This window comes from Haemaphysalis longicornis, unplaced genomic scaffold, assembly GCF_048455015.1.
Source record: "Haemaphysalis longicornis isolate Haplotype H1 unplaced genomic scaffold, Haemaphysalis longicornis Haplotype H1 scaffold_14, whole genome shotgun sequence".
Lineage (NCBI taxonomy): Eukaryota > Metazoa > Arthropoda > Arachnida > Ixodida > Ixodidae > Haemaphysalis > Haemaphysalis longicornis.
This window is the reverse complement of record NW_027526245.1, coordinates 44,272,904-44,417,082: the sequence shown is the minus strand read 5'-3', so window position 1 is coordinate 44,417,082 and position 144,179 is coordinate 44,272,904.

The window sequence follows — 144,179 nt, the reverse complement described above, 5'->3', positions numbered from 1 at the left end:
TTGCGTGGCGACTGGAGGGGAGGCAGCGGCGGTGGTGCTATTGGCGACCGATGGCGCGCGGCGGCTCGTGACCCCACTAGGCCAGGGTGCGGAACCCAGTGGGAGAGGGGCGAGGAGGGCCGACGAGGAGCCTTGAACGCTTCTTCTGGCCGCGCCACCCGAAGAAGGGGCGTGGGATAGTCCCTTAGCGGACGGCTCAAAGCGGATGCACTGTGCAGCCACGCAGCGGCCGGCAGCCTTGGCTGGGTGAGGCACGCTCTTCATGAGCAGGCTCCGCTGGCTCGTTCCCGCCACTCTATCAATAGACAGGAGAGGAGGAAACACTTCATGTGGGGCAAGAGTCTTGTGCGTGGACACCACAGTTAACCCGGGCGCCATGGCCTGGCTTGCGTGTAGCTTGCGCGTGTGCTTGGGACGTTGTTTATGGCGCGGAGGGGAGGGAGAAGGTGCTGGCCAGTTGGAAATGTCCATGTTGCTGACGTCATCACCCGCAGCGCATGTGTCATCCTCAGCCTTGCCGCAGCTATCCCTCGTGTGATTACGTAGCTGGGTCAAATCCATTTCTTCTTCAGAAACCTCTTCCTGAGTATGATGAGGGCTCGAAATTCACGCGTTCGTAGTTGAGGCGCTCAGGAACGCAGTCGTTTCTTCGAGGGCATGCTGAGTGGACAGGTGTAGCTGCGTGAGCGCCGATGTCCATGTCGGGCTGGTGGCTCCATGCCGGGTAGTATCCAGTGACAGAAGCCCCAGAAGGGCTGCCGCGCTCGCAGCAGGGTTGTGGCCGGGTGCGCTACTCAGGCAGGTTGAGTGAGGCTGCGCCCAGTGGTCATAGGCGCGCGCCCAGACTGCAGCGCAGCCGTCACCGCGGTGCCAGGACTGATCAGGCCTAGCGAAGGGTGCGAAATGGAACGAACTTCGGGTGGCGATTACTGACCGCTGGGTAGGCCAATCCTTTCGATGTTGGCGTCGGGTTTGTCCGCTTGACGTAGCGGATCGTTCGGTGCCGGTGCAATGCAGTCTGGGGTGGATGTAACCGCTAAACTTCGCTTCCGAGTAGGGAGCCGGTGTGCAGTGCTTGTGCATGCCATGGCCCCCTGGCGGCATCTCCTTGAACAGCATACGTTTTCCGTCGATGCGGCTCACCCTCTACCAGGCCAACGACTACGTGAGATCGACGAATATCTATCTGAAACCAGCCGAGGCCCAGCACGTCTCAACTGTTCGCCGCCACCCTACCCATAAAAGTCGCCGAACCACCGTAACAATGGTGACTTCACAGGTGTGAGGACCCCAGCCCACGCTGGGGGAAACTAGAAACTTTTGAAGGTGAAGTTGCACGACCACGGAAAAACAAAAATTCCTCGTACGACGCAAGGACGCACCGAAGACCGTGATTCACGACATGCCATGCGCCCAACGACCAAGTCTAACCCTGATGTTTTTTCCGAACACGACGAAAGCCATAGGGTGCGACGCGTAACCTACATGACCGAGCATGCTGGTGAACAGACGACAAACACTACGCATAGTTCCCGTGGATCAACATGGACAAACCAATATACGACTCCCCGATGCACCCGGAAATCGAGGTCGGCGGCATCCCACGTTTAGTTGCCAATCGGTGGCTTTGATGTCATCATCACCCCCACCGTATCGACGCCTGCTGCAGAGAAAAGGCCTCTCCTATTAATCTCCAATTATCATGCTCCTGTTTAATTTCCAAGCACTTTATCCCGGCAAAAGTCTTGATCTTACCTGGCCATATAACTTTCTTCCGCCCCCTGCAACAATTGGTTCTCTAGGGATCCACTCTCTTACCCTCAATGAGCAACAGTTATTTTGCCTTCGCATTACATGCCCTCCCCACGTCCATTTATTCTTCCCAATTTCTACTAGTATGTCCTTAAAACGCGTTTGGTCCCTAAACCACTCCGCTCTCTTTTTGTCCCTCAATTTTACACGTATCATCTTCCGTTCCATTGCTCGCTGAGTCGTCCGTAATTTAACATGAACTCTCAGTGAGACTCGAACTTTCTGCCCCAAAGGTGAGTACCGGTAAGATGCATCTGTCACACACTTTCTTCTTCAGGGACAATGGTAGGCTACCATTCATCATCTGAGAACGCCTACCGTATGCACTCCACTCCATTGTTATCTTTCTAATTATCTCTACCTCATGTTTGCGATCCGGAGTCACAACTTAGCCTAAGTAGATAAATTCGCTTACGGGTTTCACTGCTACGCCACCTGTCTGAAACCGCTGTCCTGTCCCTAAGGTATTGATCCTAACTTTCATTAGGAACCTTTGATGTAGTCGCCCTTATAAACTCCGATGCCGAACACTCAGTAATGAGTGGACCATCCTCATCAACCTGAAGAAAGTTACGATCAGATAGGACGGTCCACACATACGCGCGGCAGGTGGCCATCTAGTAACGCCAAGTGGAACGTGCACATGGCGCGTCACCATAGACGGCACGACGTATCCTGCGGTGTTCATTGTTTTCAGGAACTGCTCCCGTGACGAAATTCTTGCAATGCCGTTTTTGATGGACAACGGAACAATAATTGACCAAATCGATAACTTTTTCCTCCGATCACTCTATGACCGCGAACACCGCGCTCATCGAACCTAGTCCTCCTGTGTGAGCGCCTGTTATCCTGATTGATTGTAGGGTGTAACGCACCGACGCAACGCACGCGATGAGGCGTTCCGTTGTGGAGGGGTCCCAAATACCTTTCCCTACTGGGGCATCTTTAACGTTTTCCAAAATCTCGTATACGCGGGCGTTGTGGCTTTGGGCCTCCATCAAAAAAGCGGACGCCATTGCCGGTTATTGAACCCGCGTCCTCGTTCTCAGCCGCACAACACCTTAGCCACTGAGCAACCGAGGCGGGTCGCCTGGTATCCTAGCCACTCGACCATGCCGGACTTCTGAAGCGGATCACCATCGCAACGAGTCCCTTCTAACATACTGAAATGGGCCTTCTTGGCCCCTTGCTTACCTCACTATCCGGGAACAAGTGGATTGTCGTGGTGACTAGCTACATGACTCACTACGTAGACACCACAGCTCTTCCGAGAGAGACTGCACAAGTAGTCGCCAAGTTCATTATAAACCAGGTAGTGCTGCGACATGGAACCCCTGGAGTCATAATCACGGAGTGTGAAAAGGCCTTCACTACGGAGCTTATACAAGAAATCGTACGCTACAGCAACACGGATCACCCAAGGACGATGGCGTGCCACCCCTAAACAAACGGAGCAACGCAACTTCTGCACAAGACGATAGTGGATATGCTGTCTATGTACAATCACGATCAAACGTTTATGGGCTACGAAACCAGCAATTTTGGGTAATTTCTCTTCCGCGTGGCAGCCCAGGTTATATGTGCCGTATTTTTCATTACTCCAGTACCTATACGACATCTCACATGAACAGGGCAGTTGGTCGCGCTCCTACCGGAAGATAAATAATTTAAAATTGCCATTGTTCTGGTCCGTAAAATTTGGTCATGGCTTCCACACGTCGATGTTGAACATAAGACTTGGGACGAAGCTCTTCCCTATGCCACGTTTACCTACAACACGGCCATGCAGGAAACTATGCAGATGACACCGTTGAAGTTTGCATACAGAAGACGGCTGACTACGATGCTGACTACGACTACGAAGACGACGACTTTAACGGCGACGTCCAGCGGTACCATCAGCATGCGAAGAAGGCTCGGCAGCTTGCTCGTGCTCGCAACAGACCAGCGGCTCGCAAATGCCGCACGGTACAACCTCCGACAGCGAGCCGCCGAGTACCGCCCAGGGGATTGTGTCTGGGTCTGCACCCGAATGTTTAACGTGTTGGCCAACTGACGTACGGGGTGATCTCCGATGGTGAGTCCCGAACTTCACGGCGACGTACCTGGCGTTAAGTCGTACACGTGTTTCCCCTAAAGCCTGTAGCAGGTCAGCCTTTCTGCTACTGGCAAGGAGTGCACGGTGAAGCAGTGGTTCAATAACACAGCGGTTTATTCGCTGTTCACAGCAACTGGTACTTGACGGGTGCAGTCGGGCGCCAGGGGCGATCTTCCAAAACCGGGTGGTCCTTCCCGAAGTATCGGTGGCGCCGCGTTCACGGCCGACGCTGGCTGCCCTGAACTGCAGTCACCGGTGCTCTCGACAGAAACCGTGCTTGAAGGCGTCCGCCTTCCACAGGGGCTCTCACGGCTCAGCCCGGATGGCAGCAGATCAGTGCCACAGGTGGCCTCCTAAGACCCGGGGTTCTTTCAAAAGGCCCAATCGTGGCAGGGTTTCGCGGGTCTCGCTCCGCGGGGCTGGTGTCCGGCGCACTCATCAGCAGCTGTCCCTGCAAGCAAGCAAAAAAGAGCCCCCCTTGCTGGCACATTTCGGTATTCAAGAATTATCTGACCTACCGGGCATACCTCTGCGCAGGGTAATCGCGAGGCTCTTTCGCGGCACGCGATCATCAAGATATGCCGGTCGCGCTGCTTCAATGCTCGCACGTAAACACACGCACGTGTCCAAGCGTCGATAGCCAGCGTGGGTTCCCGCACTCCCCCCTCTCAAAACGAAACCGCAGGGAGGTAAGTCCCGCGGTTGAGAATGCAGTTGTGGCCCTCGGGGGTGGTTGAGGAGACTGTAACGCCGGGAGGGTGGAATTAACCCTCCGGCGGAGCGCTGTTCTTCAGAACCAGGAGCGGGAGATGAGGCGCAGTCTTGACCTTCGTCTTGTTCCTCGGCCTGGTGAAACTGCTTAAGTTCGAAAACATGAATGGGGCCGATAACTGTTATCACCAACACAGTATGGTTTCATCACAGGGCGGGGCACTCAGTTGGTGTCGAAAGATCTTGCCGAGTTCTTGAACAGTAGCATTGATCGGAACAATTTTGCCGGCAGTTTATTTTTAGATGTTTTAAAGGCATTCTATTCGATCGACCAGTCATGAAGTGCTCCTTTGTAAACTGTGTGACTGGCTTTCAGGGCCCTTTCTTATCCTTTTTTAGAAACTGTGTTTGACCGTACGCAGGTCGCTGCAATAGGCAGGATTAAAAGCAAAAACGCAAAACTTATGAGTGGTGTCCCGCAAGGTTCTATTTTCGTCCAACTTTCGGTTAACCTTTACGTTAATGACCTCTCTGATGCAATCGAACACAGCAGTGTCTTTCAGTATGCAGACGATACATTATCAGTCTCATGTCACTGTGGCTATGGTCACTTGGTTGCTGTGTTGACGACTGATGCTGATAATGTAATGCATTGGTTTTGGACGAATGGACGAAACCCAAAGTGTCTTTGCCAGTTCGTGAATGCACTCCTTCGATTCATTGTTTACGGAGACTGTTGTTCTAAAATATCTGTACACGCGAGAATTCTGTAACATATACTGTCCACCTCAAGCCCTGTGCCCACGTGTTCGTCTTGTTGAACTGCGTGTTCGCACTCATTTTGGAGAACATGGTCGTTCCTTCATGTATCGCGTACTTCGACCGAGTTGCCTGATGTTTTTGTTCTTACATTACCGGCAAGCAAATTAAGTCTCACCGTCTCCAAATGCTCACCTAAACTCTATTTCTCTTCCTTCCTCTCATTCATTTTTTCTCTTTTCGTGTGTATGCTATGCCGTTTTGTTTCTTGGATGTTCCCCAGCTGCTGGGCTCTACCCCACTAGCCCACTTCTTGGCTTAGGCAGGCCTGTGTTGTACACTGAATTATGAACAATAAATTATTGTAAGCCGTCTCGACGGCGCCCGTGAGAAGCTTTGTTGAGGTTTTTGAATTAAAAGACACCCAATTCAGCATTAGGCTATGTTTCGCGTGCTTTCTTCAAACGTGCAGTTGCATTTTACTTTCTAGACTCGTACTGAATGAAATGCAGCTGTGAACCCGAATCACCGGCTGTATTTGTCATTATTGCAGGCGTACAAAAAATACAAAGCACTTGTATTCACATTGAACAAATGCCAGAAAAAACACTAAAGACACCGAGCGTGAAACAGAACATGGGTTTTTTAAGCATAAATGTACCATTACTTATACAGTTAGAAAAAAGGGACAAATGGCATGACGTAAACCACTAAAAGCAGTGCCGATATTTCTCATTCATCGTAGAAGACGGCAATGAGAGCACACACCCACAGTCAATGGGAAGTGTCGTTGGTTTTTGCACGTACACTTTGTTGCTTGTGACGGTTGTTTGACACACTAAAACTTTAATGCAGGCTGTAGATGTGAGTAAGGGCATATGCAATCATTCCAGATACTACACAAGCAGAATATAACACATGTCGAAATAGTGAACAAACAGACGTGCGCAGTCAAGCCATGGTGAACGAAGTTCCACAGTGTTCGCTCTGCATGCTTTTATTTGAAGAATGCTCTCCTTCCAGAGCTACCCAGTTTAAATTATAAACATGGTTGAGCAAACAATAACCGTCCAGGTAATGAAAAATTATAACCCATCGCTACTCCAGCATACCTCTGGTGGAGCAAACAACAGAAGGAACAAACAGGTGATCCTCTGAAAACACTGGACATAAGAAGTGGACGTGGCCACGTGTGGAAATCACAGTTCCTTACAGCATTCTGCGCCACATGCACAGGGTACATGATGACCAAAACAACTTGAGCCCATTGAGCCGCACATAGTCGCCGGAGTATAACCGGTTATCTTGGTGGAAAACAAAAGCGCTCAAAAAACAAGGACGAAGGACCGTTAACCTAGGTGCAGGTGGTATTTTTGACAATGTGATTGTTGGACAAAAAAACAATGACACTAGTTTGTTCACAAAGTTATTGACTCAAGATCTGCTTCTTGGTGAAAGCATAAAGGTTTTTATGGCATATGTGGCTACTCACAAACATTATAAGGCCAATGGAGTCTCACAGTAGTATTTAAAATCTTGATAGTACTGCCGCGCTGGCTGAGTGGGTAAGGCGTTGTGCTGCTGAGCCCAAGGATACAGGTTCAGTCCTTGGGCGTTTTACTACTGGAAGCAAAACGTGAAAACTCCCGTGTTTCGAGATTTCGGCGCACGTTATTGATCCCCTTCACGTAGTCGAAAGTAGTCCCGGAGAGCACCCTACTACAGCATGCCTCATTGTCTGTAGCGTCGGTGCGTCAGACCTCATAATCAATCAATCAATATTCTCATAGTGGGCATGATGCCCGTATTCTGATGTAAACTAAAGAAAAAGTACTTGCATGGGGCTTTGTGCAAGCTGCTAAAATTAATGATGTGGGCTCTCTCTTAAAAACAGCACCGGATTTTTTGATGGAGGCAAATAACAAAAACGTTATTTTGCCGAGATTTCAACGCATGGTAAAAATCCCCAGGTGGTCAAAATTAATCTTTCTCTCGACTTTGCTGCACCTTATATCTCAAGGTGTAGCTTCAGCCCCTAAAATACACTGTTTAATAAACATAGGACCAATAAAATGCAAAACCACCAGTAAATAAAATCCTTATGCTGTGGCACACCGATTTAACTTGATGCAGACACACATTGTACCACGCTTAAGTTGCTTTACGGATTGCCATTTTCAAGCCGTCTGATTTCAATTCGCAGGTGTGAAATCTCTTTTTGAACAAGCGGAAAGGAATGTGACCTACACCTGTAGCTTGGAGCTCGCCCAGACGCTTCACTCGTTGGGTGAGCCGTTCAGGCACGACTGCACTCATAAAAATACAGTACACCCGGAAGCATTCCGCTCCAAAACTCTTCATCGAAGGCTATCCTTTCAATAGAGATGTCGCAGCCTGGTGTCGAATTGTTAGTAAACATCGAAAAATCACACTCTGTCCGAGAAGCCCCACACTTGAAAATAGAAGGTATGTTTTTTTTTCAACTTTACTTCGTTTCCAACCAGTTCGCAACAGAACTCTGTCACTGCAGGCTTCTTCTGGGGTACGCACGTTTTGCTTTGAGGAGCACGTAACTTCGAGTAGCGCTTCCCCTATGGCCTCTTGAACAATTTCATCCGGAGACCCTGCCAGAAAGGGGTAGTCCTTGTGGACATGCACCCAGTTCGCAATAGAGTGACGGGACTGTCGGCAAAGGCCCGAAGTTGCCTGTACTTCGCAATAGCCGCCTGTTCCATTTTTATGCCATAGAACCATGGATCTATTTCTCATAGTGAAAGGTATCTTTCCTATAGCGAAAGATATCTTTCGAGATGCTGCGTGTTTTGCGGCAGTTAATTACTTGTTTAAACGCGGAGGCCGTTATGCGGCCAGACCTCTCAGGGAACCACTCGCGGTTTCCAGATTGCCCAACAGTGTTAAGGCGTATTTGCTCGCGTTCATCCGCGTCCATGGCCTCTAAGTGCGCCACGTGTGGCTTACAAATCTCTCTACTTTCTGTAGAGCACATGTCTGCCCAGGCGGGAACTGCTGGAAGAATTTCATCAGTGCTATTCTGCTCCTCCCCAGCAGCCAAATTGTCAACAATACGACCAGCATTTTGCAAACTAGGCTGATACCTCAACTAAATCAGGCAAGGAGCGGCGCTGTGAAGCTGTTCGGCTAAGGCAGGTACGTCGACGGCACGCGGGTCCAGCGTGGGGTGCAGCTTCTAGGGTGTTTTTGTTACCCGGGGCGTCCCTGTCACGACCTCTCAAATTGGTATCACCTGGAGGGGCACAGCAGGAGGGCGGGTATGTCCTGCATAGGATGGATGTAATAAACGGATTGTTATTTCATATAAGTATTGAAAACACACCAGTACATCATTCACAAAGCAGGAAAACGATGTTTTGACAGGCATTTGTTAACATGCACTGAAATCTCAATACGCAGATATTTTTGCCTTCTGCCTCCCTTTAAAAGCAGCCACCACGGCCCGTATAGAACCCACATCCTGGAGCCTAGCAGCACGACGCCTTAGCCACTGCGACACCATAGTGGGTGGCTGCAGACAGGATAACAGCCAGATCATTGGCAGGTTCACATATTTCAGAATTTGGTTTTAACAAACCAACCAAATCTGACCAGAAGGTTAACTGCAAGTTGAATTGCTTTAAAAGTGAGATCAGACAGCCACTCTGATGACGTCGCGAATCTCCGTCAGCCAGGTTCGTCGAACTTTTGGCCGATCGAAGGAAAACTGCACGGCTTAGCTTTTCCCCCTCTTATACTTTTCCAGATCAGGATTTCAAGCGCCAGATTACATAAGAAAGGACACAACCAGGGCTTACGTCATAAACATAGTTTTCGTATTGCACCTATATATGCACGTACCAACATTTACAGGTATTTGTTTCTCCCGAGAAGAGTTTCTGATGGGAATGCCCTGCCCCATGATTTCCCTATGCTCGACAGGCTGACATGAAACTGTATACCTTTTAATTGTCGCTTAGTCTGCCTCTTTACCTGTATTTCCCCCCTGTTTTTTCCGAGTTTCTAGTGTAACACAAATTTTGTACTGCAGTGAGTGTATACTACAAGTATGCATAAACATTTAAACTGTATCGCCCTCTTCTGCGTGGGCCATACTTGGACTGCAGTATGTGATAAATAAAATAACAAGGTTGTAACTCCCCCATCTCCTTTTTTTGTTTTAATATAATAAAGCTACTGTTTGTTTAGCCTTGCTTTACTCCTTCTGCTAATTTTTGAAGAAAAGAGGTGCACACACAAATAGTTGATACGTTTAAGCAGTGAGAACTACAAGTGCAATATTTTGAACTATACTTTGAAGGTTGACATGCACACAGCAGTACAGCATGCGTCTCGCTCACTTTGAAATAAAAACGTTAAATCTGCAGCTGCAGCGGCTGCTGACGGATACGCCATTGCCCTTGCCATACTATGGATAAGAGCCCCAGGAACCATCATCATGGACAGTCAGGACGCCTATCACGGCCTGGGTAGCACGCACGCGCTAGCAGTTTTATAGATTATCCCCTGCATGCACCCACTTCAACAAATGGACCTCATATGGGCATCGGCACACGCCGGGCTGAAGGGCAATGAGGCGTGTATGATTGGGCTTGTGAATGCACGGACCAGGACCCATACCATCGACCTGTCCCTCCCAGCTTGCACTGGCACTTGTTGCTCACATACAGGGACATTCTTCACTACTACCACGAAACTCATCAACAATATCCCAACCCCTCCCGCCAATTTACCTGACAACAGACTACCACTCTCAGACTCGTAAAACTAATACTTACCCGCACCCCAAACTGTTTAGCCGCATATACGCAGAGACTAATATTACTTACCAAAGTGCAAGATGCACGAGTGATAAAGCCCCACTTCCACACACAATCTGGGCTTTCCCGATGGCACCACCGACTTTCATTAAGAAGAGTAATCCCTACTGGGAGGCAGCTCTGCACAGCAGCAACCCGGAGAACCAACTGCGGCTGGTCCACCTGGGTCTGAACGCAACGGCACTGGTGGCCTGCCCACACAAGAGCGCCGGGGTTGGAGGACTGGGGGGACTTCGCATTTCTCACATGGGTCGCTGAGGTGAGGGAGCTCGGCAACATATGCACCGGCTGATGCCAACCTTCGCTGATAAACGCCTTGGCTGCTGGGCCTCCCGCAAGGGGGTGAGCGGATTAAAAGTTTCTCTCTATTGTATTAGTAAGGAGCCTATTACAGTGTTGCAAGCATGAAACAAACACATGATATGTAGGTATTTATTGCCCTTAGCCGACGCTACGAATACCTTTTTTAAGAAAATGTTAAGGTCATCAATGTGACTAATTCGTAAGCAGCAAAAAAAATGACGCAAAACACGAGGAGGGACGAAACAACACAACACGAGGAGACAGCACAACACCAGCGTTGTGTTGTCCCGTCTATCCTCATGTTTGGCTCCTTTTTTCGCTGCTTTCCCATCAGTCGTCATGTGCCAACTGGCCGAGCAAGGCGCACTTCTTTTGTGATAATGGCTGTGTTTCAAGTCTTAAGTTATGCAATGACTGGCATTGCATGGAAAAGCTAAACTGTGCGAGCACTTCATTTTTAGTAAGCAATACAGCAGCAAGCTGCGCATCGCTTCATTTCAAGTGAGCATTAGCATAAATAGCATAATGCATGCGCATTACAGCTGTTAGGTGCAAATAAATATTGGAACACTTTATAACCTTCTCTCGTAAACGTTGTCCGCCGTAACTTTTTTTGTTTAGGGAAAGCCCATTCTGCTTTTTTCCCAAGCACAATGACTACTCAGTCGTTGTATCTGTGGAAAATTAGCGATACCTGCAAAACCACGCCGCATGCACTGCGGTCGCACGATCACCCGCCTCGCGAGCTGCGCGAACCTTTACCTTTGTAGAGAACAACCCACGCGCTTTCACATCTGTACAGAATGGCTTCAGTAGCTCCGCAACGGGAAACAGCAGGGTGCTAGCAGGTCACACTGAGACTGTAAGAAAGTGTTTCTAGTGACATGTGGCTTACTGCACTACCGATACAGTCTCTAACAAGACAGGCGTCTCAAGGAAGGGCGCTTGTTTGAAAAGTTATTTACTCAGCACGTGAACTACGCGAGGAAATAAAATTTCACTCACGGGACGGCTGCATAAACGCGCGGCAGCAAACGCGCCACTGCACCTCTCGGGTGCTGCGTATATTGGACTGCTTTCTAGCGCTTGCTGTTCGCTCGCTATATTTTGTACAGAAAAACGTTACCAGATCTGGAACACAACGCTTAAATCATACCCTGCCTTGCAGCTGCAGAATGCGTGGACCACGTGCAGTGGTTCCCAAGAGAACATAACCAGTTGTCTGTAGTAGTTGGCCTTCATTGAAGGCATGCAGGCGCTTCGCGCATAAACTCCGTTATTGACGCGCAGCCACCCCACGTTGCGAATGAATTTTTCTTCATCCACGCCACAACTACCTTTCACATGACGAACCTGCTTGCGTGGGTTCGTAGTGTCGCTCTAACTCTCCAACGGCGATGACTGGTAGATCCTTAAAATTTGCCCGCAATCCAGGGTCGGCCAAAAGGCTTAAAAACGGCCGACATTACGGCGCTACGGCAGCCATAAAAAAATTTCGGCTGGCAGTGTCACGAAAACAATGTGCGCCGGCTGGGACGGCTTCCTCAACTGTGCGGGGCAGGCGGAAGAAAAGGGGTCGTGTTCTTTTATAATCCCCCAAATGTAGTACGGGCGGCCACCTCTAGATGGTACGCTACTGGATAAAGGTCCATTGCCAAGCAGCCCATGCGCACCCGCTCTAGACTTGCTGGTTCATGATGGAGGCAAAAAGAGAAAACCCCTTTATGTTAGAGATTTTGGTGAACGTTAAAGATCCCCTGGCGGTCAAAATTAACCCAGAGCCCTTCACTACGGCGCGCCTCATCGCCTATAAAGCGTCGGTGCTTTAAACACCACAATCGATTATTGAACACGCTTTAAAAATAAAACTCATTTGGTTTGAGACTAGTTCTGCAATTTGCGCTACATGCCGCATGGTTGCAGATAAGCGAGAATACGTCAATTTTAAATGGAGTGCTAAAACTTGCCCTACACCTGTCTTTGATAAGAGAAAACTTGGGCTTCCAGTAACACGATAGACTAGTGGCGTAGCCGGAACTAGTTTTCGGGGTTGCAATACCCCGTCGCGAAGAAAGTTTAAAAAAGATAGTCTGCACCCAGACAACATTTTATTTTTGTGTCCTGACCTTATTCTTGTTTTAACGTTTAACTTTATGGAGGAAGTGCGGAAAAACCATGCGCAGAAAAAGACCGATACGAGGAGGTGAAATGAGCACATAACATTTAAGGGTGCGTTCTGGCACCCTGCAGCCAGCAACGTGTGTCGGATTTATTTTCACCAGGGTGATAACCAAGATAGATCCCAAAAAACTCAAACGTTCCTATACCTTTGCGGAAATAGTGCAGTGGTAAGGGCGCCTAATTGAGGAATGTTTATTGTAGTGTTTAACGCACCCTGGTGTGCACATCGCACATGTGCAAGCAAGCAAGTTCAAGGGTGACTTGCTTAACGTGAAGGATCATCTCCCTCGGCAACGTTTCTGTGGTGTGGTCTACAAAATCCCATGCCCCGGCTGTGAATCGGTATATATGGGTTAAAGCGAAAACTTCTGCCGGCGTGTGAAAGACCACAAAAATGACGTCACCAAGGGCCACGCTGTGACGAACGCAGTTGCAGCGCATGCCTAGAAAATAGACCACAAGATAGGCTAGGACCACGTGCACATTATAGCCACGGAAAAGAATTTCGCAACGATGCTCAATCTCGAACCAATAATATTTCAGACAACAAGCAACACAATGAACAGGTCATCTGGCATTCTAAACCACGTGTACGTCCGAAGATTACGTCTTGCGCTCAACGCAACTTAGGTGCATGCTGCTAAGCCATCAATCCATTGTAATCAAGGGATCCGTACGGATCCCGAAACGTCAATTTTGTTGCAGCACTGGTCAGTGTCCTGCTTTTTATGCAAAGGCCTTTACCTGACCAGACGGCATTCCGTAAAACTCTCGACAAACAAAACGATTGGCTAGGTCTATGTATGACGAAGCTGCACTCTCACACCTACCCACAGTCCTACTTGGGAATGCTAAAGCAAGCGGAGCATTAAAGCGTCTCTCGCAGCAGAGCGCACATGCAGCAAGCTACTCTGTGAAGCACAGCTCAATGGGTAAGCCACGCATCATACATAAAAAAGCACCTGTATGTCACAGCTTTGCTGGTTAATCACGTACACCTACAGACTGTGTAGGTGAATTTTTTTGCTAATGCACTTAGTGAGAGACGTTTCTGTGCTTTGTTTGTTTGGGTGCTGCTGCAATTGCTGAAGTTTTGAATGTGAATGTACTGATTGATAGGGGTATACATATCGCTGAAGTTGTATTTTTATAATTTGCATGATGCCACTTTTCTAAGGCTAAGACGCAGGCTCCTGCTTGTGATTCTTGCTTTTGATGTTTTGTACTTGCATATCTTTGTGGTGCAAACAAATAAACTTTGTTGCAAATCAAGCACTCGTCTTGTCCTTCTTTCAAACCTGTGGGCAGCTTAAATGCCACTAACTGTATGATACGCAGAATATGACCCACTCATTTCCAGCACGAAGAACTACACTGAACTTTTTTATGTCTCAACATTCTTTGCACTTCAAAGATTGCTATGCTCAAAAAAGGGGAAGAAACTTTATTGGGATACAGAAGCGAGATACCACAGGAGCATAGTTCAGTACATCTGCCCTGGAGGGACCTAATGGTTTTATGGTACAATATAGACGCCTCAAGAGACACTAAAGTGCAAAAGCAATTTGGCCAGCATCGGTCATTGGAGTGTTGCGAATACAAGTAATATGCGACTTGCAGCAGCAGTACTTTATAACTGCATGAAAATTTCCAAAGCAGTGTGAAAACGGGCATGGCCGCCCGGTACATTTTTCTGCACAACTTGTGACATCGCCAATTGCGAATGGCAACACAATACTGGTGGAACTAGTCGAAGTGTATTTCTGAAGCAAACACCGATGCAGGGATATGCAACTATAAAATAAATGTGTGCGGGAACGTTTCTTGATCATGTGCATTTTTAAAGACACAAACCTTAGCCAGTCAACAAAAATTATGATGTCACACCCGAGGCTTTCTTTCAGTGTCGATTTCGTGGATGTGTTTTGCCTCGCCTAGGAACACAGCCACAAAAATACATGCATGTGGGTGCACTAGAGACTCTACTATACCTGGAAGCCATTAGCGCATAGATATCAAACAGCCAGGGGCAGCAGGGGATTGTTAGCAGAATAGTTTGCACTCAGGAATCTTTGCACTCAGTGGGAAACAAGACGGCTGTCAAAAGCTTTGACCAATGGCGCCGGCATGTTCAACAGCTTTTCCTAAGTGGCGCCAATGCGGGCATTCCTGTGGAACCCTTGTCGATGTCATAATGCCCCGCCGGCAAAAAGATGGGGCTAGGTGGTCTATTTTGCTGTACGGCGCCCCAAGAGAGCTTTAGGTAGAGCGCTTCTGAGAGACTGTAACAAAACTCAAGGGCAATCAGAAACGTTTTTAGAAGATAATAACAACTGATTACAATCAGGCTTGGCTGGCTCTGGGCGCTTCGTGACCTGCCCTGATAATTCGCCAAAAAGCGAAGCAAAAGGCTTTGAGAAATTGTGGTTTTTCTGGCATGCAAACTGTTACAGTCGGTTCAGCACTGTAAGCTGGTCACCAGCAACACCCACACGTAAGCTTCTCTCTTAAAAGAGTGTCTCGTGCGCAAATTCAGCATACAGCGGACCAATTGCAAAGCATTGGTGTTAGCAAGTTTGTCACAGAGCATTTGATGTGATGACTATTGCAATAAAATGACCAGTTTCCCAAATATGGCCCAGAAGTGAGCATTTTTAATCAATTCTACTCTAACCATGTGAACTCCACCACGGGTGAAAACAATGGCTACCGTGGCTGTAGCTACAGTCGCTGTAGCCGAAAAAACGGGGGGCCAAATTTGATTGCAGCACCGGACAATACATTTAGCAACGGAAGCGCACACCAAAGGCCACTATGAAGACATCGGGAAAGGTAGAGCACTGAAGTTTACAAGACTACCACAGAATAAAGGGTAAAACACAACGGTTGGTGTGCGTCGTTTGTTCCTTTATTCTGTGGTCCTCTTGTAAACTTAAGCCCTCTACGTTTCTTCACGTATTCATACCAACTAATCCAACACCAAGCTTTACTGAATAGCACAATTAAATGTGATCCCGCGTGATGGAGGCAACGCATCTGAGCAATAGAAAATCACTGAAGGACTCTGGCCACTTACCATTCCACCTGACGATGATTTAGGGAGTTTCAACGGCCGTCTCGTCAGCACGGAACGCTAGAAAAAATCTATCTGAAGCAACGCGGTTGTCTGCACTATCGCAGAAACAATCAGGGCACAAAATGCAATTTCCGGGCGAAAGGTTAAGCGGATTCTGTATAGGCCAAACGGTGTAGATCCATGTTTGACAAGCAGGCGTTCTAACCACGTGGCGATTTACAAACGGTTGAGGCACTTCAAATCCACAGCGGTGGGCAACACCACACAATAAAAAATTCACTTTATAACTCACTTCACTTTATAGCATCTTCACTTTAGCGTTAAGATTCACTTTATAGCGTCTGGGCAATTCATTTCACGCTGCCCGTGTGTGCCATCTGTCGTTTACAAACCATGCGTGCAACGGAGACAAAACCGTGGAAATATTGAAAAATATGTTGAAACCTATGTGACACCACGGTATATACACGCCTATATTTTAGCTATTTTAGACTTATAATCTATGCCTTCATTGATTTCTGAGATAACGGCGTTAGTTCTCTTTCCCCTTGTTTAGTTAGGTCACCCACTGTTGGTGCCGGGATAAGTCCCAACGGAAAACACAGCGTGGTTGCTCAGTGGGTATAGCGTTGCTTTGCTGAGCCGAAGGAAGCTTCGGGGGTCATTTTTCGGATTCGGGGGTCATTTTTCTGATGAAAGTAGAACACAAAATTTCCAATGTGTCGAGATTTCAACGCATGTAAAGATCCTAAAGTGGCCAAAATTCTTCAAGAGAATTCCACTACGGCATGCCTTGAAGCCGACGAGTAGCGTCGTGGCATGAATTACCGGGAATTTAAATTTTTGATCTTAGAGGGGGAAACACGCTGTGGTGTGATGGCGTAATTTGCGGGCACGGCTGGAGACGGTGTCTGCCGAGCATGCTGCCACCGAATGGGCATAGAAATTTATATATCAACGACATCACAAAAATACATACAACTGTAAAATTTATTATGTACGCAGGCGACAGCACTATTCTTATTTCCGGTCGTGATATTAACAATTTAGTTGCAAAATGTAAGATCGTGCTACAGAAGCTGTCCGTTTAGTCCCAGTCGAACCAAATTAGCATTCATTCGGGTCAAAAAAATATATTTAGGTCCAAAAATAAATCACTTAACATGCAAAGTAACATAATTTACGAGGATAAAGTTATCGACACAGTCGACGAACACAAAATTCTAGGCGTTGCATTTTCTGCATTTAGGTCAGGATACACATAGTTAACCTTTGTAATAAACAATCTTCAGTCACCGGTGTATTATCACGATGCCAAGATTTCCTTCCTGCACAGGTCAAACTGGAAATTTACAACGCAATATATGCACTTCAAGTTTCTCGTGTAGCCTTGTGTAGCCTATGACAAATATTAAAAATGAAATAAAAATTCACCGGTTGCAAAAGAAAATGGTACAAAACATCGCCAATATTTTGTATTTGGCATTAACATAGAATGCATTGGGAAAATATAACAGTATAAAAGTATCGTATTTTACCGTATCATCTGTAACATTCTTTTATTTTCTTTACTGCAGGTATCTTGGACTATGGCCAATTCTAGCAAAGCGCATGCGCTCTGCTGTAGTGGCCAGCTATATTTCTCTATGCTGTATCTTGTTTGCCGCCATCGCCTGCTGTGATCTTTATTTGCTCTAATTCAGTTGATATCGGGTGTTATGTCATGTACTGTCACTTGTTCCTTTTTTCTATGTCCAAGTATTTGCACCACATTACTCTGCCGCTGCTGAACCGAACAGTATGGGTGGGTGCGGGCTTTGTCAAGCTGCCAGTGCGCAGCTTATTTCCGCAGTCGTCCCTGTCTTCCCCTCGAAGAACAATTGAAATAATTGATTGATTGATTGATTGATTGATTGATTGATTGATTGATTGATTGATTGCTTGATTGACTGATTGATTGAGCTACTTGTACAGGTTTTGTATTATAAATGTATTTCTTTCTGCATCAAACGCCCTAAAAAGCGTTTTAGTATCACTCTCATCCCTAAAAGCAAGGGATGGTGATTCACCCACGCGTAGCACAGAGGAATGGGTAGCGCAAAACTGCTCAACCTCGGCCAGTGTAGCTGGCGCTGCAGCTCCTCATGTGGGCTCCCGCTTTTCATCGATTTTTGCAGTGCTAATAATCCGGTACATCGGATTACTTGCTATCAATGTGACCGGTACCACTTGCGGACCCAACCGATGCCATTTTCGGACAAGTGGTACGTGACTTTCTCGATTTATGGGCGATTCTCTGTGCGCCAGCATGGACTCCGGGCTAAGCTTCATTTAGCCCTAGCTCCTGTACGGCCCCCGGCCCCGCCGGCCCACGGCCGCTAGGCCTTACGCCGGACGACTCCGTCGCCACCGGGCCAGAGGACATCACAACTGCTATGGACACGGGCTCCGAGCCCGACCAAGAAGAGAGGGAGGATACAACGCTACAAATGCAGCTCGACCGTTTCGCCGGCCGAACTGCCGTCGCTGAACACGGCGAGGAACTCTCGGCGGGGGACACCGCCGGCTGAGTAGTTCCGAAGAGGCGGGCACCGCAGCAGCGAGAGGCTCCGCAGCAATCAACCACCAGTGAGTCCGTCGTCAAGGCGTCCAAACCCACTACCAACCGAGCGCAATTCGCCAGACGATTTAACGCAACCCTAACGAAGGCGGCCCGCATGCCAGCAAACATCCAGAGGAGCGAGCACAGGGTCATCGTGAGGCCACGTAGCGGCCTGCACACTGACCGCGTCGAGGCACCAGTACTGATGGCCGCGGTAATGGCGGAAACGGGAACCACGAGAGAAGAGGCCATGCAAGATACCATTTCCGCAAACGTCATGCAGAACATAATAGTAGTGAGCACCTAGGACGAGCAGAGGGAGGTGAGATACGCTCAGCTTTGCGCACTCAACATCGGGGGCCAAACCCACGAGGTCAGCGCGTATCACGCGGCCCCGGAAGGCACCGCGAAGGGTTAATTCGAAAAATCTCCACCGAAGATACCCCCGATGAAATCAAGGTCAACGTAGTGAACAACCGTAACCCCACGGCAGTCGATGCGCACAGAATCGGCAATTCGGCCGAGGTGATCGCCCTGTTCTAGGGCACAAACGTCCCCACAACAGTCAAATACGGTGCCGTCCTAGTGAGGTGCAGACTCTACAGACAGCACCACGAGGTCTGCAGGCAGTGCGGCAATATCGGCCACCGCACAGACGTGTACCCACAGCCGAACGCGCGCGTGTGCTTCACGTGCGGGAAGGCCAACCCGGGCGCGAATCACGACAACGAATGTACGCCACGTTGCAAGCTGTGCGGAGGGCCCCACCCGACGGGCTCGCCGGGGTGTACGAACAAGTACAAGACGCCATATTTGGTAAAGAAGTGGCAGTGGGACCGCAGGAAAGTGACGTCACCACAAAGAGAGAGAATTTCCAGAAAAGGCGCTGCCAGATTCCCGCAACTGAGTTATCAGCAACAGCGCGGTGCAGCCGCAGCTGCTCGCGGCGGCAGCGCTCCGCAAGGAGTCGCTCCGCCAGCAGCGGCAGAAGTGGAAGAAGCGACAGCAGGGGACGACCGGTCGCATCACGCTCGGGAGAACGGGTAACGTGGACCGATATCGTCAGAGAACCCGCAACTCGGGCAAGATACAAGACCCCGCGAAGGGAACGGGAGAAATCGACACAGCTACCAGAGACGATGCAGGCTCTTCGTGAGAAAATCACGACACTCAAGGCCGAAAACGCTCGACTGATCCAAAAGCTCAAGGAATTCATCCGACTCCTGAACAACCCACAGCAAGCGCAAGCCCCGCCAGCACGGCAGCAATCGCGAGTGCGGACCCCGCCACCGCCCCCAGCACAACAACGCCAACAGCGGCCACCGGCGACACCGAAGCCGGAAACACCGGCCCAGCAGCCCCGGGACAGGCCCGTCAATCCACAACCTCTCGAAACCGACATATCGGAGGACCAGGAAGAGGAAGGAAACGCAGCGGACCCCGATCGAGGGACGACACGCCCGAACCCCAGTCCAGGAGCAGAACAGGTGACGCCGTTCGCCTTCCCCGCTACACAGAGAAACAAGACAAGCTCGAGAAGCCAGTAAACGCCCTCGAACACTGTCTGAACACGCACTTCGTAGCGATAGAGGACAGGCTCGAAGTAGTGGAAGTAACACTACAGAAGATACCAGAATTCCTATACAAGAAGCTCGGACGGGATAATGACGAGGAGGACAACGCACCCCGCTCGCCCAACCACAGACATCAATTTGGCCCGGACCCCAACAACAGCAAGTTCAGGCCTAAGGATCTGGCACTGGAACGCCACGGGTTCCAGTGCAGAAAGACGGTGCTGCAACAATATCTCCAAGGCGCCGACCGGGGACCGGAAGTAATAATGATACAGGAGACACACAGGAGACAGGAAACCGTACCCGACATTCGTCCGGACGGCGGGTACAGGAAAGCGAGGGGTGAAGTGGCGGAACACGGGGCAGAACCTGGGCAACGATTATTACATCATGGAAGTCAACCTGCCTGCGTCCATACCGATCGTCGCGGAACCCCGACGCAAACATCAGATCACGGACTAGGACAGTTTCCGGCTGAATCTGGAGGGGTCACACCGGACGGCAACGAAGATCACAGACATCGGGGAATGGGCGGAAGCCATCGTGCGCGCGACCTCAGACGCGACCACCGAAGTGGAAACGAACGAGGACGTGCCGCAGGTTGACAGCCGCCTGGCTCACATGCCAGAGGCGAGGCAATCGCTGCAGCGGCGGTGGAAACGGCAGCGCACCAACCGCCGGCTACGCAACAGGGTGGCCCTGCTCGGACGGGCCATCGAGAAAAACAGCCGGGAGCTATGCGCCAGAGGTGGCATGCCCTGTGCAGCGAGGCGGACGGCCAGCTGCACAAGGGGAGGACGTGGATCCTGCTCCTGCACCTTCTGGACAAAACGAGGACCCGAGGCTATCAGCAGCACTGGCTAGCCAAAGTAATGCACATGACCGTCAAGATGTTGTTGAGGGCAGAAACAAGTAAGCGCATAAACGCGCGCTACCTGCCAAGCACTGCGAGCGAGAGGCAAGGCGAATACCAGGGAGCGGCAATCCGGCCCTGGATCGCAGCATCGAAGAATGGGAAGTGCGGGCAGCGCTGCACACCCTCAACTGCAGGTCTGCGGCGGGCCCAGACTGGTTAACCAACAAAGCCCTGAGGAACCTAGGCGATGGAGCCGTTACGGCCCTCACGGACTACTTCAACCGCTGCTGGCACGCGGGCAAGCTGCCCCGACAGTGGATAACGGCCAAATCGGTCTTTATCTCGAAGTCCGGTGAGCCGCCCGGCAACGAGAACTTGCGCCCGATCTCCCTCACCTCGTGCGTACGAACGTTCTTGGAGCAAGTGCTAATGAGTAGATGGCAACGCTACTTGGAAACAGAAGGGCACCCCAACACCATGGTGGGGCTTCGGGAGAGGCTCAGCACCCAGGGCGCGATGATACAGCGGCAATACGAGATACTCGAAGTGTCCGTCTCCACCCGCGACAACAGGGCGGTGCTAGGCCTCGACCTACAGAGCGCCTTCGACAAGGTGCGCCTCTCCGCCATCTTTGCGCAGGTCTCGCGGCTGGGCATGGGCAGAAGAACGTACAACTACATCCGGGACTTAACTTCGGAGAGGACCGTAAAGATCCAGGCCGGAGACCTGGAACTACCGCTTAAAAAGACGGGCAATGCCGGAACCCCCCCCCAGGCTCGGTGATCTCGCCGTCGCTGTTCAACATCGCCATGATCGGGGTGGCCAACCGGCTGTCGGAGATCCCGCAGGTCCGCTAAACCATCTACGCGGACGACATCACCCTGTGTGTCCCCGGGGGCAGCGACGGCCACATCGAGTCGACTCTGCAGACGGTGGTGGAAGCTATCAAAGATCACCTGGGGGACACTGGCCTCGCGTGCTCCCCGCAGAAGTCCGAACTACTGATCATCCCACCGCCACGCGCCTACCGCAAGAGGGCGGAAGAAGACTCCTCAGCAATCACGGTGCGGACGAAAGACGGCGCGATCACCCCCTAAGTGAAGGCGCTCCGGGTGCTCGGCATGATCATCGAGGGGAACCGGTGCAACGGTGCCACGGTCGACCGAACGATCACAAAGCTCTGAACCACCACCCGCCTCATCAAGCGAGTGGCGACAAGGCACAACGGGATGAATGTGGCGAGCCTCCTGAGCCTAGTCCAATCATTCGTCATCAGCCAGGTGGCATACGTGGGGGCGTTCCATTTCTGGAAGATTGAAGAACGAGACACGATAAATGCAGCCATACGGAAGAACTACAAAGCAGCGCTGCCTTCAATAACAGCGCCAGTACCGAGCGGTTACTGCAGCTCGGCATCCACAACAACCTGGAGGAGATCGGCGAGACCCAGCGCGCGGCCGAGCTCGAGCGCCTCTCGACCACGAAGACCAGCCGCCACATCCTCGAATGGCTCGGACTCGGGGAACGGACGGCTGGGGCGGCCGACTCGAGGAGCCTGCCGGCCGGAACCCTGCGAAGACTGAAGATACCCCCGCTACCTCGGAACGTGAATCCGGAGCGAAAACAGCAACGCCTGCCCGCCCGGGCCAGGGTCCTCACAGTGACATACGCCGACGACACCGGCGCCCTCTTCATAGACGCGGCCAGATACCCGGACAGACCCAACACCTACGCTATGGTGGTGGTGAAAGCCACTAACGGCGAAGTGCACAGTTCGTGCAGTATCCGCACGCTCTCCGTGCGGCACGCGGAAGAAGTCGCAATCGCGCTCGCGCTAACGGACCCGCAATGCACAACGATACTGAGCGACTCCCGCTCGGCCATCATGAACTTGACCCGCAACAGAGTGTGTACCACTGCAATGCGCGCGGTGCAGTGTAGTGCAGTGAAAGACTCGGTGCCGGCCACCCACTTGAGGTGGTTCCCTGAGCACACGGACACGCGGGAAGCAGGCAGCAGCAACAACGGCAGCGGCCACCCCAACCGCAACCAGATGGCGGACGCCGCCGCGCGCGCGCTCACCAACCGCGCGGCGGCTCGCTCGGTGCCCCCCCCTCGGCTCAGCGGCCCCGAGGGACGGAGAACCGCAAGGCGATGACTGCTGCCAGGACATCGAACAGAAGGAGCCCCTCATCGAGTCTGCCGAGGTCCTGTGCTGGTATCGACTGAAACGTCGGACTATGCCGTAACCCCACCCGGGACTGACGAGGGCGCAGGCAGTGGTCTTCCGGCAGTTGCCGACGACATCGGTAATCACGCCGGCGCTCGCGCGCCACGTGTACTCGGACATTTATGAAAGTCACATGTGCAGTGTGTGCGCGAGTGCCAGAGAAACTCTGACCCACATCCTATAGGACTGTTCTCGCTACCCAACGGAAGCGGCCGCGCCACAGGGTTGGCTGTTGGATCCCATCGCACGAGCGGTTGCATCGTCTGACCTGATGGAGCAGCTGCAAGGCGTACAGCAGCTCGAGTCGGCTCTCTCCTGGCAGAAGCACGGGGAGGCGCTGACGAAGGGCTCGAGGGAACATCCCCAAAGGCATCTCGCGCGCCGAACCGGCGGACGCCTGCACGGCAATGCTTCGAGGACGCCCTAGGCAGCGTCGAGAGACGGGCTAGCTCCGCGGAGCCTTTGCTCGTCCCTCCTGCACGCGAGCATTCAATAAAGTCTGTTCTCTCTCTCTCTCTGGGTAGTGCCGTGATTCTGCACTGATTATACATATCATGCTCTACACTTCAACATTTCCAACACTCTGAATGAACAGCCACAGAGGTCACTTTTTCCGCAAACAGTTGCGGCAAGACTTCGTAAACTTGTAGTTTCCATCACTGTTACAGTCATTGCTGATGTTTTGTATTGATGTGCTTACACTGTTGTTTCATATCATCCAGTGTGTAGAACTGTCTTTCTGTGTATATTTGTAGCAATTGGCAATGTCAAAACCATATTCTTGTATAATTTTTTAGATGCAACGCATCTCTAACTCGCCTTGTCCCGAGTTGTCGCGGCCTAGTCCACATCCCTTCCCCATTCTCCTCGCCGCGGCAGCTGCGCGCTCCGCTGCTCCATGGAGGAAAGAAATTCTTTCCTCCATGCGCTGCTCTCACCGCAGCGCCATCAGTGCGTCAGCACGGTCAGCGGGCAGCTTGTGCTCGGCTCCGCTCGCTCCCGTCGCCCTGCCAGCTGTGCGTTAGCGCGCAGCTTGCGCTCGGTTAAAAATTTACACCATGTTCCCGCGAGGGGAACCATGGGATAGATGCAACGCATCGGGGGTGAACAAGCTGCGTAAATAGGATGCCCAACAACAGCAATCCACACGCTGACATCGCTAACTTCGTCGCATCTACTCCATGGTTCTCTTCGCGGGAAGATGGTGTAAACTTTCTTCGAATTCGGCGTATTGTGTTGTATTACTACGGACCACAGATGTACTCTTTCATTTGCTTTCGTTATGCGGGATTTTGTTTTCTTGATCCCTGCCAAGTGAGGGCTTTCGGGCTACTGCCAAGCTGTCTTCAGCAGCTTTTAGCGCGGACAACCTTCCAGTTTCTTCTGAAGAAAATAAAGATTATCTTGTCTTATCTAACAAACTTCACCCTGCTGGCGCAGCCCCTGCTGAAAACGGGTGTCTTTTGTTTCCTAACCGACGTTCTATCATTGTCCTCGTTTCCAAAGTTCTATTGCCGTCGCGCCACATTCAAAGTTCAGCGTAGCCCTCGAAATTTGCTGCCTCAGTCATAGCTTGCGGGTGCCTATTGTGACGAATTTCCGTAGACGCCTGATGAGCCCGGCTGATATGCGGAGGGCTAAGGCGTGGGGGAATCGAAAAATGACCCTAATACCGCTACCGTGTTACAAAAGTTTCTTGTGCTCGGATTGAAACCTGGGTGCTCCACGTTATGCTGCAGGCGTCTATTCGACTGAGCTATATTCGCAATCCAGGCGCACATCATTTCGTTTGGGTTCTTAGCGCGGTCCTTGGGTTTGGACTTGGCTGCGGGTTCCAGCGCGTCTTAACGCAGTCCACTTCCAGAGAGATGTAAATAACTTCGGACGAAACAATTCGTGCCTATCAGTCATTCAAAACCTTTACCGGTAGTGCGGGAATATATGTGAGATGCACCAGCCGGGTCTGCAAGCATGGCAGATTGGCTGCCAGCGCTGCTGTTACTCCACCCTTCTACCACTAGTGCACGCTTGGCAATTTGTATAGGTTGGTGGAGCCGACGTACCCTACGATGGGTGCAGAGAGATACTATGGGATCTTGTTTTCTCTCTATAGCGGTGTCAACAGGCGGGTATGCTCGGAGGGTGTCGAAAAGAAAAAAAAATTGCAGTTGCTTAGCTCGGCTATGCCACGATATACGTAGTCTGAGCTAAGGTTCAGCTGGTTATTCTTTGCTTTCCTGGTTGTGTAGGATTACCTGGATTATCATGTGTACTGCTCCTTCAATGACACACACACGGTATACACATTATGTGACACGTGTATATTTATCAAGCGGTTCCGGTTCAGCGTCACCAATCGCACCAGAGCTAAGCTCGTTCCAGAGAACAACGCCGGTGTTGCTGCGACGCAAGAGCCATCAGTTCCACACCCGGCCACCCCTAGCATGGTCATCAAGTGGACCTCACTGCCACGCGGGGAATGGAGGCTGGCGAAGACGCTGGGCGCGTGGGGTGTGTGAGAGACGCCGGGCAGCTAGCTATGTTCGGTACGGCGTGTGACGTCGCTCCTCCTCGCGCTAGCGCAGCACGGCTCTCCAGGAGCCAAGCGAAACTGCTCAGTCTCGGCCAGTGTAGCTCACACTTAATAAAGTGAGTGTTTTCTGTCCCGGATAGACACAAATAAAACCAAAAGATCAAACCAAATAAAACCAGTGGCTGACAGACAAGCTTTACCACTCATGTATGGCAAGACTGCCGTGTTTCTGTCTTTCAGTACCGCGATGCTTTGTTCATGCCAACGGAACGAAATCGATCACCGCACCATTTGTCAGTACCTTTTTTTTGCGGGATGTATACGAATATGAATGTATACGCATACGGGGTTGTATGCGCGATGTATACGGGGGGGATGTATACCCCCGTGTCTTCCCTGAAGCTTGCGACGCGTCTCTTTTTCGTTTAGCGGGGTACTCATCGCGTCCAACGTGCCGAACTTGAATAAGGCAGGCTTACTGAGAAACAATTTTATTTATTTATTTATTTATTTATTTATTTATTTATTTATTTATTTATTTATTTATTTATTTATTTATTTATTTATTTATTTATTTATTTATTTATTGTACCTTAAGGCCGGAGACAAGGCAGTTGGGAACTTTGGTCTGGGCTGTAGAAATAGGAGGGGGGACCTACTAGTTGAGTTTGCAGAACGGAATAACCTCCGCATAATGAATACCTTCTTCTGTAAACGGGAGAGTTGGAAGTGGACCTGGAGGAGCCCGAATGGGGAGCACAAAAATGAAATAGACTTCATATTATGCCATAACCCTGGCGTCGTGCAGGATGTGGAAGTGCTCGGAAGGGTAAGGTGTAGTGACCACCGTATGGTAAGATCTCGAATTAGGCTAGATTTGAGGAGGGACCGCAACAAGCTAGTACGAAAGAAGCCGATAAATGAGCTAAGAGTAAGACGTAAAGTAGAAGAATTCAGGATCGCGTTGCAGAACCGATATTCCGCTCTTAACGAGGAAGCCGAGCTTACGACACAGGAAGCCAGCGACAACCTTACACGCATTATCACGGAGTGTGCAGTAGAAGTCGGGGGCACGATGGCTAGACAGGATACTGGTAAACTTTCACAGGAGACGAAAGATATAATCAGGAAACGTCAAACCATGAGAATCTCTACCGCAGCTGACAGAATAGAACTAGCGGAGCTTTCGAAGTTAATCAATAAGCGTAAGACAGCTGACATACGGAAGTATAATATGGAGAGGATCGAATACGCTGTAAAGAACGGAGGTAGCCTGAAAGCAGTGAAGAGACGTCTTGGCGTGGGGAAAAATCAGCTGTATGCACTTAAGGATAAGCAAGGCAATGTCATCACAAATAGGGATAAAATAGTCACAGGGGCCGAGAAGTTCTATAGGGATCTGTACAGTAGCCGGGACATACAGGATAATGCCGAACGAGACCGCAGTTCAGATGAGATAGACATTCCACCAGTAACGACCGAAGAAGTAAGGAAGGCTTTGAAAGAAATGAAAGGGGGCAAAGCACCTGGTGAGGATCAGATAACAGCAGACCTCCTGAACGATGGCGGAGAAATTGTACTTGAAAAACTGGCAAACTTGTATACGCGATGCCTAATGACCGCAATGGTACCGGAATCTTGGAAGAACGCGAACACCATCCTAATCCATAAGAAAGGCGACATGACGGACTTGAAAAATTACAGGCCGATCAGCTTACTGTCAGTCGTCTACAAGGTATTTACCAAGGTAATCGCTACCCAAATTTCTGCAACCTTACATTTCAGTCAACCTAAAGAACAAGAGGGGTTTCGTAAAGGTTATTCAATAATGGACCATATTCATACGATCAATCAGGTGATAGAGAAGTGCGCTGAGTATACTGAACCCCTATATATAGCCTTCATAGATTATGAGATAGCATTTGACTCGGCCCTAGCAGTCATTCAGGCATTAGGGAACCAGGGGGTAGATGAGCATTAGGTAAGAATACTAGAGGATATCTACAATGGGTCTACAACTACCATCATCCTCCTTAGGTATAGCAGTAAAATACGTATAAGGAAGGGTGTCAGACAAAGAGACACAATCTCTCCATCTCTCCAATGTTATTCACAGCATGCTTACCAGAAGTATTCAGAACGTTGGATTGGGAACAGGTGGGAGTAAGGGTTAATGGAGAATACCTGAGTAACCTCAGGTTTGCTGATGAAGTTGCCTTGCTAAGTAACTCGGGGGCCGAATTGCAAAGCATGCTTTTCGCACGGGGCGAACAAAGTAGAACCGTGGGCCTGAAAATTATTATGCAGAAAACTAAAGTAAGGATCAATAACCTCGGGACAACACAGCAGTTTGAGATAGGTGGCGAGGCAGTGGTAGTGGTAAGGGAATATGTCTACTTAGGCCAAGTTGTGACCCCTGATCCCAACCATGAGGCAGGGATAATGAGAAGGATCAGCATGGGGTGGGGTGCATACGGCAGACATTCTCAGATAATGAATAGCAGCCTACCATTGTCGCTGAAGAAGAAAGTGTATGACAGCTGCATCTTACCGGTACTCACCTACGGGCCAGAAACTTGGAGGCTCACGAAGAGGGTTCAACTTGAATTGAGAACGACTCAGCGGGAAATGGAGCGGAAAATGATAGGTGTAACATTAAGGGACAAGAAGAGAGCGGAGTGCGTAAGGGAGCAAATAGGTGTTAAAGACATATTAGTAGAAATTAGGAAGAAGAAATGGACGTGGGCAGGGCATGTAATGCGAAGGCAAGATAACCGCTGGTCGTTAAGGGTAACAGAGTGGATCCCTAGAGAAGACAAGCGTTGCAGGGGGCGGCAGAAAGTTAGCTGGGCAGATGAGATCAAGACGTTTGCGGGTATAAATTGGTCACAGTGTGCACAGGACCGAGATAATTGGAGAATAATGGGAAAGGCCTTTGCCCTGCAGTGGGCGTAGATAGGCTGGTGATGGTGATGGTGATGGTGGTTGCAGAACTACGAGTGCACCCTGACAATTTCGGAGTTGCTCAAGTCCGAGTTTCTCAAAATGTTCATGAATCTTGTACGCAAATAACGGCCATAGGAGTTGCTGCAGAACCGCACGCAGCGTAGCATCGAAAGCGTGCTGGTGTTCATTGAAAAAATGAAGGTAGTTTTTTGCCGTGTGAACCCAAAAATGACGACGAAAAAACTCAGGTATCTGATGCCAGACGTACAGCAATAGATCTTCGCTTGCCTTGTTCGTAACCCAGATAATATAGTGTCCTAATTCGCGTGCAAGGCCACACCGAAATAGCAGACGTTGGATATTCGTACGAGGCAGTATGACCAGGGGAGTGAAACTTCCTATACCTTGCATGGGACGCGATATTCGCTCGCAGCGCCGGACAGACTCCTGGTGTTTGGGGGCGGTAGTAAAAACATGGCGGCGCGTTGCAGACCTGCATTAGGAGACGCCATCTTGATGAGGACTGAAAATCCGAGGGCGGGGGAGGGGGGGAAGCGGGGGCGATTTAGCGCTAATTCAAAAGGCATTCAGATGGTCAGCGCACCACCTTGTTCCTATTGCGCAACCCACCACATTATCACAAGGGCAGTTGTTTCGATCTGATTGATAGTTTTGCGGGTCGACTTCTTTTTTCACCTCTTATTTTAAGTACGACGTTGTTTTGGTTTATTAGTGAACACAATCCAGACAAGAGTAACGAGCGCAGTTTTTTTATGTTTAAAGCCAAAATGTGCCATTCCTACAGTCAAAACACAACTTGGGTTTTTTGCGCTTTTAGTCGCATACAAAAGTGTATGGCCCATGGCCGCATGCTAATAACTAGGCATCCAGCCAGTGCATATCTGTCCAAGGTTCGCGTAGTCTCTGCTGGTGAAATGGGCAGGACACAGTCGGTAGCTGCTGTAGGTCTGACGAGGTGGTAAATGAGCCAGGTCCCGCCTTCTCGCACACTGGAGCCAGATGCGAGATCTGGAAAATCAACAAGAACGTGTGTATATTTGGGTTAGAATGAATACTAGATTTATTGCTGCTTTCAAGGGCACATACGATAGTTTTGAGTGAAATCTTTGTGGCACCTGTGTTCAAAATAAACGTTATCTGATATATTAGGAATCTTTCTTTCTTAAATTGATTTTGGCTACAAAGACGACTTGTGACAACGCCAATTGTAAAGGCAAATTTCGAATTAAAATCAGCCTCTATTATTAGGAGACACAGATACGTTTTTTTATCTGTGCAATTATAGTGTTCGGTGGAAACGACCCACCCTTGCTCCTTATCCAAAATATATTTCTCGTGACGAAAGCAGCCGTCTCACACCAGGATTTCTAAACTATTATTAAGGCATATATACTTTTGCGCGCTATGTATTCCTCAGGTATTTCTCGGGCCCTGAAGTAAACCGGTTATTAACACCTTATTTAAAACCCTGTAATAAATTACTAGGATGGGTTTAACCTGCATTGTCTAATTATTTATCGGCGTATAGCTGTAGCTCCGTTCTTGTGAATATATCGTTCCTGTACTGAAAGTTGAAACTCGTAGCACGGAACTGAAGCGTAAATTATGAATTATAAGTGGTGGAATTATAGTTATGATTGTAATATAAACATATACAGTCATTGCTTAGTTTGTGCATTGATTCCTACAAATTTATTCTGCTATATGCCGTGGATTCACGTGAATACAAAATGCAGAACACACAATCGAAACGCAATAAAATAATGTAGTCACTACTTAGTTAACCTTGTGCTAACAATCCGATATGAATCTATGGGCCCACCCTTTGAGCCAAATGTGTATGCGAGATGCCTTCCTCCAGCTGTGGACATAAATATGCTGATATAATAACGAAAATAATAATACCGATAATAATTATAACAAGCACAATATTATTAATAAAAATAAGTACAACGCATGCTACGAAAAGATACTAAACGCAGGCAATCAAAATAAAAAGAGTGCAGATAAGCTCACACTGTTGCATTAGTTATTGTATAGTTGCCTCATATACATTTTGCTGCATACCGTGCATTCACTTGCACTAAAATGCATAACACGTGATCGAAACGCAATAAATCAATAAAGCCCGTACAAACAAACGTGTGTAGCTAATGTAGTGATTGGACTAATTGCCAGATGCTCTGCCACGAATTTCATGCGTAATTTAAAAGAAAAAGAAGAAAGACAATCAGAATGATATAAATAATTAGTGCACGTGTATGCTCACCTAAATTATGAATCTACTGCTGCAACCGCGTCCTGATATGTCGTGAAAGCGTAGAAAAGCAAAACGAGCAGCATGCAGATCGTACCTTTCGTCCGCCGAGATCCAAAAGAATTTTATGCAGCCTGGTGTGAAGAATTTAGACAACTCAGTACAGCACGATCTGTGACGACGGTGCGAATCTATTCATGCGTCTGTTTCGAGGAAACAAACTTCACGGTGGTAAAAACGGCCCTCGGAACACCGTGGATTGTAGCATACCTGCGGGCGCGACAAGAAACGCCCCTTTTCTGCGGTGCGAAGCAGAAAGGCGTGGGTCCGGTTTTATACTCCGGGTGGCGTTCGTATTTTCGCCGTCTAGAACCGCAACGTTTAAGTTAACTTGTATACTAAAAACTCCGTTATTAATAAGTAATGTGGTAATTATTATAAAATGGAGCAACAATGTTCATTTATGCTCGTATGTAGTACAGCCCCCTGGTATGACCGCGCGAACAATGTGCTGGTTTCCGAGACTATGAGTTCCGGGGCTCGTAGCTCCGATGCACTACGCGCGAGAATCCGAGCAGTTATCAGGAAGTAGCTGCGGAAACTTTTCCCTTCGACGCCGCAACCCCAAGTCGCATCGCTGAGTGACGTGAGACGGAAAGTATACCAACACAATGCATAGTTCGCGGCAATATGAATGATTATAACGGGTTTTTGCTTCACACGATGTTTTACCATTTCCGCTGCATTTTTACATTCCCGCGCCTATTTTACATCTCAAGCTCCCGTCAACGACTGAAGCGTTCCACTTTAAACCAACCGCGTTCCTTGAAGGCTTTGACGCTATACTTACGACTTCAGGGGTCTGATATTACAAAAAGCAAGATAGATACCCAATTGTGGCGGTAAATAGCGCTGTATGTTTGTGTGTGTGTGTGTGCGTGACTGATTTGCTGCGACGCATTCTAGAACTTGCCAGATGTTGTCATCTGTCTGAAAGATTGTTCTACCCTCTTTGTTCATTGCTAGAAAACGCCGAGCAGAAAAGTGGGACGCAAACAATAGACCAAAAGGCAGGTCTGAGGATGGTTGTTTCGACATACTGGTGAACAATGAATACGGGCCCAAAAACACTTGCAGGAAGAACCCAGCCAAATCAAATGAAAGCGGCCCAAGCCGCTGATGCGTTAGGAGGTAACGGGACTTTGCCCAGTTGTCCAAACTTCGGCTGGCCTCGCGTCTCCGGACAACTCACTGGCCGCGAAGCGGACGCTCGGGGATGCTTTACCAGGCTTCAATCTTATCGTTAAGGTCACTTGTAAAGGAAGTGTGTGGATTGCGCAGTTTAGAAAATCCCACTTGAGTGCAAGTGTGTCTAGGAAGGCAAGGCGGGCAGGTGCGTCAACGAGTGCTTTACAGAGCGTGCTTGCTCGATGCGAACGGAAACTGGAAGCAATTTTTCCACACACTGTGATAAGTGCAAATTCTTTAGAAAGCATAACGAAACCCGCATCTTGAAACCTTACGAAGACTCCCGATCCCGCGAAACATTCGAGGCATCGTCCATTGGCATTAGCGGGGATGATTGCGTAAGTGCGCGGTCGATGGCACTCTTTCAACGAGAAATAACCTATATTGGCTAGTAATCAGAAAGAATGGCGGTTTTTACATTTGAACTGTGCTCATTTCAAGTAGTTAATTCCAGCATTCCGAACAGATAATGAAAAACCTTGTCGTCTTCTTCAACCAACTACCTTCGCTCAACGCCCTCTTTATTCCGAGGTGATCCCTCATAAACACATCGTTGCACACATGGGTTCACGTTTGCCCCGTGCCACTACTCTCCGGTGAAACAAATTCGCCAATTCGCTGTCGCGGCGACATAGCTAATTGGTGTAAGATTGTTTGAACGGTTTGATATGTACAACTTGGAAAATGTCCTTAGGAGCAATCCACTGGATGAGGTCGAAGGAACGGAGGAGATATCGTGCAAAGGTCAAGCGCTATATGAGCCACAGTAGCAGGGCAGCAATTTTTCAGAAAGCCCGACTCGGGAGTTACGTGTCCGGAGAACAACAACAGATCTCGCAGTGAAGTGCACTACGCGGTGTTTGCCGCAGTAAATCGTGCACTGCGCAGCTTGCAAGTAACAAACTTGGTGGCATGATATCTGCCGAGCAGATCAGTGCGCGACAAATGGCATCCCGAGCGTACTGTGACCGTACTGACGAGGGAAGGAGTGTCGCCATTTGTTGAGTCATATTTTTGGCATAATGATTTATTTATTTGAACATACTGTCAACCCTCATTTGAGGGTTATTACCCTCAAAACCCTCAAAACTTTTCCCTTCGACGCCGCAACCCCAAGTCGCATCGCTGAGTGACGTGAGACGGAAAGTATACCAACACAATGCATAGTTCGCGGCATTGGAGTATTCAATTTTCCATTCGCCATTTCATAAAAAAACCGCCTAAGCGCGTCTATCACTAACACGCATTTATTACCTAATGTTTAATTAAAAATCGCGAACAGTAGCACCAAACAGGAAACCAGGGTTGGAGCTGTTTGTACAGTCCGTAATGAGGTTACGATGCTGTACGCCGCACAGTGTACAGCATCTTCTGACATTGTATGCCCACATTGCGTGTAGCAAAGTATGTTTTTGCGGCGGCTCTTGGCTGTTTATTCCTCCTTTATTCCTGCTTTCTGACAATATATTTTTTCTGCAGCTTTTTTATTTTGCATAACTTGCTTTTCAAGCATGCTCGATTTTGTTGCTTCTATACAGTACTTGCATTCATGTATACGTACTCGCTGTACTTTTATTGACCATGTGTATTCATGCATGCCCACCTGCTGTGGTCTGAAAAGAGGCTGGTAGTGTTTGAAAAAAATAAATATATAAGGTTAAATTGGCGATAGGCGGCTGCATCATGCCCTGATAAATTATAAAGGAAATTCACTTAAAGCAACATGACAGCCCAGTATCGATGATGCGCAGAAATGCAGCTAGACAGCATGTTGGTCCGGGTAAGAATAAAACATTCAGTAATGCTGTTTGTGTTAGGGTCACATCCGCTAGATGCCTTGTGTTTAGCAGAATTTGAGCCAATATCTTGAATCACTTGGGAGAAGAAGTAATGTCCCCCGTCTCTAAGCAACTGCCGAGGCTCGCAATACTGCAGTATCCCGTCTTGAAGCAGAAAATAGGACATCGAGACCAAAGCTCATCTGCAAAGCACACATGATTGCGTAGCGAGCGGAGTAATCGTTCGCGACGGTATTCCACATGTTTCCTTCCTAATGTCGACAAGACAAAACGGCGAAGTTGGTCCAGACGTAATCAGTAAAACATTTTGCCGGAATTTCAAGAGGCAGGACCTGCCCCACTGGAAGTGAAATGGGTGTCTTTCTGCACTGGCACTGGTCGCAAGAAGTAATTCAGTGGCTTAAAAAATGGCATAGACCAGGCCAAAAGAATTGGTGGCGTACACGATCTTAAGGGCGAGAGATGCCCGGCTGCCCAGTAGCTGTCATGTCGTGAAGCTACTGGAGCCAGGTGGACCGCAGGTGCGGGGAACTGCGAGCAGCAACTCAGTCTGGTAATGGCGGACATTGCGATGGTACAATACTATGCAAAAGCTCTGGCAGCCTTGCATTCAAATCAAATCAAATAAAATCAAATCAAAGTTTATTAGTTACATGATAGTGGACAAATACATTGGAGTGGTACAGAAAGAGGTCCCGAAGTGAAGCACTGCCAAGGGGACATCTTATTACTGAATGTATGACAAGTGATTAATATTAGTGGTTTAGTCATTATTGCAGGCGTGCAAATTACAAACAAATGTTCCAAATCGGCAGACATACATCCAAACAATTATAGCTTATACACTATTACGAACCAGCGTTTAATTTATTGTTCAGGTTATCAGCAGACAAAAAAAAAGAAAAAAAAGGAAGAAAATATAGAAAGGTAGAAATACAAAACAAACGTAAAGGAAAAAAATAAGACAAAGAAAGAAAATCTAGAAAGGAAGCAAAAACGTAAAGGAAGAAAAAAAGGAAAAAGGAAAAAGAACGTTTGGTGCAATAATGAATAATTTATAGCACACAAATACCAATGTGAAAAACACATGACTATACAAATTACCAATGCTCAATTACTTCATCAACAAAATGACCTCAATAAAAAAACGAGCGCAAAAAACATTTTAGGCAGAATTTATATAACGACATTTACTTAACGCAACATTGGTTAGAAATAAAAGAAGGTAACTACAGTAAACAGGAATTAATTGAAAAAAAATGCCATGTAGTTTTCAGCAGTTATTTCCACAATACGAACGACGTAGACGCCTAAAAGTAGGAAATAATGTGGCTGGGTTGATTTGATTGATACAGGTAATTCATTCCAAAATTTGATTGCACTGAATTCGACAGTATTTCGGGGAGCAAAAAGTTGTTTTGAAGCGCAAAGCGTGTTTTGTTGGGGTTCGAGAGGGACGTCCTGCCTAGAATATTTATGAAACTGGGGTTGTTTATAACATGATAGGCCGTAATTCCTAGATGGTATTTTAAAAGACTGAGTAATGGTAGAAAATTAAGTTGTTTATAAAGTGAGGTAACGTGAGCGTTACCCCACTCAATCAAAATTTCAATCTCGTAAAAAATGTTTGCTTTTATCTCACATTTTGTTGGGGTGGATTTAAATCATATGAAAAAAACTCCGCAAATATGTCTTGCCAAGCGTGTTATGAAACTCAATAAATAGATTGAAGGTGTCAAAGGTGTTCATATACAAGTTTCGCTGTCAATTTCTACAATTGGCGATTCTGCAAACGGCCATGTAGGTGGCACTTTGGCACGGACCTGGCGCGGTTTCTGCAACGCCGCCCAGACGTCGCACAAAAGAAAACATTCCGTGCGTTGTCTGCCATGTTTCTTACTTGATTCTGAACAGCGGTTTCAACAGAGATTTTAATTATCGCTGTCATATTGGTATAGAGGCATCGCATTTCGTTGGATGGGGGACAGTTTGGATCATCAAACACACGTCGTTTGCTTAGCACACACAAGTACCGCCATCTCGCGGAGCTCGACGTAGCCGGTGATAGCGCACACACATGGTTGGCCGCATGTACGGCACGCCAGTGAATACTACCTAAATGTTCAGCGAGTTTACAACTTTCGCTACTCGCTCGAATGAAAACGTTAGGCTTGAGGTCATCATAGTCTTCAATCTCCTCCCGTAGCAACTGCACAAGTTTTAACTAATGAATGGTGGAGCATAGGTATTCTACGTCCAGACGGAGGCCGATGGCCGTTAAACCGCTGATGTTAAAACCAGCAATGGCGTAGCAATTACCGTCTTTGTTGAATCTGCGAACTACCTTTTTCTTACACAACCACTCAAAATTGCCACTCCGGCTTGCCCGTTTGCCCGTGCCAACAACTTCCAAAACACGCACCGTCGTCTGGTTCGATGCTTATTTCACACAATTCCATTAGAGCTCCAAGCGGTTTGCTGAAAGGCCCTTTAAAAAACAACAAAGTCGTGTTCTTCATCAGCCTGAACGCCAAAAAATGGCAGTGACATTGAGCTGCAACAAAATTACTGTGCAAAGCTTGGATACGCGATGTACCACGGGAAAACCTATGTGTCACAGATAATTTTTGCGTAAGGCTATTGTCCTCTTGATGTGGAATTTTTGGTGGTAAAGTAGCGATGAATTCGCTCATGTAGTTCAAACGTATTTCTAGTATGTGGACTTCACGGATGAAGACAATAACCGAGTAGCCTTGCATATCGATCGCACTACTGGTGTCACCATGACAGTACCAAAATTTCATGTGCGCCTTCTTCCGGACGCTGTACCATCAAAGTTCCCGAAATGTCCGAGGTACGTTTCTGTGTGCTGCGGAAAACGAACGCCCTGACTGTAAGCGGGCACTCTAAAGCAATGTCGCCTTTCCCTAAAATAATTTTAATGCCTCCCGACGCTTTTTTGTCGTGATGGTAAAAACATGATCCTAATGCAATGAATTGCGCTCCTTCAGTAGAAGTACGTTTCGTTTTCCATATGTGTCCTCGGTTACAAACACTTGTGGAAAATCTGATTTTTGTTACAAGTGCTCGTATTGTTATTGTTACGGCGAGTGTACCAATGTAAAGCCGTAGTGTCCTTTTGGCCGCCCAAAAAACGTAAATAAATAAATCAATCGCCGAATCTAACGATGCGTGAGGTTGATGAAGTCAATTTTATTTAATGAACCAGCCAACCATTTCAAGATCCAGGAGGCGAAGCACTGGCTTGTAATGAAAGATTTTAAATGCTTCTTCTTATTCATATCATCGACAATGAAGCACCTTGCACGAAATTCTCTACGCGAAAGAAGACGAGCGTGATGCTACACGTAACAAAAACGGGCGTAAAAAACTACACACAAATGCGTGCATTCTCGTAACTGGTAGCAGCAAAAGGGGTATCGACAAGTGGGACGTTGATCTGATGTCCAACTCCGTCACAAAAATGTGCGACTCTAATTGTTTACTAATGGATCGTTTCGCAACGTTCCAAGCTGGTTACGACGGCGACTACATTGAATTTCGGCAAGAGCAAGTCACCCGATGCCTACAAAAAAAACATCGCAGATGCTACTGTGGTTATTCCATAATGATATACTAAATTTTTTTCACTATATTTGTTCCAAGTGTATGCTTACATCGCAAAACAAATCATCTGCTCGCGCATCATACGACGATCAGATCTTTACGCTGGTCTTAGCGTGAGTCCTGAGCAAGTGAACTAGAGCAAAATATTCCTCAGCTACATAGAGAGAAGATTCATGGTTAAACGAAGCGCGAAAAAGCAAGGAAGAGCTTTGTTTCACCATGAACCCTTGCCAACGCGCCCAGCTTTCTTTGTTACTTGAATGGCGAAAAGAATTTAAGTTCTGAAAGATGACCAGCGTTTTGTCACAGTTATGAAAATATATATATAAAGCTGCACTTTCTTTCTGCTAATATTAATGGCGCTGCGCTTGACACAAATGAAGCTTGAACTACTGAAGAAAGCAAAACTTCGAACTTTTCGACGCTTCCGATAAATAAAAACACGAGCTGCAACTTTCCTGATCAAATGGGTGTATTCTTTCTTTGTATAGCGCAAACGCAAAACAAAATTGGGAGGGGTAAATGAATGTTTTGCAGCAATATTCTTCGGTTCAAATATTTTTTCTATGTGCATGCATGCTTGTCATTACAAAATAAAAGATTCCGCATGGTGCATTTACGCGGCAACCTCTCTTGTAGAGCGCCGCGCAGTTTTAAAAAGCCGCCCTATCGTGTGACGTCACCAAAGGTGAGCTAAGGCCTTCTTCATTACCAGTTATTGCTGGCCCGGCACTCAGACTTGCGCTTGGCCCGTGTCGCCGCTTGGCGAATTGCCCGGCACGGAGCCGGGGCCCGATGGCGTTGAGAGACAGGCGCAGGGGACAGAGATGTCCTCAAGAAACCTAGACACCTGGAGGAGGAAGACAAGGCCAGTGCCACCGCTATAAGCGCGCGTCACGAAGGAAGGCCGGGAGGCCACGTGCTGCGCAGAGCCGCGTGCGATCGAAGAAGACGAACATCAAGCTGTGGTGAAGTTAGCGTTGGGAATTCCGATACTCACCCATGGAGAGGCTACGGGGGATGGCCTTTCCCCTGTAGCCTCTACGATCTCCGATCTGCGAACTGGTCGAAGCACACCTCCAATCTCCAAGCTGGTCGAAGGACACCTATGAATCCTTGGATGCGAACTGAGCCAAACAAATGCGGAATGAGCCGTGCTAGCTAAATTATGACTGCAAGCAGCTTATAGTCAAAACAAAAGCTCTATACCAACGGCATGGGCCGAGACAGTGGATAGCAAACCACGACAGCATAACAAGAGGCTTGACAGAAACGAAGGACCACAGTAAACCAGAGCGAAGGCCATAACCTCAGTAAAGAAGGTAAACTAAAGAAAAAGGAATAAATGCAAAGCAAAGAAAAACGTAAAGAAAAAGTAAAGTAAAGAAAGGAATGAAGTACACAGAAGCCCCACTTTCCAAGCACTCTATGAGAGCAATCTATGAGAAAATAGTCACGCATTCCCAAAAAGCGTATAGGGACTTCAAGAAGGAAGGGTGTCTGATAAGGCAGTGAGAATCTTCCAAACGAGCCACCGGGCCACAAGATAGAGTGATAAGGGTCCCAGCGCAACCTTCTCTGGAGGGCAATGAATTTGCCCACAAACAAGCCCGAGAAGTAATCAGCCGGGTAGAGGGGCAGAAACAGCCGCACAAAACGAGCTACGAAGACATAGTCAATCACTATAAAAAACGTAGGAAGCTTTTTTTAAAGACGATAATCTTTCCTGGGCTACTTAAATCCAGAAATTTTGGTCTGACTATGTATGTCTGTCGGTCTGTCTGTGACTCGGTTCAGCCAGCTGGCCAAAGTAAAATTGATGTTGCGCAACAGTGTTATATACTCACAGCCAAATGTAGACACCTGAGCCGGTTTATATGTTCATTCTTGTCGACTTTGTGAACCAAGAACAAGAGAATACGCAAATATGACTGTAAATTAGTACACAAGCGATATTTACAGTGTTTTTTATTAAACATTTTTGTATGCTTGGTTTTTCGATTGCAAATGATATTCTACATCTACTGCAGCAAACGACCACTTCCTTGCGGCACATGAAAAATCACGCGGCAACAGCAACGAAAGGTTCCACTTGCTAGGTTTCACTGTAGGAGGGTTTGTAACTGGGCTAGTTGGTTCATTGCATGAAGTTGAAGAGCGCAGGGACGGGACTAAGAGCAGAGGCGACAAACACGGGCGCTGAATAACAACTGTTATTTTTTGGAAAGAAAGAACATTTATACGGGTACAAAAATTAGCATGGTTATCACAGAACCGACTGCAGAACGTTGGAAGGCAAGGTAAAGAGGCTGGGAAGATCTTATCCAGCATGCGCGCGAAGATACGGGCGAAACGTGGGCTCCTCTTATCCGACAAGATATGCGAGTACCTTATCTAGCAAAGCCACCGTCGGTGTGACGATCCTCTGCTGTGAATGAGGAATGCCTCACATATTTCTCTTGTGCACTGGCCTCTATACCTTTTCAGGACACGGCAGGCTTCAAAATCAGGCACGCACAACTAGCAAGTTTTCACAAGCTGGAGAAGCATGCTGCCTATCCCGGTTTTCAGCGAGTTGGCATGTTCACGCAGCCAGCCAATATTACATCGTCCCGTCTGGCCTATGTACGACTTTTCACAAGACAGCGGTATTTCATAGGCGACCCCTTCTTCGCATTGGAAGAAGGGCGTGGCGTGACTCTTAGTACAGTGCTTGCGTGCTTCCTCCTGGTTAACTCTCTTGCAAAGCCCGCCTAGCTTGTTGGGAGCTGAAAAAAGGAGATGCACACGAGAGCGGCTTACGATATTCTTCAGATTATGACTCACGCCGTGCACGTAGGGAATGACCGCTCTCTTTTTTTGCTCGTCTTGCGGGATCTTTGATTGATTGATTATAGGGTTTAACGCGCCGACGCAACGCAGGCGATGAGGCCACACTGCGAAGTGGTTTCGTCTCCCTTCGGGATTTTCGCTTGGCTTTATTTGCCCTTTTATTTTGATTGTCTGTTACCCACACAGGCCTCAGCTGGATATTCAGGTACTCAGCATGCATTAGTTGGCCCAGCTTAAAAAAGCAGGCGGGAAAATTGCTATAATCGAAAAGCAAGCGTACCTCCAAGGGAATTATGGGTATCCGAAGAGCAAGCTGAGGCATCTGTGCGTAACACGGCTGCAGAAAATCAAAGGAAAGAGGCAAAGAGGGCCACGCGAACACCCCAAAGGGAGCAGGGAGCGCTTAGCAGTGTTGCCATACGTGCATGGGTTTTCCCACCAATTGAAAAAAGGAGGGGATAAACAGAAAATCAAGCTTGTATTATCATCGCCGAACAAGGCGTACACCCTAAGAAATCGGGGGAGTAGTTTAAGGCTCCAAGAGTCATTGCACTCTAGTAAGCGTTGGCGGAGTCTCCTCGAAAGCTGCGGGGAGTTGCATTCAATGTTCGCACCCCATGAGGAGGAGAGCAATACTGACCGCGTACTCTTCTCGTGCGCGGCGGAGTGGAGCTCCAGTTCTGCTCCCGCATCAGTGAAGAGTAAACCTGCGCATCGTCTCCCATCTCCAGTACGAAGAGCAAAATTGCAATTTCATTCGTGTCCAGTGCGGGAGCAACCATGGAGATGCACGCCTGCCATCTACGCACACCAACTCATCAGTGATGTTTTATTTGCATTCGAATATATTATACAAAGCAGTTGTGTAAAAAGCGCCCGATTGCTTCTGCCGCGGATTCTATACAGTGCAAGAATATGAATTCGTGTAATGATTGCTCGCAGCGTTCAGTGGCGGCAGGCGGCAAACCGAAGGAACCAATGTATACGGGCCGCTGCAGACGGCGGCTTTGGAACAGTTTGATAGACGTACGCTCGTCCCGCGCCTAGTCGAGTTGAAAAAACGGATTGTAAATCTGAGATCGATTGAGGAAAATGGTGTTCAAGAAGTGAAGTCCGCGCTCTTCTGATAGCTGAAGCCGCAAGCACAACACGAACCCGACCCAAGAACCGTGGCTAGTGTAGCCAAGATAGGCATGGACTTACGATAGCTTATATTAGGTTACATAAAGGAAATCCGTCTACATAACCGGTATTAACATCAATATGGGGCCCGTCTGCACGATCGGAATGTAAGGAACAGGCGATATCACTGCGAGGGCGTCTCAAATACACCGCCTACGGTGAAAACTGTCTCGTCGGGTGACGAGCGACGAGAAAAGCGTACACATTGATCGGTTGCTGGAACTCAACAGGCCTTTATTAAGCAAAATGAAATGATGAACCCTCACCCCCCCCCCTCAACGGTCCCCGTTGGCGCGGCGACGCAGGCGTGGAACACGATACGTAACGCGTCATACATCCGGCGGGTAAGGTAACGCGAACCGCCCGAGCAAGCATGAGAAAGGCACCTTCAACGATCCGCGAAGTGGGCGTGTTCTGAAAAAACCCACACAGGCGGTGAACCAGCCAAGACCGGACGGGCGACTTACTGTTACAGACCATGCCACACCTTGATGCCCATGTCCTACAAAAGAAGTGGGCTTTCAAGCAGACGCTTCGTGCCACATGGGAAGTTGGACCTGCCCTTATCGTCATACTTGCTTCGACACAGTACGACGCGTGTTGGCTAACTGGTGCACGCCTGTGCGACAGCGCGACATCATGAACACGCGAACAAGTCGTACATTTGTTATTTCGTGCGTGCGTGCGCGCGTGGAACTAGTTTTTTGTTCAGACGAACATCAGAGCGGCGGCAGCGCTGAGGCCGATTTCGGAACTATGGGCCGATTCAGGAATAATGGTTTTCAATGACGCTACCACCGACGTAGTGTCTATCCAGCAAGGCGAATTACCTAGAGTGAAGGAATATAAATATTTGTGAGTGTGGATAAACGAAGGGGATAACTACTTAAGTACTCACGAGGAGCAACTTAAGGTTAAGGGAAAGCGAAACGCAGCTATAATGAAGCATAGAGCTCTGTGGGGGTATAACAAATATGAAGTAGTAAGAGGAATGTGGAAAGGAGTAATGGTTCCGGGTCTCACGTTTGCGAATGCTGTAGTCTGCTTAAAATCAGACGTTCTATCAGGCCTTGAAGTAAACCAGAGAATGGTAGGACGTTTGGCCTTAGGCGCGCATGGAAAAACAACTAACGAAGCAGTTCAGGGAGATATGGGCTGGGCGTCGTTTGAAGGTAGAGAAGCTCAGAGTAAAACATGCTTTGAGATAAGGTTGAGGGCAATGGATCAACAAATGTGGGCAGCTAAGGTTTTTAGGTACCTATACTTGAAAAGCGTGGACACGCAGTGGTTAAGAAAGACTAGAAGGCTAACGATGAAATACGGAAAGAGCAGTGGGGAATCCAAAACAGCCAAGGTAACCAAAAAAGAGGCAAGGCAGATTGAAACGAATAAATGGAGGGAAAAGATGGAAGCTAAAACGTCGTTAGAGATGTACAGGGCTGAGAAGATGGAACATCAAAAAGGAAAATTTCTACGATAATTCCCAGGGCAGTGCTTTGCTTTTTGAGGCTAGAGCAGGTTGCCTGCGAACTGAGAGTTTTGTGGGGAAGTATTCACAAAATGATGGGGTATGCGTGGTCTGCAGAAAAGAAACAGAAACTATGCGGCACATCGTGTTAGAATGTGAGGGTATCATTCCAAATCTACATGAAGGGAATATTGGGCTTTCAGAAGCCCTAAGATTTAAGGGTATCACAGAGGAAGTTATCTTCAAGGCTGCCGAGGGGACGAAAAGAAGATTAGAATGCTGGTGGACGAAAAGCAGAGAGGGGAATATTGCCTAGGACAGTTACCACCTGTAACAGAAAAAAAAAGTATTTTGTGCCTAATAAGCTTTTTGTGCCTGCCCTAAGCAGCGCTAGTATTGAACCAAAAGTGTAAAACATATGTATATTAGTCCTTTTTGGTAAGATGACATGTCATAACCCCGATACAAAGGGGAAACCAATAAAAATCATCATCATCATCATGTGCACTGTGTAGCGATGCGCGCGCTATGGCCGGACTGCATTCGCGGCTGCCGCAGCGTTTGCGCCTTGAGCTTGGGATCTTTCGCAGCTATGATGACCTTGGATTTATCTACCGGACGAAGAAACACTTGCGGGAAGTAGAGTTAACCCATTATGTAACCTCGTATTCTTGTGTTGTGTATTTAACAAAGCAGAGTTGGTCTCTAACTTCGGTCCGCGGAAGCGGTTAGTCCTAACGTTTTCGTGACTGATTTTGACCGTTGCTTAGATTTGAAGGGCAGCTTTTGTACCCGTGTAAAAACAGCGTCGATTCTTACACCGTTTCAATCCCCGGAATTCGTGAAGTGTTGGTATCTTTGCCGAATGTGTTCGCAGGTAAGAAGCACGGTCGCGCGAGTAGTCGCAGCGCTACCCTGTACTCTTAACTCGGCGGCTAGGGTTAGAGTGGCTGCCGTGCAGTAGCTGTGGCTACCTGTGCGCCTCCAAAGAATTGCGTACACTAGACTGAGTGATAGGAGCGCGTCTAGCGCGCGGCAGGCACTAAAAAACAGTAATTTTAATCACCGCCGCGCGTACAGCAGCAGACTGAAATGCTGTTCAGACAGGTGTTTTGCGTTTTGATGGAGGGCAGGATAGACGGAATTGGACTTTTCGGGGCATACGCCCTGCAGTGTTAAGGGGTAACTACATGCCTCTAAGGCAATGACCGACGCGAGAAATCTCACTCTGTGTGTACGGCAAACGGGTACTGTGGGCGACACAGACAAGAGAAATTTTTTTACACAGGCCGCTGACGGCGGCGACTGCGGCAGGCGACGGGCCGTTGCCATCGCGGGCCTATTCCCGTACATAAGCAGCCCACAAACGAGTGGCAGCAACGACGACGAAGGGCATTGGCTGCAATGCGTTACTTTTTTTTCGTTTGTCGCTGTCGCCCTCACTGTTTGTTGTATCCATTACATAACTTTTTCGGCGTCGGTTGTCGCCGTCGCTGCATGTGGTTTAATGTTCGATCGTTCTCATCGTTCAGTAACAAGCCTATTGATTCTCATCAAATGTTGCGATCTGCAGCGTGCATGCAACGAAGCGTACTGGAGAATGAAGAAAACACTAGCTATATGACCCATTAGCAACTTTTCCATGCTGGACTCGTGAACGTATAATGGGCCGCACGTTGCCGCCGGCTGAGGACAAAATCAAATGCAAATTAATCAGGGATTATAACCTTACAAAAAGAGTTATCTTTCCTTAAATTTTGTGCAATGTTTTTACACCGGAAACAATAGCGGGATAAACAATGGAAGCTACGGACACGTAAGCTCGAATGGGTTTCTGGCGCAGTGCGTAGGCAGACAGCTGTAGGGCGCGCTGTCTGACACGACATTGGCCAAGTGGAACAATGAGCGTGGCTGCATCCACGGTCACCGCACATTCGCATCTAGACTGGTGATTGCGCCAAGCAGTATTGCATTCCAATAACGGTTCAGTGCGCGGTCTCTGCGGAAAAACTAATCTTTCATCCAATAAACTTCATTTAACGTTGTCAAGGTCATGAATTTTTTTTTCATTGTAGAACTTACCTTTGCTGTCCCCCTCTTTCTGCCTATATAAGAACCACGGGAAGACGCCACTTGCCCGAAGGTTTTTTTTTGAGAGAGAGAGAGAGAGAGAGAGAGAGAGAGAGAGAGAGATCCTGGAGGCGTCAGCAGTAGTGGCCGTCAGCATAGCCTGCCATCCCCGCTGGAAATGCAAGCCCAGCTGGGATGCAGTCCGGGAGTGGAGCCAGGACGAGGTTGAAAAGGAATGGGCTGAGCACACTCCCCTGGGGAACCCCCCGAGCTGACATCTCTTGGGCTGCTCGTTGCTCGGCCCACCCTGATTCGTAGGGTCCGGTTAGTCAGGAACGCCCTCACGTATCTTCGGAGGTGCCCCGAAACGCCCATGCTGTCCAGGGCGTCCAGTCGCTCCTTCTTCGCCTGCGGCTCAATTGCTGCAACGTGGGAGCGCGCTTGCACCAAGAAGGCCGCCGAGCCTCCCCCACCTGCGCCGACTGCCCAGAGCCCGAGACGCTAGAGCACTTGCTGTGCTCTTGCCCGCAGCACGACACCCCAAGGGCACAACTCCGGGCCGAACTCCAGCGACTCGGTGCCCCAAGCCACAAGCTAGAAGACTTCCTGTTCCCCACTGGACCGGACGCCATCTGACAGGAGGTCTTCCAGCACCTATTCAACTTCCTGGTTGCAACAGGACTAGCGCGGTGTTTGTAGCCATCGAGTCATGGACTAAACGAACGCGATATAGACTATCTCCCACTCTCTTCCCCCTTCTCTCTTCCTATCCTTTGAAGCCCCAATCCCCTTCCCTGGACTGGGTCATATGAGGGTGAACTCCCCGTTGAGTTCAACAATATCCCCAGGCCTTTTCTCTTCCCTCCTTTATTAATAAATCCCCACCACCACCACCACCACCAATAGTGGCCGTCGCATTCAAGACACTTTTCCTCACAGCATTGGACATCGTGGATAGGTTCCCATTGCTGCTGTCTGTGTTTTGGCTGTTCAGTGTGTAATACGCTTCAAAGGCTAAGCGCACCTTCTTGCTTCTGTAGACGTTACTTCGGCTCAAACACAGTGCCCTGGTCGGTACTGTTCTGAAGGCCACCCCTACATTATGAAGCAGTTAGCTCGAACGTGTTTGTTTTTATAACAAGTTATGCTGTTTTTAAATCTTACTAGCACATCCTCATTTGAGAAACACCCGCCTAAAAACCCAGTGGGAATGTTTCCAGCGGTTTCCTGTTGTCCCACCAACATATTTCTGTTGCAAAGTTCCCATGTCAATGGCTTTGTATCTTTCTGTTGATTGCACCTTGTAATGCGTTAAAAGTAATCCACGCTGAATTGTTTTATTCCGAGATTTTTGTTTCGCAAAATTTGTTTATAAATACCTTTAATGTGTCCTAAATAAGAGCTCGCTTTCCAGTCCATGTGAAGCACTCACTGATGTACTAAGGCCATTTTGTTTTATGGTAATACTGTCAACTCTTCTCCCACTGCTGTATTTCTACTGACGCTTTTCGTGGTAATGACAGTACCTTTTTATTTGTGAATGTAATGTACTTTTTATTGTCTTCCTTTAATGTTGCATTTCAGGGTTTTAAATTTCTTTGCTGCATTTTTATTTGTGAATTTTTGTGGATGTATCCTAACTAGGCGCTACGTCTCCTGTTTGCATGTGGAGTAGGAACCGTTTTTATCCTGATATTTTATTTCCGAATAAACTGTTTTTCTGTGAAATTGCAGAATCAACGGATTGTTGTGGTATTTTTTTATGAAGTCTGAGCTTGTTTTTTCTTCTTTTTCATGTTTGGAAATAGCTTGTCTAGTTTGCTTGTAACTGCCTATAGTACCATCGTGGTGAAGGGGGGGGGGGGCTAGTATCAGGCGGAGCGAAAACACGCTGCCTCGCGAGGAATAGCAGAACGCTCTTAAGGTGTAACGAGATGCTTTCCAAGAGAGAGTAGTAGCACCCGTCTGCAGTATCCTGGAACGCCGCAGCCCATAGAGCTTATTCATGCCTAAAGGGAGTGACGGAACGCTGCCTTGGAGGTGGCATTGCAATTCCCACACAGGCTTCAAGTACTCCGCTTCGAAAGCAGCAAGTAAAACCCACGAGGAGTGTTTCGCCTCTCGTTTGGCTGCCACGCACTACTCCTCGGAAGAGTAGCCCAATGCTTCCAAGGGGAGTGAAATATGGCCTAAAAGTTTTTACTTCTAGACGGAGTGTCCAGCACACCTCGACTTCATAGAGTGTACGCCATGTGCCGACGAGTTACCAATCGTGTTTAACTTCCCGTTCACGACAAAAAACACCGCCTAGGGTACACTAATTGTTGCAAAAATGTCGTTTATCAAATTTCTTTGAAGAGTCACGGCATTTCTATATCGACCAAACCAGCGGATGCATAGACGACAGAGCTCCTGAGCGCGCGGCGTGTCTTCAAGCCACCCCTCCCCTCGCCACCTGCCTACACGCTATCGTGATTGTCGCGATTACACATGCGGAGCTACCATGCATAAAATTGTCGTGGTCGACAAAACGAACAACAAACTTGGCTGTGAGGCTGCTGAAGCCTTCGCTATCGACATTGCTTGGTAGTCATGCATCACCGTTCCGTCTGTGGCTTTCGAAGAATGTAAAAATCAGTGTCTGCACAGTGCGTGCCATTATTTCTATCTGCAACCTTCCGCTAATCGGAAATTTTTAATCGGTATATCTGTGTACTCTTTTCTGAAAAGTTAAGTTCTTAGTGAGCAACGTGTCCGGTGCTTTCTTGTGGTTTGTTTTGTTTCAAGTTCTAGCTGATGTATTCAAAGAATGTACCAACTAGCACAGATCAGAGCCAGGCTATTATACACACCAAGAAATTCTGGCACACAACATCTACAGCTTGCATGGCTTTCCAGTTTGGTATAGGCTGGCGCTTCGGTGCGCAGATAACGGGTGGCGTAGGCTTCTCAACAGCTATCTAAAACCCGATCGGAGACTTAACACTTCGTTGGCATTTCTAGTAAACACATGATCACACCGCCTGTGTTTTGAAAACTAGCCGAAGTAAAAATAACAAGAAACACCACAACGTGCTTTCCGTGGGACATACACGGTCCTTTTTGATTTTCACATAATGTCGTTTTATTACACGGCTGATACATATATGCTAAACTGGGATTACCCCTGTTAAGTTTACGTAACGCACCAGAAAAGCAGAGATCAGTAGAATATCGCGTGCAGCGTTAGCGGTACAACCGGCTCCGGCACGGGACACAGTGGAATTTCAAAACAATACATGATGAGCGAAACCATTTACTGAGTCCTTACGAACTGCAAAATATGTCATCCCATTAGTGGCTACGCTGTTTTAATGGAAGCGCACGCTTGTGGTGGACTTTGAGAGCCACGTTGGGTCGATCAAGCCTAAATGGAGTGCCAACAATCTAGGAGCCCAGCTATATCCCCAAGTCACCGGATGAGTTTTTTGCTTGACTGGTCATTATTCAATGTGAGGCTTCGGATTGTTGCATTCGATTCACCTTGGTTCACCGAGACCTTTACCTTATTATTCCAAATTCTAGCCCAATCTAGGGCTAGCCATGCGAGCATTTTTGTATTTGTCCCATGTGATTTGCCGTATCTAAACCTTCAATTTAGTCCAGAATTTGACAGAATTCCATTCTGTCACGTAAAAGCATTGTTGCGACGATGAAACCTAGGTAACTGAACAAGTAAAAAAACGGTTTGGCGTTCAGGTACCCCTACGGGTACCTTGTTCACAATGAGCATGTGCGTGGAAAACGAAGCTATATATTGGGTAGGAGGCGTCGCAATGAGGTCGCATAGATATAGTGCAGACGGCCGTCCGTTGTGTTGATAGTGTCGGACGTCGTCCGGTTGTCCCGCTACCTGCACAAAGTCCTTGCACCGCTGGTGGCGAATACAGGTACGCACATACGAAGCTGAGAATATTTTATAGGCAAGTTGTAGGGCATAGTTCTGGAAGATGGCGACGTCCTAATTTTTTTCGATATGTGTTCACTGTTCACAAGCATTCCTGTCGAACTGGCAGTCGAAACCAGCAGAAAACCTTCGGAATTGGATGAAGGGTTTCCCTACCGCACTCCGTATATGGCGCCGAGCTTTGCAAGCTCCTCCATTTTTGCCTAAGCAATACGTATTTTACGTATAACGGTGACATCTACAAGCAGACGTTTGGGACGGCCATGGGGGCATCGATCTTTGTCACAACCGGAAATTTGACGATGGAAGCGATTGAGGAAAGAGCCTTGGAATCATTACCACCAAAGCCGAAGCTCTTCGCACGGTACTTCGACGATTGCGTCTGCTTAATGGACAAGCTGCATGTTCGGCGCTTTCTACGTCTGAATGATACAGAGGCTTTGATCAACTATATCGCGGAAGAGAAATCCAATAGCTGTATTTCTTTTCTGGACAGGCTCGTAAAACGCTCCCCGAGTAGACTGTCGTTCAGCGTATAGAGGAAACCTAGGCACTCCGGAAGATACCTGAGCTTTCAGTGGGTGCGTCCATGACCCATAAACGTTCAGTATTGACGTCACTTGTCAACAGAGCAATACCGTCGTGCTCTGACCCAGAAAGCGCGAGAGAAGAAATGAAGACGTTCGAAAGAACCTGCAACGGAATGGCTACACAAAGCATTTTATCCGAAAAAGAGTCAAGGAGGGCGATGAACACGAATCCACATCGAGATGAGCAGCCAGAAGCGTCCACAAGGAAGGGGTCAAAACATGCTACAGTTCCGTACATCCCACGCATCAGTGATGCACTCGCCCGCATTTGCAAGAATGAATGAGTGTACATCGCGCGCGTGCCGACTAGCAAACTGCGTTCTGACCTCGTCAACGTAAAAGACCCCCTCTCACGCTCCAGGTTTCAAGGTGTTGTTTGCAAGATTCCGTGCGCTGAATGCAAATCAGTGTACATTGTGGAAACGGGCAATCTTTCAAGAAGATTAACGCAGAACCCTGACGACGTAAACAAGCGCCATACAAAAACAAGCGCACTGGCGGAACACTTAGAAAATGGGACATGTGACCGACTTGGTCGAGGCGAAAGTTCTGACAACCGAGCGAATCTGTCTTCTAGATTGCTGCTCGAATCCCTCATCATTCAGACGACGCCCGTCACTATCAACAGAACGGACGGCAATCTGCACCATATTTATGCTACCTCATTGCGGCGCCTCATGCCCAAAAATAGCTTCGTTTTTTACGCACATGCTAATTGTGAACAGGTACCCGTAAGGGTACCGAAACGTCAATCCGCTTTTTCGACTTGGTCAGTGACCTACGTTTCATCGTCGCAACAAACCTTCATTTCGATACCCCACACGCCCTAGCTTCATACTTTGAAGTTTATAACGATCTGTGGCTCACCATGACTGTGTCACGATCATAACGAGTAAAAATTTTATTCGTTCACTAGAATTCCCCTCATCGATAACTTGAAATTGTTACTCCACACACCCTGGCGGCATGATTTTGAATATTACCCTAATCGATCACTCACCATAACCATGTCATGAGCAAGACCAGGAAGCATTTTTTATTTGTCTCACATGAATCCTTTCATCGAGACCTTTAATGTGTTACCTCACACACTATGGCCTCATTTTGAATATTGCCGCGAACCATACATTGGGTTTGTTTATTTGTGTTTTGCTTTTACCGCCCGGCTGCGCCGGTCTGTGTTATCTCTGCGCCAAGGGAAGCGCGTGTTCCATTCTTTCTTTCTTTCTTTCTGTTCCTCATGTGTTATCTGTTGTGATAGGGAGAGCATTCCGATCTAACGTGAACAGCCCAGAATAATCTTCTTGGATCTACTATGTTCTCGATGTGAATCGACGTTTCGAGAACCACGCGCGCCGAAAGATAAAAAGCCTGCAGTGCGGACGCCGGGGCATTCGATTCTGCGACGCTCGCCGACGCACGTACGTCACTTTGTTGACCACTGCTTCGCCGCCTCTGTATTCTTTTCAGTTGTTAGGGGAGCACAAGTTCGCTCCAATAAACTTGTTTCTTTTCCAAACAACTGCTTCGTCCTTGGCTACGTGACATCTGGTGGAGGTGCCTGGCTATTATATGGGCGATTTCAAAATTTCGCCCATACGTGTATGGAAGGCCATTCAAGGTTGTAACAGACCACCATGCGCTGTGTTGGCTCGCCAATTTGAAGGACCCCTCTGGCCGTCTTGGGCGGTGGAGCTTGCGCCTGCAGGAGTTCGACGTCACAGTCGTTTATAAATCCGGCAGGAAACACTCCGACGCCGACTGCCTGTCCCGCGCCCCCGTCGACCCACCACCACAAGACTCTGATGAAGACAGCGCGTTCTTCGGGATCGTGACGGAGAGCGACCTAGCCGCCCAGCAGCGTGCCGACCCCGACTTACGCGTCATAATCAAGTACCTCGAGGGATGCAACGTTGCCGTTCCTAGGACCTTCAAACGCAGCTTACCAGCATTCAGCCTGAGAAACTCCGTCCTTGTGAAGAAGAATTTCAGCCCCGGAACAAGAGCGAATTACCTTCTCGTCATCCCCGCGGACCTTCGTGACGAAATTTTGGAAGCGTGCCACGACGACCCGTCTTCCGGACATCTGGGCACAGCCCGCACTATTGGAAAAATCAAGGCGAGGTACTACTGGCCCGGCCTTACCTCTGACGTCACCCACTACGTCCGGAGCTGCCGTGACTGCCAGCGACGAAAAACTCCGCCGACAAGACCCTCCGGACTTCTGCAACCGATCGCCGTCCCATCGAGACCATTTCAACAGATTGGAATGGACCTTTTAGGCCCGTTTCCTACGTCACGATCACAGAACAAGTGGATTGTCGTAGCGACAGACTACATGACGCGCTACGCAGAGACCGCCGCTCTTCCGAGGGGGACTGCACAAGAAGTGGCGAAGTTCTTTATAAGTCAAGTTGTGCTGCGACATGGAGCCCCGGAAGTCCTAATCACAGACCGCGGAACGGCATTTACTGCGGAGCTGATGCAAGGAGTATTACGCTACAGCAACACGGATCACCGAAGAACGACGGCGTACCACCCCCAAACGAACGGACTAACAGAACGTCTGAACAAGACAATCGCAGATATGCTGTCAATGTACGTTGACGTTGAACATAACACTTGGGACGAAGTGCTCCCGTATGTCACGTTTGCGTACAACACGGCTATCCAGGAGACGACGCAGCTGACGCCGTTCGAGCTTGTCTACGGTAGAAGGCCGACTACGATGCTCGACGCCATGCTTCCGCACGTAGATGACGACGACCTCAACGCCGACGTCCATGGATATCTTCAACGTGCGGAGGAGGCCCGCCAGCTCGCTCGAGTTCGTATAACGGACCAGCAGCTGGTGGATGCGGGCCGCTACAACCTCCGACGCCGAGACGCCGCGTACCAACCAGGGGATCGTGTGTGGGTTTGGACTCCCATTCGACGACGCGGACTCAGTGAAAAGCTCCTGCGACGGTACTTCGGACCCTACCAGATTCTAAGACGTGTTGGGCAATTAACCTACGAAGTGATCCCCAGTGGTGATTCCGGCACATCACGACGACGCACGCGACCCGAAGTCGTCCACGTGGTTCGCTTAAAACCTTTCTACGGACGATGACGAACTTTTATTTTCATTTGTTCGGACTGTCGCTTATGTTAGCATCGGGTCGATGCACTCTTAGAGGGGGGGTAATGCCGCGAACCATACATTGGGTTTGTTTATTTGTGTTTTGCTTTTACCGTCCGGCTGCGCCGGTCTGTGTTATCTCTGCGCCAAGGGAAGCGCGTGTTCCATTCTTTCTTTCTTTCTTTCTGTTCCTCATGTGTTATCTGTTGTGATAGGGAGAGCATTCCGATCTAACGTGAACAGCCCAGAATAATCTTCTTGGATCTACTATGTTCTCGATGTGAATCGACGTTTCGAGAACCACGCGCGCCGAAAGATAAAAAGCCTGCAGTGCGGACGCCGGGGCATTCGATTCGGCGACGCTCGCCGACGCACGTACGTCACTTTGTTGACCACTGCTTCGCCGCCTCTGTATTCTTTTCAGTTGTTAGGGGAGCACAAGTTCGCTCCAATAAACTTGTTTCTTTTCCAAACAACTGCTTCGTCCTTGGCTACGTGACAATATTAACCCTATCTATTACTCTCCATGACCATGCCATGGTTATAATCACGAAGCATTTTTAGTTCTCCCTCTGATTCCTTTAATCAAGACCTTCATTTGGTATCACATAATGCTTACGGCGTCATTTCAAATTTTAAAACAATATATGACAATGATTACGCCAGGGTTATAACCAGGCAGCATTTTATTTGCCCCACGCGATTCCCCTTATTACGACCAATAATGTGATGCCCACACGCCCTTGCAAGATTGTGTTAATTTTTTATCGAGTCTATTATTACTCACAATGACTCTCTCACTATGCCGCCATTATTCGGGCTAAACTGACGCCCCGAGACCATTTTTTGACATGTGATTTGCGTATCTATGCCGATTATTATATCGGCTGTGAGTTCGCGAAGTTTAACTACTCCTTGCTATTACTGATCAGCGGTGTGAAATATTAGTCTCCCGTGATTCCGCTTGCCGAGACGTATATTGTGATACCCAAACAAACCGACCGGCATCACCTGAAGGTTTGACTCAAACTATCAATAACCGTAGCCATTTGTTGAGAGGGTCAATACTGAGCTAAACGCGTGCATTAGGGGACCAAGGCATGATGCCTATCTTCTGGGTGTGCGAACAGAAGCCACAATGACAACGCCACAAGTACTGCAAAGCTCGAGAAAGACACCTTTGGCAGACATCCAAAGCAGAACGTCAAACAAATAAACCACACCGCGCGGCCATATCACTGTTCAGCAGACGCGCACACGAGGATTTGAATTCGAAACTAGAGAACATAGTTTCGCTTGCTCAAGAGTCACTCTCTTTGACAACGCAACCGCTGCCGGACGAGTAAAAGGCGTATAAAAAATGCGACCAACTCGAAGAGCGGCCTAAACATGATTGCGGGTAAGAGAACAGGATACAGGCGCTGGACCCCGTAACTGGAGCACGGAAAAAAAAAATAAACTCTACAGCTGGCTCCCTCTGCATCCATCGACTCCCGCGATTGGCTGTCCGTATAGCCCGGCCCCTCCCCATCTTCTGTTTTGTTCTGTTCCTACCAAGGTAGAGCGCTGTCTATAAGAGCGAACGTGACTATCCCGAGCGAGTTCTCCCTAAATAGGCATGCACTGTTTAAAAAGCTCTTTATGAACTACAGGTGGTGCGATATAAAAAAACGATTTTTTTTCTTTCACAAGAGTTAAACGGGTTTACCGTAGCCAGGCAAAGCGTCAAGATTGAGATGTGCGCAAGTATACCATTGGTCGCGGGTTCAACTGAACCAGAAGAACAGGGATAGGCGAATACCTACTCGACTTTATCTTCTACATTGGGTTGTGGTGTTTGGGCACGTGTTCCGTGTGCCTCCGTGTTCTCGGTGGTCATGTAGCCCGCCGCAACTGGACTACCTGGTCGCACAGTTGGGAGCTGCTGCGCGTGCATTTCCACTGCACGGGAGAATGTCAGGGGAGTGATGACCTGGTGTTTGGTCGCAGCATATAGTACGACCGGTATGAGCCTTTTGCGTAGGAAGGGCAGTTGGGGGTTCATCAAAGGCGTAGCTGCGGTATAGACAAGAAGTTTGTGGGTTGGCCATTTTCTAACAATTGAGGCTCCACCTGGTAGTCATTTCTTTGGGAATTTGTTCCGCAACCTGCCCATAATTAGGAAAATAAACATCAATTGGGGTTGAAAAGCCGAACGTCCGGCTTGCACGGCGGAACGTAGACTCACAGGCTACCCCCGTCAGGACAAAGCGCGTGTGGGGTGGCCCGATGCCTTAGCGGGGTAGGAACGCAATTTATGGGAAAATCTAGCAGTTCTCAGGCGCTTTAACCGTTCTCGTTAAAGCGCTATTGAATTTGGTGCTGCTGACGTATTGAATAAATGGCACTGATTTTCGCTGCCGCTTGGGCGTCTGATATCCACGCACGGCACGGAGCAAAAATGTGGGATTGCGGCGTCGTCTGCTAGCCCCGTCGTCCCAAAGAAATACCCCCAGGTGGCGCCTTGACCGTTAGAAAATGGCGGCGGCCGGTGAACGAGGAAAATTCTTGTCTACTGGGGAGGAGATTTTAGAGTGGCGCCCCTAGCTGCGCCAACGAGAAACTGAATAGAGGGGAAAGAAAGCAGACGACACAGGCTTTTCAACATGGCCGAAGACGTACCGTATATTTCTGGAGAACGATATTTAGGCATTTATCAAATTCTAGGGAGCACTTTTAAGTATATGTTGATCTGAATGAATTACTCCAACTGTACACATTTCCCGAGAAGATTTTGCTCGCTGTTTTACAGCGTTTTGTCCGAACTTATACCCCACTTACCTAACATTCAGCCGTCCCTCTACGAGACCTGCCGCACTCAGTCATTCTTACCATGGCAATGAGAATCCCTACAAATATTGCACGAGAAAAGTTACTAAAAGAAGAAACACACGAGCGACGTCTCTAACGTTGTTAACTCTCGGGGTTCGAATGAAATTCCAGTTTGGTAAGAAACGGCATTCGCGTCGGTGTACTGGTCCCCCGACAGGTGCAAACATTTGTCTCCCCCACTGAACATAGTCCCACACAGTACACGCTGAAGGGGCTAGAGTTATACCTTCACAGGCTTTCGCACACTATACGCGTGCAAATACGCGCAACACTGACCTGGTTATCTATGCATGAAAAGCTCCGCACGTTCGCAAATCGCACGCGGATGTAAGAGCCACCAAACTGCCCTAACGGCTGCCGGCGCTTTCTTCGCATGCTGTCGTTCAGGAGAGGAGAACAAAAAGAGCAGTGACCTCCCGCATTTTTGTGTCTTTGTATTGATTCCGACCACCCAATAAGCGCAGAGCTGGGGAAATTAATAGTAGGGGGTGATGGAGGCGGCGGCCAGATTCCCCCTCCGTCCCTCCGTATCGTTCCCTGCCTCAACGCCAACTTGTCTTTCTTTGTAGGCATTTATTTGCAGACAGCCGCCGGTCGCGTGAATATTTATACCAATGCGTGTCGCGGCGAGAGCTTCTGGGCTTCTGTTTCAAACTTAATGGTTTTCTCGACGTGCTAAGGCTGCGCAGGAAATGTGGGCTTATCGCTCGTTGAGTTAGCTCGCTGTGTCGGTGTGTCCCATTGATTTGTAAAACTGTGTACAGTCGAACACGGATATATCGAACACGGCTATATCGAATTATTGTCTATATCGAACTCATAAATTATCCCCTTGAAAATTTTGTGTAAAAGTATAGGAATTCGTACGTTTATATCGAACCGTATTTTTCCCAACATTGCGTATATCGAACGCCGCGCGAGCTGGAAAGTGCTCTTCGGCGGTCGCTGCACCCCCGATTGAGGTTAAAGAGGATGTGGAGGAATGCGCGGGCATGGCGAAGAACGGCTTGCGGAACTAATCCCCCCTACCGGAACGAATTTGCGCTTGCCCAGTCGGGCCCCGCTACCGGCCGCCGTAGGAGCCCGGTATGCTAAATCTCTCCAGGCACACAAATGCCAGGAAGGGATGCCCTAGCGTCACTAAATAAGTTACGCTTATTAGTGACGCTAGGATGCACCGACTGCGCACGTCCCTTTTTTTGTTTTGTTTTGTTTTGCGGCTGCATACGTTCCCCGGCTTGCCGAAAAAGGTTTTTTTTTTTTTTCTCTCTCTCTCTGGGTCTGTCTTCCCCCGATGTCGTCTCGGGAAAAGGAAGAGGGAACGAAGGCGCTGGCGGCCTCCTCCTTCTTTTGCATTTTGCTGCTGTTGCTGCTGTTTGGCGAGTTGTCCCGCACCTTTCGGAGATCACTGTTTCTCTCGGAGATGACCATCGCGAGCGCTTTGTTGGAGTCCGTTCAGAGAGCCTTGGAATTGTTACCTTCAAAGTTCTTGTGGTACGTGCGCACTGTTCTTTTGCGTGCGTGTTGTGCATGGTGTGCGAAGGCGCAGCGTACTGCTTTAATTTTCTAGTTGTGCAGCCTCGAGAAGATCGAGACCAGCGTCTTTAATTTCATTTCCAGGACGAAGAAGCAGGCCAAGATCAGCGATTTTTTTTTTCACGGAAATAAAGCGTCCTGTTGCGTCGCGAGTGTGGAATTAGTTGTCATTCTTGAATGGGACGATCGGTAAGTGATCGTCCGCCATAGGTGATGTCTCAGAGCCCATATTTTTTATATCGAATTTTTCATATATCGAACTATTTCGCGATCCCCTTGGAGTTCGATATATCCGTGTTCGACTGTACATCTCGTGGTTTGCCTTCAGTTACCTGTGCTTGTTCAATCACTATCTGCGTGTCAGTACGCCCGTCTGATATGCGCTGCCGGCTCTCTGTGCGACAACGTCTAATGACTAGAGACCGGGTTTTAGGCAAATGCCTATTTTTTTCCTTGCGTTCCTATCACACCATTTCGATATATGAGCACGAATTGGAGGTCAAGGATGGCTTTTATGGTGGTTTTATAGTGCCTATAAATGCCTATTTTGGGTGTTAGTGCCTAAACTCCGATAAATGCCTATAAATGCCTTTTTTCTCAAATTGGCGCCTAAATCAGCACTATGTAGCCTCAAGTTTCGCTTTCGACTGCAATTTGATACTTTTATTAATTCTACCTGGAAATATTGGAAATATTTACTGTTCTGAATTGTATGGGTTTGAACCTGGTACTCTTTTTAACACTCCCCCCCCCCCCCCCCACCCTGCGCCGGTGCAACCGCAGCGGCGGCTTCTGCATGCTTTACGGGTGGCTTTCCCGCAGGACCTGCCGGTGGACGCACAACTCTACTCCCCAGGGGAACTATGATACCGTCAGGGGCAAAGAAAGTGATGGAGAAAAATTACGCCCACCACCCCTCGCGGGAACCCTGGTGTGATGCAACGCATCTGGGTGGTTCCATTGGTGTTTCCGTTGGGTTGATTCTTTAAAGCAACCGTCGCATCAAGCAATTGATGATGATTGATTGATTGTGGGGTTTAACGCGCCGACGCAACGCAGGCGATGAGGCGCGCCGTAGTGGAGGGCTCCGGATTAATTTTGACCACCTGGGGATCTTTATCGTGCGCCGAAATCTCGTACACACGGGCGTTTTTGCTTTTCGCCTCCATCAGAAAAGCGGCCGCCGTGGCCGGGAATCGAACCCGCGACCTTGTGCTCAGCAGCGCAACGCCTTAGCCACTGAGCCACCGCGGCGGGTCGCATCAAGCAATCATCAAGTACTGCGAGAGAGTGCAAACGGAGCACGGACGACCGTCGACTGAGACCGCGTTCGCTATTGGAGAGAGAAGGGGAGGAGAGTGGAGGAGAGACGCACCTGTGCCGCCACCGCCGCGGACGATTGGACCCGATCGGATCGCCGCCGCTGCCGCCGGCTCTAGGCGATTCGACCCGACCAATAGGACGCAGCAGGGGAGTTAGAGCGCTTCTCTGCGGAAGTTGGAATGTTTATCGATGCTTATCGTATTTATTTATCTTCTGTTAGCATGTCAAGACGCTTAGTAAGCTAGCATGTTTATCTGCGCTCTGATGTTGAATATACGCTTCGTATTTAATAAATCCTAACGCATTTGCGCAGATTCCTTGCGAGAAGAAGTACCACCTGGCTCAGCAAGACAAGACGGCAGGTCACCTGGCAAACCTTAAGCGGGAGAAGCCCTCAACATCCAAACAGTCTTTTTTGACAACAGCCTTCAAGGACGAGACGACGAACGCTTTCAGCGTTTATTTGTGCGAGGCCCTGGTGGCCGCAAACATCCCTTGGACCAAAATTGAAAATCCCGTGCTGAAACAATTTCTACAGAAATACTGCAATCCCATCGTGCCGTCTGAGTCTACTTTGAGGAAGAACTACCTCCGGCCTTTGTATGAACAGACATTAGCAAGAATCGGAGAAGAGCTTGAGGACTCCTGCATTTGGATTTCCATACACGAAACAACAGACGTCAAAGGGCGCTTTGTCGCTCACTTTCTTGCTGGGAAGCTTGCGGCGCACGAGAAGACAAGGGCTTTCCTCGTGTGTTCGAAACCTTTGGAGAGAACAAATGGGGAGTCTGTAGCATTCGTTGTAAACGAATCCCTGAAGGTTCTTTACCCTACAGGAGTCAAGGCCACCAAAGTTATGTTGCTCTACACCGATGCTGCAGCCTACATGCAGAAGGCCCTTCATCTCCTCAAGGCCGTCTACCCGCAGATGCTCCATGTCACCTGCCTAGCGCATGCGCTTCATCGTGTTTGCGAGGAACTGATGAAGCACTTTAGTGACGTAAACGAGCTTATTGGTTCAGACAAGGCCGTGTTCCTGAAGGCACCCTTTCGCGTGCGCGTCTTCAAGGAGATGCTGCCTGATGTGCCCCTTCCGCCAGAACCCGTCGTCACACGATGGGGAACGTGGCTAGAAGCTGTTGACTACTACAACTGCTACTTTTCGGACATTAAGGCCGTGATCAACGGCCTTCCAATTGACGAGAGTGTCGCAGTCACAAAGGCTCAAGCTGTCCTCTCCGTGATTAGCCTTCCAGAAGACCTCGCGTACCTTTGCGCCAACTTCACGTTCTTAGCTGATTCTATCAAAAAACTTGAAAGTGCGGGAGAAACTTTTGTTACGAACGTTGCGCTAATTCTCCACGCACAGGAAAGAATCACCACCGTTCCTTAAGGACTTGTCGCCGAAAAGGCACGTGCGAAGCTGCAATCGGTCTTGGAAAAAAACAAGGGGTTTTCTGTCCTGAAAGAAGCTTCAGAAGTCCTTGCTGGTGAGCACTGTAGGATACCAGTGTCAATTAACCCATCAAATCTTCCCAAGTATAAGCACGCACCAATCACATCTGTCAACGTCGAGCGTTCGTTCTCCGCGTACTAACTCATTCTCAGCGACAAGAGGCACAATTTTGAACCCGGAAATCTGCAGATGCTGGTAGTTACCTATTGTTTCTGTAATTTTCATAGTGATTCTTAAACTAGGTTCCGCGTTATGTCCAAACACAATTCTTAGTATTTATATTTCGAATGAGCGTATGGGTATTTGGCAGTGTTGAAAGGTCTTGCCTGTATAATTAAGGAACCTGTAGAAAATTGCTAAAGTTTGTACGTAAGTTCTCACGTAACAACATGTTAATTTCTTAACAAACCCTGTCTATCTTGCATTTATTATTTTCTTGCTTTATTGTAATTTAATTGCGTCAGGCAGACATAACTTTTTCGGCGACAGGTCCTTAGGGAGCGGTGGCGATTCTTTCCTGTGCGTGGAGAACTAGCGCAACGTTCGTAACAAGAGTTTCTCCCGCACTTTCATGTTTTTTTGATAGAATCCGCTAAGAACGTGAAGTTGGCGTAAAGGTACGCTAGGTCTCCTGGAAGGCTATTCACATAGAGGACAGCTTGAGCCTTGTGACTGCAACACTGTCGTCAATTGGAAGGCCGTTGATCACTGCCTTGATGTCCGAAAAGTAGCAGTTGTAGCACTCAACAGCTTCTAGCCACGTTCCCCATTGTGTGACGACGGGTTCTGGCGGAAGGGGCACATCAGGCAGCATCTCCTTGAAGACGCGCACGTGAGAGGGTGCCTTCAGGAACACGGCCTTGGCTGAACCAATAAGCTCGTTGACGACAGTGAAGTGCTTCCTCGGTTCCTCGCAAACACGATGAAGCGCATGCGCTAGGCAGGTGACATGGAGCATCTGCGGGTAGACGGCCTTGAGGAGATGAAGGGCCTTCTGCATGTAGGCTGCAGCGTCTGTGTAGAGCAACAGAACCTTGGTGACCTCGACTCCTGTAGGGTAAAGAACCTTTATGGATTCGTTAACAAAGAATGCTACAGACTCCCCATTTGTTCTCTCCAAAGGTTTCGAACACACGAAAAAGCCCTTGTCTTCTCGTGCGCCGCAAGCTTCCCAGCAAGAAAGTGAACGACAAAGCGCCCTTTGACCTCTGTTGTTTCGTCTACGGAAATCCAAATGAAGGAGTCGCCAAGCTCTTCTCTGTTTCTTGTCATTGTCTGTTCATACAAAGGTCGGAGGTAGTTCTTCCTCAAAGTAGACTCAGACGGCACGTTGTGATTCCAGTATTTCTGTAGAAATTGTTTCAACACGGGATTTTCAATTTTTGTCCAAGGTATGTTTGCGGCCCCCAGGGCCTCGTTCAGTTCAACGTTGAAAGTGTTCGTCCTGTCGTCCTTGAAGGCTGTTGTCAAAAAAGGCTGTTTGGATGTTGAGAGCTTGTCCCGCTTAATGTTTGCCAGGTGACCTGCCGTCTTCTCATGCTGAGCCAGCTGGTACTTCTTCTCGCAAGGAATCTGCGCACATGCGTTAGGATTTCTTAAATACGAAGCGTATATTCAACATCACAGCGCAGATAAACATGCTAGCATACTAAGCGTCTTGACATGCTAACAGAAGACAAATAAATACGATAAGCATAAATAAACATTCTAACTTCTGCAGAGAAGCGCTCGAAGACCCCTGCTGCGTCCTATTTGATGGTATAGCTGCACTGGAGCGCCGCGCTGCTACGCGTGTCATATCACCAAAACGTAATTGAAAAAGAAGAGGTGAGATTCTATTGACGTTCTCTTAAACTGACTCGGCGCGTGCAATCAATATCCTAAATTTCATGGTGGCGCGGCGGGGGAGTAAGATACCAGATTCAATTGCGTGTTAACTTAGCGTGACGTACTTCGGTAATTCTAGCTAGCGTCTGCATGTAATTAATCGAGTAGCTACGAGGTAGACTTCGATTTATCAAATGTCCAGTGCATATCTTAAAAACACGCTCCGTTCATCAGCGCTAGTTTTGAAACATTATCCTTCATTACCAACCGATCAATTGCTCGTTTGATTAAGAAATTTCTGTATTTTCACTTAACGCAGCACACAGGGACGGTACATAAAATTTTAACTCTCCTTCTCAAGGTATCTAAAATATTTCATTTCAATAATCTCAATGGTATTGAAAGTTTAGAACTTATAAACAACGCTAGCAATCAAAATAACCAACGTTTGAAAAAATGCAGGCACTGAAAGGGTCACTGTCTGCCGTATTCAAAATACACAGGTGCCTCCTTTCTTTTCTCAGAAGAAGGGGCACTATAAACAAAAAGCAATAGCAGCGAATCGCGGCCATGACGCCCAGGCGCCAATTTCGGCGGCGCAATGGACAACTTTGCATGGTTTCGAGTTCTACCACGGCCCCTGGATCAAGCGCACTTAATCGAGGGGCCGTGGTTTCGAATAACACATGAAACACTCACGCCACGTAAAAACTCGTCGGCTCACCTTTTTTCCGCATGGTTGGCAGACCACGGTCTCTCCGTCTATTCTGTAGCATGGTGAGTTAAGTGTCCACTGGCGGATCAATGCATTTCCGGCCGTCTTCCGTTTCGGCATGGCTGAAAAGGAAAGCGGAGAAAGCCAGACCGTGCACGTTGAAAGACCGGACCAGAAGGGAAGGGTGCCGCCTGTTGGTCGGGTCCAATCGCCTGGAGCCAATTTCTCCCCTGGTGGTGAACCTTTCAACTAGTAAATTCCAAACAAGATAAGGGCGTGTACGTCACAGTGTTTTTAGATGCAACGCATCTCTTGCTCGGGGCTATGTCACTCCTGCGTCTTTCCAGCGGTGGCGTACGTCTCTCCTCCACTCTCCTCCTCTCCTCTCTCCGATAGCGAACGCTCTCGCCTAACAGCGGCGGCAGCGGCGGCGGCGTCGGCACAGTTGCGTCTCTCCTCCAGTCTCCTCCTCTCCTCTCTCCGATAGCGAACGCGGTCTCAGTCGACGGTCGTCCGTGTTCCGTTTGCACTCTCTCACAGTACTCGACGATTGCTTGATGCGACGGTTCCTAAGACAATCAACCCAACGGAAACACCATTGGAACCACCCAGATGCGTTGCATCACACCACTGTTCCCGCGAGGGGAGGTGGGCCTAATTTTTTTCCATCACTTTCTTTGCCCCTGACGGTATCGTAGTTTCCTTGGGGAGTAGAGTTGTGCGTCCACCACCGAGTCCTGCGTGAAAGCCACCCGTAAAACGTGCAGAAGCCGCCCCTCCGGTGGCACCTGCGGAAAGGGAGGGGGGGTGGTGGGCAGTGTTAAAAAGAGGACCAGGTTCCAACCCATAGAATTCATAACAGTAAATATTTGCAGGTAGAATGAATGAAGGTATCAAATTGCACTCGAAAGCCAAACTTGACGCTACATAGTGCTGATTTAGGCGCCAATTTCAGAAAAAAGGCATTTATAGGCATTTATCGGAGTTTAGGCACCAACACCCAAAATAGGCATTTAAGGCACTATACAACCACCATAAAAGCCATCCTTGACCTCCAATTCGTGCTCATATATCTAAATGAGGCGATAGGAAAGCAAGTAAAAAAATAGGCGTTTGCCTAAAATCCGGTCTCTAGTGATATGGAACACCATCATTTGCCTTTTTGCAGTCCAAGAATATACAGTCAACCACTTTAAGCTTATCTATTGCCAGAGCCAAATCGTGCGTGAACTCAACAATCTGCGTTGAGCAAGAAAATCCTGACAAAATCTGTCTTTGCTAGGATGCTGGTGATTGTGCTTAACCAAATGAGTCATATCCAAGAGTAGCTGAGCTCACCTTCAAACATCGGAACTAAATTAACCGCTAGGCTTCGTCAGGGACAAGGCTCTGTTGTTATCGCAAATTTAAAATATTTTTTTTTCTAAATAGGCAGTCGTAAAATCCCATGAAGTAACGTAGTGCAGGACATGAAGTTGATCCTACCAATGCACGAGCGAGTCTCTTTTACGTTTATCACCAGCAACATAGTGCAACATTGCTGGTCGCAGTTTCATTGTAAGGAGAATAACTTGCGCTTTTGCTCGCACTTGCCTTTCTTTGGTGGGAAGTCCTTGACATGGTGGCGGTTTAGCTCCTGCGTGGTGGCCGCTTGCTCGACGCCTTTGAAGGCCAGTTATTTTGGTGAACCATCTCCATCTCGGATCGGACATCTCTGCCGGGTCGATGTCTCCAATGCTCTCCATTTCTTGAGGGGGCGAATAGCCTCGAGCTGATGCGCCGACGGAAGCCGGCGGCAGAGGCGTGGTAGCGGCGATGACTGGCGAGGCTTAGCTCACCCGTCGGTGTCGCACAGTCTTCTTGTGGCAATAAAGGACATTTCGATGGCCTAAAAGGTTCCCTGCTAATGTCCACTGAGTCCTTGCACCTTACCCGTTCACCGAGAACAGTCATTACTGTTTGACGAACGATGTTCGTTAATTCAAAACGTAGAACACGGAGCGGATGAAAAACGCGTCCCCGTCGTTAGGCTCCCTAACGGCTTCCCCCCCCCCCCCCCCAGAAAAAAACCGCTCGGTCTCCTTCCGAATACGTCTGTGCATGAATTCTCGGCGCCCAGGCACGTGCTGTTGTTCGGCTGTATGCCGTTTGCCGAAAAAATGACGCATAACCAGATAGTTTACGTAGGCCGGTCTCCTCTTGAACACCGTTTGCCAACTATTCTGTGGCCATTCGCATGCTGTAATTCGCCCGAGGACAGCTAACCGAATAAAAAACGTATATTCTGGGGCCGTACGTCGGCCGGTATCCTTCATAACACTGGTTGCCCGAAGAAAACGAATATTCTACAGCCCGACGCGCGGTTCACCGTTGAAACAGCGAATGCACGGCAGCCGCGTTCCGGCCCATTTCCTTTCGAACACCAACTGCCGCAAGAATACGCATATTCTGTCCCGGTCGCTTGCCGTGCTTCGGCCGATTACCGCTTCCCGAAGAAAAAGCGGATGCCTTAAGGCCGTACTTCGGCCGTTCTCTTTATCAACATCGGCAGCCGTAAGAGAACTGAATATCTGGCAGCCGGTTAGCTGCCGTTGTGCGTCCGGACATGGGCGGACGGAAAAATACTGAAGCGCTGGTTGCCGAATGTTGGCCGTTCAACGCATGATCAGTGGCTGCCAGAACCAGGATGCTGGCCGGACATGCCAGAAAGCGGCCATAGACGGGCCGGTCTTGGGTCACACTTTCTGTGCCGCCTGGATACCGCGGTCCTGACTGTAGCGCAACAGGTGCAAAATTGAAAAGAAATAGTTCTGTGTTATTGGGCTATGCTCGTTTTTTTTTTGTTCGTTCGCGGAGCCGTATCCTGGCATTTCTTCATCAGCGCTTTCACCTTGGAAACGTCAGCTTGTTTTAATGGTGGCCTGCAGCGTGAGCGTTGCAGGTGACCAGCGCTGATGTTACTTGTACTCGTTTTTAATAAAATAAACGCGTTTTTAGACCACTCTCGCGGGCGTTGTTTTGAAGTGAAGGTTGCTAGAAAAAAAAAACATTTTTAGAGCAGCTTTTAGCATGCTCAAGTTTCATTTCGGCGTAGCGTGGAGTGTGGGGTATCAATCGTTTTCGCAAGCGGGGCCTTATAAATTACCGCACTGACTCGCGACTGAATTCGTAGGTATGGAACTTACTAGTACACACAGGGTTCATCAAAAGTTACCTAGAGCCAAACTTCTTTTGTGCTCGGTAAGGCGGAACGTTCAATGGGAATTCTCGAAAAAACTTGCAACTTTCGGCGGCTTGTCGTGTTCACAATGGGTAAATTGTCCGACGGAACAGCTGTTGCTTTAAAAAAGTCACTGTCTTCTGCAAATGATTGCAAAGCCTTTTGGGTCGGGTTTTCGTGACTGTGGGGATTTCTGCTCTGTTATTATCATTTACGTCTGAAATGTGCCTGAAACACTGCGCTGAAGTGTTCTACAGACCGAGTCCAACGTTCCTTCAAAATTTCAACTTTAATATCCAGAGCTTGCGTTGGGTTTCCGCCTGCGGAAAGCATTGCAGTTTAATGCCTGATGTGTATTTCGTAGGTTTCCAATGCCCCACTGCACTTAATTTCCCCGTACATTAAAGGAATCTTCTTTGACCGGCCAGTGCCCTATAGAAACCCATGTATTTTTGTCGTTTGTTTCCCCTCTATAGAAATTTCACCTTGGCGCCACCTAACTTAAGCGGCGCCACCTGTAGGATAATCTCCTGGCCAATAGAAATTGAGTTTGATTTCGCCTGAATTTACAGCGTTATTATTGCTAACTAATCGGTTGTTTTGACAACTATTGCAAATATTATTCGTCTGATATCTTTCAATTTCAACACATTAGAACGTATTGGTGTTTTACGAATAATCGTTCCGGGTAATTCTCCACAGTAATGTTGAATTTCCTTAAACACTGTTAATTTCCACTTAATCACTTTGATGTGTTTGCAGAGTAAATTAGGCCTCGTGAATTGTTCCCGCTGCTATGTCACCCATGATACGTGTAAATGTAAAATGTTGCGCAAGGGCTGCGCGTTACGCATCAAAAAAAGTTAAAAGGGCGTATAGTTGACGCAAAGAGAACTGTACTACTAATAAAAACGTAAAAAATACCAGCACGAACAAGAAAACAAGTTACACCGGTTAAGACACATATAAATTAGTTTGGCTGTGGTCAGCAAGCCTGAGAATACTTAACAACATTTTTGGGAGCGATAGATGGTCACTGCAGTATTCTGTACCTTAGGCGTCAATTTAAAGGGCTATTCAAGCAGACTAAATAGGCTTCTGAACGTTGAGGCAAGGAGAGACATGTGTGGCGATAGTGGCGTGTGACAGAAAATCAAGGATGTTGCTTAAGGTGGCTCTACTATTTTGCGCCTTCAGTTCATTATGTGAGGGGTGGCGGAACCAAGAGCTCGAAGGAAGGCATCGAAAAGAAAACCTGTGTGCTTCAAACATAGCCCCGATTTAGCCTGAGTCACTCGCGTTACGCAGCTAATGTCTATCCTATGGAGTCACAGAAGCACACGTTACTCATAAGCAAAGTGTTCGGGGTTATATTTGCCTTGCGCCGTTGCCACGGAGGCTGCCGTTGCTAGGAGGACCATCAGTGCTCTATAATGCAAAATGAGAAAAAAAACCATTAACTAACCCACCATTTACACCATATTATTAAAACATCAACCCCGTGCCTGTTCAGAGTCCTTTAAATGGGCTGCGGCGCCCTACCTTTATCACTTTCGGTATCAACGCCAGGCTGATACTAAAACAATTCAAGGGAGGGTGCCACAGCCCCTCTTGACAGGAGAATAGGAGCAACACCACCTGTATCATGCAGTGTTATACAGGCGGCGCCGAGGAAAAACCACAAACACAAGGTACTTATACGAATAACTCTAGAGAAACACTGTCGAATTACTGCTCCCACTTCCAACAGCCTACGCTATGAGTAGAACTGTCTGATTTGTTTCATAATATTAGCGCGAGATAGGCATGAGTAGCCGATTTCATGTTGTTGTTGTCTGATTTCTTTCGTAATATGAGCGCGCGAGAGGGATGAGTAGCCGATATATGGTTGTAGGTTGTGTTTGTGGAGTAAGCGAAAGACTTAGGCATGTGTAACTAATTTTTCTGGAAGATTGAGATATACCACAGAGAGTGTCGGGGTATAGTATAATTTTTGAGTTAGTGGGTAACTGGTGTTTGCAATAAATTCCAGATTAATGAAGGGTATCCATGTATTTCTTCCAACGAAAAGTTAGTTAACGAAATATTTATTATTTCTATGGCCTCGAGGTTCAGATTGCACCAGAAGTATGCGGGAGCCCAAGGCGCTTCATACAAAATAGTCTAGACTGGCAACACCGTAAATTTTATTAGTGTCATTACAACGCTAAAATATTTTTTAGACGCTAAAATACCGAAGTAAAGATAATTTATTTCCTATGTGTTGTTACTGTGTTGCGTTGTGATGTTATGTGTTGTTTAAAGAAAACAAGATAAGTTCACTTGAGTTGTTTTGAATGTATTCTGGTGCGCGGTGTCGTAGTTGCGACTTCAGAGGGACACCGAAGTGAATTTTCGAGCTCCCGTTTTTGCTTGCACTGCAGAGACTGGCTCAAATGAACACACTTTTCATCGTTTCTCCGGGCGATGAGGCAGCACTTATTTTTTAATGCCTCAAAGAAGAAAATTCGCGCCAAACCACCCGGTGACCGTGGTTAGAAAGCAAAGCTGTAAGCGGCACCCACTACCATTACTCATGTGATGTCACCTAAATTCACGAACCTCGTTCTACAAATAGTGAAACCAGAGAGAAGTGCAATGCAGTTAACCACACCCTCTATTACTTCAAAGAGATATTCCTGGGAAGGCGAATTAAAGCATGATGCAGGAACTGTGGTTGGGTAAGTTGTATTGGTGTAGCACTTGAGTGAAAACAATTTATTTATAATAATAAAGGAAGGTCAAACCCGGTGTAAGACGACCTCCCTTCTCCGCCTATGCCATTGCGGACAGAGGGGATGAGATCGGTTGTAAATACGAAGGAGAAGAAGAAGGAAACGGATTTATTCAGATTTCTCAACGGCCAAGAGTGCGGCCGAGGGGAGGGATTCCTTCTTCACTGTAGCTCATATTCAGTCCGCGCGGCCTGCGCTCTGTCTGCCAGCTGAAGCTTGGCAGGCAGAGAGAGGCTGTACAGCAGCATATCCCATTGCTCGAGTCCGGTAGTGGACAGAAAGAGAGAATGGTGCTCAGGGGTAGAGTAGCAAACCCAAATTTCTTACTTCCGAGAGAAAATTACGTTCAGCGTCGTAGCGATTCGGGTGCAGTAAGTGAAAACGCGTCCGGTGTGGGAAGGAGCCGGATTGTATAAGCCGTAGGGTAGTGTATTGTTCTCTGGAAATGTCAGCTTAATGCGAAGGTCAAGTCGGTCTCAGAAGGGGATAATGCTGGGTTATGTCTCTGAACAAGACAAGTGGGTGACTGTCCTCGTGTAGCTCCATAGCACGGGAATAAAAGTGTAGGGTTGGTGGGCGTATTCGTTGCCCTCCATGGAAGCGTGAGCGGGTGCCCAGATGAGCTAAATCAAACCATTGGGGGGTGTTTGTTAGCATAAACACTGCAGGTCGGGGTACCAATCCCGAATGGTAATTGCGGTAGGCTTGTTGGGAATCGGTGACTACCTTCCGAACCCCTGGTTGAGTGAGAGCCAAAGCGATGGCTTCCTCTTCTGCTGCCGTCATGTCTTCGGTCTCGAGTGAGGAACAAGCAAGGAGCCTGGTTCTTGAGGTAGCCAAGATAATGGCCTACGGCTGCCCTCGATGTTAGGAGGCGTCTGTGTAGGTAACTGTATGATCCCCAGCGAGGGTGGTGTTGGCCGCTTGAGACAGTGCTTGTCGGTGATCCTCGTCGTGGGAAGCGTTCATATTTCTAAGCGAAGGGACCATCTTTACTTGTCGCCAAAAATGCAGGCGTACATCACGCGGAGTGATCTGTGCTTTCACCCAATCTGCTGAAGGATGCGGCGACCCGCCGCGGTTCTGCTCATTCGGAGCTTATGAATAGAAAGATGGTCCACTATCATCTCTTGCACCGCTTCGAACAGCTCTGTAATAAGCAGCCTCTCTGTGGTCGCACTCATGGGAAGACCAATGGTTTGCTCAACCGCCTTTCGAATCATTATAAAAAGCACCTGAATGTCCTCCTTGCCCAAAAGACAGGGCGTTCACGTAAGTGATTTTGGAGAAGACAAAAGCTTGAACTAATCGAAAGTTATCGTATTCCTTGAGGCTTCGCTTCTTTGTCGCAATTCGCTCGACGGGGAAGACAAGACAAGACAACAATTCGACGGGGAAGACAAGCGGTGCACTGAAGAAGCATTTCTAAGGGTTTAACCCCTGAACTCTCACCAAATGACACGCGAAAGCGATTAAAGGAAGCTCACACCAAACCATGGCATCTCACTTCTAGAACGGCAATGGATCTTTGGCTTCCAGTGTTCGCTTAAAAAACAGCAGTTCCTTGTTGTCCGTCCTCACGCCAAACGATACATCAAGGAACACATTCAAACACTCCTTGATGGTCAGCCCATCACTCCAAGCCCAGGCATCAATATCCTGGCCCTCCATCTTCTGGCCAACACCAAGAGTGACGTATCCTTGCAGCGCGTCAAACACAGCACAAATAAATCATACACATGATAGGGCGAGTTTCCACCAAGAAGCGAGACCTCAAAAAATCCGATTCCTTTCAATTAATTCCAGCATTTGCCCTCTCGAGAATCACTTACGCCAACCCCTGTCTTCTACTCGGCAAGGAGGACATAAAGATGTTTTATTTAATGATTATAACGGCGGTTGAGCAAGCCATTAGTCTTCCCATGAGAGCGCCACAGAGAGGCTGCTTAGCAGGGGGCTCTACATCACGGTAGAAGAGGTGATAGAGGGTCATCTTTCTATCCAGAACCACCGAATGAGCAGAACTGCGGCGTGGCGCAGCATCTTTCACCAGATTGGCTGGGCAGCACAGAATGTCACTCCGGTTGATGTACACCTGGGTTTTTGGCGACATGATATAAATATGCTCCTTTTCCTTAGAAATATGAACCACTAAACCCACGTGGATCGCGACAAGCACGGGCTCAACCGCTCAAACACACGGGCTCAAACACCCCCCTCGGTGGGGCTCATGAGCTATCTACACAAACGCCTCCCAACATTGAGGGCAGCAGTACGCCATCATCGTGGCGTACTGCCACGATGATGGCACCACCACTACCACCACCACCTCCACCAGCAACCTCCTTGCTTGTGCCTCACTGAAGACCGAAGACATGATGGCAGCAGAAGAGGCAGCCATCGCATTGGCTCTCACCCAGGGCTTCGTAATAAAGTCACCAATTCCCAACAAGCATACCGGAACTACCTGTCGGGTTTAGTGTCCCGACCTTCACTGTATATGCTAAAAAACCACTCCCGAAATGCTTCCATTAAGCTCATCTGGACACCCGCTCACACTTCCATGGAGGGCAACGAATACGCTCACCAAGCCGGCATTCCCCCCCCCCCCCCCCCCATGCTACGGAGCTGGACGAGGACAGTCACTCGCTTGTCTCGTTCAGTGACATAACCCAGAATTATCCCCTTCTAAGGTAGACCCTACCTTGTCCTTACCCTGACCCTTCCATAGAACAACCACTCATACAATCCGGCTTCTTCCCACACCAGAAGCGTCTTCGCTTAATGCACCCGAATTGCCACGACGATCAATTTAAAATTTGCTCGTAAGTAGGAACACTCTGCCACATAATCGGTGTGTGCGACTTTAGCCCAAAGCACTCTCTTCTCTTTCCGTCAACTACCGAACCAAAGCAATGGGAGATGGTGTGGTCCAGCTGCTCTCTGCCTACCCAGCTTCAGGCGGAGGACAGAGCACAGGCGGCGCGCACTGAATATTCGCTACAGGGAGAAAGGAACCACTCTTCTGGGCCGCACTCTGGGCCGTCGAGAAATCTCAATAGAAGTATTTCCTCCTCCTGCGCTCTTTCCTCCTTCTTCTGCTCTTGCTCCGTCTCCGCTGCCGATCCCGTCGCCTCCGTCCGCGAAGGCAGAGATGGAGAAATCAGATCGTCGGACACGGAGTTTGAGCTTTGATTTTATAAAAAAAGTTTCCACTCATGTGTTACACCAATACAACTCAACCAACCACTGGTCATGCATAATGCATTACCTTAACCTTAGCAAGAATATCTCTTTAAAGGAATAGAGGGTGTGGTTAAGTGCATTTCACTTTTTTCTGGTTTCAGGATTTGTCGAGCAACGTGAATGCATTTATGTGCTGTTGCAGTGGTAATCGTTGTGAGTGCCGTTTACAGCTTTGCTTTCCAACCACATTCACAGGGTGGATTGCAGCCAATTTTTTAGATGCTACGCGGAGAGCATCTCTTGTCGGCGGCCCTGTCCTTCCTCTGTGCCTCCGTCGTCGTCGGCGAAGCACCCTCCTCCCTTCCCCCTCTCCTTTCCGGTAACGAACACTCTCTCGCGAGGGGCATTGGATTGTATTCGATTGGATTGGATTAGATTTGGATTGAATTGGATTAAAGTGGATTGTGTGGGATTGGGTTGTGTCATAGCCGCGGCAGACGCACTGGCACCGGCGCGTGCCCAGGTGAGAGCGAACACTCTCTCTCAACATCTGCGGGTGTGGTCCCAGCGCGCTCTCACTCCGCCGGTGGGCGGCGCTGCGCGCGGTGCTGCGTATGTGCAGTACTCTCTCTTTCCGCGGTCTCCTCTCCTTCGTGCACGCTGCGCATATAACTGGTGTGCCTCTCTCCGGCGGCCTTTCGGTTGCCGATTGTTCTCCGCGTGTGCTTGAACCCCCCTCAGCGGCGCATCACACCAGGGTTCCCGCGAGGGGAGGTGGGCGTAGTTTTTTTTCTTTCCTCCCTTTATTTTTTCGTCTTCTCACTTTTTTTTCTTTTTTTACTTCTTCTCTTTTGTATGGTTGTTTTTTTACTTTTCTATTCATTTACCACTCTCAATGAGTGTTGTTTACGGAAGCGAAGACCGTTGCTGCTGGGTGGCGCCGCAAAAGCCCACTTGTAGGCTTTGGCGGCCCCATTTGTGCTTCTGTATGTACGCCTTGATAATAATCAAATATCATTTTACCTGAGTTTTACTGGATGTTAGTGATTGGCAGGGGTGACTGCGTTGCGCGCAGTGCCGAAGCCCTTTCTTCTACGTATTGCAGTTGTTCGAGCGGTTTCGGCAAACGACGCCAAAGAAGCGCCGGGAAATATATTTTGGGGAAGTGCTACCCTTACTCTGGATAGCATCTACTTGTAGGAGGACGCGTCGTGGTGCGCATACTGCTGACTCAACCGGATACGTCGCCATTCTGAGTCGAGCACAGGCGGGGCCACGAGTTCCTGGGGCTGCCTATATAGACTGCACGGCTCCTCCACAGCATTGGCAGTGCTGACGGCGGTGCGCGCAGTGAAAAAGCACTTCTGCCCATTGCAGGTAAAACAATTTCCCACACATTCAAATTGGTTCTGTAGCTATATCTGCCTTCACTGCTGCCATCAGTGCCTTCTGGGTTTAAAGCAAAGCTTTATACCTCTACCCCATAAGGTTCTTTCGCGACCGTTGGTGTCATCAAAAACTCCCAAAACAAATAAAAGAATTCACTGCGCCGCCAGGAAGCGAACCTGGAACTTACACAGAAACAAAGCGTGAGCCCGTAGTCTTACCGATGTAGCTAGGAACCCACGCAGAGAATGGGGGAGACAAGTGGTGCACTGACCAAGCATTACTACTGGTATAACCCCTGCATTCTCACCAAATGCCACGCGATACCGAATACAGGAAGCTCGCACCAACCCACGGCATCTCACTTGTAGTACGCCAATGGGCCTGTAGCTTCCAGTGTTTGCTTAAATAGTCTCAGATCCTTTTCGTCCGCCCTCACGTCCGACGATACCGCAAGAAACACATTCAAATACTCCTTGGTGGCCAGGCCATCACTCTAAGCCCCACCATCAAAATCCTAGGCCTACATCTGCAATCAAACGCCAAGAGTAACGTATCCTTCAGTGCCCCAAACACAGCATCAATAAATTATTCACATGGTCAGGTGAGTTGCCACCAAGAAGCGAGGCCTCAAGAAATCCGATACCTTTCGATTAGTTCAAGCTTTCGTCCTCTCGAGAATCACTTACATCAACCCACTGTCTTCTTCTCGGCAAGGAGGACATAAAGATGCTTTATATAATGATTATAAAGGCAGTTGAGCAAGCCATTAGTCTTCCCATGAGCGCCACAGAGATGTTGCTTAGCAGGGGGCTCTACAACACGGTGGAAGAGGTGATAGAGGGTCATCTTTCTATCTAGAACAACCGAATGAGCAGAACTGTGGCGTGTCGCAGCATCTTTCACTAGATTCGCTGAGCAACACACAATGTCACTCTGCTTAACGTACTCCTCGGCTTTTGGCGACAAGATATACGTATGCTCCCTTTGCTTTGAAATATGAACCCCTGAGACGACGAGGGTCGCCGGCAAGCACGGTCTCAAGCGCTCAACACTACCCTCGGTGGGGCTCATTCTGCTATCTACACAAACGCCTCCCAACATCGAGGGCAGCAGTATGCCATCATTGTGGCTACCTACAGAACCAACCTCCTTGCTTGTGCCTCACTAAAGACCGAAGACATGATGGCAACAGAAGAGGCAGCCATCGCGTTGGCTCCCAACGAGGGGTTAGTAAGATAGTCACCATATCCCAACAAGCCTACCGGAATTACCAATCGAGATTGGTGTCCCGAACTTCACTGCGTGTGCTAAAAAACCGCGGTCCAAATGGATCCCTTCAGCTCATCTGGACACCCGCTCACACTTCCATGGAGGGCAACGAATACGCCCACGAAGCCGGCATTCCCCTGCCTCTCCACCCCGTGCTATGGAGCTGCACGAGGACAGTGACCCGCTTGTCTCGTTCAGTGACATAACCCAGCATTATCGCCTTCTGAGGCAGAACCTACCTTCTGCTTACCCTTACCTTTCCATAGAAAATTAAACTACCCTACGGCTCGTTCAATCCGGCTCCTTCCCATACCTAATGCTCTCGAATTGCAACGACGCTGAGTTTAAATTTTGCTCATGAGTAGGAACACTCTGCAACATAACCTGAGTGTGCGATTTTAGCCCACAGCACCCTCCTCTCTTTCCGTCAACTATTGAACAAAACCAATGGGAGATGTGGCTGTCCAGCCCCTCTCTCCCTACCCAGCTTCAGCCGGTAAAGAGAGCCCAGGCGCCGCGGACTGAATATGGGCTACAGTGAGAAAGGAACCACTCCCCTGTGTCGCACTCTGGGCCGTTCAGCAATCTCAATATAAGTATTTACTCCTCCTGCGCTTGTTCCTCCTCCGCCTGCTCCTGATCCATCTCTGCCACCGATCTCGTCGGCTCCGTCCGCGAAGGCAGCGACGGAGAAGTGAGATCGTCTGAAACCTGGTTTGAGCTTTAATTTTATAAAAACAGTTTCCATTTATGTGGTACATCAATACAACTCAACCAACCACCGTCCATGCTTAGCTTGAATGGAAAGCGCTTAAACTTTGACTGGTAAACAAGGACGAGAAAAACTACAACACAGGACGAAGCGCAAACTAACAACTGATTTATTTACGTGGATGAACATATATATACACACGTGCTTGTTTGTTCGTCCTGTGTTGTAGTTTTTCTCGTCCTTGTTTACCAGTCAAAGTTGAAGCGCTTTCCATTCAAGCTATGCATAACCAACTAGCCCCAACAGATGCCCTGTTACCGTTCATGCATCATGCAATAATTTAACCTGAGCAAGAATATCTCTTTGAAGGAATAGAGGGTGTGGTTAGGTACATTTCACTTTTCTCTGGTTTCACGATTTGTAGTGCCACGTGAGTGAATTTATGTAATATCGCATGGGTAATCGTTGCGGTTGCCGTTTGCACCTTTGCTTTCCAACCACACTCACACAGTGGTTCGGAGCCAATTTTTTTCTTTCCCGTTTTCGGTGAGCTATGGCTACGAAGCTTGCAAACTTTTTTCAAGAGTTTAAGGGAGAGATAAAATCTTAAATAAAGTCATTTAGAGAAGCACAGGAACGCAATCATCATCCGGATGTACGCGGTATGCGCACTGATATCGAAGAAATGAAAGAGGGCACAAAATTCATAGCAAATGCCTTGACGACGCAAACACGCGCCTTGCCACCACAACAGCACACTCAAAAAAGAAAACGACTTTGTTGACAGTTGAAGCGCTTCAAGAAGAACTGGTCAACTACCGCCGGCCAGCCTAGTCAACTCAGAACAATGCGCGCTAAACAGGAGCATAGAAATTAAGTCATTGCGCATGAGCCAAATAAAACCTTCCTGATAATCTTGAGAAGATAGGCGTGGTTGTTGGTGAGCCAATATCGCGAAGTGAGCCAATACCACAGGGAGCCTACAAAAGACAAAGGTGCCACGAATATCTTCGTGCAATTTGAGCGACCCGTTATCCGCGATCCCGTGCTTGAAAAAGAGAAAACCACAACGCTCACAAATGCAACTGTAGGCTTGCTGGCCGCACCTAGGCAGGGATCATCCACTGAACCATAGGAAAGGGCCATCTACATAAACGAACATCTTTGTCCATTAATGAAGCGACTACTGGTCATTGCTTTTGCAGGAAAGCGCGTGAACACCTGGAAGTTTATCTGTACCAAAAATGGATCCATCCTTTTACGTCGCACTCAGTCGTCCCCTATCACACACTTTAGGTACTCTACACTTTAGGTACTCTGTAAGGTCGTCTTATAGCCATTCAAAACTGAAGAAAGTAGCGCACATACACCATGGCAGTATTTTCGAAAAATCAAAGTGAATATTGCTAAATAACGGACTTCAACACAAATGAATGTAACCAGCTCAATTACTTTGTTTGTCGAGCTACACGAATAGTGACATTTCTGGAAAAAATGTTTTCCTTCGGCGAAAACGAAAATGCAGAAATAAAGGTTTCCTTTTTCCTGTGTTCGTGACGTTGGTGAGTGCCGCAATGCCAAAAAGAGGTATCGACCATCGTCAATGCACAGTAGGGACGCCATTTACAGACCACAGAAACAAAGGCTACGTACTTACCAACACAAAACACAAAACAACAAACCAAAGACCGGTTGTGTATTACAAGAATAGTTTATTTATTCTTTGCATTGTGCGACACAGCTGAGGGCTCCAACACTGACTTTATTTCAGGATAACTTATTAGCGTATCCGCAGATGCCCTTCACGCTGTGAACGCCGCAAAAGCGGCAACGGCATTTGTTAGGGCAACGTCCATTGTACAAGCCACCGCACTAAACAGGAGGCAAAGAAGAGAAACAAGAGCACGCTCTCAAAGTATTTAACATTTAACCTTGAAGTAATTTAAAAAAAGTGCTTTGTTTAAACTTTGATTACGGCATGTAAATGCAATTTTCATTGAATTGCAACCTAAAAATGCATTCAGGCCTTAACTAGAAGTCCTTCGCAAAAATTAGTTAGCGCATAAAAATAGCGCAGTACAACTTGGAGCAGCAAGCTACAAGAGCATTTCACAGCTTAAAAAGATTTGTTCGGAAAAAACAAATTGTTTTCGCATAGGTAAACAAACACAGTTAATTTCAAATGTACAGGACTGGCATTACATCGAGTCAGGAAGGAATTTCGGCCTTTCCTGAGCATTGCGTGAGATAAAGGTTCTCCATGAGGGTTTCAACACCGCTCTTACTCTTCTGTCTGGGAAAACTAATTGGCCTTTTCGTTTGCACTAGAATTATCCCCACTAATATTTTCATTTTCAGAAATTAGGTTAAGATAGTCCTAACAACTGTGCATTAGGCGGAAAATATAGAAAATACTTTAAACTTCTATTCATTATTTCTACTCAAGGCTGGCACAACCCTCGTTATTGTGAAAATTTTTAGTTTAACAAATTATTTTTTGCTAAAGGCCTATTAAGACGCGTTTCTTCTGGACACCAAAGTTTCTTCTTACGCACAAGGCTCTTCTCGACACTAAATTTACTCTATTTACTTGCTTACAAAGATAGTCTGAATGTGGCCTAAAAATGCCATAATAAAGTACTTAGGAATTTTGCTTTAAAAAAAGGCTGTCTAGCGTTCCGGCCAGACGAAACGGCAGCTGTCACTAAAGTTCCGTGGAGAGGAAACACAACTCGCGTTGAGAGCAGTCTCTCTTGATTTTTACTGAACCGGCCAAACCGCTACCGCTCACTGACTAGGCAGAATCACTGAAAATTATTAATCATCATTTATAATTACAGATGGTCGGACTAGCTCTAGCCCTATCCGAACGGATCTCCAAGGCGCCACCAGACGCCCGCTTCACAATATTTCAGCGAGAGCAGTCGGTCTTGATTTTTACCTAACCGGCCAAACCGCTTCCGCTCACTGACTAGCCAGAATCACTGTTAGTTATTAATCACTGGTAATAATTACAGGAGATCGGGCGTAACTGGCGATGGCTACGTCGGCCTTGGCTCCATTGAGCGGGAGCGGTTCGGCCGCTTGAGTAAAAAACCAATACCGACTGCTCTCACCGCGTGAATTGTTTTGCTGTTACAAAACGCTAATAACGCGGCCACACTCACACACACACTCACAAACACACACAAAAAAAACGGTGCGAGAATCGAACCACGGACTGCAACGTCCGTAGTCAGCGGCAGAACCACTACACCAAATCCCAGTACGACAAACGGCGGTTAATCGGCTGGTTTTGATTTAGCGTTTAGTCTGGACGGAACTTTAGCAGTTTTTAGCGTTCCGTCTGGACGGAACGCTAGACACTTCCTTAAAAAAATCTTTCCTAAAAAATAGGCAGCCAGGATTGAAACAGTAAACTACTTGTTCCAGCTTCCTATACAGCTCGTAAACTCAACTACCTAAGCAGGAACAAAGAATGGCCAGGACAAGTAAGAGACTTGGGAGCTGCACTAATCTTCAAATGGCTTGTCTTTTCCCGTTGTACATAAAAATTTGATTAATCGCAGTATATAAGATCACAAGCGTTCGCTGGGTTATACTTGCAATGTTGTCAAACGCTGTTTTCATTTTGCGTGCCTTGTGAAGTTCCCTAGTCACACACTAAACTTTTTTATTATATTTTTCTCTGATGGATTAGTTGCTCGCACTTAGCGTCCGTGTTACTTTTGTAGTGTTACCGTTAAAGGAAGGGTTATTCCCTGGACAGGACGGAGCAGCTTCACATGAACGAACGGAGCTCCAAAAGCATACGCCTGAGGATCGTTCCTGTTCCTCCTCCAGGCCAGGGATTGCCATCCGTGATGTACATGTCCAAGTACGGGAAGCGTTACAATTCCCTACTTCGCAGACGAAACTCGAAGGGTGAGTCACTGTTAAAAATATCACTAATGCAGTTTCCCTGCATGCTAATATTTGGTTCTGAGAAATTTGAAGCTATATTACTAATCCTTCATAAGGTCACGAAGCCAAAGATGACGCAGTTGGATTCAAGGAAAAAACGTTTATTGGAGCGAACTTGTGCTCCCCTAACAACTCAAAGAATTCACAGGCGGCGAAGCAGCACTCAACAAAGAACGTGCATAGGCGAACGTCAATGAATCGAATGCCGCGGTGCCGCTCTGCGGGAATTTATGTTTAGGCGCAAGTGTTTCTCGAAACGTCGATTCACATCCAGAACATTGTAGATCAAAGAAGCCAGTTCTATGCTAGTGACGTTATTGCCAAACAGCCTCCTTATCTGAATGACATAGCCCATGCGGCATAAAAATAAAGAATGGAACACGCGCTTTGCCTGGGACACAGATAACAGAGCCGGGCGCAGCCGAGCAGTAAAAATAAACCATAAATAAACATACCCATACATGGTTCGCGGCATTACCCTCCTCTAATAGTGCATCGACCCGATGCTAAAATAAAAGACAGTCAAAACAAACAAATACAAGCCAGTCATCGTGCGTAGTAAGGCAAACCACGTGGACGATTTCGGGTCGCGTGCCTCCTCGTGACATCCCGAATTTATCATCAGAGACCACCTCGTAGGTGTGTTGGCCAGCACGTTTTCGAGTACGGTAGAGTCCGAAATACCGTCCCATAAGCTTCTCACTGAGTGTGCGTCGTCGGACGGGAGCTCAAACCCCGACACAATCCCCTGGACGGAACTCGGCGTCTCGGCGTCGGAGTTTGTAGCGTCCTTCATCCATCAGATGCTGGTCCGTTGTGCGAACTCGAGCCAGCTGGCGGGCCTACTCAGCACCCAGAAGGTAACCTTGAAAGTCGGAGTTGAGGTCGTCGTATTCTACATGCGGAAGCACGGCGTCAAGCATTGTAGTCGGTCGTCTTCCGTAGACAAGCTCGAACGGCGTCATCTGCGTAGTTTTCTGGATAGCTGTGTTGTAGAGACACGTGACTTACGGAAGAACTTCATCTCATGTCTTATGTTCAAGGTCGACGTACATACACCGCAAATCTGCGAGGGTCTTGCTCACACGTTCCGTCACACCCATCGTTTGGGGGAGGTACGCCGTCGTACTTCGGGGATCTGTGTTACTGTAGCGTAAGATTCCTTGCATAGCCGCCGCAGTAAAGGCCGTTCCGTGGTCCGTGATTAGGACTTCAGGGGCTCCGGGTCGCATCACAACATGATTTATGATAAACGTCGTGACTTCTTGTACACTCCCCCTCGGAAGAGCGGCGGTCTGTCCGTAGCGCGTCATGTAGTCTGTCGCTACAACAATCCACTTGTTTTTGGTTCGTGACGTAGGAAACAACCCCAGAACGGCCATTCCAATCTGCTGGAGGGGACGCGATGGGACGGCAATGGGCTTCAGAAGTCCGGCGGGTCTCATCGCCGGCGTTCTTCGTCGCTGGCAGTCATGGGCGCTCCGGACGTAGCGGGTCACGTTGGATGTAAAGCGGGGCCAGTAGTACTTCGCCTCGAACTTCCCAATTGTATGAGCTCCGCCAAGATGTCGAGAAGACGGTTTGTCGTGGCACGCTTCCGTAAGTTGGTCACCAAGATCCACACGAATTACAAAATGATAATTCGCTCTCGTTCCGGGGCTGAAAATCTTCTTAACGAGGCCGGAGTTTTTCAGACTGAATGCTGGTAAGTTGCGCTTGAAGGCCCTGGGTACGGCGACGTTTCGTTCTTGTAGATATTTAATCATGACGCGTAAGTCTGGGTCGGAATGCTGCTGGACGGCTAGGTCACTCTCCGTGACGTCTTCGAAGAACGCGCTGTCTTCATCGGAGTCTTGTGGTGGTGGGTGGACAGGATTGTGTCACAGGCAGTCGGCGCCGGGGTGTTTCCTCGCGGATTTACACGATTGTACCGTCAAATTCTTGTAGGCGGAAGCTCCACCGCCTAAGACGGCCAGAGGGGTCCATCGAATTGGCGAACTAACACAGTGCATGGTGGTCTGTCACAACCTTGAATGGCTTGCCACACACGTATTGGTGAAGATTTAAAATCGCTCATATAATAGCGAGGCACACGTAGTCAGAGGCCGGGTAGTTTTTCTCCTCCTTCGACAACCACGGCTGGCATAGGCCATTACTTTCGGGCAACCGCTTTGGTTTTGGACGAGGACGGAACCCAAGCCTATACCATTAGCGTCGGTGTGCATTTCCAATTCGGCGTTTTCGTCGAAATGAGCCACCCCGGGCGGGTTTTGCAGGCGTTGTTGCAGCTCGCAGAATGCTGTTTCTTGGGCGTTTTTCGAGCTGAAAGGGGTGCTATCTTTCGTCAAACGCGTGGGTGGCTCTGCAATGCGTGCGGAGTTTGCGACGAAGCGCCGTAGTGTGGGCATAATCCGAGAAATCTTCGCACGCCTTTCTTGTCTTTGCGTCTTGGGAAGGAGGTCGCTATACCTGAAGTTTTTGCCGGGTCAGGCTGAACTCCGGCATTGTTGACGACGTGAACCCAAAAATGTCAGCTCCTCGTACACGAAGCAGCACTTTTCAGCCTTCAGCGTTAATCCAGGCGAATACCACATCGTAGATGGCCGTTTACAAGGCAGGTGTGCCACTTCAGGCCAGCTAGCGTGACTCTTTTAGCGCTGCTGGCGCCCTGCATAACTCATACGGCATCACCTTGAACTCGTATAGGCCGTCCGGGGTTAATAATGCAGTCTTCTCTCGATCTCTCTCGTCCACTTTAATTTGCCAGTAGCCGGTCTTCAGATCCATCAATGAGAAATACTTAGCGTGGCAGAGTTGGCCGAGGGCCTCGCCAAATCGTGGCTGGGTGTACACGTCTTTCTTGGTGATTTTGTTCAGTCGCCGGTACTAAACACAGAACCTCACTGTGACGTCGTTTTTTTTCACGGGTACGACCGGTGCAGCAAAAGGGGCTTTTCGATGGCTGTGTAATGTCGTCGCTGAGATTGTCTTCGACTTGAGTTTGGATGCCTTCCCGCTCGTTTGAAGAGACCTGGTACGGTGACTGTCGGGTAGGTCGGGCTCCCTATTCGATTATTATTGATGCTTCGCTAGAGGTGTCTGATGTAGTTTTGAGTTTGAAGAAAACCACTCCCTGTAGCGACGCAGCATAGCCAAAAAATTGTTCCGGTATTCTTACGGGTAAAGCCGGATTCACGTCGAAGGTATGCGCAAGCTTCAGTATCTTCGGGTGCACGTTCAAAGTCTGCAGCCGCGATGACGACACTTGCTTCTTGCGTTTCTTCGAGGAACGCAATAGTCGCGCCCGTGTTTAAATGGTGGTACTTCTTGGTTAATTTAGTGACGAAAACTTGGGATTGGCGTTGCTTAAAGCGCAATGCCTCTTGCGACAGAGACACCGTGGTCGAGAAGCAACCTTTGGTCACTCTCTACAATAGTGTCGACGTCAGGAACAGTATCTTGACAGTAAACGGTGATCATCAAGCTTTCGCGGGCTGGGAAGGCGGCATGATCGTCGGCGATCCTTATAGCAGCACGGTGTTCGGGGTTCGGTTCCGGCGTCATGGAATGAAGACAGGAAAAAGTTATACACTTGGACTGAAGATGAATTATTACACCTTCCTCCGTCAAAAAGTTCATTCAGAGAATTACGTCGAGGGAGCAGTTAGGCAAAATTACGAACGCCGCAGGTTTTTTTGTGCCGTCTGCATTGACGCGCGATATCCACGTTCCACTTGGCGTCACGAGGTGGCCCCCAGCTGTGCATATGTGCGGACCGTCCAATCTGGTCGTAACTTTCTTTGGCTCATTTGGGAGTAGTCTTCACCTGTGTCAATGAGGGCGACTATATTGCCGCGAACCATACATTGGGTTTGTTTATTTGTGTTTTGCTTTTACCGCCCGGCTGCGCCGGTCTGCGTTATCTCTGCGCCAAGGGAAGCGCGTGTTCCATTCTTTCTTTCTGTGCCGCATGTGTTATCTGTTGTGATAGGGAGAGCATTCCGATCTAACGTGAACAGCCCAGAATAATCTTCTTGGATCTACTATGTTCTCGATGCGAATCGACGTTTCGAGAACCACGCGCGCCGAAAGATAAAAAGCCTGCAGTGCGGACGCCGGGGCATTCGATTCTGCGACGCTCGCTGACGCAATTCACTTTGTTGACCGCTGCTTCGCCGCCTCTGTATTCTTTTGAGTTGTTAGGGGAGCACAAGTTCGCTCCAATAAACTTGTTTCTCCTGCAAGACAACTGCGTCGTCCTTGGCTTCGTGACATCTGGTGGAGGTGCGGGGTACGCACCCTTCATGCCCACTACAACCTCGAGAAGCCGCCAAGCCAGTCCAACAAGAGCCAGCCCCCGCCTGCAAGATTTACCACCCGAGTTCGGTTTGATGCCAGAAGGACCCAAGAGAAGGAACGCTGCAACCAACACCATGGTACAAGAAACAACGTCGCCAATCATGCTGCAGCAGCCCCGGGAACCGCCATCGTTCCGGGGAGCCCCCGCTGAAGATCCAGAGGAATGGTTGGAGAAGCTGGAGCGCGTGCGGATCTTCAACAGGTGGGACGATGAAGAAACCTTCCGGCATGTTTTCTTTTACTTGGAGGATGCAGCTCGAACTTGGTTTGAAAACCACGAGAGCGCCTTGACCGACTGGACGCAATTCAAAAGCGAGTTCCTTAAGACCTTCACGACCGTGGTGAGAAAAGAACGAGCTGCGATTTTGCTGGAAACTCGAACGCAACACCCGAACGAAGGAGTCGTAATCTTCGTCGAGGAAATGAAGCGACTTTTTCGCCGTGCGGACCCAGGAATGACGGAGGAAAAGAAACTACGGTTTCTGATGCGAGGTGTGAAGCAAGAGCTCTTCGCGTGCCTTGTTCGCAACCCCCCCAAGACCGTGTCCGAATTCGCGTCTGAGGCCGCCGCGATGGAGAAGACGCTCGAAATCCGAACGAGGCAATACGACCGCCCAATCAATGCGCTGGTTTCGGAGACGATTGGTGCCAGCGCTATTAACTCCGACTCACTACGCGACACTATCCGCGCAGTGGTAAGGGAGGAGCTGCGGAAACTTTTCCCGATGACGACACCAGAACCTCAAGTCACTTCACTGACCGACGTGATCCGGGAAGAAGTACAGCAGGCTTTGGGAACTTCTGTGCCGTCCGAAGCACCCCGCGAGCCCGAGGCTATGACCTACTCTGCGGCTGTTCGTCGACCCCGCCCTGCCCCAACACGCCGTCAAGAGGCCCCGCCGTACCGCCGCCCACTGTCACCCGCCCGACCCCCGGTAGCCCGAAACCAGACGCCGAGGAAGACGGACGTATGGCGAACTCCCGATAATCGTCCTCTGTGCTACCACTGCGGAGAGGCCGACCACATCTACCGTCGCTGCCCATACAAGAGACTCGGACTGCGTGGTTTCTCCGTCGACGCACCTCGCCCTCTCCCTGGCCAACGACCACGTGAGATCGACGAGTATCTATCTGAAACCAGCCGTGGCCCATCCCGTTTCAACCGCTCGCCATCGCCCTACCCGTACCAATCGCCGAACCGCCGTAGCAATGCTGACTTCTCACGTGGAAGGTCCCCCAGCCCACGCGGGGGAAACTAAAAGCAGCAACTTCGGGAGGTAAAGTTGCACAACGGCGGAAAAATGAAAACCCTCCAACGACGCAGCGACTCGCTGAAGACCATCATTCACGACATGCCCTCATCCCTACGACCCGACCCAGCCCTAACGAGTCTCCTGAACACGACGACAGCTACACGGCGCGACGCGTACCCGACCTGACCGAGACGTCCGTTGAGAAGACGACGACAACGACGATGCACACTGCCCGACCGTCAACACGTACAAGCAGAGATACGACGCCCCGACGAACCCGAAACTCGAGGAAGACTGCTTCTGACGTCAAGGTGTCCATCGACGGCTTTGACGTAGTCGCCCTCGTAGACACGGGAGCTGACTATTCGGTAATGAGCGGACCATTTGCGTCTAAACTGAAGAAAGTTATGACCAGATGGGACGGTCCGCACATACGCACAGCAGGAGGCCACCTCGTGACGCCAAGCGGAACGTGCACATCGCGCGTCACCATAGACGGCACAACGTACCCTGCGGCGTTCGTCATTCTGCCTAACTGCTCCGGCGACGTAATTCTTGGGATGGACTTTTTGATGGACAACGGGGCAATAATCGATCTGCAGACCAAGTCAATAACTTTTTCCCCCAATCACTCCATGACGCCGGAACCGAACCCCGAACGACGTGCTGCTGTAAGGATTGCCGATGATCATGTCACCCTGCCACCCCGCGCAAGCTTGATGGTCGCAGTCTACTGTGAAGATGCTGCTCCTGACGTCGACGCTATCGTAGACACTGATCAAAGGGTGCTTCTCGTCCGTGGTGTGTCGGTCGCAAGAGGCATTGCGCGCTTCAAGGAACACCAATCCCACATTCTGGTTACTAATTTCACCGAGGAGTACCAGCATTTAAACAAGGGCGCGGCAATTGCATTCCTCGAAGAAGCGCAAGAAGCAAGTGACGTGATCGCGGTCGCCGACTTTGAACGCACACCCGTAGAAACCTTCAAGCTCCCTCAGCCCTTGCACGTGAATCCGGCGCTACCGCAAGAACAACGAAACAAATTATTGGCTTTGCTGCGTCGCTATAGCGAATGTTTTTCGTCGAGCGCAAAACTACGTCAGACCCCTCTAGCGAAGCACCGAATAATAACCGAAGATGGAGCCCGACCTACCCGACAGTCACCGTACCGCGTCTCTTCACACGAACGGGAAGCCATCCGGACTCAAGTCGACGACATGCTCAGCGACGACATTATACAGCCATCGAAAAGCCCCTGGGCTGCGCCCGTCGTACTCGTAAAGAAAAAAGACGGCACATTAAGGTTTTGTGTTGACTACCGGAGACTGAACAAAATCACGAAAAAGGACGTGTACCCCCTCCCCCGAATCGACGACGCCCTCGACCACCTCTGCCACGCGAAGTACTTCTCATCGATGGACCTGAAGACCGGCTACTGGCAAATTGAAGTGGACGAGAGAGACCGAGAGAAGACTGCATTTATAACCCCAGACGGCCTATACGAGTTCAAGGTGATGCCGTTTGGGCTGTGCACAGCACCAGCGACGTTTCAAAGAGTCATGGACACTGTGCTAGCTGGCCTTAAGTGGCACACCTGCCTCGTATACCTCGACGACGTAGTGGTATTCGCCCGGACTTTCGACGAACACCTTGCAAGGTTGGAGTCTGTACTCGAGGCAATTCGTACGTCGGGGTTGACGCTGAAGCCTGAAAAGTGCCGTTTCGCATACGAGGAACTCAAGTTCTTGGGCCACGTCGTCAACGCCGCGGGAGTCCTACCTGACCCGGCAAAAACTTCAGCTATCGCGAACTTCCCTAGGCCGAAAGACAAGAAGGGCGTGCGAAGATTTCTCGGGCTGTGCGCATACTACCGGCGCTTCGTCGCAAACTTCGCACACATTGCAGAGCCACTCACGCGCTTGACGAAAGACAGCACCCCTTTCAGCTGGGAAAACGACCAAGAAAAAGCATTCTGCGAGCTGCAAAAACACCTGCAAAGCCCGCCCGTGCTCGCTCATTTCGACGAAAATGCCGAAACGGAAATGCACACGGACGCCAGTGATATAGGCTTGGGTGCCGTCCTTGTCCAAAAGCAAAGCGGCTGCGAAAGGGTAATCGCCTATGCCAGCCGTGGTCTGTCGAAGGAGGAGAAAAACTATTCTGCCTCTGAGAAAGAGTGCCTGGCTATTATATGGGCGATTTCAAAATTTCGCCCATACGTGTATGGAAGGCCATTCAAGGTTGTAACAGACCACCATGCGCTGTGTTGGCTCGCCAATTTGAAGGACCCCTCTGGCCGTCTTGGGCGGTGGAGCTTGCGCCTGCAGGAGTTCGACGTTACAGTCGTTTATAAATCCGGCAGGAAACACTCCGACGCCGACTGCCTGTCCCGCGCCCCCGTCGACCCACCACCACAAGACTCTGATGAAGACAGCGCGTTCTTCGGGATCGTGACGGAGAGCGACCTAGCCGCCCAGCAGCGTGCCGACCCCGACTTACGCGTCATAATCGAGTACCTCGAGGGATGCAACGTTGCCGTTCCTAGAACCTTCAAACGCAGCTTACCAGCATTCAGCCTGAGAAACTCCGTCCTCGTGAAGAAGAATTTCAGCCCCGGAACAAGAGCGAATTACCTTCTCGTCATCCCCGCGGACCTTCGTGACGAAATTTTGGAAGCGTGCCACGACGACCCGTCTTCCGGACATCTCGGCACAGCCCGCACTATTGGAAAAATCAAGGCGAGGTACTACTGGCCCGGCCTTACCTCTGACGCCACCCACTACGTCCGGAGCTGCCGTGACTGCCAGCGACGAAAAACGCCGCCGACAAGACCCGCCGGACTTCTACAACCGATCGCCGTCCCATCGAGACCATTTCAACAGATTGGAATGGACCTTTTAGGCCCGTTCCCTACGTCACGATCACAGAACAGGTGGATTGTCGTAGCGACAGACTACATGACGCGCTACGCCGAGACCGCCGCTCTTCCGAGGGGGACTGCACAAGAAGTGGCAAAGTTCTTTATAAGCCAAGTGGTGCTGCGACATGGAGCCCCGGAAGTCCTAATCACAGACCGCGGAACGGCATTTACTGCGGAGCTGATGCAAGGAGTATTACGCTACAGCAACACGGATCACCGAAGAACGACGGCGTACCACCCCCAAACGAACGGACTAACAGAATGTCTGAACAAGACAATCGCAGATATGCTGTCAATGTACGTTGACGTTGAACACAAGACTTGGGACGAAGTGCTCCCGTATGTCACGTTTGCGTACAACACGGCTATCCAGGAGACGACGCAGCTGACGCCGTTCGAGCTTGTCTACGGTAGAAGGCCGACTACGATGCTCGACGCCATGCTTCCGCACGTAGAAGACGACGACCTCAACGCCGACGTCCACGGATATCTTCAACGTGCGGAAGAGGCCCGCCAGCTCGCTCGAGTTCGTATAACGGACCAGCAGCTGTTGGATGCGGGCCGCTACAACCTCCGACGCCGAGACGCCGAGTACCAACCAGGGGATCGTGTGTGGGTTTGGACTCCCATCCGACGACGCGGACTCAGTGAGAAGCTCCTGCGACGCTATTTCGGACCCTACCAGATTCTACGACGTGTTGGCCAACTTACCTACGAAGTGATCCCTGATGGTGACTCCGGCACATCACGACAACGCAGGCGGCCTGAAGTCGTCCACGTGGTTCGCCTAAAACCTTTTTACGGACGATGACGAACTTTTATTTTCATTTGTTCGGACTGTCGCTTATGTTAGCATCGGGTCGATGCACTCTTAGAGGGGGGGTAATGCCGCGAACCATACATTGGGTTTGTTTATTTGTGTTTTGCTTTTACCGCCCGGCTGCGCCGGTCTGCGTTATCTCTGCGCCAAGGGAAGCGCGTGTTCCATTCTTTCTTTCTGTGCCGCATGTGTTATCTTTTGTGATAGGGAGAGCATTCCGATCTAACGTGAACAGCCCAGAATAATCTTCTTGGATCTACTATGTTCTCGATGCGAATCGACGTTTCGAGAACCACGCGCGCCGAAAGATAAAAAGCCTGCAGTGCGGACGCCGGGGCATTCGATTCTGCGACGCTCGCTGACGCAAGTCACTTTGTTGACCGCTGCTTCGCCGCCTCTGTATTCTTTTGAGTTGTTAGGGGAGCACAAGTTCGCTCCAATAAACTTGTTTCTCCTGCAAGACAACTGCGTCGTCCTTGGCTTCGTGACAATATCAAAGCCGTCGATCGACAGCTGTACGCCGGACGCCGCCTTTCGCGAGTTCCGGGTGAGTCTTTCGTCGTATCTCGGATTGTGCGTGTTGGAGGTCGGGCACTATGCGTCGTAGTCTTCGTTATATTTTTAGCGGCAGGTTCGGTCATGTCGGATATGTGTCGCGCCGTGTCGTTGTCGTCGTGCTCAGAAGTCAAGTAAGGGTTAGATCGGCTCGTCAGGCTGAGGGCATGTCGCGAATCATCGTCTTGAGCGAGTTGCTGCACCGTTGGAGGGTTTTCATTTTTCGGCGGTCGTGCAACTTAACCCCCTGAAGTAGCTGCTTTTAGTTTCCCCTGCGTCGAATGGTGGACCTTCCGCATGCGACGTCAGCAGTGCTACGGCGGCTCTGCGACTGGGACGGGTAGGGCGACGGTGAACGGCTAAAGCGGGTTGTTCTTCGGTTGCTGTTGAAGAGCTATTGTTCGATTTCAGTAGGGTGCTGGCCAGGTCTTGGGCGTGGTGCGTCGACGGAGAAACCTCGCAAACCGAGCCTCTAGTAGGGACAGCGACGGTAGAAGTGGTCGGCCTCTCCACAGTGGTAGCACCGTGGGCGATTATCGGGCGTTCGCCAGCGTCGGTTGTCCTCGTCGTCTGGTTTTGGACTACAGGGGGTCGGGCAGGCTACAGTGAACGGCAGTACGGCGGTGCCTCTTAACGACGGGTCGGAGCAGTGCGGGTCGAAGAAAAGCTACGGAGTAGCTCATAGCTTGTGGCTCACAGATTGCTTCGGATGGAGTAGAAGTCCCCAGCGCCTGTTGAACCTCTGCTCGAATGGCGTCAGTCAGGGAAGCTAATTGAGGTTGCGGCGTTGTTGGCAAAAGTTTCCGCAGCTCCCCTCTAACCAGTGCTCGGATGGTCTCCCGCAATGTTTCGGAGCTTACAGTTCAGGCACCGATGGTCCCAGAGAACAGCGTGTTGAAAGGGCGGTCGTACTGCCGCGTTCGAATTTCGAGCGTCTTCTTCATCGCGACGGCTTCAGACGCGAATTCGGTTAGCGTTGGGGGGTGGGGGGAGGGCGGGCAGACAAGACAGGCAGAAAGCTCTTGCTTTACACGTCGCATCAAAAACCTCAGTTTCTTTTCTTTGCTCATTTCCGGGTCCACATTGCGAAACAATCTCCGCACCTCCTCAACAAAGATCACGACTGCTTGGTTGGGTTGTTGAGTGCGCGTTTGCAGCAAAAGGGCGGCTGGTTCTTTTCGCACTACGCTGGCTAATGTTTTCAGGAACTCGCTTTTGAAATCAGTCGAGTTGTTTAAAGAGCTCTCGTGGTTCTCGAACGAAGTTCGAGCTGAAACTTCAAAGTAAAAGAAAACAAGCCGGAACGTTTCTTTGACGTGCCACCTGTTGAAGATCCGGACGCACTCGTTTCTCCAACCATTCTTCTTGGGGCACCTCGGAGTGATGGCGGTTCACGGGGCTGCTGCAGGACGATTGGTGACGTCGCTTATTGCGCCATGGTGGTGGTTGCAGCGGTCGCTCTTTTGGGTCCGTCTGGCAGAAAACCAAACTCCGGTTGGAGACCTTGCAATCGGCGGCTGGCTCTAGGTGGACTGGTTAGCGGCTTCCAGAGGTCGTTGGGAGCATTAAGGGTGCGTACCCCGCACCTCCACCAGATGTCACGAAGCCAAAGATGACGCAGTTGTCTTCAAGGAAAACACGTTTATTGGAGCGAACTTGTCGTCTCCTAACAACTCAAACAATAGACAGACGCCGAAGAAGCACTCAAAAAATAACCTGCGTAGGCGAGCGTTGATGAATCGAATGCCGAGGAGTCCGATCTGCAGGAATTTATCTATGGGCGGGAGTGTTTGTCGAACCGTCGATTTACATCCACAACATTGTAGATCATAGGAGACTAGTCTTGGCCAGTGACTTTAGGCCGAAACAGTTTCCTTATCTGAATAGGATAGTCCATGCGGCATAAAAATAAAGAATGGAACACGCGCATTACTTGGTACACAAATAAATGAGCCGAGCTCGGTCGGGCAGTAAAAGCAAACCATAAATAAACATACCCATACATGTTTCGCGACAGTATAAACAAATACAAAAACTTAGAGACAAAGTTCTGTATGAGAATACTTAGGTAATAGCAGTTCCTTTTCACCTTTGCCAAAGTGCAGTTTGCCCTTTCCGTGATATCTTCTGTCAACTAAAATTCTAAGACGCAAAGTCGAAGAAAAAGAACTGAATGAGGGAATTGTACAAGAAAAAAGTCTCGGGCCGCCTCCACTAACGTGAACCTTCGTGAGGGGTGAAGCATGCCGTGTATAAGTGCTTTCTTGGCGCTTTGGCATTTTTGCCAAGAGAGATGAAACCTTGGGGTGTACAGGCACACAGTCATGCAGCTTTGTTGTGAAGTCTTTGAAGCAGGAAGCTGTCTAGCGCGAGGCATAGACGAGTGTATCGGTGTATTTTTTTCGTACGCGTTACGAAGCCCTCCAGCGTGAAGCGTAGAGGAGTGTCCAGGTGTTTTTTTTTGTGGGAGTTACGTTATAGCGCAGGGCGTAAACGAGTTTCCCAGTGTTTAGTGCCATGACTACATGACACTAACGTCAATTACTACGACGAAGACAGAACGCCAGCAGCGCCAGCCACTAAAAGGCTTCGCCAATAAAACAGCCTGTCTTCTTGGAGGAGCATGACTGCCCCTATTAAGCTTTTGCTTAAATCAAGCTAGCGAAAGGGCTGATTTGGTTTGGCTGCAAAGGGTTGCAAAGTTGTATGTGGTTTTCTACACAGGGTCTCTAGAAACGTTTTTGCCGCGTGATTACGAATGCTCTCGAATGGCAATGTCATTCATAGAAATGCGAGCACTACAAATGTTTTTTTTTTTTTTGAAAATCTGGACCAAAGTTTCGAAAGCACACAGGCAGAAGTAATATTACGGGATTGGTCACCTCATGATAGGAATAAACTTTCTGGTAATATTTTAAAGCTAAGCTGTTAGCTTTTTGTTTCAACTGAAAGATTTGCCCTCTCACAAACATTGTCTGAAGTGTAAACCACTGCAAGATCTCCTATTTTCTATCACAAATATTAAACTGTGTTTGAAGTGACGGAAAGTAAAAGGCTTCCCGTGGGAGAAATCAAACCTGTGTCTCTGGCGTTGAGCAGATAACGCCTACCCGATAGGGCAACTGCAGCTTTGTATTATTATTTCATATTTGTCTACAACGACCTCATCACGCGGATAACCTATAAACGGGTAAAACACCAGCCATTAACTGGCTGTAGTGGTGAAGTAGAAGTGCTTTATTGTGGGAAGTTCATTGAACACGAGAATTCACTCAGCGCGCTCGTTTTCAGCGCTATATACTTCTCGTACGTAACTAATATATTCCATTCAAGCCTGTAGGGCACCTAGATATACATGTCTCTCCGCCATTATACCCCTCCATTAGCCATTAAGACTCAGCACCATAAAGTTGTCATAGGGCACACTTTCAATCTTTTCCGCGGATAGAAAACGGATTCAGTAAGTGCTAGGCAAGCCTCGTAATACCGTATACGTTTAAGCTTGATTTCCGTCCGGGCCTCGCGCACCTCAAAACTGGGCGCAACAAAGTGCCGAGGACACAATTGCTTCTTGAGGTATTGAGAGGGGAACTGACGAAGCTGCGAACAGCTGACAAAAAGGCATGGGAAATGGGCGTAACGTCACAGATGTTCGGGTGGAAAGGTGTGCGTCCGGGGTTGCGGTTCCTTGTGATGACGCCAGCTCTGACGTGCTGGTGTTCTCCTTGTTGAGAGAGACGGCATGCGCTCTACGGCACCAGTGTGCGATGTACCGATAAGATAGGCAGACCTATAAAAGTACCCTTTACGGGGAAGAAGGGGAGCATACCGAAAGGAAGTGTGAAGACGATTGCGAGCGTTTCAAATGACGTCGACAAGATCTTGAATTCCGGCGGGGACTGCCGAAGCTAAAAAACCAATTTCTGCTTGTGAATATTAGCAGCTTCTCTGTTTTCAGAGCTATCGCATCTCAATCGCGGAGGTTGCCGAATCTGTTTACTGCCTGCTGAGGTATGTCCCAGTAGAAGCGCCAATGAAATCCACCCGAAAAGATGTGTTTCGGGTGCCTTACAGATTCTGCAGTCGATGTTCCCCGTTGTTAATATTTCTATAACCTTGAGCTAAGTCTCCGCGGGAAGTGTGCAACGGTGAAATCGGAAGAAAAAACCATTGCTGAAACACCTACATGGTATCTGTTTAATCTTTATTAAACAGCATTTTTGCCCCTTCCTCTGCCGTAGACAAGATGATCAATGAGGACAAGCAAGAGAATGATACGTTATTAGTAAAAAAACCGGCATTTAAAAATTTAAATGTCCACACGAATATCTGCCACAACCTTCACACAGTGGCGAATATGAACGCAAATTATTAAATAATAAAATCAATGAACGGATCTTGCAAACTTATTTGATTTATCCGCACAAAGTGGTATGAGCGTGATGTCTCAACAAAAAAAGCGCCAAATGATTAGTTCAAGAATGAGTTAAAAAAACCCAGTTCTTAACTTAATACCAAAAGCAAAAGTTAATGTTGCATGCTCGTTCCCATTCAGAACGCCACATAAATTCTGAAGAACTCAGGGGAGTTTCTCCACAAATTTTCTTGACAAACAGATGGCCAAGATAACGTACGAACTCTAAGTAGCTAACAAATTTTCCAACGGTGGCTCTTGCAACATTGAAAAGCCCTCCTATCCTAGTTCATTGTGTTGCTTGAGGCTCTCTCATTTTCCTCGGCTCAGCCTTCCGACAGGTGCCTGTATTGCCCTTGTATGGGTACACCCAGGTACTTGGCAGGTGTAGGGGTCTAGTATAGTTGCCCAAAATACCGGCGTACCTTCGCAGGATCCGTGCCAAATGCCCAGGGAATTGTTCTAATTTCTCGCGCTCTCCGTGTGCTTGGCAGTCTTTGAAGGTTTTTTTTTTTGCTATTCTACTGACACCCATTGTGCTTACTATATCATCAGCATACGATATAGCCTTAACTCTGCCTTCTTGTATCAAAAATAGTGGTATTAACTCGTCGTATCGGATTTTCCTGCACAGAGGATGAAGATATACGACGAAAAGCAAGGCGTCTAAGGACCATCCTTACAGTACGCACGAATGACTTCTAAGTCTTTACTTAGCGTTTTGTTTACCATGAGGATTGAAGAACTAGTCACGTTGCACAATTTTACACTTTGTAATATAAACACATCCTATGGTTCAGTGTTCAAGAATACTAAAAAGGATATAAAGGGCGACTTGACCAAATGCCTTTTCAGTGTCTACTTGATGAACGGCTACACGTTTTTCTAGCGTATCACAACACTCCAGGACGCTTTGAACACGCGAACATTTGTCATTATACGTCTCACGACCTGTCCAGGGGGCGCAACAGGGAAGGAGACTTTGGATAGTAAATGCCTAGGTGTTTCACATACGATTGTGTTGTTGAGCTAGGCTGCTGTGCGCGGTGATTGTGATATTCTTCCGGCCCAGGCTCCAGCCTGCTACAACGGTATCCTATATTCTTGGTAACTCTATCCGGCAGAAAGTAACATGATTTGCAAAGAAAATGTCTTTACAGAATCGAAGGAACGCTAAGTGAATTACGGAGATGTTCAAACTGGCAAGTGAGCCGTTGATCATAATATAGAAATACACATTATGCCCAGTGCTTTTTCCTCAATATAATATATTTTGTAACAATAGGTCTTCAATTACTGCGTGTTATTAGAACAAAATCAGTGCACATCGAACTCTAGTACCATTTAATTGTTCATAGAGGTGTACTACTAACTTTCATTTGCTTTTTGTATCCATGATGGTATGCAGTGGCTACCGATGGCTGTGATGGCGATATAGAATATGCAGCTTTCGAATCGTGGAAAAGAGAAGGGGACGTCAAGTCAGAGCCGGTTTTGTGTTCTATTGTTTCCATTCCTTGTGTTACCACTTTTACGTCACGTAGCTTCTGGTCACTCAAATTGTTCCACCTTGCTTTCTCAAAACAATGGTGATAAAAAATCCACAAGCGCGACGTCAGGCTCACCGAATACTAAATATATTTTTTGCCTGAACTGGCAATTGTATATATATTCTAAGAATATCAAAAATAAATAAGAAATATAACGATATCAACGCGAAGCAGCTAGTTCGCACATACATAACTGATGCAGTAGAAGCAAAGGCCTATATAGAAACTTAATATGTTCGGCTGTTTCGACAGCACACCACCCATTCCGCTGTGTCAAAAAGTTTAAGCAGATGACGTCGTTCCCAGCAAAAATATAGTCCATAAAGGAACACGATCAGTGCAGAGTATCAGGGATAAGTTAGACCCCTATATAAATGGCAATGGAAGGTAAGTGGACGCTTCTGGAACGTTCTACAAGATTCCATTCCTAGCGGACGTGCTGCACGGCGGCACGCAATTTTATACATTTTTGTCAGGAAACCTGTCTTGGAAGTTTAATCCTCTGGCAATTTTCCTTCATAACGTTTTATAGCCCCTCGGAACCAAACGTGAACGTTCTAATACGAATAGTTTTACAGTTATAAACGCTTTTGTTTATTCGGCCCTGGGCCAGAAGCGCGCGTTGTGTCACTCACAAGATGAAATAACCTAGCTAACTTCTCGGCAGTACTCGCGTTATCGCGTTGCTGTTGCGATAGTTTCAGAAGTTGAATCACCTCGCTAGGTGCATTTTTGGTAAAGGCATTGTTTACATTTTGGCTTTTGGTAAAGCCGAAATGTAAACAAAGCACAGTCGCCATTGCCCAAATCGGATGGTCGCCGGGATCAAATCATACAATAAACGAGTAATGCACCTGGTTCGGATGTTGAAAAAGGTGAAATAGGTAAAAAACGTTTCCGCTAATTTGGGCAGGTATTTAGTAGAAAAGAACGGTCGAATAATAACCGCACTCATTGAAACACGATATAAACAAACTGGAGTAACCCCAAGCCTCACCGCCCTAGAAGGCAGGGACACTTTGGGAAAAAAAATAATTAGACATGGGTTAAAAATTGTTCAAAGCGGTAAGCCGACGTTCCTTGGCATCAAACATTAAGTTTCGAAGGTAGAAAACTCTAAATAGGTCCCGGGCTATCTCGGAACCACTGTTATTATACTCAGGTAGGAGTACGATGGGTTTCGGGGTGACCTAGATAGCATCTCCAAATTTTTATAACTAGACAACCCCGGGGTACACATATAACTACAACCACTGGCTGCGACCAATCGAGCAAGCGTGCAGTTTTGGTGGTGCTTGTACTGCACGCGCCGCCCTCCCAGAACAAGGGTGGCAACATCTTCTAAGCTATGTTTATGTAAAAGTGGGCCCCATAGGTCTGCACAACAGAAAATTACGCTTCTTCCTCTATCATCCACGTGACAAACACTATATTGCGGTAACCGAATCAAAGAATATTTCTCTCGTCAACTAGGTAACATTCAACGCGCCTTATTAACACCTATATTTACGTTGGTTTTTGTGGCACGTGCAGGCGTATAGCTTTTTAAATAAACCCGGAAGAATTAGTCACGCACAATAATGCATCCCTCTTTACGACATAACCTTCTGAAGCACAATTACTAACGACTTCTTAGGCATAAAGAGCACAGAGTCCCGATAAACGAACTACACGGGTATGCAAACATAACATCGGGTCGTAACTCCTTGCTCTACCCGATCCGCTTGCACTTCGTTATAGTGTCTTTGTGTGTAGCAATGATATTCAGATTATCATTTTTGGACATTCGACCTCACTGGTATTTTTGCATTGTGGTGCAGAGTGCCCTGGTTTAGCGTCACGCTCAATGTTTGTTCGTACGTTTAGTGCCCTTTATGTACGCACGTGTACAAGCAGGTCGAGTACCGCCTTCACTAAAACCCCGACAAAGACAGGAGTGATATTTCTACTAAATCGCATTAAAGATGCGATTTCTTAAGCGTGTTCGGAGAAAAAGAATTGATACCTCATTAAGGCGACCTCGCAACATATTTTTCACGAGTCCCATGAATAGGGTCACTGCCAGTGCAGTTTCGAGTTCCACGTCGTAAATTTTCCACCACCTCAGTCAGGCGGAATGTTTACTTTCGGCTTGAAAAATAAACGAAGCGTAAGCGTGGATTTTCATCGTCGTTGTCAGAATTCCGCCGCCTCAGTGCCTGTTTCTCTTTCGCTGTTGCGTCTGTCTGACCCTTTTGCAATAAAGTTTCTGGTTCGTCGCTTGCAAACTTCAGTGCTTGTGTCCATGATTTCGGTATTCTTTGCTGGAGACCTCATATTGTCGGAGCGTGGCCATCAAGACCTGCATTATCGCTTCCCTCTTGCATTAGTCAAGCTTTGGCCAAAGTTCTTCACCTCTACTTGCACTGTTGTCTCTAATTTCATTTGGATGTTTTTCCGACGGTGGCGGCGCTGTCTCTGGACTGTGCACTCATTTGGTGACTTTCTCCGTCACGGCTTCGTGTAAAACGCGCTTGGACTTGCCCAAGCTCTCCCCAGGTCCTCCGAAATTGTCCTGTTTTCACATACGCCTTCTGTGTGTCGCCAAAGCACCGGCAGAGCCAGCACCACGAAGCAAGTACTTGCGTCGTAAGTGTGTTTGTGTTGACACCAAAAGCCCAGCAGTGGCCTTCCTGGCACAATACAGAGTGAAATGAGAGCTTTTATGTGGAGCCCCCGTGGTATGCCGTCGCGTGTCACACCAAGTATGAACTTGAGGAACAGAAAATGAGTGGGGAGGCTTTGTCGTTTGCGCCAGAAACGCCAACGTTCTCTTGAGATCTAAGTCACTTCACGCGAGTGCAGAAACATCCTGGGGATCTAGTCGTCAGGCATTCCATGCAGTAGCCAATGCATCATAATCCCTGCATTTTGGTTATGCGGGTCAATCCCAGACACTTCCTATGCCTTAGTTTTAAGTCGTCGGCAACCACCGGTTTCGTCGCAGCATCGGCATTAGTGAAGGTAACTGGCAATACTTGAATAATTATTTTCGCCCGTGTAGCGATAGCGTCTCATAACACCGCCAAATGAGTGAGTGTGTAGCAAAATCTTTCACGCGGAAATTCCTGGCTTTTCGGTCGCCATGCATAATAGTGCTTAAAACGAACCTTTCTGTTGACAGCTCAGGCAGCATTACATTGATATTCTTCGTTGCAGTGTCCTCAGACCTGTTTCCGTGTCAAATGCAGCAGCTCACAACAATCCAGTCATCATGCGTCCTCAAGCAAGCGCAAATGGGAAGACAACGTTGCGTCACCCAACCGAGCTTTCTAACACAACCCTACCTGCCATATAACGTAGAAATGGCGTCACCACCACACCAGCCATCATAAATAAACATGGTATCCCTGAATTTTTCATTCGTTTGTTTGGTGCTGTACTTGATTATGGGCAGCTTCGCGTTCCTCAATCACTGCTTTATTATAAGGGGAGTTGATTTTTTATAAACACTGCGCTTAGAGGCATCTGTAGTTTCTACGCGATGGTTCACCTAAATTATGCCCTGAAACCTTAAGACTTGCTATTCATCGTTAGTGAAGGCAAGACGCCGGTTTTTGTTCTTTATTTATATTGTTATGTACCGACACTGATGGTAAGCTTCCACAGATGTTAGAGGAGTGATCGAGCCTATAAAAGCAATAAAACAAACAAGCGCTAACATAGGCAATGAATGTATTGAAAACACGACATGATACGCTAACTTTTATGATACGCTGAATGTAAACGGCCAAAATGAGAGATCAATAAAAACTCTGCAGTTAAAACTTGGAAGCCTTCATATTTTAGGTTAAAAAAAATTAATGTGTAAGCATTGATGTTCCTAAATTATCTATGATAAAAATTGCTTTCGACGTCTTACACAACTAATTATTTGAGCCGCACTTACTGTCCAAAAATATGTGTTACAATACAAAAGCACATTTGCGGCACCATCTGCCATCTCAAAAGGGAATGTGCGCCCAAGCGTTTGTCGTTTTTATGATTGCCCGCATCAAAAAAAGCAAAAACAAATGGAAACTGAAAACAATACGATATTTTTATTCAGTAGGCAGTGCGAACACACTACCACCGTGGCTAGGACGTTGCGCTGCTTTACCGAAAGACGTGGTTTCGATTCCGGCCGGTGTGGCTGCTTAGGACCAGATTGAGGTGCTGGCCTAAAATCCGTAGGTACTTAAAATATTCCTCAGCCTTCTACTTTGGCGTGGTAAACCCTACGATAAATCAAATCAGTTTGTAATTGGCGTGTTAGGCGACGACAATGATGATGATGATGGTTGATTATTAATGGTGGAAGGTCAACATGGGTAAAGAGGGCCAAAAAACGAGCTCTTTAATATGTGAAACAAGCGTAAATACTAAAACCTGTGTCTACACAAAGTGAAACAAAATAAAAGACAATTCAGATGGCTGGTGTGTGGGGCCGCAATGATTACGCGTGACTTCACAAGAGGTGCACAACTTTAATCTCGGCTAAAAATGTAACAACACGTTGAGTAGAAAACATTGTTTTGTCGGCTAAACAATATGGTGGGTGCAGTGGAATGTGTTTTCCGTAGAGTTCAGGGAAATATTTATGTTCTGTTATGTCAAGCGCCTTGCGTGTGATTAGGAAATAAACTTTGGATAGGCCCTTCCCACAACCGCTACACAGTGGTCTTGAAAATCGAGTGCGCAGGTGCTGTTAGGCGACGACTCGCCGCACGTCTCTGCTGCTCTTTCAATTGCAGCCACCCGCTAACATACTACAGGTACTTATTTTGCGTCCACGACGCCCGTACCACTCTCGCGGATGATTTCCAACGTTCCCAGACCAATGGACTTATCCATGACACGTTGTTAAAACGCGCATTTCCCGTTGACTACATGGTAAGAGTAGGCCGAGTACACGGCTGCGAGGTAATCCTGAAATATCTACTACTAACCGAGGAGCCGTTTTTCTCTCCTAAGTTATTCGGCTCCGTGGAAGAAGAAGACGAGGCAGAAGAGCGGAGGCGCCTCACTTGCTCTCTGCATGTTTTCTTTACTCGTGGCGCAGTATCACGAATTTGGCTGCTTTCAACTACAGTGTGGCGTTCGCAAGACCATCCTGCAGCGACAGAAACCAAGATCACGGAGATCCACCCGAGAACCACTCCGGCACCGAGAATTGAAAACCGACGGCAGTGGCTCGGCAGCTAACCCTAACCAGCAGTTCGGAGCCTCGCCTGGCCGCCGCACAGCTGGAGGGCCAGCGCCAGCTGCAGACGAACTCTCCGACGCCACTTCGGTGATATGCCCGGCGCTAGCAAACCCAGACCTCCGACCACCACACAAATGGAAGTAGTAGAAGTTGAAGGTGAGGATATTTCACCGGAAGATTTTCATAACGACGCAGGCTGGCTCTCATGCCACAAACAACGCAGGCAGAGCACGTACTCTACGCTAAGCTCAACGGCCAGGAGGCCGGGCACAGGGTGTTCCGGAGCAGCAACAAGCACGCCAGTAAGCGGCAACTCGCCACGCTCGCGTCTTCCGGCGCGCTACAGGCAACCGCGGTTACCGAAAGAGGACATCAAAATAGTTCTCCGACCGCGTGACGGGCTTGACTTTCACAAGCACAGCGACGCGCAGATACGCGACGCCATAAACAGCGCTACGGCACTACAGCCCAGCGATGTAGAAATGTACATTGTAAGGACGAACCCGACACAGAACATCGTAATTATCAGCGCACCCAAGATTGGGAATGCCGAAAAATACAACGCGCTGAGAGAGATACGCATATCCGACAAGACATATGAAATCAGGGCCTACGCCACTGCTCCTGAAGACACTACCAAGGGCGTCATTCATAATATCCCTGATTACGTCTCCGATGAAGACATCAACAAAAGTCTGAAATATAGCAAGAACCCTACCATACTAACAGCACGCAGAATGGGCAAGACCAACTCTGCTATGATCATGTTCTAGGGAAGCCAAATTCTGTACTTCATGTACTACAGAGGAGCAGAATATCGGTGCTTTTTGCACAAAAAGAAACAAGAAATCTGCGACGCCTGCGGGGGTGTAGGACACCGGAAAGATGTATGCCCAAAGCCGGAGAACAAAACCTGCAAGACCTGCGGCGCATCCAACCCGGACAGTGCACATGGATGCATACCTCAATGTGCAATATGTGGCAAGGACCACATAACCGGTGACAAACGTTGCCCCCAAGGGTACAAGACCCCCCTACCTGCTCATTCAGAGAAAATGGGAAAAAATCAAGCAACAACGCCTACAACACCAACATGCAGTATCAGACGCCTCGGGCAGTGACAGTCGAGAGGAAACGCAGCGATCGAGAACTACGGCACACCTTTCACGGAAAGATCTACTTGACAAAGCGCACAACCAGGAGAGAGCCCGATCAAAGTCCTTCCCAAGGCTACCACGACGGACACAAGGTGCACAGAACAGCAGAAGGAGCTCCCGCTCAGCATCCAAGAATGTCTCCGGCTCAACGCGGGGGCGCTCAAAATCCCAGGCCAGAGCTGTTAGCAGAGATCATCACCCGAAAGAAGAAGACCAGCGCAACGACAATAAGGTGAGCTGGGCAGCAGCGGTTTCCCAAGACCAACACCAAACACACAGCGCACCACATCCAAATGCGCATCTTGAACAGGAACTACAAAGGATCCGTGAACTCTTAGAGACAACAGTTCGCGAAAACGTTGCACTTAAGCAAGAAATAGCCGCACTGAAGGCACAGGTTAACACCGGACAGGTAGCGGTAAATCAAGTACCCACAATTGAAAATGAGCTACTAGAAGCGGACGGGGCAGAAATAAATTCTGAGACAGACTCTCCTCCACCCAAGAGGAAAGCTTCAGAAATCCTCAACAGGCCAAGAATTCAAGAAGAAATCAGAAGGCAACTAAGCCTTAACCTCGATAAGCGCTTTGACTCCATCACCGAGAAGATCGAATCCAAAATTGCCGATTTTGCAGCTAGCATCCAGAAACAAATGGGATTTATGAACACGAGAATCACCAAGCTAGGAAACACCTTGGCAGTACAGTGCAACGACCCCAGGCTTCCAGGCAACACTCACATCGTCGGGGAGCACAACTAGAAGCGAAGACAGCCAGTACAGGTCCCAAGTCCAAATCTCAAAACCAGTATGTAATCTGGCAGTGGAATTGCCGAGGGTACCAACGGAAAAGACATAACCTACAGATATACATTGGCCATTTGGAAACAGCAAAAAAACCTGACGTCATTGCACTACGAGAAACTGGTGTAATTGCAAAGCTGTCGGGGTACGTTACATACGTACAGCCAGAAATTACCGGCAAACCTCCGATAGCAACGTTAGTTAGACGAAATAACCGAGTAATCCAGCACAACACCGAAATTGAGACGGCAGATCACATCCTCCTAGAAATGATCGGACGTCAGAACAAAAAAATTAAATACAGTATATTCGTATTAAACGTATACAGCAATCCAAGACAGCAGCACAAGTTCACCAAGCTCTTCAAAGCCACCCTCAGCATCTCGAAGAATAACCCCCTACTAATTATTGGCGACTTCAATGCCCCGCACGCCGCTTGGGGTTACAATAAGGAAACTCGTAAAGGTAGAAATCTTTGGGAAGACATTCATCAATTAGACCTCGCACTCGGCACCGACTTTACCTACCCTACCAGAATTGGAAATAGCGTGTCCAGAGATACTACGCCGGACGTATCGCTCACCAAAAACGTCAAAAACACTCAATAGTTCAATCTGCAACAAGACTTAGGCAGTGATCATTACATAGTCGCAACTACAATAACAACCACCTCAAGTAACGTAAACTCAAGAATGACTAGGATCACCGAGTGGGACAAGTTTCGACATGTCCGCAACAATGGAAGGAAGACCATCAATGAAATCACAGACATCGATAGCTGAGTGCGCCAAATAATTGACGACGTCAAAACCGCCACAGAGGAGATTCCCAGGGGACAGGAAGAACCAAAAGATGTGGATGCGAAACTCGCTCACTTGTGGCTGGCAAAGAAACGGTTGCAACAGAGGCTCCAAGCGCACAAACACCTCCGCAATCTGCGTAGGAGAATAGCCAAGCCTAATAAGCAGATACAAGATTACACCCGACAATTGTCCAATCAGTCTTGGAACTCACTGTGTGAAGCAATGGATCGACACATTGATAATAAGAAAACGTGGCACCTCCTTCGTTATCTTGACGATCCAGAGAATAATAGAACAACCCAAAAGCACAATCTTGCAAAATTCATACATACATACCCCGGAACAGAGCAACAGCTTATCCAGGAATTATGTCATAAATACCTAAATGCAGAACTACCCACCCTTCAGGCACCGTATTCCGGGATGAATAACCAGGCGTTGGACGCCCCTATAACGCTAGCAGAGGTTAATTACGCAATGCAAACACTACGAGTTAACTCTGCACCTGGACCGGATGGAATCACAAATAAAATGATCCGAAATTTAGACGACACCTCAGTGGAGGTGCTGACAAAATACTTCAACAAATGCTGGGAAAGTGGCAACATACCAAGGCAGTGGAAGGCAGCCGCAATAAAACTGATCCCAAAACCAGGAAAGAAACTAAATCTGGAAAATCTGAGACCGATATCCCTCACTTTATGTCTAGGAAAGCTTCTGGAACACGTCGTACTCAACAGACTCAATCGATACATGGAAGAAAAAGATCTGTACCCCTTCACCATGGTGGGTTTCAGAGAAAAGCTCTCCACTCAAGACACCATGCTTAGATTGAAGAAGCAGATTCTCGAGGGGCATGGGGGTTCCTCTCTGGACACCAGAGTCATACTTGGGTTAGATCTAGCCAAAGCATTTGGTTCCGTGAGGCACAAAGCTATTCTCCAGAGTCTCCAAAAGATAGAGGTAGGAACGCGAACCTATCGCTATATCCGCAACTTTCTAAGTGACAGGACAGCTACACTCAGCCTTGGTTGCATCCAAAGCGAACATATCAACCTCGGCAGCAGAGGAACGCCGCAAGGCTCAGTGTTATCTCCCTACCTTTTCAATATGGCTCTACTGGATCTGCCCAAGAAACTAGAGGGGATAAAGGACCTGAAATTCAGTTTTTATGCTGATGATATCACGCTCTGGACAAATAAAGGTAGTGACGGAGAAATACAAGAACGACTACAACTCGCCGTAGATACGATAAACGAATTCATCTCTCCTAAGGGTCTGACCTGCTCCACGAAGAAATCAGCACTACTTATCCTCCGCCCTGCACACCGTACGCAACAATCAATGCCCACTGGTGATCCCCAGATTGAGCTGCATCACGCAGGAAGAACCATACCTACTGTAAACTCAATTCTAATCCTGGGTTTAAATATCCACGCCACAGGAAGTAACACGGAAATCATAAAGGCTTTGGACAAGCAAACTGCACAGACCATTCGCCTTATCTCACGCATAACCAACCGAAAAGGGGGGATGAAACAAGAAAGCACCATGAAACTCGTCCAGGCTTTCATCTTCAGCCGGATTATCTACGTCACCCCTTACCTTAATCTTAAGAAGGCGGAAAAAGAAAAAATCAACAATGTGATTAAAAGGGCATATAAACGAGCTATTGGACTGCCAATGTCAACCCCAAACGACAGGTTCGATGCTTTGGGCCTTCACAACCGCATCGACGAGCTCATAGAGGCGCAGCAAATCTCACAATTTGAAAGGCTCTCCAAAACTCCTACGGGGCGACAAATTCTAAGAGAACTTTGCATTTCCAATAGATCGACACAAGCCGAAGAAGTTGCAATACCCGCCACGCTACGAGAGTTTATACGCACAACTGCACTACCCTTAAACATGGATCCGACATATGATAAGGCCAGGAGAACGGCAAGAGCACAAGCTCTCACAAAACAATACGGCAACAACCCCGAAACAGTATTTCTAGACGCCGCGGACTATCCCGACAACAACGCCATGGCTGTGGTGGTAGTGGACCACAAAGGACAAACGCTCACCTCGGCGACAGTTCGCACAAAAAATACTACATCTTCAGAACAAGCAGCTATCGCTCTTGCGATCACCGCAACTCGAGCCAGATACATAATCAGCGACTCGAAGGCAGCCATACGTAGCTACAGCAAAGGGCGGATATCCCAAGTCGCCGCAAGAATGCTTCAACAGCTGCGAGCGCCAAATTACCGGTCAACGAAACGTATATGGACTCCTGCACACGAAGGGTTACAGGGCAACGAACGGGCCCACACAGCTGCTTGCGAGATCGTCACCCGAGCAGCAGTTAACCCCACTGCAGTGGCAACAGATCACTCAGAGAAATTCGACAGCGTCAACTCGTACAAAGAGATCACAAATTACTACAAACACAGCAGGTGCGAAATATCCAGCCGCCCACCACACACTCAACGCTGCGCAAGCCAAAGCATGGAGGCAACTTCAAACCAATACCTACCCGAACCCGCTGGCCTATAGTCACTTCCATCCAGAGATCTTCTCGGATAAGTGCAAGCACTGCGGCCACCGCGCAGACCTTACGCACATTAGGTGGAAGTGCCAAAAGAAACCACGGAGCAAGTCCCCTCTACCCCGCCTAGATATCAACCACCTAGAGCACTGGGAAACCCTGCTGCGCAGCTCTGATCCTCTAACGCAGCTACGCCTTGTCCAGATGGCCGAAGAAGCCACCAGGGACCAAGATCTTCTGGCTGACTAACGCGGCAAAGAGAGTCCAAGCTCTCTACTTCTGGGCGAATAAAGGTCTTTCTCTCTCTCTCTCTCTCTCTCTCGGCTATGTGGGCTGAATATTCAGATTACCCAGGGAAAACAAATCTCCGGAATCCACACGTCGTCTGCCGTTCAAGGGTAATTCGGTGTGGCGACTTCTTATTTAAACGAAGCTTTATTGTTCTCACTAATGGAGGCTGTAACGCAAAAACGCCCTACAGGAAAGCCAACTTTCTCGGCTTGTTTATGGTGTAGAATCCAACCGACAAACGCAAAGACGGCGCGTTCTAATGAGAAAGTACACATGAGCGACAGCACTCTGTCGGAGTCGAAGAGCCAATGAGGCAGATGCGCGAATCGCAGAGTTTCTAAGCCTGCGTGTGCACAGAGTGTTTTTACACGCGCAACATACATTCGTCGTACCCCAAGAGCGTGCACAAAATTTCATTATTTAGCCCTATAGGTGGTCTTCACAACACAATTTCAATGCTATAAGAGAGAGTACTGTGGCGCGTAGTCGTATTTTTGCTGCTGTTGAAACCTACGTGCCGTGGAACCACACGCACACGCACCCGTACACGCATGCGCGAACACACGCACGCACGCACGCACTCACGCACACACACACGCACGCACACACACAAACACACACACGCACGCACACACGCAGACGCGCGCCACGTGAACGGACGCGCACGCACACACGCGCACACACACGCACGCACACGCACATACATATACACACACCTGCACGCACACATGCACACACACTCACAAACGCACACATGCACGCACACACAAACATGCACGTACACGCGCACACACACACGCGCAATTTCGACACGTAATATGTTTCGCACCGACACATGGAGATCCTGAGGGGTAAGGGTCATCAACGTCAGGACGAACTGTCTTGATGAGATGTCCAGCCTTCCTTTATTGATATTCTCTAGTCTCCCACGCGGTTAATCTAAACACACCGTGGCGCAGCCTTATCGAGTCTCTCTCTCTCTAAATGCGCCTAAAGGATCCCGGTTGGACAACCATTTGACAGTCAGAACTACACAGAAAATCGAATCATTTTGCATGCAGGCGGGCACGCAAATATACACTGAATCTATTATACCGTGCATTTCTGCTGTCAAAAGCACTCTTCCGAAGGTAAAACACGTCAGACTAAAGCGCATAGGCGCCCACTAGAAGCACCGAAAATTGTAGAAGCTGGCAATTGCCGGAACGTAATGTTTACAAAGAAGACTGAAGGGCTAGGTAAGTATTTTCTATTTGGTAATCGATTCTCCAACTTTGTGTCAGCGGAAATCATATACACGTTTAATGTCGCTCGCAAAACGTAACAAATTCACATTCATTGACTCGTTTCCGAGAAAAATATATTTTGGAAGCACCTACCTCCTCTCCACACTTTGGATTAGGATTGGTTGTGGGAACATACCCGCTGAGATAAGAAAACAACATATTTATATAATACCGTCAGTTTTAGGTACATGTGATGGCGTTTTCGTTGCAGTATCACATAAAAACGCGACTATGTGGCATGCATTCTGTGAAAGCAAAAACGAGATTTACACCAGCGTTAACCTCTCGGAGTTCTTGTGCAGCCCTAAACCAGAAACTGCAGTAGTAAAACAAGTGTGTCAGATCAGCGCTTTATTTCAAACATTTGCTTCGTCGCTCAATCCCGGCGAAACGATTTTAGCAAATTTTAAATAGGCAGCTTTACGTGCAATTGAGTGAAACTTCCATGCAGCTACAAAAGATACCATAGTTTACAAGTGACTTGTAATATTATTTATTTATTGTAATTTATTTAATAAAATTTTAAAACAACAATATTTGTTAAGTTCTTTATAAACCACAAAACGTTGTTCTACATATGAATTAAACATCTCTTGTTACAAATAAACGAAATTTCAACCTATTGAAACAGATTTTTTATCTTCTAAAAAGATTGAAAATGAGATTTTTCTGTTTAATTTTATAGTGTCTCGCTTTTCAATATTCTAGAAGTACATTGGAAAAAGTGCAGTAGTCATTTATGAAACATTAGTGAGGTGTAGTCACGGCAGTTGTTACAACAGTTCATACCCCACGAACTTCAAAATGAGACTGACGCGAACTTTCTGCTCTTGTACATTAGGGCAGTGTGGCGCTGCTGGCACGTCACTTGCAAAACAACTTTATTCACAGGGCCAAGCGAGCGTTGCAAGGTTCTGCATTATTAGTGGTGACCTGATCCACTTAGCTGAGTGCTAGACGCATCAAAAACGTTTTCAGCAGTTTCGGCTTATAGACACTGTTCACGAGGTTGTGTGCAATACTTTGCGACTACTCTGCTCTGCACTCCCGCCGGGCTTCATTCCAGACAACGCCACGACACCCACAAACGGTTTTGGTACCCGCTAACACAAGCGGTCGTTCCAACGACGACGCTGTTCGTATAAACTAAGCAGCCAGATGTGCAAGCGTAGCGCCACTGTACCAATGTCCTCACAGTAAAGCTTCCTAAAAATCGCCTTCCTGGAATTGCCAGTGGAATTGCCAGTGAGACCCCTATCATTATTTGCTATTTTCTTTCTTAATCCCAAATTCGATAGGAGATTTTTTGCCACCAAACGCCAACATGTTGGCAGAGAATCAAAATGAAAAAAAATTACTGTATCTCAGTTATATTACAGAAAAGTGTGTTTTTCTGAGCCCAGCTCATTTTGTTACCAAGCAACTCTGTTTCGCCAAGGAGGGAAAACTCCACATTCTGTTTCGCCAAGGAGGGAAAACTCCACATAAAAAAAAAAAAACACTTTTTAAACGAACTTTTACATCCTTTAAATTTGTGAGAGATAATACATATTGCGAGGGGGTTGTTGCTATTGGAGAAACATAATATAAGTATGACTACGCTATTTTGTTCTTGCTTGGGTCTTTATTTCTAAGAAAAACATTTCACTCTGCAACCCTTGCAAAATTAGTACCCAGAGCATATGCTGCGCTACCCGCAGATAACTTTCTTATCCCAGTGGCACAAGGATATCCCAGTGTTAATTCTAAACAGTACTCACATCTGAGCAGTGACGACGCTGCATATCATAACGAGCACCAGATACTTCATATTTCCTCACAAAATTCTATTTGCGAATTTGTTCTCAGTAGATGCGCTTTAAACAGCTCACTCTTTTATATTGTCCAGAAGCAACGAAATGAGAGTGTACAGATAGTCAGCGAATGCCATTGTAACCCCTGAGACAAGAAAAAAAATAGATGCGTCCAAATAAAGGTGGGTTTAGGGAAAAGAACACTGAACACCATTGTGACAACTTTGATTAATGTGTTTTAACTGCAAGTGTTATAATTTTATGTGGCTTTGAAATAAATAGCGGAAAAAGTCTACGAATTGGTAGTGCGTGACAAAATGGAGCGAAATATAATGAGCTTACAAGGGACAAGAGGTGCTTATAGTTTTTAAGTCTTTGTTTTTTGCCCGTGTTTGCCGTCTTTGCCCAGAAATTGGTTGTGTTTTCCAGGGCTGATTCCCTGAATTAAGCTAGTTTCTTCGGTTGCTGGGGTCGTTCTTACGCAGGCACACATTCTTGCACTCGCGCAAAAAAATTCTATGAATACAATGATCATATAGAGTGGGCTTCCTTATGCCCACGCTAAGCCCTACAATGGGGAAAATTGAACATGCTTGCGAAACACACAATTCTAAGAATGTAAGAGTCGTATGGAGGGAGCTTCCATATGCCCATGCGAAGCCCTGGAATGGCGAAAATTGAAAATGCTTGCGAAACGTACAAGTAACAGTTGGTAGGATTAATACAGCAATCCGGCTGCTTGATCATGATGATCAAGTTGGGCACATTTGATTAAGTAATTGTGGACTCGTAGTTCATGCAACACAGGACCATAACATACTACAACAAAACTATAGCAAAAATTTTTTTAAAGTGCTACGGAAGGCGCATGTAGCTAAAATTCCTATAAAATGAACTACCACTCCGTGGAAACGAGAACGATAAGGAACACGATACTTATTAAAATTAAGTCTAACACACAAGGACCAACACAAAAGCAAGCGAGTCCAGATCAAGCCAGATTAGTTATCACTTAAGGTACTTCTTATCAAAACAGTTTACTTCACCAAGATTGTGCTTAGTCATAGAGGCTTTGCCCAGGCTTTCTCTAGCCTTGTACCATCGTTTTCGCTAGACGGAGAGATCAATTTTATATATCCCCTTGCGCGTGCACGCACCCCTCCCCAAATCCCTCGTTACTCGACTGCAGCACAATGGTGTCATCGGATAGACGTCAGCTTTATAAAACGAATGAACCACTTTCGATTCCTACCACTGGAAGCGCTTTATTTTTGAACCGAATGTTTTGCATCCTCACTGATGCCGCTGTACGCCAATACGCAATGCAGAAAAGACAAGTGCATCTGATGATGAATAATAGTGTGTGAATTGAAAAAAAAATCCTTTCCTGGCTGGAATCAAACCGGGGCCCCTCGCGTTATGAAGCCTGCGTATATCAGATTGCTCTATTTCAACATGATCGAAGCGAACGCCAAGCCGCAGGTATCGCAACCAAACCTAGACGTTTGGTCTACGGAGTGCCCAGTCGAGAGTTGCTGTGGGTATTCTAGAAAAGCAGTGTGTACTTCCAAAGTAGGAAATACTCGCAATGTAGAATGGGGTTTCGAAATGTAGAATGAGCCTTCATAACGATAACGCAATCCCTTTTCGGTAGTCCACTGGATGATGATGATGAAAACAAGGTGATTTGTTGTAATATTATGTTGACCAGAACCCAAGATATTGTTCAGAATTATTCGGTGGACCACACCATGGCGACAACTGTACCGTACCACGCTGTGGACCGTACCATGTGACCGTACCACACAACTACACCTTTCTTAAGTGAATTGCAAGTGAATTTCAAATTCGTACTCTCAAATGTAATTTCAAACTCGTAATGGGTATACAGATTTCTGCTTAATCGTAAGAAACGACGGGGAGGTGCAGCTGCTATTTATTTTGCTAGAAGTCTTAAGATAGTGCTTGTTTCACAATTTTCTCAACTTGCCAATGATTCTAAACGCTAACTATTAAGCTAAATCGAGATATTGGCACGGACCATGTTTTGGATTAGTTTGCTTATTTTTGTTTTTGCCGCCCGGCCGCGCCGGACTTTGTTACCTGTGTGCGAAGTAAAGCGCTTAACCATTTCTCTTTGTTGAATGTTTTTCCCCTCTGTCTGTTTCTTTACTTACATTATGTTCTCGCACTTTTTTGTAAATTTCGCTTGCTTCAGTGCCGTGTTTTCCTACACCTATAAAGAAAAGCACCCGACTGAGTGAATGGCTGAGTGAGGCATCAACTCCCAGCCGAAATTGCTACACCTAAAGACTTGAAATTCCTTGAGAACATTTGCGTCATGACGAAGGGGCTTATTAAAAAGGATTTACGCAATTGTACTCCTAAGGAACGAATAAGTGGAATTTGGGCTTTCACAAAATTTGCCATTGTCTCACTCGCACTTAAGTAGTGTAACGGTTTCCCCGTAACCAACAGCACTAGCCCATTCTGCATTTTGGAACAAGATGGGTTTTCTTCAACATTCAATAATTATGTCACCTATTGAATTATGCCGTTGGTTTTGCTTATAACACCTGCCCATACACATGCACAAAAAACCTTTAGGTATTTCACCCTGCCACACCGGTCACAAGGCGAAACCTTTTTGAAATGGCGCTCTTAAAACTGAAAAAGATTTAATAATTGATGTCAAGGTCTATACTTTCTCCTGTTTGAAACGTCTTCAGATTTCATTCATTAGCAGCTTCTGATCATGTTGCAGCAGCTCAATATCGCTGGTTTTTGAAAAACGTATTCCAGGCAGAGACTAAACGCATTCGAACTATTTTCCAGATGTTGATTGCTTTATAAAACGCCAGTCCAAATATTCAAATGCTTTTCTTGGCATAGGTAACTAATACAAGTATGTAAACGCCATTGTACAACATTTTTCCATAACACCCACATTGTAGGATTGAGAACACTGTGTTTTTAGATTGCTCCACAACTATACAGCCCGCTGATGTATTCACATTGTTTTTACTTCCACATGCTGGCCATATAGTTTTTCAAACCTTAATTTCAGTGTTTTGTTCGAACACGAACATCAAGACGCCAGGAGGATTTATAAACTTACACCCCTCTGAACGAGGAATTCCCTCCAATTATCCCCCGTTCACATAGTTTTCACCATCTCTCGGGACTTTCTACTACCGCGCAACTAACGCAACTAACCTTGGTATTTATCCTAAAACTGCAATGAATGAGTATCATTTGGCCCTACTGAGATAACATTTACCATTGGTTGTTTTTTCGATGTGGGGCGTGGGCGGAAGCCCCCTATCATATGAAAGAGCGTCTAGGTGGTTTAACAGAAACATCATAGAGATGAATATCTGGTGGGCTACAATATATTTCCTTTAGGGCAATGTAAAAGGTTTTCATCCGGAGTGCATGAAGCAGCCGTTCTTCCTCTTTCGTTAGGTGTTGATGCAGTGCCGGGAAGGTGATACTGTAATGAATGGGCCCAGGATTGGCGTGAAAGTCGCGAGTCAGTGGCCAGTGGGTGCGCGTGTAAACGTTGCTTTTTGTATGACGCAAGAAAAAGCGGAAGATAGGGCACGGAAGCAAGGACGCGAGAATAAAGATATAAGCGTTAAAAAGGGCCTACGGGAAAATGTCTGCTATAAAGAAAAGCAACGTCCTACGGGGTTTTGTCGCATCCCCTCGCGGTGTTGAAGTCCCGACGCGTGTGGAGTCGACGGGGACATCACGGCGTGGCTGGCACAATGACCGGCTCTAGGCCACATCGCATCCAGGCACGGCACGTCGGGCAGGCATCGTCGACCTTGGCGATGAGTCACGGCTCGATGGCGTAGCAGCGGGTGTGGGCGGAGGGTTCCACCTCCAGGTGAATCCGGACCCGCGCTTTCTCGCCCAGCGCGTCACCAGCTCAGGGCACGGCCAGCCCACGGGTTGTCGTGATCAGCGGCGGACGGCTCACGGACCCAGCAGCGGTTGCAACCCAGGTTCTCACCCGAATAGGATCCCAGGGCCGCGCTCTCCAGCCCAGCGCGTCACAGGCGTCCACTGATCACCGGGCCGATTCGATTTTCTGCACGCCCTTGTTGCAGGGGCGCGCGCGGTCCCCTCTTCTTCCTCGTCTACCGGCACTTCATCAGAATGTCCCGGGTCTAAAAAAGTTGTTGGGGAGCCACAACTATTTTAAGAGTTAAAAAGGCAGGGAGAAGTTCGCTGTACCGTTGGAAAAGTTTTTGCGCACAGTCCATAAGAGCACAGTCAGTCCCACCGGCACACTTCACCGCGCAGTACTCGCACGAAGACTATAGAAAAATCCACTAAACAAATGTAGGAACACAATTACGCGTTAAAATACTGAATAGCACACGCTATGTACAAAAGAGAGGGGCGAGGCTTAAACTCTACTCATGTAGTCAGCCCCTACATTGTCGGTTCCCTTGATGTACTCCACGGTAAAAGAATATTCCCTGGAGCAGCAGGCTCCAACGCAATACATGGCTGTTGATGTGCTTAGCTGACTGCGAGAATTTCAACGGCTGGTGGCACACTGTATGATAAAATGCTTTCCATTAAGGCAAATATGAAATTTGTGTACTGCCCCAGTTAGAGCCAAGCACTCGCGCTCTATGGTAGAGTAGCGCGTCTCTCTCGGCAACAGGTTGCAGCTCGCGTAAGCGATAAGGTGTATGGCATATTCGTTGCGACTTTGTAGGAGGACTGCGCCCAGGCTGATGCTGGAAGGGTCCGTGCGAAGTATGAAGGGCTTGGTAAGATGAAGAGCTCACAAAATGGGTGCGGACGTAAGTTTTCCAAAGTTATGAAGGCATGCTCTTGTTCGTCGCCCCAGCACACAGAGTTGCTTTGCCCCTTCTTCGTAAGGTATGTGAGTGGTTTTGTGAGCGCGGAATAGTTCGGGACGAATTTTTGGTAGTACCCGGTTAATTCCAGAAAGAACTGTACCGCCTTCTTCGTACTTGGTCGCTTGGAGCCAGGATCTTGTCCAAGGTCTTCAGGAGGGGTTTACCTTTACACTCTCCAATGTGGTGTCCTAAAAAGGAAATGGTGCGCTCTCCAATTTCGCACTTGCTAAGCTTGATATTGAGCTTGGCCGCTTTGATTTTCTCAAACACTTGAAGGGGTGTGTCTACGTGCTCTTGCCAGGTGTCAGTGGCAACGATGACATCGTCGAAGTAGTGGTGGACGTTCTTTAGCCCGCCTAACACAGCTGTCATTAGACGCGCAAAGACAGCTGGCGCTGTCCTAATACCGAAAGGCATATCCCGGAAATGGTACAGCCCTTACAAGCTCGAGAAGGCGGTCTTCTCACGGCTGTCAGCAGTCATTAGAACCTGCCAATAGCCTTTTGTGAAGTAAAAATTGGAGAAGAAGTTTTCCTTGCCTGCGAGGGCAAGAACGACGTCTGTGCGTGGGATTGGCTCACAATTAGAGACGAGAACTCAGTTGAGTTCCCTAAAGTGAATGCAAAGCCGGAGGGTGCCCTCAGGTTTCTTTATAGCACCATTGGAGCATTGTAGGGAGACTGGGATATCTCAATGATGCCCATTTCCAACATTTCCTGAACTTCGTATTCGATCGTCTCGTGAAGTGCGAGCGGGAGCAGATACTGTGGAACGTGTACAGGCTTGATGGACGTTAAGTTCAACGGGCACTGGACGAGGTCTGTTTTCCCGGGCAGGTCCGAGAAGATGAGGCTATACACCTGTATTATCTCTTGCACTTGCGCCCTTTGGTCTGTATCAAGGTCAGGTGAATACTTGACGTCTCTCCAGGACCATAGGTTCGTCGTCAAGCCAATCAGTCGTATCTGTCGTGTCATCAATTGTAGTTGCAACTGATGCTTGCGGAGGTGGTGAGGACTGCCGTTCTTCGTACAGCTTTAACATGTTTATGTGGAAGACCTTCCTCTTTCCGCCCAAGCTGATCTCGTAGTCAACGTCGTTTTTCTTTTCGGTAACCTCGAACGGCCCCTTCCACTGCATGAGCAGTCTGTTGGAATCGGTTGGCAGCAGGATGAGGACAACGGAAAGCTTCCTGGGGCGACTTTTCCTATCGTAGTAACTCCTTTATTTTTCTCGAGCCTTCTCAAGCTGCTCATAGGCAATTTCGCACGTCTGTTCAAGTCGGTCTCGCAGATCGACGAGGTATCCATAGGTAATCCGGACTTCATCGTCGATGTTATCTTTTGTCCAGAGTTCCTTGAGTACGGTTAAGGGTCCTCGTACATGTCGTCCGTGTTGTATTATTGTAAGGAGCTGCAGACAACGCGAGGGACAAGACCGAGGAGGCGCCGGCGCCACACGCAGACAAAGATCACACAGGCTTGCCTGCCTCCAGCGGGTCACGTAAAGCGCCTGGGCCCCGTCACTCGACACCTCGTGCGATCGCCGCAGACGCTCGTCGGGGCGGCCACCGGAATTCGGGGAGACCCGTTCGAGGGACGTCTGTTTCCCCGAGGACGCCGGCGCACGACTGCGACCTGCTAGGTTGGTTTGTGTGTGTGTGTGTGTGCGCGTGTGTGTGTGTTGTGCGCGCAGTGAGTGAACGCTGTGAAATGAAGACGACTCTCCCACGCCGCCCGCTCCGAAAAGAACTCTTGCGTGGCGGTGGATGCCTGCAGCCACCCTCCTCATTCTGTTCTATATGTACACTTCTTTTCCTTCTCTCTCGATTCTGCCAATAAAGTCAGTCTGAAAACAGAACTCAAAGTGGAAGCACCTTCTGTTTTTGGGCTCCGGCACGCGTGGCCTCGCCACCCCGTAACGATATGTGCTGAAGAGCGGTAACTTGTTTTCGTATAGAATATGCCGCTAGGCAAGTTATCTGCAAGCTAGTAAGAGAGAAGAAAAACTACAACAATATTTTCTGGTGCCGAAACTCGGGAGGAGGGACTTCAAAAAAGATGAACGTCAGCCGCCTCAAACGTAAGCGGACCGTGGTGCGATCGTCGACTACAAAGCTGATCAACGACATCACCGACAAGAGGGACTCCGCATCAATCGGTGAGCTGGGATCCAATTTGGACCTTCTCTCTCTTAAAGAAAGATCTCTGAAAGAACTGGATCAAGAAATCCATAAAGTCATTGAAGTGGAAGAGCTAGAAGACGATGTAGCAAGCGCTGAATCCTACGCTGAGAAAATCATCGTAGCCCAAAGCGAAGTCAGAAGCTGGATAAAAGATCTGAAGTCCGGCAATGAAAAGGCAGCAGCTACTGCAGCAACGCGGCAGACAGATCCCAGGCAGCAGGCAGAAACCAGCATGATTCCTGTGCCCCCTCTGCAAGTCGTGAGGCTTCCAAAGTTGGAAATTTCTAAATTTGGAGGAGAACTGAGAAAGTGGCAAGGATTTTGGGGCCAATTCAACTCTACTATCCACAGCAACCCCACTTTGTCAAAAATTGACAAGTTTAATTATCTGAACAGCTACATGACAGCAAAGGCAGCGGCGGCCATCGCAGGGCTTTTCCTATCAGAGGCAAATTATGACGTAGCCCTTACCATCCTTCAGGAAAGATTCGGCCGAAAGGAAATGATAATCGAGGAGCACATGTCGCGCTTGCTTCATGTGAAGCCGATTCAGGATGCACGAAACTTCGACAAAGTGCATGGCCTCGTCGACGAAGTGCAGACGGAAGTGAGGAGTTTAGCCGCATTGGGAATGAGTGCTAGCACATACGGCGTGCTGTTGCTGACCGTACTCAAGAAGGCTGTGTCAGCTGATCTTTGCCTCGAATATTACCGAAGGCACGATGAAACAAAAGAGGGCAGCGAGGTAGAAACATTCTTGCTTTTCCTAAGAAAAGAGGTAGAAAAGCGCGAAAAGATACAAGCAGCTGACTCCAGACCGCGAGCCTACCGCTGCTCCAAACCGACACAAGAGTGGCTTCAAAGGATCGCATGCGCCTTCTGCTGCTTTGCTGAACGCCGTAACGGACAGAGACAACATAGGATGCGTGTTCTTCCACTCTTCCAACCACGACGCTGGGAGCTGTGAGTCTCGGATGTCGGTTTCGGAAAAGCGGGAACTTCTAAAGCGCGACAACCGTTGCTTTGGCTGCACAAGAAGAGGACACAGGTCTAAAGAATGCCGAACAGCCAGATGGTTGAAATGCGCAAGTTGCAGAGGGAAACATCTCAACACGTTGTGTGATCCCAACATGTCGGGCGCTGACAACACGGCCAAAGAGAATGCAACCGTAACAATAGTGACAGAGCCAAAGACAGTGTTGCAGTCGTCACTGGATGCTCGTAATCACGAGTCACAGGTATTTCTTCAGACAGCAAAGGCTTGGGCTGAGGACCAACAAAAGCGTACACTGGTGCGACTTCTCCTTGATGGAAATAGCCAACGTACATTCATACGAAGCGACCTGTCCAAGAATCTGCAGTTGAAGGTCCTAGACGAAGAGGAGCTGAACATTTTTACGTTCGGAGGCGCGGAAGCTGCGAGGCATACCAAGTCACGTCGAGTCGAGCTCTGGCTCCGAAGCCAGCATGACAGAACAGAGGTGCGAGTTGAATCTCTCGAGGTGCCCTGCATATGTGCAGATCCTATGCCTGTTCCATCGGACGCAGACGTTTTGCGAATGCTAGAGGAAGGAATGAAAGTCGCAGACGTTTCACACGGTGATCACAGTGACGAGGGGATGGGTCTCTTGATTGGGGCTGATTTCTACTGGGCAGTAGTCACGGGATCGGTCAGGCGACTGGCTCCTAAGCTCATGGCAGTGGACACTGCTTTTGGGTGGACTCTGCAGGGCGAGGTTGGTACGACCCGATCTGCAGCAATTTGTTCCACTGCGACAAGTGTGATGAGAGCGAGCGTGAGTGAAGAAACAGGCAAAGAGATAGCTCCGGTCTTTCTGGGAGCTTGAGCACCTTGGTATCAACGAAACCGAACGAGTTTGTCCCGAAGATGCCGTTCTTCAGCATCATAAAGAAACGGTCCGGTTTGAAGACGGTCGCTACAAGGTATCGTTCCCGTGGAAGCCAACAGCAACTGAATTGAGCGACAACCAAGAATGTGCTGCCAGGCGTCTAAAGTCTCTAACAACACGCCTAAGGAAGAGCGAGCACCTAATGCAAGAATACGATACTTCCATCCGTGACTACATTAAGAAGGGCTTCGCGGAGAGGTGAAAGAAAACAAAGGCAGTACAAGTTCGGTGTACTATATGCCACACCAAGCTGTTGTACGCCATGACAGCCAAACAACTAAGCTAAGGGTTGTTTTCGATGCCTCGTCAAGCACAAACAATCGCCCCTCTCTGAACGACGTTTTGGATAGTGGGCGAAATTTGAATTCGGAGCTCATTGACGTACTGACCAGATTCCGCACCCATAACATCGCTATTGTTGCGGACATCGAGAAGGCTTTCTTGCAGATATCTTTGGCCAAGACGGATAGGAGCGCGGTGCGTTTTCTGTGTTACGAAAGAACGCCAAAGATCGGGGAAGAACTTCCTCCAGTTGTGACCTACCAAATGACAAGAGGGCCCTTTGGCGTAACTTCAAGCCCATTTCTTTTGGCAGCGACGTTGCACCATCACCTAAGAAACCTGCCCGAGCAGTACGACAGAACGGCGGATATACTACGCCGTCACCTTTACGTTGATGACCTCGTGACTGGAGTGGACAGCCGAGAACAAGCGACGAAGCTGTGCCAGGAGGCAACTCTTATCATGGGACAAGCAGGAATGAAACTGCACAAGTGGATGTCCAACGATACCGAGCTGCTAAACTCATTGGAACATGGTGCTGTTCAGCAGCAATACAATGACTTCGGACATGCTGCGGCCGCAAAGGTGTTGGGAGTGGGTTGGAACCCCCAAAGCGACGTGTTCGAATACAGGTTGACCGCCCTCATCGATTTACTCTCCGCCAGAGTGGACAATAAGAGATTTGTGCTCCAAGTGTCAGCGAGAACTTTCGATCCATTTGGATTTCTGTCCCCCCCCCCACAGTGAATGTTAAGATGATGTTTCAAAGACTGTTGGAGCTGGGAGTTAAATGGGATTAACCTTTGCCAAGTAGTTTGCAAACCGAGTGGGATCAGTGGCGCAGCGAGCTTCCGCTCATTCAATAGATTACAGTGCCCCGCATGATCGCCGCGGATTTCGGGAACGATCAAACAAAGAAAGTGCTGCACGTTTTCTGTGATGCAAGCCCCAATGCCTACGGCGCCGTTGCATACATCGTAACTACATCAGCGGCGGGAGAGGTAGGCATCAGCTTGATAATGGCCAGAACCCGAGTGGCACCTCTGAAACGACTCTCTTTGCCCCGACTCGAGTTAATGGGCGCCCTAATAGGCGCGCGGCTGTGCCAATGCCTCGCAAAGACGCGGCGATTGGAGCACGCTCGGGTACGACTCTGGACGGTCTCTACAGTGGCTATGTACTGGATCGAGGGTTCCACCAGCCGATGGAAACCATTCGTGGCTAACCGAGTTACAGAGTTGCAAACACTGACCAACCCTGAAGATTGGGGGCATTGCCCTGGAGCGCACAACCCTTCGGATCTCTTAACATGCGGCATTCTGCCCTCGGCATTGGTTCAGAGCGCACTATGGTGGAGAGGGCCCCAGTGGCTACTGAATGATGAGTCAGGCTGGTCGATGCTGGGTAATCAAGAATCACAACAACCGGATTCCTACAAAGAGGAAATGAGAGTGGCTGCAATGCCAGTGATGTCTCCATCGCAAGACCCGATCCTGAATCTCAAGGATCATAGTTCGTTCAACAAATACTTAGAGTGACTGCTTGGATCCTCCGTTTTGTGGACAACTGCCGGAAGAAAGATGAAAAAAGGAAGGGGTCACTCACAGCTGAAGAAATAATCACATCTGAAAAGTACTGGTTGGCGACCATCTAAAAAGAAGCCTTTGGCGACGACATCTGGAACCTGCTCACTCAAAGACCGCTTTCGAAGAAATCTCCTGTGTCCCTATTTACCCGTACATCGATGAACACGGGCTCATGAGGGTAGGGGGGAGATTACACTTCAGCCAGAACAGCGAAATACAAATCATCCAATAGTGCTTCCCGGCGACCACCCGTTCACTTCCCTGCTCATACAGAGACAACACCTACGGCTGTTGCACTCCGGCGTGCGGGACACCCTCGCTCAATTGAGAGAGTCATACTGGATCCTCAGGGGGCGGCACGTTGTGAAGAAAGTTGTAAATCAGTGCCTGAAGTGTCGGAAACAAAGTTGTCCCCCGGCGTTCGAGCAAGTGGCACCGCTTCCTGCCGATAGAGTAACACAGGGGAACCCGTTTGACGTCGTTGGAGTCGACTTCGCTGGCCCGCTGATGTGTCGGGAGAGCGGTGGGACGAAGAAATGTTACATCGCCCTCATCACATGTGCCGTAACGCCTGCAGTGCACCTCGAGCTTGTCAGTGATCTTTTGGCTACCGCCTTTCTATTGGCCTTTAAGCGCTTCGTGGCACGTCGAGGAATTTGCACTACGGTCTACTCTGACAATGCGCTCAAACTTAAAAGATCATCAAGAGATCTCAAGTTGATGTTCGACTCACTACAGTCGCAAGAAACTCTATCTTACTTCGCTGACCACAGAATTAAGTGGAAATACATAGTTGAAAGGGCCGCTTGGTGGGGTAGATTTTGGGAGCGCCTGGTGAGATCGGTGAAAGTGTCACTCCGCAAGGTGCTGAGTCGGAGGAGCCTAAACTTTGAAGAGTTGACAACAATTCTCAACGAGGTGGAGGCAGTCATGAACTCGCGTCCATTGACGTTCGTTTATTCCGAAGCTGATGAGCCTGAACCGCTGTCGCCGGGTCACTTCCTCGTGGGGCAAAACCTCACTGCTCTGCCACCGCATCGTCTTCCGGCCGCAACATCTCCAGGTGGCCAGCAACTTGTTCGGCGCTGGAGATACCGCAGCACCATCGCGGACAACTTCTGGCGAAGGTGGCGCAAAGAGTACCTGTTGGAGCTGAGATCGGCACACCTGAGCAAGCCTACCGTGTCAAGTGGCCTACAAGCTGGTGACTTGGTTTTCTTAACGGAAGATCACCTAAAAGGCATCTATGGAAAACCGGTCGAATCACAGAAACCTTCAAGGGAACAGATGGCCTCGTGCGATCTTGCAAGCTCAGTATACCCGGGGGAGCGGAGGTCAGACGGCCCGTACAGTTGCTGTATTCCTAGGAACCTTAAGAAAAAAGAAAAACCATGAGCGCAAGAAAACGCTCATCCGGGGGAGATTGTTGTATTATTGTAAGGAGCTACAGACAAAGCGAGAGACAAGACCGAGGAGGCGCCGGCGCCACTCACACAGGCTTGCCTGCCTTCAGCGGGTCACGTAAAGCGCCTGAGCCCCGTCACTCGACACCTCGTGCGATCGCCGCAGACGCTCGTCGGGGCGGCCACCGGAATTCGGGGAGACCCGTTCGAGGGACGTCTGTTTCCCCGAGGACGCCGGCGCACGAGAGTTATGTCTGGACTGCGACCTGCTAGGTTGGTTTGTGTGTGTGTGTGTGTGTGTGTGTGTGTGTGTGTGTGTGTGTGTGTGTGTGTGTGTGTGTGTGTGTGTGTGTGTGTGTGTGTGTGTGTGTGTGTGTGTGTGTGCGTGCGTGTGTGTGTGTGTGTGTGTGTGTGTGTGTGTGTGTGTGTGTGTGTGTGTGTGTGTGTGTGTGTGTGTGTGTGTGTGTGTGTTGTGCGCGCAGTGAGTGAACGCTGTGAAATGAAGACCACTCTCCCACGCCGCCCGCTCTGAAAAGAACTCTTGCGTGGCGGTGGATGCCTGCAGCCACCCTCCCCATTCTTTTCTATATGTAAACCCCTTTTCCTTCTCTCTCGATTCGGCCAATGAAGTCAGTCTGAAAACGGAACTCAAAGTGGAAGCACCTTCGGTTTTTGGGCTCCTGCACGCGTGGCCTCGCCACCCCGTAACGATACGTGCTGAAGAGTGGTAACTTGTTTTCGTATAGATTATGCCGCTAGGTAAGTTATCTGCAAGCTAGTAAGAGAGAAGAAAAACTACAACAGTCCGTAAATACTTTATAAGGGGGAGAAGCCCAGGCTCGCTTGAGGCACTTCTCTATAAGCGAAAAGAAGTGGCGCGAGATATTGGTCCCACAACCGGGGTTTCTCCTGGCACAGTCTCTTCATCATGGTTTTCAAGGTCCCGTTAAACTTTTCTACTAGCCCGTTTGCCATGGCATGATAGGGACTCGTGCGGAGAAGCGTGACTGACAGTGAACGGCTGAATTCTCGCATAAGTTCTGATTTAAAGCTTTCCCCTTATCGGTGACGATTTCCTTGGGAGTTCCGTGACGGGAGAATATCTCAGTCAGGGCCTCGGCGACGGGGCTGAGTCAATCACTGGGAGAGCTACGGCGTCCGGGTACCGGGTAGCGAAGTCGATAAGCGTGACCGCGTATTGGTTTCCTTCCTGGGACTTGGGGGAGAATGGACCGATTATGTCGACAGCAACTCGCTCAAACGGTGTCCTAATTAGTGGCATGCTCCCCAAAGGCGCAACTCCAACTTTTCTCTTCGGCGTTGTCCTCTGACACAAGTCGCAAGATTTCACAAAATGTTGTACGTCTGCACGTAGGTCAGGCCAGTAAAATTTTTGCAGAACGTGGTCGGTCTTCCTTCGTACACCTCGGTGCCCCGCAATGATGCTCTCATGGGCAACTTGAAGGATCGGCTCCCGAATCTTGTTGAGAAAAACGACTTGTTTAAACGCTCTGCCCGTGGAAAGCTTGTAATAACGGCACAAGACGTCATTTGATTTGACGAAAGAATATTTCTGTCCTTTTCTGGAGGCTAAATCCTTTTTTAACTTGGGGAAACAACTTCGGAGAGTTGGGTCCTCTTGTTGTTCCCTGGCCAGCTCTTGTCTTGTGATGTCTGCGCAGCTGATTTCGGGTACCTTTAAAGGTAAAGCCTTCGCCGAACTTGACTTGGTGACAGCAGACACCAACACGTCTGAGTCTAACTCTGTGGCATTTGTTATTACAGCTGCGTTCGGGATATCGCTGTTTTTGAGCTGCCAGTCGGGATCTGGCATGTGAGGTTCCCTCACACCGGGAATGTTCCCGACCACGAGGTCATAGATCGGTTGTTTTATACACGCAGCGCTAACCTCACCCAAAAAGTACGGGGTTTCGACGTAGATCTTAGCCTCGGGTAGTTGCTTAACCGCTTCGTCAATGAGCCCTAGCCGGGTAGTTTTTCCCGTTAAATGGCTTTTCCCGACCAGGTCACGTCGAAAAATGATGGTATTACTGCCCGTGTCCCTAAGGACGGTGATAGGTTGTACAAGTACACAGCCTTCCACTGCTGGCATTCCTTTCACAAGGAAAGCAGATGGTTGCTCGGCAAAGCCCCGAGGAGTCTCGACACTAGGACCCCTGTGTTTGTCCCCATCGAGTTCCGTGCATGTCTGTGTAGCTCTCTGAGGCTCAGTAACAGCACAAGCAGCAGCCTGCTCTTTGCCATTGGGGCGGTTCCGGCAGTTTTCGGTTTTGTAACCGAGGCGACCACAAGTAGCGCATTTTGCTGGATCCTTAGGGGTGTTACGACAATCGTGAGCTCGGTGTCCTGGCTGATAGCATACAAAGCACTTGGATGCCACTTTTTTTGTGAGTCGGCCGCGATGTTTGTCGTATCGCGGACTTCTTCGGAAATCTTCCCAAGGTTCGAGAGGTTTTGCGCCTCTAGAAAACGATCTGTAGTCTCAGCCAGGTCACTCAGAGTTTTACACTCTCGCTCTTTCAGGAAGATGACGAGCTTGCAATGGCAGCAGTGGATGAATTGTTCGCCAATCGTTTGATCGCGAAGAGCCTCGAATGTTTTTTGCACATTCGTCTTTTCGATGCAGTGATCAAAATAGACCGTAAGCTTTGCTACTAGTTGTTTCCCGGTTTTGCCATCCTCAGCCCTCGCCTTCTGGAACTTTTATTGGTAACCTTGGGCTGTGAACCGAAAGCGCTGAAGCAATGCCCTCTTTACTTTTGCGTAATCTAAGGACTCTTCGGCGGTCATACGGCCTATGATGGTAATAGCTCCCCTCTCAAGCACATGCTTCCAGCTAAGGCCCATTTGTCCTGAGGCACTGCTGTCCCGTTGCCACGCGCTCAAACCTTTGCAGGTACGCTTGCAGGTCATCGCGCTCCTCGTCAAAAAGAGGAAGCAGTTTCTGCGGGTTTATCTCAGGTGGAGTTTTCACCTCCCGCGGCGACATTTGGTTGGCTGGTACCACCACCCTCTTGGAGTCGGATCTTTAGCCGTAGCAGCTCCTTCTCTCTTTCTGCAGCATGTTTACCTCTTTCCGCAGCTTCTTTCGCTCTTTCCGCGGTTTCTCGGCTGGCTTCCCTCTCGGCGCCTCTACCGGTGCGTTGCTTTGCACGTTCGCTCTCTATCCACGCCCTAAGCCCTTGTCCCGAGAGTGCCAGCTGAGTCCCCATTACCATTAACTTGTCAAGATCAATGCTGCTGAAGCTAACGTTACAGGCACACTCGTGGCTCACTGACTCCTTTCAGCGGATGTTAAGAAATCCTGGCAGGCTCGCCACTTTTGTAATAAATGGGTCCAGGATTGGCGTGAAAGTCACGAGTCAGTGGCCAGTGCGTGCGCGAGTAAACGTTGCTTTATGTATGATGCAAGAAGAAGCGGGAGATGGGGCACGGAAGCAAGGACGCGGGACTAAAGATACAGGCGTTAAAAAGGGCTAACGAGAAAATGTCCGCAATAAAGAAAAGCAACGTCCTTAGGGGTTTTGTCGCAGCCCCTCGGGGTCTGCGGGGTCGAAAGGGACGTCACGGGGGTCGAAAGGGACGTCACGGCGCGGCTGGCTCGATGACCGGCTCTAGGCCACGTCGCATCCAGGCACGGGACGTCGGGCAGGCATTGTCGACCTTGGCGATGAGTCACGGCTCGATGGCGTAGCAGCGGGTGTGGGCGGAGGGTTCCACCTCCAGGTGAATCCGGACCCGAACTCTGTCGCCCAGCGCTTCACCAGCTCCAGGTACGGCCAGCCCACGGGTTGTCGTGATAAGCGGCGGACGGCTCATGGACCCAGCAGCGGTTGTGTCCCAGGTTATCACCCGAATACGATCCCAGGGCCGCGCTCTCCAGCCCAGCGCGTCACAGCCGTCCACTGATCAGTGGCCCGATTCGATTTTCTGCACGCCCTTGTTGCAGTAGCCTGCTCGGTACCCTCTGCTTCATCGTCTACCGGCACTTCACATTCATGCACGTAACGCTGCACTGAGCGGTAAAGTCCTGGCCAGAAAAAAAACGAATTTGCACGCGGTCGTAGTTGCGGGTCACCCCTAGATGGCCGGCCATGGGTGCGTCATGAAGGTGGTGCAGCACAGTCCCTCATGGGTGTTCCGGAACGACTAGCATATTATCAGGACAACCCCACACCCAAATTTGCGCGACTCCATAGTGTATAGCGAAGGCGCGGAGTGTGGAGGCGTCGGAACGAAGGTTAACGCAGTCAATGATGGAGCGCAGAGAAGGGTCGCGCGGCTGTTCGCTGATGTTCAGGGAGTGGGAGACCGTAGGACACAAGCGTCGGAGTTGTCCGCCGAGCATTACGCAGGGCTGACCGGGTTTCGAGATAAACAGTTGGCGTCCGTATGTAGGCGTACAGACTTGTGAATCACCGAAAACGAGTATTGTTTAAGGCGCAACGTCCCGCGACCAAGCTGACCGGTAGGTTCCTTGAAGGAAGAGAGCCAGCACAGTGCGTGATGTTCAGTCACGACTGCGAAGTGCCTACCATATACGTAGGGGCGGAACTTGCCGACGGCCCACACTAGAACAAGGCTTTCGCCCTCAGTTATAGACTAATTGCCTTCCGAGGGTGAAAGGAGGCGGCAGGAGTAGGCGACCACTCGGTGAGCACCTGCTTGGCGTTGGGCCATTACAGCTCCAATGCCACAGCCACTAGCGTCTGTGCGAATTTCCGTGGGAGCAGAGGCGTCGAAGTGTGCCAAAATCGCCGTTGAGGGGAAGAGTCCAATCAGTGTGGAGAATCCTTGTTTTTCGTCGGGGCCCCGGACAAACGTTGTGTTCTTCCGAAGGAGATCGGTAAGATGGCGCTGGATGGTAGCAAAATTTTTGATGAAGCGGCGGAAGTACGAGCGTAAACCAATAAAGCTAGGGACGTCTTGGGGTGAGCGGGGCTCAAGGAAATTGCGAACGGAACTTATTTCACTAGGGTCGGGTCGCACACCCATCGAATAAACTAGGTGGCCGAGGACTGTAAGCTGGTGGCATCCGAAGCGACATTTTTTGGTGTTGAGCTGGAGACCGGACTGACGAAAACTTGTAGAATTTTAGAGAGGTGGGAGATGTGGCTGCCAAAGTTGGGCGAGGAAACGATGATGTCGTGTAAATAACAAAGGGAAATGGACCATTTATACCTCCGCTAAGGTGAGTCTATCATTCTTTCAAAAAAGCCGGCGCGTTACAGAGACCAAAAGGCATCACTTTAAGCTGATAAAGGCCGTCGGGTGTCACAAAAGCGGCCTTCTCTCGGTCTTTTACGTCCACTGAAATTTGCCAATAGCCGGATCATTGGTTTATTAATGAAAAGTATTTGGCTCCATGCAGACAATCAAGGGCATCGTCAATGCGCGGTAGAGGGTAACCGTCTTTTTTGGTTATCTTGTTGAGGTCTTGGTAATCAACAGATAACATCCAGGTGTCATCCTTCTTTTTTACGAGTTCGACAGGAGATGCCCACGGGCTGTATGACGTCTCTTTGATGTCCTTGTCGAGAATCTTGTCGACTTCCTGCTGTATCACGAGCCGTGCAGGCTGCGGCACTCCGTACGGCCGCCTGCGGATTGGGTTTGAATCGCCAGTGTTTTCCCGGTGCTTGACAGCAGAAGTCCGACTCAACGGGCGGTCACCCAAGTCAAATATGTCTTTATAGGACTCCAAAATGCGGCAGAGCCCTTCAGCTTCTGCTGCTCGAATTCCGGGAGCAATCATGTCCATTAGCGCGTCGTCCTGCCTAGGCTCCGCAGGGGTCTCGTTCAAAGAGCTCGATGATGCGCCCGCCACCAGGCGGGAACTTGATCACAGTCCAAAGGGCAAAGTGCTGCCAGCGAATACCCTGGAGCAACACTTGCGTTGACAGGCCAAAGTTCACCAAAGGGAGGCTATCACACTATCACTAATTTCACGACGGTGTGGAGAATAGTGACGTCGCGCTCGGGAAGCACGGAGGGTATCAGCGAAACGACGTAGTGACCATTAGGCGCGGGCGGCCACGATAACAAGGGCACCAATGTCACAGTTTTTGCCGGCAGACAGACGTTTCTTTCCCAAGGAAAGCGTGGTCCTGGTTCGTCGCCTTCTGTTGACAAAAGAGGCAGCTCTGAATGGAGGACACCGGAGGAGCAGTCTATGAGGGCAGCATGTTGCGACAAAAAGTCGAGACCAAGTATAACGTCGTGGGGACACTTTTCAAGGACCGTGAACTGGACGGTGATTTGGTGGCCGGAAATTTCTACGCGAGCAGTGCGCCGCCCAGGGACGACCGGCATGCATCTGTCGGCAACACGTATGACGCTATTTGGGGCAGGTGGGAGGACTTTTCGCAATTGGCGGCGGAGATTAGAGTTTATTACAGAAATTTGCCTTCTGTCTTGTCCTCCCTCCTTTCAATTGGCCTCCTGCGCTGCCCAGGGGGCGCTGCGCAAGCGGCTTCCGGGCAGTACTTCCGGGTAGTACAAAGCTGCGCGGGTCCCATGGCATCGTGTGTTGACACACGCAAAATGAGCTCTATGTTCCCGATTGTTTTGCGACATAGTCACCAGCCCATTCCTGACGAGTCCGGTCTCTTACAGCGATCAACTTGGAACTAGGGTAAAAAGCTTAGCAGCGCTCAATACGTTTAAAGCGCGGACGAAAGTGCCGGGACGGTGACAGTGCTCTCTCACTAGCAGGTTCACTGAATATTTGAAGTGAAACTTCCAGTTTAAACTAATACTGCAGGTGACAAGAGCTTTTTCAACAACTTCCGATATAAAAATAGGAAGGACGCAATCAGCGATGATGACGCTTGAAAGAGCCAGCGAGTCCAGCGGACGCCTGACGCGCCTGCTGCGGTGTGCCGCTCTTTTGCGTACCTGCGCACTATGAGTGCACTTTCAGTAAACAGTGCTCGGTTGCGTCGCCGTAACGAATACACGGTGCAGCGTTAGCTTGCCCTTTTGTTGCAGGTCTCAGTGACAATTCAGCGAGCGTCACAAGCGTGACATCTGTTTTACGATTTCAAAATTAGTGGCGTGTAAACAAGGTGGTCGGGCGAAGTGAGAGGCCGCTCGCTTTTCATGTTTGCTCTAACTTCACATAATTATATATTCCCAGTTCGCACTTATTAGGCTAAAAGGATGGTCAGCAACGTTTTGAATTGTAGGGCCGAGTTCCATGCAGCCGACACGGTGGAGGGATGGGTGGCAAATGGGGTGGGAGAGGGAGAGGGGCTTTGAACGCAAAAAAAAGCGAATTGCCAATAATATTTGACAATAATCTGGCAAAGTGTGAAGATGGGGTACAATTCTACTGGAAGCGACCAATTCTCTGTTCTTGTCTCGCTGCCCAACTCCATTTCAGGACAAAGCTTGCGTGTCGGCGTTGAGATTGTTAGCGATGACCCCTGCACTAGAAGGTAACCAACAGAGAGTGAAGATCGTATGTAAATATTTGCGCCACGCGCCGTGTATGCGGCTGTTGTGTTATGCAAATATAGAAGTACACATCTTTGCAAGCACCAGGCGTGCGATTTGGTGCTTGTTTTGAGTCCTTTAATAGCGCTTATTTTTTTATTCGATGCTATGGCCTCACCTACTCGCTAGTATACATACACCCGGCCGTTCGTAAATCGCGCCGAGTAAAACGTTGAGCTAGAATCATTTAGTTTGCGAAAATACAAAACGAAATTTTCGGTCGTATTCAAGGCGTTGCCAGGCCAGCACTGTCAGCTGAGTCGGCTGTGCAAATCTTGCGTTTGCTAGCATGCTCCCGCTGAAGCAACCTTCTGCAGTTACCAGCAGCGTTCCGTGTTTATGCTACTCGTGAAATTTTCTTTGTCGACCGCACGAAAGAAGAATGAACGGTAATGGTCGTCAGGAAGTTCGATCACCCGACCTGGCGATACTGTCCCACGCCGCGACGACCACGACAGCTCGCTCAAAAGAAAGCAGATAAATCGGCTTATTTTAGCGGATAATATTTTGTTTAGCCTCTGCAACTACTTTAAGGGCTATTTCACGCAGTATGCAGTCATTTAATCACGCCACAAAGCAATTAAACTAAGTACAACCAACTTTCACTCTTTCTTGTAATTAAAAATATATGGAGGGCGGAGAGGGTCGTCTGCTTTTGCACTACCAGAGTCCTTCAATGCTTCAAAAGCATTGAAGGACTCTGGTACTACCCAGAGGCGTCGACCACTAGGGGCGCTGCATGTCGCCAGAATGCCTGCGCAGGAGGCTTATAAGGGCACGTACAGGGACGCCATCTACATTAATGCCTAGTAAATTCTTCCCTGCAGGTAACAGCAGCAGAGGATTTTATGGCCTGGTCGTTAACGCAGCGTCACCTACAGGCGCTGCATCTCTTACTTTTCCAGCGAAGTGGCGTAAGGGGTCGGAGAGGACGAGCGACGAGACAGCGGGGAGCGCGACTGGCGACGTTGCGAGGACGGTGAGCGGTCGAGGCGAGATATCGAAATTCGGGCGGGATCGTGTCGCTGGCGTCGATGCAAAAATGAACGGTTGGTATTGTTGGCGTACTGGAAACCCGGGTAGGGGTGGCGGGTAGGCCGAAGATGATGGCTTTGGAAGTATCTAGCAGCATAGCCAGCCCTAAGGCAGTTGAAGCAAATCAGCCTGTCATCCCGGGTCCTCCATTCAGCTGGATTCCTGTAATTGGACGGAAGGTAATTATTTCGGCTTGACGTTCGGAAATGGGTCTCGTGGCTGCCGGGATGGTTCACAGCGCATACGGAGCGGATGCCCAGGTTTTCGACCTCCTGACGTACGACGGTTTTTATAAGCAATATGGACGGGTGGTTGCTCTCAGATGGGTGCTGAAATAGGGAGGCTAGTGCCATTGCTTCGAGCTCGCGTCGTATGACGGGTGTCAGACCCTCAGGAGCACCTCGGCCAACGGGGTCCTCACAGGAAGATGTCGGAGCGGTGTTCGGCAGTCGAGTGAACGGCGCTGCCATGCGGCGGCTTTTGGCCTGCTCAAACTTTTGGCATTCTTTGATAATAGCACTGACATTGGTGCAGTTTTTGTACAGCAGCAAGTAAAAGGCGCCATCCACGATTCCTTTGAGCACATGGTATACTTTGTTGGCCTTTGTCAGCTGGGCGTCAGCCTTCATGCAGAGGGACAGCACGTCCTAGATATAGGACACGTAGGACTCGGTAGTTGTTTGTGCACGTGTCGCCAAATGCTTTTTCGCCGCTAGCTAACGTCCTTCTGGTTGCCCAAAGAGTTCCTTTAATCGAGACTTGCAATCGTCCCAGCTCTTAAGGTCGTGCTCGGTCGTTTCATACCAGACCTGCGGTGTCCCCTCAAGTAATATCATATGTTGACCAGCATGATTGGCGTAGCCCACCTGTTATGGCCACTGACGCGCTCGTACATCTTGAGCCAATCATCAACATCCACGCCATCGGTGAGGAAGCTGGGCTCGTGAGGGTGGGAGATGATGCCGAACGGTGGTGCGGATCTCGATGCTCCAGAAGTCGTTTCTTCTGGAATGCAGTCGCCGCTCCGTAGCTCCGTTTTGGGTAGCACCTTCACCACAATTGTTGCGGTTCAGGGAAAATGCCTATTCACAAGTAATACACGAATGATTATTGGCTTATAATTATCAAGGCAGAATCAGACTGACAGCTAGGTCTTTAAGCTCGTGTACATGCTAGTCCACCAGAGCGTGTTCTTCATCGAACGGCTAGCTAGGCTGCCGAAAAACCATGGCATATGACCACTTTGGGGGATTGCGCCCTATGCGAGTCGAGTCTCTGGAAAGCCATTTCTCGGTTGGCTCATTTCTTTACTAACAGCCACGCGGCCATATAATTGGGCGAATCGCTACAGCCTGAAGTTCACTGTTCATCGTGATGAGTGGCATGCTCAGGATTTCCTGGCGATTATTGCCACACCACCCGAAGAGTGCGTGAAGCCATGCCTATGCTTTCTGAATACCATATAACTATTCCATCACATGGGAAATTGGAATTTAAATGTGTCTCCTGGACACACATTACTCTCGACTGGTTAGCATGCATGATCTGGCACACATCATAAAGATAATTGTGTTTGCAGTTCCCTTGAACAGTATTTTCTCTTACCATTAGTAGGTTTTGAGACCTACAGGAATGTGACGATTTATGTAAGGTCTTTAGGGCTTGGATTCTTGAAACAGGTTTTTTTTTACCTTCTCTGAAGGTTTGAATCCCGGAAGCAGCTCCTGCTGCGAAGCAGGGGAAGGAGTGGAGTCAGCAGGGTGGGAACTACCGCGGTGCGGCAGGGGTGGAACCTACCACTGGTTCTGCGGTCTACAACTCCTGCGTGCCCTAGCGTGTGCTTTGGGCCGGTGGAGAGGGAACATTAAATGTAGTGGCATCCCGAACAGACGTGGTTGCCACCACAGCCGCTGCTGGCTCAGCAAGCGGTGTGGGGGTTGGACGGGCCACAATAGGCAACGAGAGGGGGGGGGCGGCAGCGAGGGCGAGACCAGGTCCAACTTGCGGTACTGAGGTTTCCCCAAAACAAGAGGCCGGTCTTCCCCATGGTGAGCTGCGTCGACGTACCTCCCCAGAGGGAAAGAGGTGAACTTCTTTCGCGCCTCCGGCAATATATTGTTTTCAGATACCTTAACATTGATAAATTCCTTGTCCTGTTGAAAGTTTTCGTATTTTCCAGAGAAGGCCGCAGGGGGTACCTGGAAATAGGCAAAAGTAAGGGTTTGCGAATGGACAGTTTTCAGATGGTCCTTTTGCGGGCTCTTCGCGAAGGCCAGTCGCACACAGCAGAAGTTGGTTCCGTGACGAACCACTGGCGGTGAAGGTTTAGACTGTAGAGCCGGACATTACGATGTCTAAAACCTGCATTTACATACTCTGGGAGTGTGGACCGGGGGAAAGTAAGGATAATGTGCTCCTTCGGGACTGCTTTGTCATCTGTACTTATTGTTATGCTCCTCACAGCTGTCAAGCCCTGACTTCTCAGACTTTCCAGCAGGTCAGCCGCTGTATCATTCATGAGGACTACTTTGGAGATTACACCTTGAGGACTTTTCATTTTCCGGTGGAGTGTCACCCTGATTTCAAGATTGGTTGCACGATTCAAACAAGGAGGATCGTCGCTTGCTTTTGGTTGTGTACTTCAACAACAATTTCTTCTGTTTTTTTGTTTTTCGCCTTATATGGCTCTACAATTGCACCCAGAAGAAACTTTGATATGAGGAATGCGGACTGCAATGAAAGGGGCTTTTCTTGTTCACTGAATTTTATTAGCAGAACACGGGGGTAGTGATCGGGCTTTCGAAAGGTGATGGCTGGGAGTGGCAGAAATGAACCTTCAGGGTGGCCCCTTATCAGGAGCCGATCAGTTTTTTTTGGGGGGGGGGGGTTAAGATTTAACATATGGAATGTAAAAGAAGCAGAGAAAGGGGGTACTTTCTTTGTCGGCCTTATCCTGATAGCTGAAGAGGTCAGAAGCTCCCTGCCTGGTAAAAAGACAGGAAGCCCATCCGCCAGAGCTTGACCGATGCTACGACGGCCACGATTTGTGGTTTTTAACCCTCCCCCTTTAAATATATCTTCACGGTAGGCTACAAGAAATGTATGGGGGCTCGGGGTCCGCCGTGTCGTCAATAACGTCACCAAGATTACTCACGGCGCCCTAAGCTGGTGAGTGACCACACATGCCTGTTTACGAATTATAGACAGGCATGCATAAAGAGCGCTTGGCGCGCAAGTTTCTTGAGCCTCCACCCGCTGTCTATGGCGGCAGGTTCAGCAGTAATGCGCATTATTGCCGCTCTACCCAGCACTCCGAATTGGCGTATTCATTGGAGGTGGTGCCCAATAATGCACCAGGGTCACTGGGATGGTTGCCAATGGTCGCAAGGGTCAAGCCGCACCGCAAGCCTCCTTCTGAAATTTCATCAACACCTGCGTTTTTTAAATCCGGTGGCCGTTTTGTGGCAACGGGATTCGAACCGCGGTCTTTCTGCACGCGAGGGGATGCTCTACCTCTACGCCACTGCTGCCTAAAGAGACAAGAACTAACGACAAGCAAGGCACTACATAACAAGTAGGGATGAAATAGTTATAGTAGCCGTGGAGTTCTATTGAGGTCTGTACAGTGGCCATGACATCTAGATAATACCAAACAATGAAGAAGTTCACAAGAGGTAGATATCCAACCAGTGACGACAAAAGAAGCAAAAAAGAGTTTGAAAGAAATGCAAGAAGGCGACGCACCTGGTGAGGTTAAGATAACAGCTGACCTCTCAAAGGATGTACTAGAAAAACTGGCTAGAAAAACTGGATTGTACAAGAAAAACTGGCAAACCAGTATGCGACCTGGCTAATGACCTAGACTATATTGAAATCTTGGAAGAACGCGAACATCATCTTTATCCATGGGAAAGTAAACATGAACGACTTGAAAATTTTGATGCCGATTAGCATACTGTCAGCCATTTTCAAGGTACATACATAGGTAATCGCTGACAGAGTTTGTGGCACCTTAGATGTCAGTAAACCTATTGAACAAGCAGGTTTTCATAAAACCTATTCTAGAATAGATCATGTTCACATGATCGATCAGGGGATACAGAAATGCTCGGAATATACCTAAGCCCTAATTAATGCCTTCATAGTTTACGAGAAAGGACTCACTCGGTAAAAACCACAGGAGTGATTCAGGCACAGTGGAATGAGGTTGTAGACAAGCATTCCGCAATTATACTAGATGATATCTACAATGGGGCAATAATGTACATTCGTAAACAGCGCAGAAAATGCCTATAAGAAACGGCGTCAGACACGGAGACGCAATGCCTCAAATGTTATTCACAGCATGGTTAAAAGAGGTATTCATAGCATAGGATCGGGAACAGGTGTACGTCATGGGGAATTGAGAATACCTCAGTAACTAAAGATTTGATAATGACGTTGCCTTGCTAAGTAACTCGGAGGACGAAGTGCTAAGCATGCTCAAGCAGAGTAGAACCATGGGACTGTAAATTATTAAGCAGAAAACTAAAGTAAAACTCAACCACCTTGGAAAAGCACCGGGGTTTGCAATACGTGGTGAGGCAGTGGACGGGGTAAGCATATATATCTGCTTACGGCAAATTGCGACTTCGGATCCCACACTGAGACAGAGATATTTAGAATCATATGAATGAGGTGAAGTGCTTTCGGCAGACATTTTCAGAAAATGAATGGCAGCCTACTATTTTGCCGGAAGAATAAAGTGTATGACAGCTCATCCTACCGGTACTCTACTACGGAGAAGAATCTTGGAGGCTCAATAAAAGGGATCAACTTAAAATTGAGGACGCGTCAGTGAGCAACCTACCGGAAGATTATCAATGTGTAACAATAATGATAAGTGTAATTGGACAACGAGAGAGCGGAGTGGGTCAGGGAACAAACGCGTGTTTAGGTTATATTAGTAGAACTTAAGAAGAAATGGCTGTGGGCAAGGCATGTAATGCGAAGGCAAGATAACTGTTGGCCTATATGGTAGCAGAGTGGATCCCCAGAGAAGGCAAGCCTGGCAGGGGCAGCAGACAGTTAGATAGACAAATGAGATTAAGAACATTTTGCGGATAAATTGATCGTAGTTAGCACATGACAGGAATAATTGGAGATCTATGGGAGAGACCTTTCCGGCAGTGATCGTGGATAGGCGGATGATGATGATGACGATGAGTATTACCAAGCCTTCAACATTCTGAAAACGTTTGAGGTTGACAATGCACAAAACAACAACCTCAGGTTATCTTCCCGAAACCAGGGAAAAGACTAGGCGTTTGCATCGAACCCTCTCCGACATGACTTTCATGTACGTAATCGACGACCACCGTAATGGGGACGTTGCCCTTCCATTTGTCGCCTGCGCCTTTAACACTTCCCTCTACAGTACTACAACTGGTTACTGTCCTCTCTTCCTTGTCTTCGGCCGTTTCTGCTTGTATACATTCGGGTCAGCCTTCTTCTTCCCATCGGTTCCCTCCGATGTACCATCTCATGGACAATGTATTTTACGGCTGGCGCAATGCCGAAACGCCTATTTTACCAAGCAACCGGAAGCTACCGCTGTGACTCGACTCATCGCTATGTGCGCTTCTGCCCTAGGGATGAGGTCCTCGTATGGACGTATGTGGGTAAACCCGGTCAGTGTGCGAAATCGTACGGTCACAAATATTCAAAACTCATCTTTCTCCTATGCACAGTTGTGGAAGTTCCAGGACAGCTTCTAGCGAAAGGGTAGGTGTTTGGCAAAAAATGAAATAGGGACTACTCACCAGACACTTTCTCGACCATCCCACTGTCATCTCATAAAGTTTTACCTGAGAAAGTTGTGTCCGCTCAATATCATTTTTTAGGTGAAAAATTTATATATAGCTCATTTTTATGTTCCCGATATATGTGTACTTTTTTGTAGAAATATAAGTTCACTTTATAAAAACATAATTTCCCAGCCGGTTCGGGAAAAAGCCGCATTAGATGATTCGCGCAAAATTCAGAACCTTGTTTTCTGCACACACACAAAGTGTCGCCTCTATTGTCGCAGACTTTCCCCACGCAACACTTTGTGTGTTAAACGAGGTACCACATGTAGTTGTCATTCGTAGATCATTTTTTTGCAATTAGAAAGTACAAATTTGACAAATACTCAGGAATCGCCAAGATTGCGGGTACCGTTTTTCTGCTTGTAAACAAGCTAGGGCGTTTATATTAGGCTGATATTACTCATTCATCAGATTTCTCCTTCCTGCCGATTTCAGCTGAAAAAAGTGAGAAATGATTTTTGTAGAAACTTTCTAATAATCATCACGGAACCAATGAAAACATCATCATCGGTGCCCGAAATCTCTTGTGAGCAGCTCTCGCTCGAGGTGCTTCGTCTTTTCTCCATCCACCATCTTGTAAATAGAACACCATCGCATCACCGGGACGTCTCGGTCGTTGGTCCTCTCATTTATCATTTTGGTGCCGAAACCCGAAAACAAGGCTCACCTGCCATTCGGAGTCTGCCGGACTTCGGCCTTTTGGAGGAGGAGGACCCCTTGATACCGACAACGGACCAGTGTGATGGACTGAACCAGTGGTGGTACGCGAAAGGGACCGATGTGATGGGTGGACTAGACTACGACGGATCCTCACGTACGACGATTCCCTCGATGGGCGACGATTCCTTGAACTGTGAGGGGATTGCCGCCGCTGATCGCGCAATGCAAGATGCAGTAACTTTGATGTGTGACCAGAGTAGCCTTGACGAACTTAAGGCGAAAAGATAAAAGGTGCGGCCATACGCTCGTGAAGTACGCAGAAACGCAGAATCCCCATTACGGGTGACAATAACGAGGAGTGGTGTTTGCGTCAGGTTGAAGGAATTGATGCGACAGCTACGGAAAACAGAAATTGTATTTAGAACGCTGAACGAAGAAATCGAACCGTTTATTGACAGCGACTCTCTGGATGAGGAATATGCCACCAATGTAGAATATCAAGATGAAATCACTCATACGATGATCCGTATCTACTATGTATAGAAATACAAAACGCACGACACCACAAAACCAAGCCAGATCGACGGGATAATAAATTCCTCTACAAACTTCAATGCGTTTTATACACTGACAGAAGAATTATACGACCCACTTCATGTGAAGAATTTCCAAGCAGCCTCTGCGATATAAACTTTGCATGTGCCACAGTTCTTAACGCAAGCACAGCGTGACAATCCGACAACTGCGTTGGCTTCGCGTGATCTTCGGACAGAAGACGCCTTCATATTCTGTGCCTTCCAAGAGACCGGCGACATTAGGATGAGCAAGTCAGACATCTCCTCGACTTCCTTGGCGTCACCGCAAGCTATGTATCAGGAGTGCTTCCCAACAGAGATAACGGATGTACCCCCTGGAGAACTGAAACTGCAGAATGAGAGATACGTTTTGGCAACCAAAAAGCAGTCGATCGTCAACGTTGAAGAGCGGGGTACTGACCATCATGACAGACAACCCAAGAGGATTGTCGTTGCACGCATCCTACAACAGAGCCAAAGAGTTTGCGGCAAGCGCTCTTTTAAGAAAGGGAATGCATAACACAATGATTCTTCAACCAGGAAAGTGCAAACATCTAGAAAAAAGCCACAAGGAGCTACGAAGGTGTTTTCAGGCCGAGATGTATATAAATTGGTTGAATACACATCAGAATTCAGAGGCGTCAAAGATCTGCTTCGAATTTCCGCATGGTTGCGTCGTCTGCACCGACTCTACCGGCATGTGCTGCGAAGAGGGCCCCAGCTGCAGCTTCTCCTACCGATTGCCTCAAAGTATCCGAAAAGAACAAATGAACTGAAGGCACCTACCCTCTGGAAGCGGACTGACCACGCCAACTTTGTGGGCGGGGAAAATGGGTCGGGGAAGATGTAGAAACTTTCTAATCATCATCGCGGCACCGATGAGAAAATAATCATCGGTGCCCGAAATCTCTCGTGAGCAGCTCTCGCTCGAGCTGCTTCGTCGTTTCTCCATCCGCCATCTTGTAAATAGAAGACCATCGCATCATCGGGACGTCTCGGTCCTTGGTCCTCTTATTTATCATTTTGTGGTTCCGACGCCGGGAATCGATCCCGGGTCTCCTGAGTGAGATCACTCAATTTGAAATAAACTAAATTTCGCAATATGGTTTTTTTGAAAACGAATAAAGTGCCCCCTTTGTATTATTATTGCAAATAAAGCCGAGGTTGCGCTTAATCGAACGCTTCGAAACAATTTGCGTTATTTCTGTAACGTTTTAAATAAAATCAAAAATATTACTTTTTTATATCCACTGCGGTGAGCTGCATGCTGTAGTGGTTTGTAAAAACATTTCTAGTCAACTTGAAACACGAACTGACCATTAGGAAATTTCCGGTCCGCTGTGCGCGTCCATAAACATAAACATTAAATGAAACAAGGAATTCGCTGCCTACGCAGTGAGGACAGTTTAATTTCAAAATTTTAGGCGAAGGAGGGGATAGCTATAGAAAAATGAACTCTTGATTCTGTGCTTATTTGATGGCTGAAGTTAGTGGAAAAGAGCAGAAATTACTCGCGTATGAATACTTCTGCACTGAACAATTGAAAATCACGTGATAGGCTTTTTTTCTTAAAGCGAAAGTCACACTTGGCAAAACTCCTTGGCATGTTTGATGCTTCGACGAGTGGCGTGCATTGCAGGGTGGCAGAAATATTTGGCCACCTGGATAAAGTGCCACATAGGCGTTTTTATTTCTCGTCTATAATAGAAAAACGGCCGCGGGGCCGAAGCTTGCACCTGCATCTTTTCAAGCACCCTTGCCACGAAACTATACCTACGTGTAACACTCGGCAAGAATTTCCACCTTCCCATTGTTCGACCTCTTACAGCAGAGATGTGTAAGCTATTGGTTGCCCCATCTATGAGCACAAAAAAATGCCAAGAAATTACCGATCGCACACGAGCGTGCATCCCGTGAGGACCGCCCACCCTCGACCAGGCTTTCACATGCACTTGCGCCACGCGAGAGGGTCGCAAAAAAAGAAGAAATAACAGGCAAACACATCCCGAGCGCACGTGAGCGTTCGTATCATAAAGATCACCGGGCGTCGCTCATGATTGGGCGTCGGCTGGAACTACGTCAGGTGCTCAAAAAAGAACATAAAAAAAGTTGTGGAGGACAACTACGTTTGGGTCTTAAGAAGTATGATTTGATAGCGTTATTTTTACTCCCAGGGAACGTTTTGTACCAAAATTGCAGCATTTTCGATGTACGCTTCCCGAGAACTGGAGGGCAGCGAAGCGAGAAGAACTGGCAGGTAGCGTGTTTAATAGTTATATGCCAGAAGAGACTGAGACCCTCCATGCTTCTGTGGCTTGAGATATGAGCGTGAACGGATGTGGTGGCGAGTCTTTCGTCAGTGTGAGGGCGAAGGTAGCAGCGTGAATGTTTTTAAGTGTTTTTTTTTTCTAATTTATGTGCTGGACTGAACGTTCTTTTTTGCGAAAAGCGAGAGCGAGAGAAAGTGCAGATCTTTGTTGCGATGAAATACGGGAGGGGTTTTGGAGAAAGGGTAAACAGATGCGAGGTAATTGAAAGGCGAAACATGAAGTCTAGGCCGACCATACATCAGGTCCTTCCCTTGTCCTTCCAATCAGCTCGCGTTGATCTTAAGGTAATGAGATGGTGAAAACAGACTCCAATACTTGCATAAAAGTAGAATGTATTATGTTTAAGTTGTTCGCACGTATACCCCTGTACCTGCCTACGTTAAGGGGAAGAGGGCAATTGTTTCCCCGAATTCAGCCGAGGTTAGGTCAATCTATGATGTTCCACCCAACATCTCCGCCCACATTTCTTGTTACGTATTATATATATATATATATATATATATATATATATATATATATATATAAATATATATATATATATATATAAATATATATATATGTATAGCAGACCATAAAGATACGGGACGAGGGACTCGGTAAGGACACACATCAAGGTTGCAGTAGTCATTGCCAGTGCTATTCGGCTGTTTCCTAACAATTTTTTTAATAGCGCCGAATGACGTGTGTTTGTCGTGTTTCTTTGATACAGTGATAAATAAGCGAAAATATAAGTCGAGAAAAAATTCCGGTCCCAGAAAAAACGGCGGATTTTTTCTCCACGTATATTTCGCTTATTTATCAGCGTATCAAGGAAACATGACAAACACACGTCATTCGGCACTATTAAAAATACGTAGGAAACAGCCGAATAGCACTGGCAATGCCGTCTGCAACCTTGATCTATATATATATATATATATATATATATATATATATATATATATATATATATATATATATATATATATTTAAATATATATATAACTATATATATATATATAAATATATATTTATATATACATATATATAGCGAACCAGAATTTGAAATGAGGGGCTCGTTGAAAATACCACAGAAATCAGAGTTGGCAGTCAAGAAAACCTCGGAAAGCAAAGGGGAGGGTGTGGTACGTCAATGAAACAGATGAAGAATTTGTAAAGAAAGAAAGAAAGTGGAGACAAAATGCCCGCCAGGTGGGATCCGAACCCATGACCTCGCACCAGATGTATTCTGGAGGTCGTGGCTTCGGATCCCACCTGGTGGGCATTTTTTCTCCACTTTCTTTCTTTCCAAAATCTTCATCTGTTTCAATGACCTACCACATCCTCCCCTTTGCTTTCCGAGGTTTTCTTGACTGCCAACTCTTATTTCTACACGCACACACACACACACACACACACATATATATATATATATATATATATATATATATATATATATATATATATATATATATATATATACATTTATATATATATATGTGTGTGTGTGTGTGTGTGTGTGCGTCGGTATGAAATGGAAGATGGTAGAGAACAGAAGAAAAGAGAACTTTGAATAAAGTAGCGACCACGATTGTTGCAAACGTTTCAGCAGAGACTTCCCTTCGTCAGAGTGAACCCTCGCCTGTATGGCATGATTTATTTACAGGTATACCCCCAGGAGAGAAGAGTGGAGGAAGTGAGATATAGGAACCATATTGGTTTGGGATTACGCAGAGGGTTATATAGAGGAGGAAGGAAGGTTGTATAGTTCTAGCCCCAGAGGCGACAAGAGGAAAGTCTGGTGTGGTGGATTTTCTGTGAAATTCTTGGAGGGAAGGGTGATAGTGTGTTTGTTGCAACGCTGCGCGGCTTACAGCAAGGTTCTCAGAAACGCCGAAAGGAGAACCGGTGGAGAGAGAAGTTCTTCTGGGAAGGTATCTGCAAGCTCCAGGTCAATAGAAAAGGAAGAAAAGGGGGAGAACTGCTTCAAGGAAAGAGAAAAGGACCATACACACAGAAAAAACCAATAACCAACTAAAAAAAAAAGATGAAGTTACAATGACGTAAGGGGCACAAGACAAAGCGGAGCAAAATAAATAAATAAAAGAATTAAAATGGAATTCCAAAAGCAAAGGTTGGAGGGATGCTGGCACGTACTAAACTGGAAGCTAGGGACTGAAAACGAAAGGAGTTAGGTGACCACATTAGCAGCACAAGGAGGGGGCCCTATTGTTTCGATAGGGTAGAAGAAAAACAATGCCTAATGCTTTATTCCCGGTGAATATCGCGAGGGTTTCAAGTCCCCTATACGCCATAATTCAAGCATGTTCCATGGAGTTGAATTTGGGAAATAAAGACGATTCTCTGTTTTTTTGTCCCTGCGAGACTGAAACATTGCCCTAAGTATATGCAGCTTAAGGTCACCAACATTGTGGCCTGGATGGTTGAAATGCTGCGCTACAGCTATAGAGGACTTGCTAAGAGTCGGCCCAGTGCCTATTAAGACGCAGGCTCATAGGTTGACTGCCTTCTCCCATCATCATCATCATCGTCATCATCATAACCAGCCTATCTACGCCCACTGCCGGGCAAAAGCCTCTCCCATTATTCTCCAGTTACCTCGGTCCTGTGCCAACTGTGACCAATTTATCCTCGTAAACTTCTTGACCTCATCTGCCCATTTAATTTTCTGCCGCCCCCTGCAACGCTTGCCTTCTCTAGGGATCCACTATGTTACCCTTAATGACCAGCGGTTATCTTTCCTTCGCATTACATGCCCTGCCCACGTCCATTTCTTCTTCTTAATTTCTACTAATATGTTTTAACACCAGTTTGCTCCCTGACCCACTCCGCTCTCTTCTTGTCCCTTAATATTACACCTATCATTTTCCGCTCCATTGCCCGCTGAGTCCTTCTCAATTTAAGTTGAACCCTCTTAGTGAACCTTCTCCTATATACTGTTTGTAACACATTGAGTATCCTAGCATATACAAAATGTTGGATGACGTGCACGTCAAACTTGAACTAATCTTTTGAACGTTTTTACAATGCAGTCTGTCTGCAGGTGCCTGCAAGTCTTGAATCTGGGACGGGAACAGATGGCTATGACTGGTTTGTTTAAAGGCCCTGTTTTAGCATGTACTAAAATACCCTGTAACAAAGATAGAGAGCAACCCGAAGAGCAAGAGTCTTTCCGAGCGGGTATGTGTTTGGCTAAAGCGGAAGCTAATCTTCCGAGGTCAACCTCATTATAACCTATTAAATTCCTCTTTCTCGGACATGTCCCCCTCAGTTGCTGCAGGGAACGTCATTTTAAGTCCGCCGTTACTGGCTAAAATGGGGTGGCTTTTCACTAGAATATTGTTTACGTTGGGGAAGGCGTTGAAAAATGCAGCAATTGGGGCAGGGGGCTTGGCACTTCCAATATATCACTGTGTTGAGCACGCCGTCCCTTTTGAGATTAGACACACGTAGGTACGCCTGATATTTATCTATATATATTCCTGAGGAAGACCTGTCTCAGGTCGAAACGTTGGAAATAAAGTCTCCGAAGAGCGTACTTCTACTTTGTGTATATATATATACATATATATATATATATATATATATATATATATATATATATATATATATATATATATATATATATATATATATATATATATATATATATATATATATATATATATATATATATATATATATATTTATATATATTATAATGGGGCTTATTGGCAGGTCTTGCAAGAGGCCTGCCGCTGTGTCGCTACGGGGACATATACCCGCTCGGGGAGACTGGTGCTCTAACAGTCGCTCACTATCTTCGTTACAATCACCCCCGGGGACAGAAGGAGCCATCCTTGGCGACTCAGGGTGATGCGATGATGAGCGGGTCGTAATAGGGCTTGTGACGCTGAACGTGAACCGTCTCGCGGCCACGGAAGCGACGATCGGTACTAGGAGTGACCGGCTCGACGATGTAATTGACGGGATACGTTTTTTCGACGACTCGGTAGGGACCCTGGTATTTCGTCTGAAGTTTGCTTGAAAGCCCTGGGGCCGTAGACGGTGTCCGTAGCCATACAAGGGAGCCAGCAGCGTAAGTTGGCGTTCCACTACTGTCGCCGTGGCGACACTGCTGACGTCCTTGGTCTGCTGCCGTGAAGGAGCGTGCCAGTCGGCGGCACTCTTCGGCTCGCTTGGCGATTTCCGAAACTGGAACACATTCCGAGATGTCAGGGCGGTAAGGAAGGATGGTGTCAAGTAGGCAGGAAGGTTCACGCCCGTACAGCAGAAAGAATGGTGAGAAGCCGGTGGTTGACTGCGTGGCCGTATTATACGCGTACGTGACGAAAGGAAGAACTAAGTCCCAGTTCGAATGGTCACGAGAAACATACATCGACAGCATGTCGCCCAGTGTACGGTTAAAACGTTCTGTCATCCCGTTGGTTTGGGGGTGGTAGGATGTAGTCTTCCTGTGAACAACGCGGCATTCAGTGAGCAGCGCCTCCACGACTTCGGACAAGAAGACTCCTCTCCGGTCGCTCAACAGCTCCCTGGGCGCTCCGTGCCGCAGAATAAAAGGTGGAAGAAGGAAGGATACGACATCGCGAGCAGTGGCAGTGGAAAGTGCAGCTGCTTCCGCGTACCGTTTCAAGGGATCAACTGCCACAATAATCCAACCATTGCCTGCGGCCGTGCTGGGAAGTGGACCGTAAATATCTATTCCAACACAGTCAAAAGGTCGTGTGGACACGGTAGTGGCTGCAATGCTCCCGTGGGATGTTGAGGGGGACACTTATGACACTGACACTCTGTGCACGAGCGGATGTACTTGATCGCAAATGTGTACATCCCCCGCCAGTAGTAGCGCAAACGGAGCCGCTGATACGTTTTCAGCATCCAGCGTGGGCGCACTATGCGTCAGCGTGGTGGTAAGAGCAAAATTTGGAACGCAAATGGGCAGGAATGACGAGTAGCCATTTCCTGCCTTCAGATGAGTAGTTCCGGCGGCAGAGCAGGTCATCACGTATGTCGCAGTGTGAAGCCTAGCAGCGCGTTGACCGGGATACTGGAACTGTTGATGGACTCGACAGGTATTGCGAGATTACGGCAATCCACGGATCCTTACGCTGTTCTGAGGCCATATCATGTATAGCTAGTGACGCCACCGCGCAGTCTGTTGTGGACAGGCAACCAGTGCCGGACACGACGGGTGACCGAGACAGGGCACCGGCATCACTGTGTTTGCGTCCGGACCGGTGTTTGACTCGGATTTCGTTCTCTTG